The sequence below is a fragment of the Vidua macroura genome, chromosome 2 (assembly GCF_024509145.1).
Source record: "Vidua macroura isolate BioBank_ID:100142 chromosome 2, ASM2450914v1, whole genome shotgun sequence".
Lineage (NCBI taxonomy): Eukaryota > Metazoa > Chordata > Aves > Passeriformes > Viduidae > Vidua > Vidua macroura.
Genome location: NC_071572.1, coordinates 32,992,117 through 33,124,401, shown reverse-complemented (window position 1 = coordinate 33,124,401; position 132,285 = coordinate 32,992,117). Strand labels below are relative to the sequence as shown.

General features: G+C 37.5%; 1 protein-coding gene across 4 annotated transcripts; it reads left to right on the top strand.

Moving 5' to 3' along the window:
• Nucleotides 1-27,866: 27,866 nt before the first annotated feature.
• Nucleotides 27,867-130,079, top strand: HERC2 (HECT and RLD domain containing E3 ubiquitin protein ligase 2). Of its 4 annotated transcripts, none has more exons than XM_053969216.1 (93): nucleotides 27,867-27,936; nucleotides 28,689-28,808; nucleotides 39,140-39,254; nucleotides 46,738-46,875; nucleotides 54,955-55,174; nucleotides 56,891-56,991; nucleotides 57,741-57,897; nucleotides 58,700-58,810; nucleotides 59,176-59,347; nucleotides 59,934-60,107; nucleotides 60,720-60,908; nucleotides 61,534-61,685; nucleotides 62,494-62,651; nucleotides 63,101-63,214; nucleotides 64,547-64,798; nucleotides 65,630-65,823; nucleotides 66,356-66,556; nucleotides 67,204-67,432; nucleotides 67,507-67,631; nucleotides 68,028-68,206; nucleotides 69,142-69,326; nucleotides 69,708-69,863; nucleotides 70,128-70,313; nucleotides 71,149-71,319; nucleotides 71,422-71,525; nucleotides 71,613-71,763; nucleotides 72,369-72,583; nucleotides 73,452-73,584; nucleotides 73,681-73,808; nucleotides 73,932-74,127; nucleotides 74,716-74,852; nucleotides 75,357-75,530; nucleotides 75,621-75,757; nucleotides 75,839-75,990; nucleotides 76,407-76,598; nucleotides 77,432-77,619; nucleotides 79,335-79,527; nucleotides 80,122-80,304; nucleotides 80,867-81,051; nucleotides 82,717-82,864; nucleotides 82,957-83,153; nucleotides 83,388-83,618; nucleotides 84,293-84,428; nucleotides 84,941-85,084; nucleotides 86,471-86,613; nucleotides 86,817-87,084; nucleotides 87,245-87,387; nucleotides 88,765-88,863; nucleotides 88,959-89,127; nucleotides 89,240-89,365; nucleotides 89,960-90,068; nucleotides 90,197-90,336; nucleotides 91,754-91,944; nucleotides 93,052-93,157; nucleotides 93,326-93,417; nucleotides 93,970-94,145; nucleotides 94,596-94,707; nucleotides 95,519-95,600; nucleotides 95,700-95,843; nucleotides 96,425-96,515; nucleotides 97,904-98,081; nucleotides 98,516-98,597; nucleotides 98,680-98,851; nucleotides 100,744-100,888; nucleotides 101,542-101,767; nucleotides 102,498-102,669; nucleotides 103,215-103,401; nucleotides 104,136-104,276; nucleotides 104,432-104,623; nucleotides 105,872-106,025; nucleotides 106,727-106,834; nucleotides 107,924-108,055; nucleotides 108,568-108,726; nucleotides 108,820-108,938; nucleotides 109,332-109,457; nucleotides 110,354-110,509; nucleotides 110,637-110,752; nucleotides 110,870-111,068; nucleotides 112,247-112,461; nucleotides 112,699-112,876; nucleotides 113,706-113,867; nucleotides 114,966-115,057; nucleotides 115,926-116,065; nucleotides 117,110-117,297; nucleotides 117,958-118,155; nucleotides 119,859-119,942; nucleotides 123,421-123,562; nucleotides 124,345-124,539; nucleotides 124,637-124,749; nucleotides 125,655-125,845; nucleotides 127,571-127,676; nucleotides 128,204-128,416; nucleotides 129,077-130,079. In XM_053969216.1, exons 2-93 carry the CDS (start codon nucleotides 28,737-28,739, stop codon nucleotides 129,347-129,349), a joined length of 14,520 nt encoding a protein of 4,839 aa, XP_053825191.1. In that variant the 5' UTR covers nucleotides 27,867-27,936; nucleotides 28,689-28,736; the 3' UTR covers nucleotides 129,350-130,079. The 4 variants fall into 4 exon arrangements, with proteins under 4 accessions (XP_053825191.1, XP_053825198.1, XP_053825185.1 ...); XM_053969223.1 differs by having other exon boundaries at nucleotides 27,880-27,936; nucleotides 28,692-28,808; nucleotides 57,741-57,882; XM_053969210.1 differs by having other exon boundaries at nucleotides 27,880-27,936; nucleotides 28,692-28,808.
• The last annotated feature ends 2,206 nt before the right edge of the window (nucleotides 130,080-132,285 follow it).

Sequence of the window (132,285 nt, the reverse complement as noted above, 5' to 3'; positions counted from 1 at the left end):
ATGCTGAGCACGTTGCCCTGTGCTATGGGATATCCCTTGGGCTAGGTTAGAGCAACTGTCCCAGCTGTATCCCCACACAACTTCTTGTGCACCTCCAGCTTTCTTACTGTCAGTGCATGAGAAGCTGAAAATTCCTTGACTTAGTATAAATACTACTCAGCAAGAGCTAAAAAACTTGTGTGTTATCAACATTATTCTCATACTAAATTCAAAACACAACACTTTACCAGCTAGGTGAAAGATGATTAATTCTATCCCCACAGAAACCAGGACAGTACTTAATATTTAAACTAGAGTTTCATATATGAAACATCTGGTTAAAGAGTTGTAATGAAAGCCAGCTGTTGTAGTTATTGACCTATGCTGGAAGGAAACCATTTGGCATGAGGTTGATCTCACTGTGCTCAGCAGATGTTCAGTGTTACACCACAGTCATTGCATATGCTGATCTGCACCTTTTAATACGACAAGGCTATATTCATTTGTATTAAATGTGGCATTAAGATCTCAGGCAAGGTCAGAACTTTCTAGGGAAATTTATTTATCTTCTCTAAATCCTGTCAATATCCATGCTGAAAAGTCATTTTTCGTAGTAGCTAAAGGACCTCTTATATGAAAGGTCAATATTAATGCCTTGTACATCATGGATCCTAACATAATTGGGGTTTTAATGATGACTAAAATGTTTGGGTTGAGTTTGGTCTGACTTCATGCAAAGCAGCTGACAGGAATGCTGACTACTTAGGTGAAATTGGAAGCCATGTTTCTTGTCCTTAGCAGATGAAGAACAAGGGACATGGGACAACTGAATTACTGAATTTCTTCTTATTTCAGCTGTTTTACTTATGTGTTTGAGGCTCTCTTTGACATACATCTGTCTTAAGGATTCATTTGATAATGTTTTTTCCTCAAATACTTACTCCAAAGGGTTTGGTCCCTCTCACAGTTCTACTGATAATTGTCACAGTGTTATATTTATCCAGGATATATGGAGATTGTGATTACTGGCACCCTGATAGCAACTGACTTTTGCACAAAAGGTATTAGGTGCTAAACTTTCAGAATCAGTTTGGAGAACAGGAATCCCTGTGCTTACCTGTCACTAACTTTGAAATGCCAAGAAATATTTACTGGCTATGCGAGATGTCTAGCAAATATTGCAGGAACCTTCAGGGCAAGTCTTCCTATGTATAAACTGCAGAGAGATAAAGTGGACTTTGATGTACATCATACTGTCTCTAGTTTTACTGATTAAGAGTATTTTAATTATGATTTTAATGATAACCACTGCTGAAATGAGATCTCATGGTAGAGGGTCATGGATGACCATAACAAATAATAGTGTCTCAGGTTTAATGATCTAATCTTAAATTCAATGAAATTATGAGGTTCCTTTGTCAAATAAATGCCACTTAAAAAAGGAAACAGAACAAAACAATAGTTTTTAAAAGGAACCTGTGAACAAAAGAGTATTTTAAAATCTTTTCTTTCAGGACATCTTTCCTTCAAATGAGATTGCCTGCATAAAAGCACTGTGAAAGGGAGATAAGATAATTGCTACTTCAGCAATAGAACAGCAGGAGTGCCTGAAGCTCCCTCCTGTCTGAGATTTAGACAATAGCTGGAACAGAATAATTCTCTACCTTAATGTTTCTTTTGGACTCTGTTTGCCTGACTTCAGTTTTCCAACCCCCAAAATTGATATTTGGGAGACTTCCCTCTTTGGGACCTTAAATAAATAATTGTTTTGTCTGTTTGTTTTGTTTGTTTTTCCCCCCTCCCTCTCCCACCATTCCTTTTAACATCTTCTGTTAAGATCCAGGGACAAGGACAGGTGCTGAAATATCTGCCATGTTAGAGCAGGGAAGGCTTTCAGCCATGGCTGTTAGAATGTCCTCAAAAAGCAAAAAACTAGCAATGGATCTAAGTGGAAAAAACAATAATAGCAGAATCAAAGCCGTAGCTTGCCTTGCTGCTGCAAGGTGGGCTACCACCACACAGGGGCTCGAGGAAATGATCCCCATGCTGAGGTGCTGAGAAAAAGTGGATGGAATTTTTTTTTTTTCTAGCAAGTAAGAAAACAAACAGCCTGCTATTTGCAGTAGTGCTTAAAGCAAATACATGTGAACACTTGCTGATCTGAACTGTGAAATGAATGCATTACAGTTAGGCTCTGAGATTCAGAACTGAGTTTTTCTCAGTATTTAAGTTTGGGCAAGTGGACCTACTGACAGCGGTGTGGTGAGAAGAAAGTGGCACACTAAGTGCCACCTGAGCATCTGGACTGTGAGCCTTCTTTTCCCCTGGTTCACTTATGTTAGGGCATCTTTTTCCATGCACTGAGGATTGCAAGCAGGAGCATACAGGTTTTTGAGTACCCAGCAATTATTCCTTGGTGAATGTGCAAAGAAGGGAGCTAGGTCTAACCCATGGGGATAAATAGGCCTAACACATCTGGCATGCAAGCCTCAACACCCCAGGGCAACATGTTCTTCTTGGTCACACCATTGTCATCATGTGGGAAAACACCAGTCTTTGTCATTCCTTGGAGCGGGATAATCCTCTGTCTTGATGAGCTGTTGTCTTCTACCTGCCTTCTGAGATTTTTTCCTCAGTTTTCTAACTTTCACATCAGCACTGTTCTCTTGAGGCCTTGAGTTAATAACAGATATGAGTCAACACTTTCACTTTTTTTTTTTTTTTTTTTTTTTTTTTTTTTTTTTTTTTGGTGTGTGTTTTGTTTTGTTTTATGTTTGCTTTTCTTATCCTGCCTGGTTTTCTCATTGCCTGACAACAATTTTCTTCAGTAAAATTACACATCTTAATTAATTAATTGGATGCTGGGCTGTGGGCTACTGTTTATGATCTTTGGAGAGGACAAGTCATTTTAGCACAGCTATTCTAAAACTGATAATGGATGCTTCATTAGGGATCTGGGGAATACATCTGGTGAGGGAAGATGGCCTGTCCCTGGGGAGCTTCTGAAAGATGAGCAGGGAGGCAGGAAAGCAAGAAAATTACCTGGGAGCAAAGTGCTTAAAAGACTCCCTTTGGGTGAGAGACTGGCTTCACCAAAAAAGTGTAGCTGAGGCAATCTGTGGATTTTGAGAGCTGCAGGGAGAAGCCTTCTTCTTCTGTTGTCTCTTTGTTCTGCTCAGGAGTGCTGATTTGGCTCTGTGGCTTGCAGCAGTCACAACCTTCTCCTGAGTCCTTTCTCAGCCTGGCTGTCAGGGGCTACTTTGTCCCCTTCTCGCTCTGCCCTCTGCTTGCCATCTTCCCTGCTACACTCCAGCCAGCACTCACCCTGCATCCATTCAAACCAAAAGCAGCTCTTACGTGGGAGGAGCATCCAAAATGCAGAACGCACTTATGGTGAGGGGGATGTAGAAAAGCAATCTGAGGACTGCTGGCTCAGTGTGTCTTCTTCCCCACTGCAGAGGGAAAAGCGGCACTTCTCTGCATTCCAAAATAGCAAGGCAACATTTGAGTGCCCAAATGCCACTGTGTGACGGGGGTTCTCCTTTGTCACAGGAAATACCTCTGTAGGGGCCAAGTTGTGCCAGTACCTGCCTGACTCCCAGGGAAAAAGCTAGGGAATCTGGGAGAACAGATGTCCACTCTGAAGAAATTACAGGTATCATCTCCCCACCTTCTCTGTCCCCTCCTGGCAGTTGTCCAGCCTGTCAGCCTTGCCTAGCAGTAACTTGGGTGTAACTATTGCAGTGCTCTGCTGTTGTTCAGTTCCCGCTGTCCTTTGGGGTGGCGCTCGGCGGTGCTCCCTCCAACAGAGGGAGCCTTAGGTCTATCTCCTGTCACCACATGACAAGAACTACAATCTGCATCATTCATGCAAAACGTAACCGCCAGAGAAACTGTAATTTTGGCTGCTGATCTTTGCTTGTTATTCAAATTTTTAGAGAGTCCCTCTTCTTGTCTGAGGTTTCAGAGCTCCCTCTCTGCTGTTTTTTTTAGTGCATTTTTTTCCTAGGATTTGTTTTCAAACTTCAAACTCTTCTATTCTACTCCTCTAAGTATTTTTGGTTGCTTATCTGTGTTCCAATGACTAATATTTTTGAAAGGGTGTAACCTTGTGTTTTCTATCTCCTTTCTAGTCAGACACTTAAATATTGCTGCAATAGGTTTCCTACTGTGAAATGTAGAGGAAATGGGAGATCAATATAGATTATTGAACTTATATGCAACAGAAATAATTATCTTTGACCCCACACCTGTATGCTAGAATTAAATGAACAATATCCTTGCTGTGAAACTATTTTTCTTCCATTTAAGAAATACTTACAAGTGAATCAGCAACTTAACAGTAGCGTGTGTATTTTTAAAGTTTGTTTGAAAGTCTGGACAGTTTAGATGGTCCATGTGGGTTAAACATAAAGTATCTTTTAAATGGCGTTTCCGACAAGAAATGCCCAAATTTAGCCTTTCCATACAATTTTAATTTGACCCTCTGATGAAAGCGTACGTTGATATAGCAATATTGCATCATAAACCTATGAAGCACTGAACGTGTACAGGAAGGAGTCAAGAAGGAGACTACTGTGAGGCAGAGATCTTCCCTTCTTGGAGAGGTTGAAAGATGTCAGATGGCTTAGGGGTGCAGATGGACAGGACTGTCATTTTCTTCAACACCTGTGGGGTGGCTGGACTGTCCTGTACTGCTGTCAGGGCCTATGAGCTATTTCATAGCAGTGTGTGCTCCCAGCCAGCTCCCTGACATGCCTGAACTGTTTGTATCTCCAAGACTGAGACCTGATTTGTCACCCTGCCTTTGCCAGTCACCACTGTGCCCTGCTTACCCAGCTCAGGGACTGTGCCCTGCTGGAGAAGGCACTGCCTGCCCGGTGGTCACCCTGGCTTGCCTTCCCTGACAGAGTAGCTCTGCTGCTGCTGCTGCTCCCTGGCAGTCAGTGCAGGTCTTCCAGAGCCATGGAGCCTGCTCCCCAGCAAGAAAATGTGTCAGCAATGGTGGTGAAAGGGGGTAATTCTGACATTAAAAACTGTTTGCCACCCAGGGGTCAGAATTTGGCCTCATGAGAAAAAAATGTTACAGCGAATAGGCTGACCACTGTCCCTAACAGGCTGGAAGAATTATTTTTTTAATTGAAGTTTTTGCCAAGTACAAAATTGGCACAACAAAATGTCACCCACTCATGGCATACAAACAAAATTTTATGGTACTGAGCAACTTCATTTTTAAAGGTCATTGCATTCTGATTCTCATATCCCGCCTTTTAGAAAACTAATAGGCAGTACCTCCTTTATTAACTTTTCTTAAAAATAATAGAGGTAAACATGCAGTTTACATTTTAAAGTCTAAAATTCATTGAGAAATTAAACAGGTATGAAATGACAGCATAGAAAATTCTAACACATGCACTTTTTAAGTAAATCATTGCTTCAGCAAGATGAACACATTTATTAGCTTCAGAAACTAGCTATTTCTGGATGCTGATCCTTGCCTGTGGTTCCAAGACATCTAAACTTACCATCAGTTTAGCTGGGTCTGTATTTAAATAGTTGATTGGACTTGGATGGCTCTCTACTTCCCCATTTCTGTGCTGCATCTAACATGCTTGGGAAGACTAGGATAAAACTATGTTGTTATAATAAGTCTACTGTCTGAAAATTGAAAGATTAGAGTTTTTGCCTGACATTATTGCTACAAAAAAAAACTGATTAGTTAAATAGCAGAGTAGATTTTGGATAATACTTTCTCTTCTCAGCATTCCCTGTTTTTGTTGCTCCTGTGCACGTTCCTCCCACAATGTGGAGCTCTGTCACAAGGGAAATAGGTAGATGGGTTGGTAAATCCTAAACTTGCACTGAAGAGCAGCCCTATGCGGAATGCTTGGCCAGTAGGCCAACATTTTGGAGGGAAAGATGGTTCTTAAATAGGAAAGCATCAGTGCTATATTAAAAACCTTGCTGTAATGCCTTAAATAATTTTCTATACACTTAGGGAAGGAAATGTAGTGTTTAAGGTAAGCCATCTGTTGCAAACCATCCGCCAAATACTTTCAGCTCTCAGGGTTGCAGCCCTTGGTTCCCAGGGTCCTCTTCCCTTTCTTGCCCAGCATGAATCTGAATTTTTGTAAGTTGTGGCTCACTCAAAGGCAAGATACTGGAAAGCTCAAATACACAGGCAGCTCTTGTGAAATAGGCAAAAAATAGGTTCTTGAATGCATACATGAAAGGAATACTTTATGTTCCTTTCAGAGAGATAATTCACTTAATCCTTCAGAACAAAGGCAAGAGCTGACCCCAGACCCTGACAAATCTCATTTTAAGCCATTTCAGAATAGCTTCCTTAGGCCAGCAGCTGTACCTGTACTACATGGTTTGCTGTACCTGTATAGATTGATTACACCAGCATGTAGGTTTCCTCCCATCCTTTATGGCAAGGGAGGGCTAAGGTGTCTGAAACCTTTTTGATCATTGTACAGGTCTTTATATATTTTAATCTTCTGCTATGTGACTATGAAAATGGAGAATGCCACTATGAGTATGAAGTAGTATCCCCATAGTGGAATTATTTTTAACTTGCCTGTGTTTCAACATGGGAATACTGCATGTTATATACCTAAGAGAAAGTCATGTCAGTGGGCAGCAGGGAGAAAAGCTGCCTGCTTACCCTCCTCCCCAGCTGCTGAGTTTTGATCATACTGATCCGTGTGGCAGCAAGGCAGAAGGGACTGGCTCCTGTTGTGTACCAGGAGAACAAACTGGCAGGCAAAGTGGGCAGAAAGGGAGTCAAGGCTGAAGGAAGTATGGAGAGGGGCAAGAAACTCTGGTTGAAATGGGGAGTCTGTCTCCACAGAAGGCAGTCCCATAACCATGCTTCAGAGATCATGGGAGTGAGTTCCCATACATTCTTCTCTGGGTGCTCTTGCATTTTCTTAAGAAAAATACTGACTGTGAGGTGCTTTTAGACTTCAGGGATATAGGAGAGACCCCACAGCTCCTAAGACACATTTTCAAGTCTTTTTAATGTGATTCACCTGGCAGATCTGAGGCTGGGCAATCACACAAGATTCACACAGAAGTCATTTGGCATGTTTATTCCAGGAATGCTCAGCCACTGGAATTGTAACTGGTGAAATTATAGTGTTGAAAACATCATTGATGTTCAGATGGGATAAAGCCTTAGATGTACCCGTGAGAAGAGAAATATCTGGAGAAGAACAAAGGATTTACTTGTTCCTCTACTGAGTAGAGCTTCAGGGCTTCACAGTGCTTGATACCTCTGGGGCTTTTGCTCTGTTTCAAAGGATAGGTTGGGTGGCTTGTTGTTCTTAACTGGTAATTGTAAGTGTGTAAGTGCTCACTAATGTGCAAGATGTTTATGGTCTAGTCTGTGCTGAAAAAATAATCAGCTATGCAATCTTTTACACAATTGTTTCACTTTCTTGTAACTGCGTTCTGCTCAAATTTCTCAGTCTCAACCCAAGGGAGACTGAATTAAAATTAGAGGGTCTTATTTTTTGATATAGTTTATTTTCTTGTGCTGAGAATTTAACTGTAAGCAATATTACTGTTATGATATTTCTGCCTTAACAGAAACTTAACAGAAGACCTGTGTGGTTAACAAAGCTAAAGCTTAAAAAAAATGATGCATCAAACACTGAGACAGAATCAAATGTAGATGATTCCTTACAGTATTAACCTATATGCAAATATATGTGTAGCCTGTTACTCCTAAAGACTAAGGAAAAAAGATCTAAAGAAAGGAAGCGTCAACTGGGAATTTCCATTTGTCCAGGTTTCCTTCAGGCCCTTCCCTAAAGCCCAAAGCACAGGCTAACAGAAAGGAGATTGGAGGCTGAAGACAGGCAGGATTAGATGACAGTTAATTATCCCCTTGCTGCTCAAGGACCTTTGCTGTCCATAAATGTTGAAGCTGAATTATCTTCTGGAGTAAATGACTGGATGATGCTGAGGAGAATGGATGTGCCTTTGAGAGGCTGGGTCTATCTATAGCAGAAGCTAAAACCAGCGTAGGCAGGTGAGTCCCTGGTAGCACAATGTGGGAGAACAAGGGTGCCTAGAAGAGCAGCTAGGTACAGCCCTTGCTGCTTCTTACTCATGGGTAAACACATGTCTCTAATAGCCTCTTCCTCCCTTGGAAAAATAAAACTTGAGGATAATTGCTGTTAACACAAGCAAGCATTCTTTCCTGTTCCTCACGAATAGTCTTTCCACCCCAAAATCCAGTTCCTGTAAAATTATTATATGAGTAAATGATATGGAAATGAGACCTATTTGAAGGAAAAATGCTTTTTCCTTTTTCATAATTCCTTTTTTTCCTTTTTCTCCTCAAATTTCAAGTACAGACTGAAGTTGATTTTTTTCCAACTAGATTAATTATCTCCTTTTTGGACTAGAAAAGGACCTGATTATCTCTGAGAGGATGGAGGTAAAAAATTAACTCATGCAACAATTTTAGTAAGACCAATGCTGGCAGAGGCACTGAATCATTTGTTTTCCTGCTCATAGTGCTATCTTACATATAAATCAATAATTACATTTCTTGCCTCAATCCTTACTGTGATGAAGCAGGAGCAATATCTGAGGCTGCTGAAAATGTGCTGCAGTACAACTGTAGAGTGAAGGAGCAGGAACAGTGCACGAGAGGTGCCCAGAGCAGCAGCTGGGCTGGGACTAATGCAGGCCATGTGCTGCTCTCTGCTCTGCCTGTTCATGAAAGGTGAGGATAAAGCACAGTAGCTTCCTCAAGTCAAAGAACAAGGTATCATCCCTCTGAAGCATCTTCTGGGAGAAAAGTTGGCCAGTTGGCTCCACAGTGGTCTTGGTCTTGGGACAAATGTTTGCCACTGTTAGAGCCATCTTACACAGTCAGGCAGCCAGCCAGAGCAACAGCAGCCAAGATCTGGATTTTCTTTGCCTTTCATGCCTGAAGTGGATCCAGCCATTTCCCAATTCAGGGACTCAAGACAATTTTGACAGTAATTAAGAGTACTTCAACAACATACAACATGATTTTAGGCTAAATCTAGCCTAAAATTTTAGGTTGAGGCTCCTAGGATAATGTGAATTTTGCAATTATAAATGGCTGTTCTTTTTCGATTAACTCTTAAAGGCTGTTGCAGGAACAGCTGCAGTTACAAGACTAGTGAAAGATGATGTCCTGGTTTAGGGCAAATTTGGGAGGAATCTCCAAAAGGGGTCCATCTAGAAAGCAGATTCAGGTGGCCCCTTCCCCTACTGGTTCGGGAAAAGATTTCCTTGGAGAAAAGTGGGAAAAAACTGTTTATTTAGAAAGCAAAGTATTTACAAACATAAAAATTAATAATATTAAACAATGGAACCTCTTGCTGTTCTGAAGAGATGGCAAATTCAGAAAGTCCTTTCTGTGGGGTATAGCTTGGCTCGCTTAGTCCCTTATCAGTCCCTTATCAGTCCCTCCTGCGCTGGAAAATGCCATGTCCTGGGCCCTGGCAGGCCACGGACGTGAGTTCCTGGTGTTTTTCTGGGTTTTCAGTCCAGAACAGGTTTGAACAATTCCAAGAAAAAGAAAAACCACAGTCCAGGGAACTTCTCTGCCTCAGCTAGCTAAAAATAAAACTAACTAAAAAGCAAGGGAGAGCTCTCTCCCACATGTCCATGCTGCAGACAACACAGTCTGTGAGAAAGAAATCTCTTATATCTAATGTTCTTGAATACAACTGCCTCAGACATTCCACCACCTCTCCTTCTTCCCCCCTTCACTCTCAGATCTAGTTTTAAAGGTGCAAAATTTATTTCTGGGCTAAACAGACAAATGGGGATACAATTCAGTATCCTAAAGTCACTCCAGGACACATGAATGATAACTACATTTAAATCAGAGAAAACTGAGCTCTCAAAACAGTTACAAACAAATGTATATCTCTGAAAAGCATAATAGAGAGATAAAAGCAGGAGACCAGGATATTATATGACTCAAATTCATTTTCTTAGAAAGACAGCTAGTACTGGCATTGATCCAGAAATGTAGCTTAAAGAGGCTGAAAGAAATATTAAGAAATAAACCAGTCTGAAGCATAATTGTGTGGATGTTTTAATAAAGTAGAAGGGATTGTGGAAAGATGATGGTTGAGGGAAATAGGCTGAGCTTCTTTATTTTAAAGAAAAATTTCAACCTATTTTTCATTATGACTGAAACAAAAAAAACCTAAGTCATATTGGGCAATGGTGTAGATAGCTCTATTAGCCCTGTCTCTATCTAGTAGATAAGGTACTTTCCTGTTGTGCCATGGATGAGGGGCTAGTGCAGCAGCACCATTTCCATCTTCTCTGGCACAAAGACGAACAAACGCTTAAGAGCTCCCTCGCTATACACAAGCCAGTTATCCTTGTGTATAAAGGCCATAATGTGTGTAGGAAAGGGAGGCCATGCTCTGCAAGTCTCCTGCCTATAACTTTTGAAGACTTTGTGCCCAAACCTTGTAGTGTCAGCCTGTTAGTGGTGCAGACCTAGGTGTATAATGGTTAGCTGAATTGTCTTACCCCCTTCATATGGTCAGCCCTTTGGAGCTGCAGACTCAAATTCCAGTCTGTCAATTCCATAGAGCCTATGTGAGCAGCTCCATCCAACAGCTGTGTGTATGCCATTGTGCTGGTTGCCTTCTCCAGTGCTCCTATGACCTCATGGTATCATTAAAATCTCCATTCTTTTCTTCAGGAGTCAAAAGATGTGGAATTAGGATTCCTTCAGAATCACCTTCCCATGGATACTCTGGAATTAGCAGGTCCAAGTTAATTCTCACAAAGTTATTTGAGATGATCTCTGCTTTGGTTATACAAATACATCTGGGGACACTTTGGAAATTATAGGAAGAATGAGATGTTAACATTTGTCTGGCCTTAGGATGTCTTATCTACCATTTTTGGATAACTAGGTGTTGCATTTACATTGATGCTAGGCAAAATAACAGGTAAAAAACTGCTATAGCATTACTGAAGGTCTGATCAATTCAGTAAGGACAACGAACATTCCAGATTCATGAATGTATTGAAGCACCAGGCAAGCAAGTTCAGGATTGTGGGTAGTAAATGCACCAACTACAGAGTGTTCATATGTGTTGCCATAGAAGATTAGTAAGATCTAGTCATGCTATATATTTATAATTTAATATTCCCAGTTGTGTTCCAATGCAGATGGAGGTGCAAAGCTCATGCAAAGGCTTCCCTCTGGGAGAAGAGGAGAGGAGAGACATGGTCTATTGACTGACTTAAGTAGGCAAAGATGCTTTTCCCCTTCAACCCTTTCTGCCTGGAGCCCCCCTTTTATACAATAATTTCTGTCCATCCCAGTAGGATAGAACAATTGTGTTATTTGGTTATACGTGCATTACACGTCCCATGTTTTCTTTCATTTGCATCTCAAGGGGTGAGTAAGTTAATATGTTAATGGAGCTTAATGAGGGTCTCAGTTACTTTTGGTCAAAATTTATATTTGACAAAAGAGGTAGAATAAACACTTTGATCTCTTCCTCCATGTACTGAGGCAACAGTAGGGCTGTCTGACCTTTACCAGTGTCTTTGTGTCCTCAACAAACCAGATTTGTAACAAGGCTTGTTTTCCCAACCAGCCTCATCAATTCTTCACCACCTTAGAGCAACACTGCTGTTCTGACCATTTGCCACACAGAAGGGCAGCACAAGTGCCCTACTCTCATGGGGCAGAGAAACCCACACTGTTGCATAATTGGGGTTTCATCAAATTTGACCCAAGAACAAAAAAGGCTATGAAGGGAGTGGGAGCTGAAAAAGAAGAGGAAGGGTAAGTGTATTGTCAAAAGCAGTTTGCTGTGAGTAGGATGGAGCACCTCAGTGAACAAGCATCTGAATGTGCAATCTTGATATGGCAGAGGACTTCCAGAAACAGGCAATGTGACATAGAACAGGATGTCTGTATGATGTGGTCTGTATAACATAAAGAAATAGGAGATGCTGCTCTGCTCATAATGTTTCATAAGCATGTTGAAAAGCTAATGATGTAGAAAAGGGCTTGTAAATTATTTGAGAGATAAAAGGAAATGTCTGAGAGTGAACATCTTCAAAAACTTCCTTTACATCCCTACAGGAAATCAAACAGCAATTTGATCAAAACATGTAATCCCTGCCTTATGGTGAGGAGGCATTGATGTTCTTCAGTTCTTGCTGGGAAAACCAGCAAGAATAAGTAGTTACTTCTTAACAAAGATGTACTTCTTTGATTTTGTTTTGCAGAGCTAATGACCTTTTGGAGCGAACTCCCAATGGAAGACCTGGTCCAACCATGAGCTGCCCAGCAAAGGAAGGCAGAGAGCTGTGGCAGCAGGGCATGTAGGGGGAGTGACCTCACTGTCAAGGGATGAGGGTGACCAGGCTCATCCAACAGTCCAGATCACTGTACAAGACTGAAATGATGAATCAAGTCTGAGGTCAGGCCTGGAAATCAAGACAGCAAGTCAGGGTCTGGGTCACTGGTAAACACTAGGCATGGTAGAGCTGCCATGTAGCTTAGGCAGAGACCAAGGACAAGAGTCTCACTTTGAAAGAATCTCTAAAGAGAAGAATGGTCCCACCAATGAGACTTCTTACAGTTCTGGTTCAAGGCTGGACAGCTGCACAGCCTGGGGCCCAAGCAGTCAAAGCCCTGGGAAATGGAGGAGGATATACTCAGCCCCTGACACATCTTTGATTCTAGATGGCTTCATATCTAGACTGGGTACATATTTTATGCCAACTGCTTTTGATCCTGAAAGCATAAAATTTTACAGTTCATTCTATATTGAAAAAAATGTACTGGATGATGTAATAAATTCTGAAAAATTTCTGAATTTAAGATTTACAGTTGTATGCATGATACAAGCATAGAAGTTAGGTTAATTTAAGATGTGGAAGGTAATAGTGTAGCACTGGGAATTGATCAGAAAATATTCAGTGAAGAGGAGCCCTCGTATCTCACCAGCTTTTTCTTGTTCACCTCTGCAAATGGGTAGTACAGTAATTACAGTCACAGTCTCCTTTTGATCCTTAGTTGCACTGAAGTGTTTTATTAATGTCATTTTAGAATCTGCAACATTAGGATTTTCTGCTTAGAACCTTTTGGTTCTATGGTCTGTAGTTCATTGCCATTTCTTGGTTCATGTTGTTCCTTCCCACTCCACTGTTTTCAGTAACTTTGCTCTCATGACATGGAGCACCTGAGCCACTTGATCCCAGCTCCCAGTATTCTGGCCTGAAATGCTGGCAAGTGTCTCCCTTCTGCCCCTGCTGCAGAGAAGCACTGCCCGTCCCCCAACCTCTCCCACTGTGAATGAACACTCAGCCCCCCAGAGTGTGTCTTCCAGGCTGCTTTCAGGTGACATTTATTCAGCCTGCTGGCCATACTCTAGGCCATTGGGTCTTTGCTCTGGGCACATTCAGATGCATCATGTGACACAGTCTCTGAGCCAAGGCTTGGGCTAGTCCAGCCTCCCTTAAATTGTATAAACAGGCCTTGGACAGAGAGGCAAAAATGGCCATACTTGAACTCCAGGAAATGTATGCTGTGACCCTTTCTAATAACAAACCACAAGGTGAGCATTTTAGCTGCTCTTTTTTCATGGAGAGGCGTAAAGCCTCTTGTAAAGGCAGATACAGAATTATTAACCACTTACATGGGGTTCTAGTCACCATACCTCTTACTTTCTTGATGTTAAGGAATGTAATTCCTTGGTGATTTTAGAAGGAATTTCCTTGTTTCATTCAAAGTATTCTAGAAATTAACAGGTGTTTTGCAATGTATATTTATTCAGTGCAATTAAAAAAAAAAAAAACTGATGCAGTATAATTCCACATCTAAATATAAGGGTAGAGTACTGGCAGTAAAAATCTGTTTCTCTGTAAGGCATGCAGCCAGTGCTGAGGCTCCTAAAATGTTTCTTCTCTCCAAAAATGGAAGGGTGGGTAAAAACCACCCTCTCCTGTCCTTGATCTCCACAATGTCACCATTGTGAAGTGGATGAGTTCCAAAATACGCAAAACTGTTAAACCTGATTGTTGTACAGTTTCAAATGCAATGGCTGCATAAATGTCTGGCTCTTCTCCCAGACATTGATTCTGAACTCAAATAAACCTGTTCTAGAATCAAAGAGGATGGGATTTTCAAGTTCATTGAGATAATCTGAGATTTTTCTTGCAATGTTTTTACATACTGAGATTATAGGCTTTGCTTAAAATTTTGGCAGTCCAGAGGTGGTCTCAGCATCAGCTATTTGGTTGCTGCCACTCAGAAATTTTTAGTTGTTTTTTTGCAAAGTACTCTGGAGGTCATTCACCTGCTTGTGCAGTATACTGTGAATCCTGGTGAATATTTTTAGCAAACTAAGTAATTTTAAGAATATTTCAATATTTGAGAATATTGAGAATAATCAAAAGATGCAACAATAAAATTTTTCCAGACTTATCCGTGACATAGCAGTACAGTAAGACAGAAAATATTTGCAGAGTTTGAATGATGTGACTTTTGAAGGCAGATACTATAACATCTCATCCAAGAACTTTCTCTTCCATACAATCTCTTCTGTACTTAGCCTTGTTGGTGCTCTCTGGTAATACACTGGCTTTTGAATATATTTCAAAGATATATTTCAAAATTGGAGAACTCTGGGAATAAAATATTAGTTCAAAATTGTGCCAAATAAAAAAAAAATCAAACGTAAATTGGTTGATATATTTTTTTTGAAGTCCGTAACAAATTACTATACATAATAGTAATGAAAACAGAACCTGTGTGGTCTGTATGGCTTTCTAATAGTCTTGTGGAAAATCAGGACTGCTCAAAGGTTGCAATCTTTAGTTAGATGATGAATTTTTTTAAGTACTCAAGATGGCTCTGCAAGATGCCTTCATTACAAAAGGCACTGATCAGTGAACAAATGGATCATTTGTTATTTTAGTTGCCAGTTGGGTTGTTAATGGAGACTAACTGGACACCATTTTTCATTTCTTCTCATGTCCAGGATGGATGTGTCAAGAAAATACATGGGATGCTTCTGAGAGCTTAATTTGAATGTAATATTTGCATAACAGGCAAAAATGTCGTACAGGGCAAAATCATATTTACTCTGTATCACCAGCACAGTATTGAAACAAGACTCTGAAAAGCTGAACAGCAAAGCTGAATTAATACAACCAAAGTAATTTTCATTTGCAGGGTTATTTATTTTGTACTTTCCCCGTTATTATCATTCTTTACTTTGTTGCAGTAATATTTTGGATGTACTAGAATTAGTGACATGTTAATCGCTACTGTCCATTTTGATGGACGTTAATCCTTTAGGGTTCAAACTCTAACTTAATTTAGCCCAGTAGCAGCTCTTTCCAGCTAAACTCAGCTAACAAGACTGCCATGTAGATTTAATAGCAGGTACTATATACCAGTGAAGTAAGGCAAAGCATCACTTAGAGTCAGTCTATCAAAATTGTCTGCCTATGTGGTGTAATCTACAAAACATCCAATGTACCAAGCAGCTGTAAAAGCACTGGGACTGATTTAGGTTTTGAATTAGAGTAGTGAAATATTAAAGCTATATCGGATGTCCTCATTGCTACTGAAATGCCACTTGACCAGAGTCAGCAGCCAGCAAGCCTTTGTTACATGCAGAGGAGTTAGTGCTGTGTTGGCTACTGAAATGAGAGCTGTTGGCATAAATGCAAAACTTCTGTCCTTATGTAGTTTTGACCACTCAACGTATCATCCACAAAGCCACTTATGACAGTTATGTGAAGTAGTTGGAGGTCTGTTTGTTGCTCATCTTATAAAGAACCAAGGTGTTGGCTACTTTTGCCCCCGTTGGACTCCATCAGTGAAGCTAATTTACAGCTAAGACAGTGTGAGACTCTTCCACAGACCAGCAAAAGATGCTACAATCAGATGTAACATGTTTTTCAAAATGTTGAAGTTAATTAAAACTTACACTGATTTCTTAGTATATGAAAAATCTTCTAGAGTACATACAGCCATGTATGTTTCAGCATCTCTTACATTACTATACTTGTTGGCAGGGGATTGACATAGTGGTGAGGATGTTACCTCAGCATTGTCTCTAATACTCAGGACAATTGGTAAAAAGTGAAAAATTAGGGCATGAGTGGGTTATGTGTAGTAATATTTGTATGGGCAGGCCCTTTTAGCTCCTTTCTTTTGTTTCCAGTTCATTTGCCTTCACTCTATGGTAGCAGAATTTTCTCTCATCTACTCTGTGAAGTGCTCTTGTGACATAGCTGCATTAAATGGTGAAGCAACTCCCTGAACTTCTTTTGGGCTATGCTCTGAATAACTCCTGTATTTGGTACCCAAAAGGAAGGATACAAACAAATTACTATTAATTAACTAGTTAGTGAACAATGAAAATAGACAATACAGCCTAAATTACTCTTCTAAAATATTTTTTAAAACAGAAATGTCTGAAGCTCTTCCTCAGGGCTGGAACATTAGAGAAAAATCTCACTGTAGAAGAGTCTTCAATAAAAAACATCTCCTAGTGAAACTCATGTTGGCTTGCAGGTCTCAGAAAAGAGATGACATTGGGGCAGCAGAGGGATGGCTGATGACCCCTCTCTGGTGACCAGTGACAGCACAAAGGAAATGGAATGAAGCGCTGTCAGGGGAGGTTCAGTTTGGACATCAGGAAAATGTTCTTCACTAGAGGTTCCCCACAGGTGGTTGTCCACTGGAATGCCCAGCTCCCCAGGGGAATGGTGATGGCACCAAGCCTGTCAGGGTCCAAGAAGTCATATGGCTAAGTTTTAGGTAATCCTGTGAAAAGCAGGGAGTTGGACTTGATTATCTTTATGCATCCCTTCCAACTTTAGAATAACATAAAATATCTTGATATTCTATGATTCTATAGGCTTAAAGGATATGTTTTTGCCTTACCAGGTTCCTAAATAGATTCAGTAACTGTTTTTTAAAATATATTGTCATGTTATATTTTGGAATTAAATTATTTTCCTGATTATTATGTACACAAGAAGTACATTATCACAGCTTGTTATTTTTCAATTGAACATTGTAAAGTTAATATGACAAGAAGTATTGTGTTTGTAGTGATATTTTTGTTGAGGTGACAAAGGTTAATAAATTTGATTTAAATTTGGGCATCATAATTCTCTGATAAAAAGTATTCTGATAGTGCAGAGAAGCAGCACTGTCATTACAGACAGGCTGTAATAAGAATTTTGAACTACCATTTTCTGAACAGAGAACTTTACAGTCAACACATTAATTGATAACCAAATCTAGTTTGTAATTTCCTGGGAGTAAGCCAGCTGTAATGTAATGTAACAGGACTAACATAACTGGAGTGACTGCATTTAACTTATTATCAGAATTGATTTTAGAAATGAGATGAGAGTCCTGTGACCTCTCTTCTTAATTAAAAAAAAAGAAAAAAGAATAAAAAGAGAAACATGTTGCAAATTTTTCTTAAAGGTCACAGAAAGAACCATGACAAGAGTTTACTCTGAGCACCATCTGTATATGTCCATTCTTTCAGCCTTACAATCTTGCTTTAGATTGCACTTCACTGTCTTTCTTTCTTCTGTAGTGAGCAGAAAGATGCCTGTACTTCTCAGTGCAATTCCTCCATTTCACTTTGGGGTAGAATGAGTTGCATTTGAGGTGTCTATCCCTTGTCACTGACACTAGAAGTAGTCCAAAGGACTATCTCAGAATGGATAATGCTAGCTAGAATCAATCCTACCTGTACTTTACAACAGAGCAAGTGGGAGGAGAATTGATGGTCACTGATTATAATAAAACTATTATAATTTCTGGAGTATCATATCTAATATTTCTGTATTTTTTATGCATAATATTAGTGACATATCTCCAATTATATCTAGTTTATACCCCTGTAAATCAGTTCTAACATTTTACTTTTTACAGTTCTAACTGATTTACTCCTGGTCAAACCTTATGTCTGCAGCTGTATTTCTCAGACAAGAAGTAAATACATCTGCATATTTCAAATGGGATTTCAGCTGTTTGTCCTCAAAACAGGAAGGAAGACAGTCGCAATTTGAGTAACTCATAAAAGTAAAATGATCTTTCTACCTATGACATATTGTACATTAGAAAGATATTAGCAAACATCACTAATATCAGAATCAGAACTACTTCAATATAAATGTGACAGGCTGTAAAACAAGATTTACTTTTTGGCTCTGCTTTCAAATGCAGTATGTTATCTTCAAAGCCAGTTTTGATTTTCTCAGGTTCTCTTGAGGCTATGGTATAATAGTATCAAAAGAGAAGTGAATTATCAAGCAACTGAAAATAATTTAAAATGCCATCAGTAATTGAAAGGGTTGATGGGATGAATGACAAAGGCTAAAAACTAATAATCACTTTTGTCTTTAATGGATTATGGTGAAAGATAGAGTCCTTCTGGAAGGAAATAGGAGCAGGAATCAGACTCTTGAGGTGGTGGAAGATGAGTATTTGGTGTTTTGAAATGCATGTGTATACAGAGCCCGAAGTGCACACAATTACTAGGGATCATTTGTGTGAGTGGCAGGGAAGCTGTAGAGGAAGGGCTCTGAGATTTGTGATAAAGCAGGAGAATTCCCACCACAGCACAGTTATCTCAGCTTTCTATCACAGAGGAGCAGTCAGTCAACCTTACAGCAAAGTTTTCATAAATATTTGTTGAAATCTTCTATATTGTCTGCAAATACAGCAGTAATTTGAAATTGATGCAGATGAGAAGATTCATAATAGCAGTTTCCCAGGCTCTAATTTCTTCAAAGGAATATGTATAAGGTGGAAAAAATATTCAAGGTCTGATTTTTCAAAAATACTGATAACTGGCATGTTGAGTCTGATTTTTCAAAAAACTGGCATGTTGAAATGATGTGTCAGAGACAAATCTGTGATCTGGTTGAAAGGGTGTGCAAAACTATGACTCTGAAGAAAGAATTAAATTATGGGCCCGGGTCCTGTGCAGGGGTCAGTGGTGGTAATACTTCTGTACTGAAAGCAGAAAAGACAACAGGTGCAAATGCTGTTGGTTGCAACAGTTTATTGTGCTTGCAGCCAACATAACACAAATCAACAGAAGACCAAGTGCTGGAACAAGCTGAAGCACACATTGTCCCAGTAGATTGTTTTCCTTCCTGTTTGAGCTCATTTAATTTTAGATCACTAACATTGTTGGCATCCCAACCCCAAACTCTAATGGCGCAATATACATTATTAGCATATCTAAAATATCATACAGTTTTCCCTTGAGGATAAAACAAGTTCCCGAAATTGTAATACATGGGGTTGGCAAAACAGAAGAGCTGCAAAAAACCCTGTATATGAAAGGGCATGCTGGAGAAGCCCAGCACAGATTCTCCACAACAGTTTTTACACCTCTCTGTAAACAGAGCTGTGGACAGTTGCTTGATTAATTAAGACAAGTAGCCTGGTGTTATTTTGGACTTAGCTTTATTTAAAATATTAAAGGATAGACCTAACAATTTGTCTTTATTCCCTTCCCTCCTCCCCCACCCTGGCCATTACATCTGGGATTGTGCTTTGATTCACCTGCCCCTGACATTTCTATTCCACTGCTAATGCCCCTCCCAACATCCTGTAGCCAGGACAATCCATGGCAAAAGATGAACTTGTCCTAACTTTTTCTTGTTTTAAAGTAAATTTCTTCTTTTTTCCTTATAAAGCATTTTGGTATGAAAGGATACCATATGGCTCTAAGTTAACAAATCTTTTATAGAAACACCGCTTCCTTTCCTGCTTAAACGAGTAAAGGCTCCCTATCAACATTCACAAAGGATTTCCCTATATACTGAGCAATGTATAAAAGCTAAAGTAGTTTTGGCCACCTTCCAGGCATTAAGAGAAATACAATACTTGGTAGCTTCTAAATGGAAAGAATTAAAATTAGCATCCCACTTCCTTCTCATATATTGGGAGATTTTTCTTATGCACTGATTATTGGCTAAAGGTTACTGTTCTCATCTCTATCTAGAAAAATTTCCTTCTGCTGCAGCCACCCACCCTAATTAAAGGGCATGAGACTTTTTTATTTTTGAGATCAAATAGATTTAATGCTTTTTCTCATTTTGGCAAATCACTTTCATTTTGGTTCTAATTTTTCTGCAATGACCTAACTTTGCATAATAAATTAGGAACAAGTTGCAACATTTGTATTTAAACTCAAAATTCAAAATGGTCTTGCTGCTGAAAGTACCTACTGAACATTCCTCCATCATTTTAAATTATTGTGAAGCACTTGTATTTAATTGTCCATTGAAGGGTTAATTTGCAAATTTGAATGCTGATTTTTGAATGCTGATAATCTATTTCCATGATATTAGGACAATTCTGCCCTCAATAGATAGGTTAGTATAACAATGATGATACATTTCAATTTCCAGTGTAATACCATGTTGATTTTTACCACCCTTAGCATTTCCTTATGGTTTGAGTAGATTTTAAAATTACATCTTGACCAGTTTGCAAATCTAATATTTGTAGGTGATCAGTTTTATGAATATACTTTAGCACTGTAATAAATCTTTAGATTGTATTATTAGGTAACCTTATACAGAATGTTCCTGTAATTGAAAAGGCCTTTTAAATGCATGCATTTTCTTCTTTTCTTCATCTCAATTGAGAATTGTATTTAATTTGAAAATGATAGACAGCCTATGAAAGTTGCTATTTTCTAGTATATGGAGGAGGCTATTTTTTAATATATGGAATATATATATATATATATATATATATTCCATCTGAATTGCTGACATATCCATTACTGTATGCCAAATGTTTTTAATTTCAACAGGTCGTAATGGATATCTGAATATCTGTGTGATGTATGCTTCCAAAGCCTCATGAAGATCTGTCTAGTGGACATACTCAAGCTGGCATTTCCAAAGCTACTTTGCAAGTCAGAGAACAACATGCATCTCGAATATTCTATGAAGATATTATTTTGAATTGATAATTTAAAGAAATAACACGAAGAGCCACAGAGAATTCATTATTGTTGATGCCTTTAGAGATGCAGGATGAAATCTGATCAGACTGGTTTGGGCTGTAAAGCAAGAGACTCCCTGGATAGAAACACTGGGTCTGGCCTGGGGGAAGCAAAACGACTGTTCTTCTCTAATGGAAGACATAACCTGGAAAGCAAGCTTCTGGGCCTGTGTTTTTCTGGAAGAGTAAAAACTAGCGTGGTTAGCATTGTGTGAATGAGGCTACATGTATGAGTAACGTTATATGAGGCTGAATTTCTGAGCTTAATGAAGCTGATGAAAATGTTACTGCATGCTTTAACAAGGATAGAATTCACGATAATATTAAAAATAATTTACTATGCAAAATGTGATTAACAATGAATTCTAATTAGCTACCTGCGGAAATTATGCCTTTATTGTCACAGTTTTTCTTTTTTTTTTTTCCCATTCCTCTGTACTCTGAATTGCTTTTCCAACACCACCTCTGCAACTGAGCTGTGCCAGCTTTGCAATATACTGTGATTCACACAACAGTGTTTTCACAAAGAAAAATTGTCACAGGAGAAGAACTTGTTAAAATTTTGACTGTAAGCAATATTTCTCATTTTGAACTGGAATAATAAAAGATGGGGAGGAGTTAACCTAATTCTGTTTAATGGAGAAACAACACAGTTTCCACACTAGAACTTACATGACTGCCCAGCAAAGGTAGGAGTGAAATCACCTCAGAAGTGGAGAAGAATGCAAAGGATATAGGTTGGAAGGGAGATCCATTAGAGAAATGGAAGAGACGCTGCAGGGCTGTCACCACTGAAAATGAGAAAGGAACAGAAAGCCATGCACACAGATGGAAGATCTTGTTTCATTGCTCTGAGGAGTGTGAGGAAAGACAGGCTACTGATTGCAAGAGGCTTTGGTTTCTGAACATGGAAGCTGCTTCCTTTGTTTGGTTATTCTTCTCTTTATGTAAATAATATTTATTCCGTAACGAAAATGGTTAGTAAAAAGTGCTATTGTGACTGTTTAGAAATATTGGTGAATATGGGAAAGGAGGAGAATCCTCTTGTGTCCTTACTGCTCTGTTTTCCCCCTGCAGAAAGCACTGGTGTGGCATAATGATACATATTGACCAATTTGAACTGATGGCATTCTTTGCAAATAACACAGTAAAGAAATAATAGGCCTTACCATGAGCTTTTAATTGTATAAAACTGAAATTTAGGCCAACTGCTCAGTTCAGAGAGTATTGCAATAATAAAGGCTAATTGTAGAAATTTCTCACTTTCTTTGGGAAAGCCTCCATCCTTCAGAAGTAAGCCAGGGAATTCTTTGAGACTTGTTTTAAGCCTGAAGTGGACTGGATTTTGTGTTTTGTGTATAATAATACACAAAGGCTTCCAAACTCAGTGGGACTGCTCAACACAAATGGCTCTTGACAAAAAAAAATTGCAAACAAAACAGACATTGTCTTGCAGTGAGCAGCTAGGCACTGCTCTTACAGAGATGGTTTTGTGTCCCATTCACATGCATAACACTTCTTGATATTCACTAATGAGAGACAAAAACGCCCCACATTCCATTGCTGTTATAAATCCAATGGATTCCCTAGAGTGTACACATTTAAAATAATTATTAATTAGAAAAGATTTCATGCTGTCACTGAGAAGATCTGCAGGTAGGACTAGATGCTATTTTTATGTAAACATATACTTGCTTATTTTTGTCCCTTTTTCATTAAAAAAAAAAAAAGTAAAAATTGTTCTCACCATTTGTTCATTGGCTCTTATGGTTCTGCATTTAGTTATTTGAGAATGCAATTGCCTCAATTTTTGAGACTGATCTTATCAATATTTATGAACTCATTTTCACAACTGAAATAGAAAGAAATACGGCACTGCCCAGATTGTCCAAAGATACTTCTCTCTCTTCTGCCTGTTCAGCTTCAGATTCTTATGATAGATTTACTTTACTCAATTAATGTCCCTCCTCACTTCCTTAGGCTGGCCTGACAGTGTTACAAATTGGAGGTGAGTGTACTGACGGCATGGAGGTGAGGGTACCATTCATGCTATCAGCCCTACCTTCTTCAGGTTTTCACAGTTCCCATGTGCACCACCAGCCATTTTTGCTCTACATCCTGCACCTCTACAGCACCTGCCTCTTGTAGAAGGCGCTGTGGTTCCTCTACCAAAAGAGAAGTCTCCTGCCCACAGCCTAACATTTTTAAAGTACTCTGTATTGTTTGTAGATGTTCTAAGAGGTAGACCAGAAAAAGTTGACCCCTTGGTTTTAGTGTGCCTTTCATTTTGATGTCTTTAATTTTTGCTTTAATCTATAATAAGAATGAATTGATCTAGAATATGCCTAGAAGTGGATACAAGTAAATGAGTGACTGTATCTGAGCATGGAAACTAGATTTTTCCATGTCCAACAATTTCTCTGGAGGAAGTAAGAGAGATGGGGACAGATTTTGACAGACTTGTAGTGAATGCAGCGAGCTGCACCTAGCTCACTAGCTCTCTGCCCTGCAGCTCCTGAGGATGGTGTCTCTAAGGCAAGGCTGTCATTGAATCACAGAATGGTTTGGGCTGGAACCGATCTTAAATGTCATCTCATTCTAAACCCCTTGCCATGGGCAGGGACACCATCCACTAGACCAGGTTGCTCAGAGCCCCATCTAACCTGGCCTTGAACACTTCTGGGGATGGGGCATCCACAGCTTCTCTGGGCAACCTGTGCTAGTGCCTCAATACCCTCACAGGGAAGAATTTCTTCCTAATAGCTAACTGGGTGTGCATTTGAAAATCCATCAGATACACTTAATGATTATCTTGGATGGAAAGCAGATTGCCTGAGCAAGCTACAGCACTAAGAATGATGCCTGGAGAACTGATTTGCAGGATCATATAACCCTGCTTTATGATGGAAATATGCATCAGGAGAGTGAAACACAAGGCTTAGAGTAGTAACATTTCAACAGTTTATCTTGAACTTACCTTTTGAAGTCTGTCAGACCTTCATTACTTTGCTCAGTCTAAAGTGATACAGCTCACCATTGTTATGTAAATAACATCAGAATAACAGCTATTGGTGGACTTAATACTGAAAATGCTCTGTATAAAGACAAAGTTCAGGTTCCTGAGACTTCAAATTTTCTGATTATTTGAAAAATAAAATTGTTTTTAATAGTGTTATCAAATAAATTATTCATGTAGTTGTACCAGACATACTTACTCTCTGGAAAATGTGGCGGATGCATATTTTTATAATTGAGAATGCCATTTGATATTGCCCCGTGCTATTATAGTGCATTTCAAATGGAAAAAAAATGTTCATCAGAAGTGAAATCTAAATCTGGATATAAAAAATAACCCATAAATTCTTCATAAGTATCTCTGGCTTTGAATTTCCATGGTTAATGCACTCAAATATGATTTTTGTTGAAGTGAGTGTGTACCTGCTCATTGGACCAGTGATTCAAATCTAATGAGTTGGATCATTGAGCACTTTCCAAATTCTTCACGTTGAGTTCCAGCAAAGGCTATTGCCATTTTTTATTTAATAAAATAAAACTTCTGGACATCAATGTAGACTGTCTAAAGATGATAATCTTGAAAAGCCAAACCAGAACTAGCAGTGAATGCTGCATATACAAATAATGTTATTTAGATATGACTTGCAAACTATTTAAACAAGCAGTAGGCACAACCAGTGGGCACTGTGGTTTCAAGCACATAAATCCTTTTAGACTGGGCTCCATACATAAAATATAGAATCATAAAATATCATGACTTGGAAGGGACCCACATGCATCATTGAGTCCAACTCCCAGTCCTGCACAGGACACTCCCAAGAGTCACACCATGTGCCTGAGAATGTTGTCCAAATACTTCTTGAACTCTGTCAGACTGGTGCTGTGACCACTTTCCCGTGAAGCCTGTTCTGTTGCCCAACCACCCTCTGGGTGAAAATCACTTTCTTAATACCCAATATAAACCTCTCCTGGCAACTTCAGGCCATTTCCTTGGGTCTTGTCACTAGTCAACACAAAGAACTGTGTCTGCCCCTCCTCTTTCCCTCATGAGGAAGTTGTAGACTGCAGTGAGGTCTCCCCTCAGTCTCCTTTTCTGGCTAAAGAGACAAAGTGACCTCAGGGCCTACTCATACAACTTCCCCTCAAGGTCCTTCACCATCGTTGTTTCTCTCCTTTGGACACTCTCTAAGAGCTTGATATATTTTCTATATTGCAGTGCCCAAAACCGCACACAATATTCAAGGTGAGGCTGCCCCAGAGCAGAGCAGAGCAGAACAATCACCCCCCCTTGGCCAGCTGGTGGTGCTGTGCCTGATGCTCCCCAGGACACGTTTGGCCCTCCTGGCTGCCATGGCACTGCTGACTCATGTTCAACTTGCCATCAGCCAGGACCCCCAGATCTCCTGCTGCTCTCCAGCATCTCGTTCCCCAGTTGGGATGCACATCCAGGGATGCCCCATCTCAGGTGTAGAATCTGGCACTTGTCCTTGTTGAAATTCATTTCCCAGCCCTCTGATTTGTCAAGATCTCTCTGCAAAGTCTCTCTGTCTTTGGGGGAGTCCACAACTCCTTCCAATTTAGTGTAACTGGCAAACTTACTTAGTATTCAAAGTCATTTATGAAAATATTGAAGAGCACTGACCCTAAAATGGAGCACTGCCAAACTCCACTAGTGACAGTGAGCCATGAGCCAGTTGCTCACCCATTGCATGTGTTTATCCAGCTGAATGATATACAGGCACAGCAATGAAACTGATGTGCCTGTAGTTACCAGGGCCATCCCTCTTGCGCTGCTTGAAAATCAGGACAACATGGATGGATTCCAGCACCTTCAAAAGGATTTTCACAGGGGACCATGCTAGCTATTTCCCTGAGCAGCTTGAAGTCTGCTCTCCTCATATCCAGAGGTGAAGTTTTGATGGCACTTTTCCTCCTGCCAACTGAGAATTTAAACTGGGTTTCTTTGGGATTACTGCTGCCAAGACAGCTACCAATCACCACCTCACTCATGACACCCTCTCAATTAGCAAACTGAAAAATCAAGGAGGGCACCTTTCCTAGTCAGCTGCCTTAATACTTGCATCAAGAAATTATTGTCTGGGTGTTTTAGGAAACTTCTGGACCTGTTTGTACCAGCTGTGTGGTATTCCCAGTTAACATTGGGCAAGTTGAAGTCTGCTATAAGGACAAGGATGGTTGATTTAGAGGTGTCCCTTAGTTCCTTAAAGAATTATTCAATCAGTGTTGCCATCCTGGCTGGGTGACCTATATTAGACTCCCATGATTACATCTGCTTTATTTGTTTGTCCCTTAATCCTTATGTTTCAAAGCAGTTTTTATCCCTATCTGGATTATATTTTTATATAAAATTTGAGGCATTTCAGAAGTTTTATAGAGTATTTTACTTCAAGTGCCTATTGTATCTTGATTCAAGAGAGGTCTGTCATAAATGACAGACTAACCAGGTTGCTTTTATTACTTTGAACATGAAGCCCGGAGAATCAAATTCCCTGTTTTATTACAATGCTTCTTACATAATAACAGCTAAATGTTGTGTACCTTTGCCTAAATGCCAGCAAATGGTCTCAGTTCTGTTAGCATTTAATTGACATTCAGTCTGTGGCTTCACGTTGGCCAAAGCCAATAATAGTCCCATCTGCCAAGTCTTGCTCTACATTCCTAATTCCTTAGCTGCCAGGGATCAGGAGTCTATGTATTGTGAGAAACTTGACTTTTGATTAATTTGAATTTCAAACTACTACTATACATCCCAACAAACTTATGCCAAAGGATGATTATTTGCCTCAGAGCAGTTTCTTCCTTAAGTGATCAGTCAACATTTGCCTCCAGACTCCTGTCATTGCCTGCCATTAGCAAGTTCACACTTTATTCCCCAGCATCCTTATTCTTTCATGTGTAGCGGCATCACTTTACTGTTCCCAGCCTCTATTCCTTCCCTGGTTACAGAAGATACAGAGGAGGCAGAGTTACTGATGTCTTCCTTGCATTGGTCTTTACTTACAAGACCAGCAATGGGCAGAAATTGATGCACAGGAAGATCCATCTGAATGAGTTTCTTTACTGTGTGGATGACCTTGCACTGGAACAGATTGCGCAGAGGGGTTATGGAGTCCCCTTCATTGCAGATATCCAGGAAGCATCAGGACAAATTAGAGTCACAATATTATTAGGGCTGGCAAAGACTTTGGAGGTCATCCAGTCCAACACCTCTGCCAAAGCAGGGTCACCTAGAGCAGGTTACACAGGAACTCAGCAAGGTGGGTTCTGAATGTGTCCAGAGAGATACACAGTCCTGTGCCGCGTGCTCTAGGAGGACGCTGCTTGAGCAGGGAAGCTGGACCAGACGTCCCAGTGTGGTCCCTTCCAATCTTACCCACTCTGTCATTCTGTTTGCCTCCGAGCTACTCGCTACTAACCTTTCTCGTCTGAAACATTTAAAAGCTACTTTTTTTTAGAAATCAACAGTACAGTTTGCAGATATCCCCTCAATGATTTAAACAACCATTTTATTATTAATTTTTTTAATCTCTGCATCCCGGCTGTAAGGATGCTCTGATCTCCGTTAATACCGGCGCGGCTCCGCCCGCCTGCCCACGGCCCCGCTCCGCTCCCCGCCCCGCTGCGGGACAGGATGTCCCGCCTCCCGCCGCTCTCCCGATTGGTAGAGAGTTCCTCTGGCGTACGGGGGGCCGAGCTTTGCCCGTCTCCAGTAGCGGAGGAGCGAGGGAGGGATCGGCGAGCGGCTCCGCCGGCGGAGGGCTGGGGGGTGGGCGGGCGAGGGAAGGAGGGGCGAGGATTACCCGGGGCCGAGCGGGCGGCGGTGGAGCGAGAGCAGGAGCCGCCGCCGTCGCTGCTGCTGCTCGGTGAGTGTGAGAGCCCCGACAGCCCCGCCGGGCTCGGGGGCAGCGGGGAGGCAGGGGCGGGAGCGCCGTGGAGCGGCGGTGGGAGGGCAGGCGGCGGGGGAAGCGCGGCCTCCGCTCCGCATCCCGGGAGCCCCGCGGGAGGGGCAGGCAGGGCAGGGGCGGCCCCCGCGCCGTGCGCGGCGACCCCTGCCCGGGCGGGGCTCTGCCTCTGCTCCCCGCGCCCCCCGCCCTGTCCCCGGGCTGGCCCGGGCGGGTGGGAGCCGCGGCTGGCGGCCGTCAGGGGCGGTGACAGCGGGACGTGAGCGCGGGGGTGGGATGCTCCCGGGAGAGGGGGAGCCCCCGGCCTCGGCCGCCGCCGGGAGGAGGGGGTGCGTGTGACCCTGATAATCGCTTTATGTTGGCCTGCGGCTTGCGTAATCTGCGATCAATTATTTATTTCATGCACCACTTACGGGGCTGAGGGGCAGCGTTAAGGCCTTTGGTGTGGCTTAGTGCAGCAGAAGGGAGGCTTCCTTTCCACGGGTGTGATAGGGAAGGGATGTGGAGGCTTTTTTCTAGGTTCAGGTAGTATTCCTAATGCGTGTTCCTCTCCCCGTGCAAATTCAGGGGATGTGAGCGAGGGAGGTCCTTCTTCACGATACATTTTAAAGATCAAGTAGAAGCCGTCCTAGTCTGAGCAAAAATAACCTTGTGTGGTTTACTTCATGTGCTAGATTGTCTTTTTTTAATTTTTGTCTTCGCTCATTCTGTAGCAGGTTGGGCTGCTCAGCCAGCCTGGAGAGTAGGCTGAAGAAGGAAACATGTCTTCTGATTCTTTTTGTCTGTCTGCTCAAGCAAGGTTTGACTCCAAATGGTTGAAGACAGACTTGCAGGTAAGGACTTTGATGGTCATATTGCATTGTGACCTTTCAGGTGCTGTTCAAGGATGCTCTTAGGCCAAAAAGCTGACAAGTAGAAGATTGCAGCTCTTGAAGTAGTTTATAGGTTTTCCCAAGTATGCTGATTTATAAGTGGTTTTGAAGAAACACCAAGTTATTTTGATCTGCAAATAGATTTGCATTTTCAATTCAGTCCCTTCTGCTTTGAAACAAGCTGGGCTACATATATGTGTTGTCTTTGCTGAGTGTCAAAGCTCCTAGCAGAGTATGTGGCATTTCTGCTAGAACTATAAATTCTTATTTAGGCTGTTGCTAAATGTCTTGTCTGCATATGAGCTAACAGTTTTAATGCACAAGAGAAGTGAAGCGAAAAAGGCGATGGAAATGTAATTTATATTTTGAAGAATTCAAATTAGATTTTGCTGTAGTTGTTTGCATTTTGAGTAGAGGGTTCCTTTAAATTTTGTCCTTTTTGAATTTTTTGTCAAAGGTATAAGGTTGAAATGGAAGTGGTCTTCATTGCAATATACCAGTATTTGGTGGAAGTTTTCTTTTGTCTTAGAAGATTTCTTCATTTAGCAAAGTTGCGTGATACGAGGAGGCTATTAACATGTTTTCCCTGCTCAGGTTTTACGAATAAGTGGAAAACATAGAGAAATAGAGTAGTTTGGGTCAGTTTTGTTTGTGTTAGATGAAATGAGTAACTAGATTAAGTCCTTGTCTCTTTGCCTTCCTTTACCCAGATGTTGCATATAGATCTCTTACTTTGAATAACCATTACAAGTTTCAACTCAAAACTATGAAATTATTTTTGGGATGGGCCAGCCAGTGTTATTCTTTTGTTAGTGTTAATGATAGTGGTCCTGAAAAACTCTTACAGATTCCATCTTTGTGACTTGATCCCGATTACTTGCTGATAGCCTACATGCTTGAGTTGAGTTGTTCTTATGGTTAGACAAGGATTTTCCTCCATGCAGTTGTGATTCGAAAGCAGCCTTTCTCTAGTATTTTACATCAAACAAGATAAATTGGAATCAGAAGTGACAGATATAGCCTAAGCGGTTCCATTATGTAGTAGGTCTTGAATGTAAATGCTATGAAATGACAGGGCTTGCTCTTGATTTGGCTAGATTAATTCTATTTTCAACTTTTGTTCCTACAAAAGTAAAAGTTTCAGACTAATGTCAGGTTTTTTTCTAATGTAGTAAATAAAGTTGCTATACAACATTTTGGAGATAAGCATATTAAGAAATATTTTTTTGTTTCCAGAAGGGTGGCTTTTAGATTGCAAGTATATTGCTTCAATGATTGTTGAATAGAGGAAAATTTATCTGAAAAAGTGGCAACCTTTGTTTGCAACACCTGCTGACTATGCATTGCCTTTTTTTTTTCTTCTGTATTATATGGGGTGAAAAATGTGACTGTTCATGTGATTTATCAGATTTTTCCTTTTCGTAGTGCCTTTTTTCTACATCCCTTTTTTTTTCCTATTTATTTAAGCTTTTCATAGGAGGGTTTCAGTTGTTATCCAGAGTTTTAAGGGTTATTTTCAGTTGTGTGTATAAATGCAACGAAATATTTGTGATTTGTGAGACTGTAGTTTAGTTGATGTGTTACAAGAATTCCTTTTAATAATGAAAATCTTCATTTGCAGCATATTTCTATGAATGAATGCTCTTACTTATACGAGTTCTTTATGTGTAATAACAAATTAGACTCTAATTGCCAGAGTACTCTTTTTTTTTTTTCCCTTTCAATCAAACTGTAGTCAAAATAATGAGAATAATGAAATAAGAGAACAGTAATGATTTGTCATCTGCTGGATGCAAACATAACTTCTCTGGAATCTGAAGACAAGCCAGGCCTCCTGGGTATAATATAATTTTCTTATTAGGTTACCTGTTTTTTGTATTACACAGGTCCTCATCACAGAACTTGTAATTGGGTGCCTGTGTTCAGTATTTTGAAAAATTGAGCATGTGAATCTTGAGTGGCATCTTTTAATGTATTAAATGGCAGATGCCTTCTGTAAAGGAAAGGAGTTTTGGGTTCTGGAGAATTTATCTACTACGGGAATGATTATTTTAGCTACTGGTTGGCTAATGTGACCTAGCTTTGTGTGGTTTTTTTTTTTAATAGGTATAAATCCTGTGTCTTAATCCTTTAAGTTCTATGTGTACTGAATATGTCGATTTCTTTATGTGCATGTTTTTACTGGCTCAGCTATAGAAAAGTCCTATTGGTGCTCAAGAGACTGTCAGCAGGAATTGAAAAGGTGAACACAGTACTATGAGAGGTTTGAAGAAGACACACTAAATTTATGTGAAAGGATTATGATGACTACAAATTGTTTGGAGTTGGACCCTGGAAGTCTTCATTTTGTAGCTACATTTTTCAATTCTCAGTGGACAGCAGTCCAAGAATGAGTAGGTGACAGTCCTTGTAGAAACAGAATTATTCTGGGGTATTACCTTAGGAGACATACAGAGACTGATTCGTTTTTAAAATAAATTCTGCTGCTACAAAATTTGGGGTGTATAGCTAGGATTGGAAGTAAAATAGTTTCATTTGGTGGTCTTGTGGTCTCCAAAGTACTTTTTTTTTTTTTCACTTGTTTCTGTTGTCACTGTTGCCAGAGAGTTTGTTTTTTAGACTTGATAACTGGCAGTTATTGTAGATTAAGCCAATGAAATCTCTCTGAAAATTATCATATGCTTTTTTATTATAGCTCAAGAAGGTGTTGCATGAATAGTGTAATACACAATATTCTAGTACTATTTGCATTGATAAGTATTATGTTGTGGTATTAATACCATAGGAAAAGAATGACATGTGGATTGTAGCATGGCTTGTGTTTAATCACCTGTGTGTCAATGTTGCAGCTGGTATCCAGGCCAAATTTAAATGTTCTTACTCAGTTTTGGGATGTTGCTGCTGTGAGACAAAGGCAGTGTGATGTAGCATGTTATTACTGCTCTTAAGTGACTATCAAAGGCACAAGTCCTTTTGTAGTAGCAGTGAGCCTCTGGCCTGCACAATTACCTGGTGTGGTGTGAAATGTTAGTGGAACTGTAGCTTCACAATTTTTTTACTTACATTAATTTTTCTGAAACTGAACAATACTATTTTAGGAAGCCAAAGTGCTCTAAAAAGATCCAAATGCAACCTGTAACTGCTCCATGTCTTTTTACAAACTTTGTATTTATTTGTGTGATTTATGGCTACTAGTGTAATTTTGAAGCACTCAGAAACATTTATTTTACTTAAAAAAAATTCTAAATTTCCTGGTGGAGCAAAATAAGATACTCTCTTATCTGAAAAAAACAAACTGTTACAGCAGCTGAAAAATCAGGGTAGTTCAACTGAATATGAGAACATCAGTATTACAATATGTAGTATGTTCTCCTATGACATGGACAGGATGTGCATAATATCACCATTAATAAAATAGTCCTATAAAGATATAAAACAGATGGATTTTAGTGCAGGCCACTTTCTCATGTGTTATTCTTAATACAGCAGCTTGAAAAGTTAGTGTATTATTTAAAATTTTAAGTTATTTATTTAGATTTGAATTAATACATTGAAAACATCTACCTATCTATCTACATAGTAGAAACCATGACATTTATAGCAAACATTGTGTGTAATGGGAGATTGGTATTTTCAATGACTGCTTCTAAGGAAGACATCCTTTATTATAAAAAGGGAAGATTAAAATTGTTTACTTAAACCTAGGTACCCAGTTTGCGGAATCAAACTGTGCTTAAAATAATTCTGATTAAATAGATGTACTGTACAACTAAATTGGAATCTTATGCAGAGACCTTTAATTAGTGATGGATGAATAGCTAAAAACTAGAATTGCTGTGAGCTAATGAGATGCATGTGTGTGTTCAAATGGAGTTTAATTAGGCTGCTTATTCTGGATCCTGTGGAGAACTGTTGTGCTTAATAGCAGGAGTTAGAGAGAAAAACTTTCATTTCCCTGTAGTGTGGAGAAAAACTTCAGGCAACAGTCGAGGTACAAGAGTTGTCTGCAAGAGGAACATGAGGCATTTCCATCACTTTTCATTGAGTTCATGGTTGGCAGACTATTTCTGTCATTATCTTTTGCCATGGAGATGAAAATCAGTTTTTTGAAATTAAATAGCCACCTTTAAGAGTTGCCTTGGTTTGAAACCTTTTTACCCTTCCTTCAAAGTTACATTTGTCATTTTGATTTTCTTGAAAATTCGACCTTCCAACATTCAGATCAGTGTCTTTACTTGTGAGAAGATTATGTAAAGAAATGATGTCTTGGCTATTAAAAGCAAGAAGTTGGTGAAAGTTGTCTTCTCTATTTTGTTGCTTTCCTGTTAATCTTCTTCTTTGTTTTGGTTTTCTGATCAAAAAAATGAAGGGCTTATTTGGAAGTTCTTACAGCAAACTGCAAATGAGGACTCCTTTGTATTTAAAGGAAGTGAACTTCGTGATACCAATTTTTAAAAGTTGCCTTGAAAATGAAGTAATGTTGTCTCTCCTAAATAAGTGATTTCCAGATGGAGGGAAAAACATTTTATGTGGTGTGATAGGTTAGAGAAATTAGGTTTAAAACACAGGTTCAAATATTTGGGCTCAGACAGAGCTGTTCTTCAGATTCTAAGTTTGAGGGAAGTGCATAATTTTTATTTGTATGTGGGTATTAACTGTTAACTTTTCCAGCAAGCGGAAGACCAGCACCCTGCTATTATGGGGATATTTCTAGTTTAACCCCAAATCTGTTGAAGTAATGTGGGGCTGCTGAACTTTTTGGTTTTGCTCTCTGAGTTCTTGAGCACTGTATTGAGGAGTAGTGATGTTGCACTGTGCTCTGCATAGGTGTGATAAGCAGCTGTGGTCTCAGGGCATGCCTCATTCAGCAGGGAAGGAAGGAAGCTAAAACAAAATACTAAGACAACAATGAAAAAGGAAACACAAATTGAATGGATTCAAAAATGCAAAAACAAAAGAGAGACTCAGTAAAGGACTTATTCTTCTCTGATTTTTCTTCACTACTGCTGGGCTGAAAGTGTTTTTCACGTAAGTATTTTTCTAGCGAGAAGAGTTTTTCCATGTAGTCTTTGCATTAGCCACTGGCTGTATTTTAAAAATAAGTGAATAGAAGAACAGATTCTCCACTACCCTTGGCAATTCTGAGGTGAAGATTATTTAAGTAGCTTATATTTTAAATCCATACTGATGTTCTATGGTTATGAAGTCAGTTTCTTAAATTTCCAGTGCAATTATATAACCAGGAATCCTACCTAAGTCAATCCTTGTCCTTTTGTGTCCTTTTATTTTCCTGGCTTTGTTTCTCTTGAGTTCAAGTTAACTTTTATGAAGGCTTCTATGGTTTCTGCAGGGAAGTTTATGAAACAACCTTGAGAACATAATCTAGTGTACTACATAGAGTTTGTCTAATTAAAATAGTTGACTTCAAAACCAAATCAGAGCTGCTGATTATTCTTGAAATAACTTACTGAAAGCAAAATAGTAGCAGTGCTCTGAGAATTCTCAGGAGCTTACCCAATTATGGTTGCAGGATTTAATTTTCTTGAAATGGAAGGAAATGTTAATGCCGGGGTCTTACTGTCTAGAGTTGATGGGGATGGACAGAAATTTCACTGCCAGCCCTGTTGGAGGTTGGCAGCAGCATATGTCAGCAACCAAACTAGATAACCCTTGGACTTAATCAGATGTTGTACCAGACAGAATAAATTACAGTTCTACTGCAGAGATAAGATTAACAAAAGATTAAAGTGGAGGCAGTCCAGTTCACAGTAGAAGTTCACTTTAAAGTCTCCTTTGGCCCTTGTGTTTTTAGTTTGGGATTAAGTGAGCAGGGCTGAGCCTTAGGTCTGCGTGGGAAGTATGGATTTGTTGAGATACATGGCTTTCAAGTGCAGGGATCAAGACATGGTCTGGTGATGAGAAAGTGTGACAAATTGTGGAAGATGCTTGGAGTTTCTGAAGGTGAGATGCGTAGGAGATGGGGATTGAGAAGAGGTCAGTAGATGTCATGGGAAAGGACAAGAGAGATTTTTAGCATGGAGAGTAAGTAGGAACATGGGCCAAAGTTGCAAGGCAGTGGATAGTAGTAATGGAGTATAGAGCTGCTGCTGTCCTGGTCTTTGGAAGGAAGTGTGTATGTGCTGGGGCAAGCAGGGCCTTGGGGGGAGATTTACAGAGGGTACTTCTCTGGAACTGTTGTCAGTTGCAGAAGTTCAGTGAAAACTTCATTATTCTTAATTTGTTAACTTACTGAGTTTAAGTTCATCCCTTTAAACATGTGCAAATGAAGTTACTAAATTATTAGAGGGAAAGATATTCATATGAATCAAGCAATCTAGTGAGAGAGACCTTACAAAACACGAGTAGCTGCTCTGGTGTTTAGAACTCAGTATGTCAGGAACCATGAAGACACCAAGTGTGTTTTTCTTCTCTTGCACTGTACCACCTTGTGAACATCCTTCAAATAATTTAGTGGAGGAAGTACCTTTTTCTCTTTTTTTTTTTATTCTGAACAAAGTTTAATTCTCATTTTGAATGCTGAGATGTGTTCATAGATTCTTTATGAATGACTGAATGTGAGAGGTATTGGTGGGAGCAAAGGAAGAAAGTCATGAAATACTGGAGGAAGAAAAAAATGCAGGATTGGGAAGTTAAAGCAGACACTTTTCTACTACACAGAGGAGTGTTATCTTCAGCTGCAAGTTTCACAGGGTCAAAAATGTTTGAGATTGGAAGGGACCTCTGGAAGTCATCTGGTCTAACTCCCCTGTTCAAGCAGGGCCACCTAGGGTCCAATGCCCAGGTCTGTGTTTGAATGTCTTCTGAATATCTTCAAAAATCAGGCATCCACAACCTCCCTGGGCATCTTGTGCCAGTGCTTGGTCACTGTCTCACAGAGAAAATGTGTTTCCTGATGGTCAGAGGGTGGTCAGAAGCTCCTGTGTTTCAGTTTACACCCTCTGGTCCTGTCACTGGGTACCACTGAGCAAAGCCTGGATCCATCTTTTTTACACCTTCCCTTCAGATTTTATATATATATAAATATATGTATAGAGTATATATATGTATATAGATGAGCTTTCCACCCAATTCCTTTCCTCTCTGCCTTTCCTTATAAAACGGGTGTTCCAGTCCCTTAATAATTTTCAAGGCTCTTTGCTGGGCTCTCTCCTTTTTGTCCATGTCTCTCACACTGAGCCCAGCTCTGGACCTGTACTGATGCCTGAGGCTGTTCCTCCTCAGCTGGAGAACTTTTCACTTCTTCATGAGGTCAGCCCATTTCTCCAGCTTGTCAAGGGCCCTCTGGATGTCAGCATGACCCTTTCTTATATCAACCACTCCTCCTCATTTCTGTTGGCTAAAAGAAATATTTCTCTTAAGGGAGCTGCAAATTTTCTATTATGATTATGTAATTTTGAGATCATGAAAATAAAATTGCTTAAATAATTGATCACTTAGAAACTCAGACTTTTCTTTCACTTTCAGCTAATATATATAACAAATACTAGATATCTGCTGAATGTTGAGTAGATTAATAGTCATTTTGTTACAGCTGAAATTAAGTTGCCCTGTTATGACAGATGAATTGGTTGTAAATACTATTTCTTAATTATCTGTTCAGTTGGTTGCTTTGATTATTGCTGTAAAGTCAGTCCAATGTTTCTTTACTTTCAAACTTGTCTCCTTTTTCCCTTCCCCCAACAGAGATACTGCTGACAAAATGTTAACTACAACCTGAGTAGTAGGCAAAATTGTTTATCTGAAGGCTGCTTATGGGATTTGGAGAGGGAGGTGGAACTCTGTGACCCATAGACTTGGTGGTTCCTCTATCTTTTTACAACATACCAAGAAAAAATTACTTTGATAAGACTTTGAACCAAACCCAAGGGCAAAGAAATTCTGTTTACTTTTTCAGTTTTTAGTTGCATGAAAGAGTTGAGTGAACTTTGTGCCATGTAAAAGGATTAGAGGTTGAAGTGGAGAAAACAGTTCCTGATTCTACTTAATATGAATGCTTTCAAAAGTAATAAGTAAGTTTTCTGAAACAGAACAGTGCTACATTATGAAGAATCTGGCATTTAAAGCCTGGAGACATTTAGATTCTGTGGGCTGTGAGAATAATTTTCCATACCAAGGTGATCTGAGAACGTAAAGTAAAATGTGTGAAAAAGACAGTTTATTAGAGAAAGATCATTAATTTGTGAAAAGCATAATTTATTATGCAACCCATCTGGAGTATTGCCTCACTTGCTATTTTTCAAGCTTCTATTTTACCATAGGTTAGCATTTAACAGGTGAAAGTTAAAAAAAAAAATAATCTATCACCACTATATGAACCAAAATCAGTGAAACAACTGTTTTACTTTTTTTACACAGGAAAAAAAAACTATGAAAAGTAAATTTAGTGTCCTACTAAAGTGTATGACCACATCTAAAGAAGGAAAAAAGTGAATGCCATTTATTGTTGAAATATTCATAGACTAGGAACAATTGAGAAAATCAGTTAATAGTGAATAATTTTTTTCATTGTTGAAATTCAACTTCAAATTATTCCAATTTTTAAAAAAGGAAGCCAAATGTACAGCTTTTAGCAAAACACAAATCTTTGCAAAAGCTCTTTGTGCTGTGTAACCCTGAGGAACAGGGACTGTACCTTTCAGTAAAGCATGGTCAGAGTTTGATTCTGGAGCTATACAATTGATAAATCATGGATAAGATGAAGAACGTCTAGCTCACACTGCATGATTCTGTCCCTGATCAGGCAATAGTAAGTGACAGACAAGTACAATGTGTCAACTCATATTTTATGCTGAAAGAAGAATTATGGAAATCATTGATACGTGTTGGAGTGGATTTCTGAAGTATGCAATATGAAGTCAAGAAATTACTATGGTCATTTAGTGTGTTACAGTCTTGTTTTTTAATTCCTGTTAACTGAGATGAGCTGGATCAGCAAATCTCTGCCCTGCTGGTGGATGTGTCTCTTAAAACCTGTAATCCTTAATCATTACAATGTAATGATTTTATTTTGTGCTATTTTCTCGAGACAAGTGGACTTTTGTGTAGTGGTAAATATTTTATGGCAGTTGTTGTAAGCCACATCTTTGTATTTCCTCTCAGTTAAAAAACTTTGGATTTGAATGCTAGTTCAAAGAGGCTTCACAAAGAGGCTTCTGAATGAGCCTTCAGCAGGTGGTGTATTTTCTTTTTTTCTTTTGTAAAATTTTTTTTTTGTGGTCTTGTTTGTTTTTTCTTTTTTTTTAATGTGGTCCACTGCATCATTGTGGTATGCAGAAAGTATTCTGTTTTTCATTTTTTTGTCCAGCCCTCCTCCCTCATGCTATACAGTTGTGAATTACAGCCTGGTTATTATGGAATTCACTTGGGATGTAGATACCTGTTCTGCAGCATTTTATAAAGCAAAAAGCAACATCCACAGAAGAGAAGTTATCCTGGTCATTAGGATTCTCCAAGGGAGATGCAAATTCCTAAATCATTAGAAGACTTGTGTTACAGCCAGTGCTTTTGTGAGTGGTTCCAGCTAGCAGAGTCTATATTCTGTTGCCAGTATTTGTCTCTTGAACAGAGTGTATTGGGAGCTGAGCTGGGCTGAGGCAGCCCTTTGCTCTTCCTCTGGGTGTAGTTGGTTTTAGGCTTGATCCATTCCATGATCTGGTTCTTCGTGGGAGAGGAGGCATTGTAGCAGTTGGAAAGAACAGGGAGGGTTGTGAGAGATGCTTTGCACAGCAGGACCAGATTGAACTGGCTGAATTCATTTACAAATCTGTGCCTTGATGTCATCATTCTGGTTAAGATGCCCAACTCTTTAGTTGCTGGTTGGCGAGGGGACTGTGAGCTTCTCTGTCTTGGGATTTTATGCAGCTTGACTTTGTTTGAATAGCTTTTCCTGACGAGAAAAAGGACTCCCCACACCCTCTCCCTGCACCCCAGCTGATGTCATCTTGAATGGGTGGTTATTCTGAGGTGACCAAATCCATGCTTTTGATGAGAATTTGTCACCAAAAAAAAGTTTATTTTGCTGGACTTGAACCTATCTAAATTTTACCATTTTGCTCTTTTAAGCTGAAAATAACATAGCTAGACAATCAAGGATTCTGAAGATTTTTTTAAATCTTCGTCATACACACACACAATCTAATTTTCAAGGAGATGGTACATGTGTTTTCTTTCTTCTGGGATGATGTATAAAATCAGGTGTGTTTTAAGTGTTAGCTTGAGTTGCCTTGAGAGAAAAGTGTGTGTAACTCTATTTAATGTATTATTTTTAACAGCTTGCTTTTACACGAGATGGATTGTGTGGCTTGTGGAATGAAATGGTAAAAGATGGAGAGATTGTATATCCTGGAACAGAATTAATACAGAGTGGTGAACTACCTCCAAGAAAAGGTATGAATTTTAAATTTCTTTGAATTTGTTAATTTTTTTCTTTCATTGTGATGTTGAAAATGGACTTCAGTTTTCCTACTGTCACAAAAATTTTGTTTGTCATCACCTATCTATACAATTTGCAGGTGTTAATTCAAGGTTTTGAATTAAATAGAATTGAAAGTGATTTCTAAAAAGTGTATGAAAAGGTAATGTCCAAGCCTCCAAATGAAGTCTTAAATCTGTTCTAGCCTTGTGAAATTTAACTTCATAACTAGGCATGTTACTATGAAAGAGGCTTGGCAGTGTCTTTTTGTTTGGTATGCTTGGTGTGTTTACAGCTGTAGCCTTTGTTTAAAGGAAGTGGACTGAGGAATGGGATAAAGCTGATACTGCTATTTCTAATTTTGTTTACCATCTTCAGAAAGTAACTGAAAGGTCAGCTTAAAAACTGTCCACAATCTGCCTGAGAATGTTGCGCGTGTTTTTTGGGTTTTTTTAAGGTTTTCCAGTGTACTTGAGAGCAGTTCTAACACTGCAAATACTGCAAATGGCAGAGTAATACATCTGCTTAGAGAGATTACTTAAGTGGGGTGGATTTTGTTTTGTGATAGGCAATGCTAGAATGGGATGGTTCTATTCTTGCCTTTTTTTCCATCTTCACCACAAAAGTGGTGCTCTTTTGACTCCATACTGAACAGAAAATTAAACTGGTCAAAAAGAAAAATATTTGTTTCCTGATCTGGCTGAAAGGGACTCACCAAATGGTCAGATAAGTTTTGTCAGTAATTTGTAAGATTCCCAGATAAATGAGGAGATGGGTAGAAATACTGCCTTTGGTAACAGTGAACTATTTTCTGGCATCTATTACTTTCTGAACTGTACTGTGGGATAGACATGATATTTCAAACCAGTAATGCTCAATTACTCACGTAGACAATTTGATCATACCTATAGTATGCCTCCTTTAAAAATAGGAGGAACCATGTGTTTTTGACTAGAGGAGGTAATTCTTACAGGAAGTAAGATACAGTAAATAATTTATGAGAGAAGAATGAATTATACATTTGCTTATCAAGAGTATAAGTTTTGTAGGTTATTGGTGGCTGCATGCTGTAGTAAAAATCAGGTTATGCTCCTAACTATTTCAGAGTTAGAAAACTTTTGTCTTCCCTATGCTGCTAGCCCTTTGGAATATTATTGTTGACAGTGATTGAAAATACATGTGATCTTATCAGGAAGGCTACTACAAAGCTGCTCATGAAATGAGTGGAGGTGGAGTAATAGTTTGTTCTTTGGGTTGGCTGCTTCCATGTGTAGTAATAAAAGGCATTGTAAACTTTTTGCAATAGAGGGAAGTATTACCTCTTAAAGGAATTGTAGGAAAAGCTTTCCCATTCACTGACAGCTTATGATAGAGATGTTGTGGTGGTTGTGGTATAACAATTCAACACACTTTGCTTTCATGTAGAAGAAGGATAACAAACATCTGTAGTACTGAAGGCTATTTTATATATGTATATATATGTGTGTGTGTATATATATATGCTCTTTTTTTTTTTTTTTGCTTTGCAAATGAAATTGATGAATTTATCTTTTCGTGCTGGATACTTACATGTTGCTTTTATAGTTGTACCTGTGCTAGTCTTTGACAGAAAACTGTTCTTCCAATATCTTTATAGCTAAGTAGCTGCAGAGAATAGAGATTTTTAGTTAATTATAATGCTTTAGTGCTTTTAGTAATTCTGAGAAGGCTTATAGAGAGATGCTGTAGTATAATTGTTTTTAATTTTCAGAGTATTCTTTGAAATATCAGCTAGGAAAATGCAATCTCTCACTTCTGATGCAAAATATAGTCAGCAGTATGAAGTAAAAATCCAGAAATGCTAAGTCAATCATCTGTGACTTCATGTTTGTCCACACTTAGCACATTTATTCTGAACAACAATGAGAATTTTTTATTTTAATGCTGGATGTATGTATGTACAAGTTTTAGAAGGTTCAAAAAGGTATAAAGTGTTAAAGACTGTAGAACACTGTTATTTAAAAATAGTTTGACACTTCACTGTATAAATAAGTCTTTTATGTTACTCTAAGATGTCCAAGCTGTGATGAGGCTTTTGAAAGCTTTCTCGTGTACATAGTGTGGTGGTGGTAAAGGCAGACTGCCATTTGTTGTTTCCAGTACTGCATTGTGGTGGGTTGACCTTAGCCAGGTGCCCACCCTTCCAGCTCCTTGTTTACTGCGCCTCCTCGATGGGTCAGAGGGAGAAAATAAAATGTAAAAGCTTGGGAGTTGAGATAAAGCCAGGGAGATCACTTAACAGTTACCATCATGGGCAAAATAGTCTTGGGGAAAATTAGTTTATTTTCGTGCCAATTAAGATAGACTTGTGTGGTGAGTAACAAAGGTAAAATCTATAATGCCACCTTCCACTTGTCTTTGCTTCTGGAGGAGTTAAGGGTAGGTATTGCATAGCACAGATCACACCTGTTCCTTTCCACAGCTGGAGGGTGTATGTTCTTCTACATATTTCTTGAAACACTGCAGTAGTTTAGAAAGTTAAATAACAGCTTTTTCAGGCTTTTAACTCTTAAGATTAATCCATGAACTGTTTCAGTGAAGTTAGTCTTCATAAATGCTATTGTGTTGGCCTACAGGATTCTAAAATACAGCTATCTTGCTTACCAGGCTTGAGTTTTGAAGGAAAAAAAGGCTAATGAAGGCTATTTCTGGTCACTGTCAGTGAGTTTGTGTGTTTAATCACAGAACCAGAAAAACTGATGGGTCAGTTTGCACCTGTGACCTTGTAGCTCAAGTTGAGTTTCATGAAATTAAAATCTAAAGTATTAATGTCTGTTTAGTTAGTACTTACTTTTTTGCGTAAATGATCTGAAAATATAATTCAAGAGGAGAGGGAAGAGTACACACAAGTAATGAGATCTATATAAAACCCAGTGGTTTTATATGAAAAACAATATAGATTAATGTCAATATTCAGAGTTTGCTGCTAAATTGACTGATCTGGAGATGAGCAAGAGAGGTTGCTGTATGTAGCCCCTTTTATTCAGTCTTTTTAAAGAAGATTTTTGATTTAAGCCCATCTACCGTAAGTCTGTTTCTTCACTAGTGCTAATAGCTCTCTGTTGCTGCTGACTGGACTGTTCAGAAGAGGCACTTCATTCTGTCAGTGGATATTAGCAGTAGCAGTAGACTGGAAGATAGCAAAAAACATTCTTTTTCTCTCTAGGAAGAATATAGAAGTAGTGCATTTTTTTTTTTCTCGTGTTAGCAAGAATGTTTGGGTAGGAATAAGGTCTTTGTTTTGAATTCACGGCACTTTAAGAAAAACATGTCTCATAAATGTGTTCAACAGAATGTTTGTATGTTTCCAAGTACCATCTGAGGACACAGCTGTGACAGTAGTGATGTCCAAATACAGGTGCACTTGCAGCATTACATGTATTTCAAAGACAATCAGGCTGCCCTCAGGAAATTTGGATTAGATAAATAACTTGTGTATGGGAATCTATGTTCTGAAAATAATAAAAAGTATTAAATAATATTATTCTTACTGAATTTTCAAGTTAGAGAACTGTTACTTGTAAAATTTTAAGACAATACCAGTTTCTTTAAGACATACAGGTCTCTTTTGTGGGTTGCTATTTATTTATTTTTGATTCTTCAGACTTCATAGGTGGAAAATTCTGTTTCAATTAGTTGTTTTAAGCTCCAGGACAAAAATATAAAATTGTCAGCTTCATACCTCCATCCTGCCTTTGGCAAACACTGTGAGCTTCCTCTTCTTTTCCCCCTTTCCTGAAAGTTGGACCTTTCTCTGCCTGGTGCCTCTAAATACACAAACCTCATGCAGTGTTGCACCTGCAAGCAGGTTAAATGAAGTCCAAATGCCACAAGCAATTCCAGAGAGGCTGGCAGAAACAAAATATTTATGACAAGAATAACAGCATGTGGGAATTGGTTATGGTGGCTGCTGTGCAGACCACGTTATAAATCAAACTGTAGTAGTGAGTAGGGATGTGGGCTGGCTCCTGCTTTGAGCTTCCTGTTTTGTGTAAAGGAGAACTTGTTAGAAATGAGAAGTGGCCCTTTTCTCTTCTGCTTCCCCTGATCCAGCTGTGGGTTGTACACAGTGACTCAAGAATTCAGTGCTCAGCTGTGAATTACCATACTCTCTCTGCAGGATAGGGAAGTCTTTAGTCACTCTGTTGGACAGTTTGACTTTAGAAGAGTAGAATGCTCTGTTGTAAATTAAAAATAATTTAATGCATTTTAAATAATAGTATACCAGGGAAGAAAAGTAACTTTATTTCTGATTAGGGTTAGGAGATCAGAATCTTATCATCTAACCTAGAAGGCTGTATAAATATGGTTTAAATATGGTTTATAAATATGTATAAAAATGGTAAAGCATATCTTTCCCTCACAAATAACTATCAATTTTGTGTATGTAGGTATATGTGTGTGTGTAAAAAATCAAGGATTTTTTGGCAGGAAATATATTGCAGCTGAAATATTTCCTGGATCTGGGACTACCAAATACTGGTTTAGGGAGGTTCTAAGATACAGCCCTTTTCTAAAGCACACCGTGGGACTTTTTGCCCCATCAGCATCTGTAGGGAAACTGTTGAAGGCTTTCTCTTGCAATGGAGGGATTCCCAACTACATGAGTTCATTGGCATTTCAGAGCAGCACAAGACCATACTAGAACAGGTGGTGGAGAACACTATGCAGTGTCAGGTTTTTTCCCTCATTGATTATGAAATGTAAGTTCCATTTTTAGTGCTTCCTTTTTATCCTCTGTTTATACCAGATTAGGCCATGACTGTGCGAGATCGTGCACACATGGTGAGCTGCCATGGTTTCATTTGGGAGCTAATTTCTAGTTGAGAAGGGTTACTTCAGTTGCTCACTTTTGACTGTTGCCTGTGCCTACCTGCCTCAGTGTAGTGGCTGTATACTAAAACTTAATAAAGAGAAAGGTCTTTCAGGGAGTTGTTTCCCCCACCACAATATTCACAAAATTAAGTTAAATCATGTTGACACACTGCACTGTATTTTTGCATGCATTGTTTTGAGAACTATCTTACCGCCTGTTACTTTGGTCTGTTCTGGCTTAAGATCTCTCCTCCCTGCCCTTCTTTCTGAAAAATCTTTGGGTCTTCCTGTTTAAAAATCTCTCATGAAGCATAACAGAACTTCCGTAATTATGATGTCTGTGTTGCTGCTTTCAATCTAGTCTGATATCAGCTTTGTTTATGTGGCAAGTGGTTTTTTTTGCAAGTTTAGTGAACTGTCTTTGTGAAACAATTTGACATGGTCTTTTAATGTGATTTTTAGCTCATTTCCTTCCCACTTTTTCTCTCATTGCTTCTCTTCTTGGTTCATACAGACAATTAAAAAAAAAACCCTCCTGTGTATTTACATGTTTTTATTCCATACAAAACTTGAGTTCCCACCTGGATTGAGATCTTCTCTATTTGCAGTGAGGAGTTTGATAAAGTGACTAGGTTTGTAGCCTTTGGTTGTCATCCTTTGCCAAGGATCTGTTAAAAAGCGTAGCAAGTTCTCCTGCAGCTGCCTGTAAATTGTGTCTTGGCACAGCATCCTTCTACCCACTAACTAAAATTCCAGACCCTGCAAAGTGTGTCTCTAGACGTGTGGGTGACTGGAGAAACAGTGAGATTATGGTGTTACTGTGGAAATACTCTGAGCCACTGGGGCTGAACAGGGTCCTTGGTCTATGAGGGGTTCTGTACTTTTCATGTTATTTGCCTGTGCCTTTGAAAAGAGACAGCTGGATTGAATCAAATTTTGGACATTGTTATCAAACTGGTGACTCACAGGCTGTTCCTTAGTGTTAGAGGGACAAAGTTAGATTCTGTTTGCCACTTACAAGAAGTCTATCCAAATTGCATTTTCCTGTTCTCAAGTGACTTTGCTATCTCTTTCTTGGCCAACAATCTCAGCTCATTGTGGATACTGCAATTATGCCTCCTTTCCTTTTTTTCCTGCCTTTCAGTCTTCATCTTCCACCTCCTGAGCACCTGTCAGTTACAGGTCAGGAAACAGTGCTTTAATTTAAAATTTGTGTAATTAAGGTGCCCCAAAAGAACTTTATTTTGGGAGGTCTTATGATCTCCTGTTAAAAAAAAAAAAAAACAAAAAAAATATAACAAAGAGGCAATCACAGATCCAGTTCCAACCAGATTAAGCATTAATTTTCTGTTAGGCCAGATGGAAAGAATAGCTGAATGTTCTTGTACATTGTGTTAGGTGTGTTTGTGTGTGTTTTGTACATTCTGAGATAGTGAGAGCCTTTGATCTCACTCCATGAGTGTGAGGCAGGCTGCAGTCAGATGTTCTATGTCTGGCTACTGATGTAAACCTCTTGCTTATTATTTTCTTCTGATATATGCTGGTACAAATGCAGTATCTCAGTGGAGTGAGAAAGGAAAAAAGACAAAATACTAGTGCTTACCTGTTGTGTTGTAGCTGGGACATTTAGGGAGGGAGTCTCTGGACTAGACTGGCAGATAGGAATGAAGGATTGATCAGTTCTAGGAGCCAGGTAAAAAAGGTTGGAACTAAACTCTTCATGGGCAAATTTCAAATGCTGGACTTGAGAAATTTTGAGTGGTATGGTTCGAAAAGAAGGTCAGGGTGAGGCAAGTAGCTGCCCATGTGTCCCTCAATTGCAAGGCAATCTTGCGCATTGAACAGACTGGAGGTATGGTTATGGAAATCCATAGTCTCAATATAAATAAAGAGAAACTTTCAGCTGTCTAGTTCTACTCCATTTAGAAAATTGAGACTTTCAGGCAACCTTTGATTACAGAGATAAGTGACTAATGTCTGTGTTCTGACTTTGTGAAAGTAGTCTCAAAAGGATTGCACATGCTGTTTTGTTGCTTGGGCAGAAAATGGTGGGATTATTTTCAGTACTTGCCAGTAATTACTAAGATGCTAGATGTTTTACAGATGTTGACATACTGCTGCATAAAAGTAGTGTAAATCCCAATGTGTAGCTCTCCTTGATTTTGAAATATAGGCTATTGCTGTATTTTTTTATTCTTGGAAATGGAATATAAAACCAAGTTAATGCTACAGCACTACAGATAGTTGGGAGCACAATCTGACTTCAAGTGTCTTCTTCGCAGTACTGTGTATTGCAAATCCTTTGCAATTCTTACATGATGGTATCAATATTAAATGTTCATCATCCTGAGGAGGTTACAGAGGTGATTTCTGGATTGTAAGGTCACTGTCTTACAAAATGTAACATGAGACCCAGCACCTGTGACAGTTAACATGGTAAAATACTACTTTCCCCCACCATGTTCTCTTAATGATAGACAATATTTCTGTAAGCTTGTGGGCTGGGGATTTCACCTTTATATTTCTAATCTAGACCTGTATTCCAACCTGACTTGAAGGTAACTTACCTGGTCTTTTTTTCCCCTTCCCTTTTGTTTTCTTTAGATGATAGCACTGAATGCCAAACTGCATCGAAGAAAGAAGAGCAGAACGACAAAGAAAAGAAAGATGAAGAAGAGACTCCACTGCCCACTTACAGGGCCAAATCGATTGTTGAGAGTTGGGTGTGGGGTAAACAACCAGGTATCACAGCTGTTTTGGTCATTTTCATTGACATTATGTATTCTATATTGATCACTTCTTTTGTAGCATCAGGAAGTATTTGTATCAAATGTACTTGCTGACATATGCATCTGTTAGGTTAGTGAGATAAGTTGGATATGTGGTTTAACTGTGATTGAAATTAGACATTTGCTGTAATTAATTTCAGGTTTAATTAGACTCTTGACTTGAAGAGTCAATTTGCCCCTTTCAGGCTGCTTGAAGGAATGATAGACTGATTTGCAATAAATGAAGTTACCCAGTGAAAAGTTCCAATGTCTTCAGAATATTTCTTTTCAGTTGCACACATTATAAAGAAATTGCTTAGTTTCTGAAGCCTGAATTTTCTGCAGGCAGTAATGGTTTAATGGGTGATTTTTTCTCTTTGGTTTCATGGTCTGGTAGATAGGTTTGCGTGAATTATGGGAGGAAGGTTGAAATGGTTAGTTCAGTTAACTGTTTGTCTTGACCTTTGCTGGCAGTAATTGCACCTGTGGTGGCAGTGGAAAAGCAGTTTGTGTGTTCACATCTTCGTGTAGGGGTTTGTAAAATACTACTTTTGATACTGAAGCCAGTTGAAATTCGTGGCTGCTTGCTACTGTAGAGCAACAGTTCATTGTCTAAAATTGTCCTTGTTTAAAAATAGCAGATCAGAAGAAGCCTCAGTTCAGTAGTTTATTTTACAGTTCCTGGTACATGATATTGCCTGATTCAGATGTTGGCATGTACAAACTTCAGAGACATCTGTTGTGTCACTTGTCCTTTCCCCTCACCCAGAAGCACTTGAAGATCCCTGGGAAAAGTATTATCTCTTCAGTGCCAGAATCTGCATCTGTGTAGCTGTGTTTGCTAGGGGAGATACTTGTTTCTGTTGAACCACAGGTCAGCTGCCAGTCTGCTGTCCTCTGCTCTGTGCCAGCCTGCTTGCTCCCTTTCCTTGAGGACAGGAGGACAGATGGATTTGCTGTCACTCTGGTAGTAGGACAGCATCTTGCAGTATATCAGGAATGACTAGAATTGCCACTACAGTGGAAGAGAGAGTGAGAATTGAATGTGTTGGAGAGATGTGAGCTGAAGGTCACATTATTTATGTCTTATATTCGTATTTAATGTGTGTTGCCGTAAAGTAAAATAAAACTCTTTTACAGAATGGTAATCTAAATGTCAAAGATCTTACCAAATTTCTTCCAGCTGACCCAGGTGTTTGAGACAACACTTGGTCTTTAAGCTCACCCTCCAATTATTTTCTAGAAAATTGAAGAAGCAGTTTTTCAAAATAAAAAGGATGCATGTATGTGGAATTTTCAGAAAGAAATAGCTTTCTGTCTTGTAGTTATTTTAATACTTATATATAGTATGGTTTATTGCCATGTGTATAGATTCTTGTTCTAGAAATAATGTGTGAATAATTTGTCAGAAATAGATTTTTATTCCTTGGTCTCTGTTACTATTTGTGCTTGAAGTTTGTATCACCTAGCTGTGACAAAAATCCTTAAACAGTGCTATGAACACACTTGTTGAACAAACTTGTGGTTTATTTATGCAATAAATGTATTTATTGTATAAATAAACTGCAAGTGTGACTTTTGTTCATGACTGTAGGCTACCTTGTTAATTTTTGTTTTGCATTTGTCCAAAATGTAGCTAACATCTGCCTTTTGAGCCATCCTAGTTTTTGTGGCTTGGTAATTAATTTTGAAGAAAACTACAGCATCAGTTCCATTTTGATACTTTCTGTTAATGTTTCATAAAATGAGAACTGTTTTAAGCATTTCTTCTGTTATCCTTCAAAAAATAAACTTTTAAATATTTCCTTGTCATAACCATGAAGGAACTTTTTAAAAGGAGAGTTGTTTCTTAAATATATAATTGCTGATCAAGTAAGAAATAAAGATTTACCATGTCTTCATTTATGGTTTATATTCCTTTACAAGTAAGGTATAATTCAGATATGGAGATTTGAGGTTATGTTCCAAAAAGAACTGAAGAGGCATTTAAAGTCAGTGTTTCAGGTCAATACACTGAAGTATTTCTACTGAGTTGAATGATTTACAGCCTTACATTATGAAAATAGTAACTAGATATTAGACACTGTATGTTTTAGAAGTGCTGTAATACAATCTTATTTTGCCAAGTGTGGAGGATCTTGGTGTTGAACTTCAGGCTAATCTAGGTCAGTGGGCCTTGTGACACCCCTCCCCCACGAGGGCTAAGAGTTTGTGAGAGCACGGAGAAAAACCTGCTCATTAAATGTGTTGAGGAACAGTACTTCATGTGCCCCTCAACTCCATGCTTGTTTTGTCATCCTGGCACACGTTCAGAGGAGCAAAATGCTTTCTCTAGGTCTCATTTATGCTGAGATCACTGTGCCGTCAGAACAGGGCAAAGATATCATAGTGTTTTTCTTTTTTTCTTATTTTTTTAATGGTCTTACTATTCCAAGTACTGTAAGACTACATAAGATAATAATAGATACATGCGTAAGTCATTATTTGACTTTAAGGTGTTTTTTTAAATTTCTCTTGCATCTTAGTGTTGTTCCATTTCATATTCAGCTCTTTCATGATACCACTGTTAAACTATTCCTTTTTTACATGAATGCTCCCTTAAAATGTCTTCTGCCTGTTGTATTCATACCAGGTTGAGTACATTCATAAAGCAGTTCCTCTGATTCTTCCTAAAAATCCTTGTTTACTATCTTCTTTTATTTCAGTTTTCTTTCCTGAAGATATTTCAGGTTTTAACATCTGACATGATCTGAGGTCCAGGTGTTCAGCCCTAGGTATGGGGAGAAATAAAGAGGAGATTCTTTGAAGTTGTTATTCAAAGCCTACAGAAAATAGAGCAGTATTTAATCTTCTTGGGCTTCTTTTTCTTGAGTGAATATGCTTAAGGTTGAGTATATTGAATCATACTTTTTACAGTGTTGCATCTTATTTTTCTGATGTTGTTAGTACAATATCACCAAGATTGCACCAAGAAATGCCTTATAGGCACTACGGGAGAGGCAAGGTTAACATTAACCATGTAAGTTCAGTGAGCTTGTTGACATACTTGTCATTACCAAATGCACTTTTATTCCTGCATTTGTGTTGTGAGAGGAGGAGATAGGCAGAAATTCCATCCTGTAAGGAGCTTTGATGAAATCTAAATTTACACTGTGTACAGAAATAATTAAAAAGTAGTCATGGCATTGAAAAAAACCTTATTTTAGCCTTCTTTATTGAGATCTTTTTGGCTTTTATGAAATTTCTTGATTCATGCTTTCAAGTTGAGATTTACAAATGGCTGAGTCAAAGGATAAAATTTGACCCCCCCCCCCCATTTTACATTTCTCAGAGCTCCTTCATCCGTGTGTTTTCTTTTACCTTTTTGCCTTTGCATCATCATCCCATCATGTACCCTCTACCCCAGCTTGAAACCACTTATCCTGCTCCAAATATCTGTTTGGTTGCCGTTTACGCCTTTAAGGAATATATGTGTTAGTGTGTATTTTTACACACAGACAGGAATTTAAATTCTTGCTATTTTGTGCTGTGTGTGAGTATTAGAACATCAATTTAAACAAGTTTTGCAGTAAAACTTTGAAAATTATAGAATTGTAGGATATGCTGAGGTGGAAGGGACCCATGAGGATCATCAAGTCCAGTTCTTGGCCCTGCCCAGGACACCCCAATAGTCACACCATGTGCCTGAGAGCATTGTCTAAACACTTGCACTCGAACAGGCTGGTGCTGTGACCACTTCCCTGAGGGACTGCAGTGCCCAACCAGCTTCTGAGTAAAAAAACTTTTTCCTGATATCCAACCTAAACCTCCCCTGACTCAGCTTTATGCCACATCCTCAAGTCCTGTCACTGGTCACAAGAGTGAAGGATGCGTACTTGCCCCTCATCTTCCCCTTAGGAGGATGTTGAAGACCACAGTGAGGTCTCCCCTCAGTCTCCTCCAGGCTGAACAAACCAAGTGTTCTCAGCTGCTTCTCATAAGGCTTTTCCTCCAGACACTTCACTGTCCTGCACCCAGCCACAAAGTGAGATGCATTTGGAATGCACATGCAGCTGATCAATATTTCTTCTGCTGCATATTAATAAGGTGAAGTCTGATGTTGTTCATCTTTTGAACAGGAGAGCAGAAAGCTGAAAGCTAAATGCCCTTTAGGCATTATATTCTTTGTTGGTATAAAATAACATTGAAAGCCTATTTTGGTTTTGCTTCTGAAGGAAATTGGGTGTTATGTGATGGCATTGTTGTCCTTCCCTCTAACTTTGGCATTTGCTCATTCTAGAGGTTTTTTTTTTGAAGGGTCATTGGAAGCCTGTTAAGCCAAGCCAACTGCATCCTTTATCTCCTCTTTGTCCAGTGGAAATAATGTGTAGTGAAAGGGGAAAGAGAAGACAAAATATGAAATTCTCTAGGAAATTAGAGCACATTAGTTCTGCTGGTGACAGGAATGTGTACTCATTATAACAGTAGATTCATGCCAAATTCTGCTTGAAATGTATTTCCAAGTCTGAAATCTCTCCACACTGTAACATCTATATTTGCTGTTACTAAAGTTGGTGAGTCAACCTGGAAACATTTCAGCCTGATACTGGCATTTTTAAGGTGCCTAATTTATCTGTCAGAAACATGTGGTGTTCCTTAAAAGAGCTAATGAAATGAGCATTAAGAAACCACATAGCATGTTAAGTTATTTCTTTGTGCAGTTAAAACAGGAGCAAACTGCCTTTGCCCATGCTACCTATCTTGGGGCTAGAGATGGTTTAAGAAGCTGCTCTCTTCAGCTGTTTGTTTTGTCCTGTGTTGTTCAAATATCTGAATAACACCACTTCTTAACTCTGTTCTGTCAAATAGGCTGGGTTGAATAATTCCAGTGTTTTTCCTTCTAATGCAGGGAGCTTTGGACAGGAGGAATTAGGAAGTGAAGATGTGTAGTTGTGTTGTTTGCTGAGAGGAGGGAGAGATGTCATAAATTTTAACAGAAGAGGGTAAAACCCTTACCTATTTCTACTGCAGCCAGCAACTGTAGCTGCCAGTTAACAAGTATTCTGCTAATGGTGTTTTGAGAAATTAGACTGGTGTGCTATGACTCCAACTCCTACAGTGCAGGTACAGAATAGGTAAATAATGAGTCTCTACCTTTCACAGCATAACTGGCAAAGCATAGCATTGCAAAGGATGGCTAGCATCAAGGGCTGGTGTAGTGACATATGAACAGTTTTGTTTAAAGAGTTCCCTGTAACCTTCTCAGATGAAATTTGAATCGTTACTATTAATAAGCTATTCTCTCATTAGATGTTCAGTTCATCCGTAACAAGTGTTGCTCAGATTTGAAGGTTTATTAAAATGTGTTTCACTGCACTGATTCCCAGATGTGTTTAAATCTTTTGAAAGCTTAACTAAACTTTTTGTTAAGATAAATTTACTTATTGTGGAATAAGAGAAGATATAAAGTGAGGAAGTGTATAGATATGTCTCACTTAAAAATAGTGTTACTTTTAATAAAACAAGACAGTCATGGGTTCAGTTTTTAGATGTCTGAGTTATAAGGATACTATTACCTGTTTCAGCCTTTGTATATTAACTTTGCATATTAACTTTGTTTTGCATTCTTGAAATACTAAAGGAATTTTATATAAAATATTTACAAGCAGAATTTTTCAATTTTGTTAGAAAGCCTTCCTAAAATTGTAGCCACTTTTAACTGTGAAGGCACATCCTTCTCCCCCAGCTTTCTTAACCTCCCTCCTAGGTCTGAGATAATTGAAACATGTCAAACCCTAAACCTTAACAAGGCAGTTCTGCTGGAAAGAAATGTATTTTTCTTAATTTATGTAACACCTGGATGTCATTGTGGCTGATTGAAAGTGGTTGGAAAGGTATGCAGTTGCAGACTTTCAGGGAAAGTTCCTTGTAAAGTAATTGCTGGAGGATTGGCGAGTCTGTGGTTTCTGCTTGTCCTGCTTCTTTCTAGTAGTCCCCAAGATGGATGTTTCATAGGTGTGTTGTTTTGAAACAAAGTTTTCGCCTAAGTCTTCAACTCTCAGAAACAATTTTAGAGAGTTTCCACAATTAGGTTACTTGCTGGGCAGGAATGAAGGATGAATGCTATAGCTCTGTATTACTTGATAGACTCCTGTCTCTATCACCCAGTGCTTATTTTATGTAGCACCAAATAGAGTCTTTTCCCCAAACATAACTGTTAAAGGGCCTTCTTTTTTCTTCATTGACTATTTCTTTACTTTTCCTATAGATACAAGACCATAATTTGGGAATTGAAGATTCAAGATACAATTATTTAACAAAACAAACAGTGTTAAGCAAAGTCTCTTTGTGAACAAGAGAGCATGGTCATTTTGTAGTTTGGTGTTGTAGCCTGGTGGTATTTAGAGGGTGATAGGACTTTAGTGTTCAGCAAGGGAGGAAAAAAGTCCTGACTTTTATGTCTTTGAATGGTTTGTCTAGAGGGATCATGGAACTGGGATGTCAGTATTGACTATGTTCTGTTGTGGTACTCTGCAAGATGGTTGGGGTTTTTTTGTGTTTTTGCTCTGTGCTGCACAGTTTGGAAAAATTTGTAGAGCTAAAATTAAGCATGGTGTGGCTTTTTGTCAAATTTCTTGTTGGTTTTGCCATGTTTCTTGTTGTTTGAGTCAGGATGTGTAATTGCTACTGTCACTTTAATCTGACTGTAAGGAATATTTTTAATCTGTTCTTTCTCGTTGGAGAAATAAGTCCCTCATAGTCAGGTGGAAAGATGTGAATTGCCTAGGGAAAGGAATCTAACACATTATGAAATGGTGAAAGGTGAGTAGCAATGTTGAAAACAGGCTGAGGTGCTGGCTGACAGCAAACCATAAGTGACTGTGCAATGTTATCCAGTGGCAGAGAGGGCTGCTTGAATTCTTTTCTGGGTACAGAAAGGTGGGGGACAGAACTTTACAGCTGCAGTTGCGAAAAAAGTTTTGTACCTCCTTAGATAAAACCTTTAACCATAGAGACTACCATAAATGTGTCTAAATTTCTATAGTTTGGAGGCACTTGTTCCAAAAAATTGTTGATTTTGTATGGTTTTGGGGTTGGTTTTTAATAATTAATTTGAAATGTGTCCTTCTTCTTGCAAGCTGTTGTTACATATATGCAGACATATGGGTTTTTTTTTTTTCATACCCTTAGTCAGGTGTCATTTAAAACAAAGATACTTCTGTGTAGCTGCCAAGCAACAAATGTGGTTGGCTTAGGGACAAGTATAATAATGCAGTGCAAAGCAGAGTAGGGTGGCTCAGTGATCAGACTGTTAATGAAGGGACAGAAAAGAACCCCTTTAGGAATGTACATTGTTGATGTTTGTCTTAGGAATTAAAGCTACAGAGTATATAAAAATACAGTTTCCAAATTTTTATTTTAGATTTTTTTTTCTTGTTGTTTTTGACACTGTACTTGTTATCATCCGTTATTAGATTAATAGGACTTTGGGCTGTTGCATACTTGCTGTGGTGAAGAGAAAGAATAATTAATATTCTAGCATTGGTACATAAGTGAGATCTTTCATTTATTAATAGTACTTGAAAGCATCTTAAATTTATGACATTATTTGTTTCAGAAGCATAGCAGCTCTTAGCAATGGTCCTAGAGCTTCTGGGTGTAGTTTCATAACTTCTGAGAAACTTAAGATAATATGTATCAGTGCAAAATGAAAGCATATTCTTGTGGGGACTTGCCTGCACTTAAAAGAAGTCTGACTCTTGAGGTTGGATGATGATAAGAAGTTATTTAACTTGGTTTTTTTTGAAAAGCATAAATATTTCCTATGATGTTTTTATTTCAGACATGAAATATGAAGGTTTAGATATGTTTAGACAAAACCAGTTTTGATGATAACTTGTTTCTAAGCACCTGTTTGATTTATGTCATACCGTGTGCATTAAATATAGAAATGGGGAGTTCCACTGGGTTCAGACTTGTGGTGAATTTACAGTTTTTAATTTGTCTTTATTTTTCTTGATACTGTATATAACAAAGATGAATGTTCATAAAATGGTATTTCTCTGATTCTCAGATGTGAATGAACTGAAGGAATGCCTCCAGGTACTAGTAAAGGAACAGCAAACTCTGGCCACACAGACTGCAACGACAGCGCTCTCAGCTATGAGGCTAAAGCAGAGGCTGGTTATCCTGGAACGATATTTCATTGCTTTGAACAGAGCAGTTCTTCAGGAGAACGTCAAAGTAAAGTGGAAAAGTAGTAGTGTTCCTCTGCCTGCAGTGGATAAGAAAAGGTAATAACACATGCATGAACAAATTAATCCATTAGAAAAGCCATAGAAAGGTTATCAACCTGTCTGTGAGGGCTTAATGTGATTTATTCCTCCTTGTGAAACATTAATGGTTAAGAAACTTCTTATTTCTTAAGATGGCTTTACCATATTAAGTGGTGTTGCCTGCCATCAGTCCTCCTTCTTGCCTGGTGCTTTCTTACAGTGTCTCTGTTTGTACTAGTAGGTTTTTATTGTAACACATTGCTGTAGATATTAAACTTTGAGCTATAAGTATACATTTGTTGAAGTTTTTCTTTTGTTCTGCTCAGCTAGAAAGTATGGAGAAGCCTGTTTCAGAATTGGTGCTAATGGAAATTACATTGTTTGAATAACAACATATTTTTGTCAATAGTTGCTCAGTTAAATAGTGGCTCAGCTTACATAAATTATAAAATACAAATACATAAAAGCAGAACATAGAGCTTTAGCTTGGATGAGATATGATGTAATTGTGCATTTTATATGCAACTATTTAATACAAATACAAAAAAAAGCTGAACATAGTTTTCCTTAGTTTGAGTAAGAAATGATGTAATTATGCATTTTATATGCAGCTGTTTCAAGGGAAGTAACTGAATAAGGAATCATCTGATTACTTTTCATGTCTGGATAGCTATCTAGACCTAAAAAAAGAAAAATCTATCAGATAAGGCATTAAATAAAGTGTTCAGTAGTTGTCTGACAGAACAAGCAATTTGGCTAGGGAAATTTTTGTTAGATTGTCTCTAGATTCAGATACAACAGGAGAATGTAAGTAGATATCACAACTAGGTATTATGGAATTGGAGTTCTGACAAGGGTATCTTTTTCTAAATAGACTGTTCTCTTGAAATTTTTTTTCATCTCTGATTAAAAAGAGCACTGATATGTATCAGATTGCTGAAAATAGCAAGCATAATTTCTTGAAATTGTCCTAAGCTGTTCACTTTCATTGTAATCTTACAACAAAACAAACTAGACTTGGTGGTTCAGTGTTGCAAGTGGTAGGGAATCTCTTGTTGCTGACTACAAAGGGGAGCTTACTTAAATTAATTTGATTGTCTGTATGAGAAGTTAACAGAAATGAATGTGAGTTCAGTTGATTTTACCAAAGTTGAAGCTATCTCTTTTCCTTATACACACAAGTACAGAAAGTGCAAAGGAAGTTTTTTAGCACTGAGATTTGAATAGAAAGATAAGTAATGACAAAATGGGTGGAACTAATTATCAATAATTAAAGATTAATTTTAAAAAGTCTGCAAGCTTAGTTTATGCAGTCCGAACTAACTAAAAATACAGACTTCCCGAGTAAATCATTAGTACATGAAGTGCCTTATGTTTGTGTATTTTGAGTAAAGCATCATCATTTCACTTTGAGTAACTACGGGCATTTTTTTGTGGCAGTCCATTATGCTGGTCTGGTTTATATTTTTCTCTGTGAAGCTTTTTGATATTGGACATTGAATTGTTTATTTGCAGTGGTTGAAGTTGAATTTTGGTTGCTGACATTTTGATGTTCACCTTGTTTCTCAAGGCACAGCTATGATTCTTTACAAATAAAAATTGTGTAATTGCATATGCATGCATATGGCTAAATTAAAAAATCTTTGAATATATGTTATACAAAATAATCATAAAATAAATATATATTATTGTAATACAAATTTATTGAAACTATTCATACATAATTTTATTTAGCTCAAGGCCTGTAGGCAAAGGTGTGGAAGGTCTTGCACGTGTTGGATCCCGAGCAGCACTTTCATTTGCATTTGCTTTCCTTCGGAGAGCCTGGAGATCAGGTAGGTCTATGCTCTATACTATGAGCATATTGCATATATATTTCATTTGAAGCCATGTGACTCATTAAAGTGTGTGTATCTGTGTTAAATATTGGTATAGAACTATAAATTTATGAGTGATGGATTTGCATAATTGCACTTGTGATTGTATGCTCAACAACGTTGTTGTTGATCAAAGCCACCCAAGCCAGTATCAATGTTGGGTTGTTCTGGGATACTTTATGCTGAGGAAAGTAAGTTGGGATTTCATGAAAAGCATGTATTTTTAATGCTATGTTTCAGAAAAGGTAGATTTAGTCTTCAGACATGGTCAATCTACTATATTATTACATGATAGTAGCAGTTTAGAAAAAGCTTGGTATGTGAAGCTTGTGTTTAGTTGGTGTACTTGTCAGCTATTGTCAAATTGCAGAGGTTGGCAGAATTGTCACCTATGCCACTAAACCTGCCTGTCTCAGTCTGCACCATTTGGTCAGATGGCAGGTGTGGGTTTACTCCAGTCAGCTCTAGTTCTCCTCTTTTCTCAGTGGCTGCATATGATTTGGGTTTTCACCTTTCTGAATTTTATTTTTTTTGGTGAAGATGTCTTCAGAAGCTTGTAGTCAAATATTCATGTGAAAATTGAGAACTTTGTCCATAGGAAGTGACTTGTATCTTGTGCTGAAAAAAAGCTCCACAAAGCATTGTGTACAGCAATTTCTCTGACTTCTGTAAAGGTGGGAATGTAACTGCTCTTGCTTGTTCCTTAGGTGAAGATGCAGACTTGTGCAGTGAATTGTTACAGGAATCACTTGATGCACTGCGAGCTCTACCAGAGGCATCCCTTTTTGATGAAGGGACTGTGTCTTCTGTGTGGCTGGAAGTTGTAGAAAGAGCTACTAAATTCCTAAGGTCTGTTGTGACTGGGTAAGTTTCTTTTTTTGAGCTGTTAAATGGCAAGCTTGCATCTCTCAGAAGCTGGGGGTATAAACATAGTGATTTATAGCAAATTTGAAGGATTTCCTTCCCTTTGTTACGTAGTTATACAAACAAGCAAAAAATTAATGAGCTATTGAAATGATGCTCTTTAAACATGATTTAATGATTTTAGCTGCTTAAGAAAAATCTGAACTGGAATATTCTGAATCACTGCATGAAAACTTAGCAAAACAATTGTTTTTTACTAATGTAAATATATCTGTAGAAGAATGCTTTGGTAATATATGTGCAGTCTTAATTGTGCCCTTCAAGTATAGTAAAATAATACAGATTTTTGTACATGAGAGAAAATACGCTCATGTTGGACTTGGAACAGTCAGTGCCTTTCTTTTCCCTGTTATTTAAGTAGGCTTCAAGTTGTTACCTTTTTGTAGTAGTTACTAGAAGTTGCTAGTAGCTACTAGAAATGTCTCTTCAATACTGGAACTATGTCCTTAAGGGGAATATCATAAAACATACTTGAATTTCACCTGTGAAAAATGTTTTTCATGTTCTTAGTGTGTTTAATAGAATTGTAGATAGGTAGTGAAGCTTGGGGTGTTTTTAATGCCTAGCTGTGCCTCTAAAATTTGATCTAGTTTGGAATGTGTGGGCTTTTCTCAGCTGTTGTCATCACCCCTTTGGTATTTTTCTGTAAGTTTAGTGGTTTGTGGGTTGCTGTAGATGGTTTTGGTAAGCAATTGTGTATTATTTCCGATTAGTTAATGTATATTGTTTGACTTTTAAATAGAGATGTGCATGGAGCTCCCAGTACCAAGGGGCCAGGAAACATTCCTTTGCAAGACCAGCACTTGGCACTTGCCATATTGCTTGAACTGGCAGTGCAGAGGGGTACACTAAGGTGAGAAGCATGAGCACTCTGATTTTTAGCCATCACTGTTGGAAAGGGCTGACAGGCTTCAGCTTTCATGGATTTGGGTTTAATGTAATAATTGTGGTTCAAAACATATGCACCATTTCACTAAGGCAGTGGTGATTGAGACCTAATACTATCTAGACTGCAAAAATCCAGTTTTTATATTTTGATAATCTGTTTAAAATAGAAAGCCCTGGCATCTGATTTTGCTTAACTTCAAAATGTAGAGATTGAATTGTATGGTTAACCTAGCCAAATGGTTTTAGGAATGAATAGAATATGTTAATAGAAAAATGTTAATTGAACTAGAAATAGAAATATTAATAGAAAATGTTGATTGCCTCTTTCAGCCAAATGTTATCTGCAGTTATGTTGCTGCTTCAACTTTGGGATAACGGAACGAGGGAAACAGATAATGAGCGATCTGCACAGGGAACAAGTGCGCCCCTTCTACCTTTGCTGCAAAGATTCCAGAGTATAATATGTAATAAAGACATGCCCAATACTGAGGAAGAGATTCAGGTACTTATTCTTGGATTATTTAAAAGGGGCATTATGTTGGAATGAGATTTAATTTGCCTAGCTAAAATAATCATTAAATTATCCAAACAAAGTTGTTGTTGGTGTTTTCCATGTAGGGTGTATATACACCATGGTTGTTTGGTTTTCATGTGAACATTTGAGTTTCTTGAGTTAGGGGGAAGAATGTCACAGCATGATTAGAGGCAAGCATCATGTTTAATAGTTAAGGCTGATGTGATAATGAACTTAGATGTGGCTAAGTAACTTTTCTGCATATCTGGGTTGTTTTTATTTTGTGTTTAAAATTAATTGAACTATGACTCTTTGTGAATATTATTGAGATTGATAAAACATAATTCATCGATTTTATTATGCTTGTAACTTTCTATTATATACACAGTCTGACTATTTTGTCAACATTCAGGTTTCAAACTTTTCTCTAATGTGAAAAAAGGATGTGCAGAGTTAATTTATTTTCTCTTACACTTGTGCAGATAGTCATCTTGTCTAAACTTCGTGTATCTGTATATGTAGTCGCAGAGATATACCTTGAATGTTTTTCTGAGTGCTCTCTTCTCTTTTCCAGCTGCTGACTTACCCTCTAAGTCCAAATGAAAGTTTTCTGAGGTATCTGACTTTGCCACAGGACAATGAGCTGGCGATTGATCTGAGACAAACAGCTGTGGTGATCATGGCCCATTTAGACCGTCTTGCCACCCCATGTATGCCTCCACAGTGTAGCTCTCCTACATCTCATAAGGTGATTGTTTGCAATATCAAATACAGTAAGATATTTTCCCTGAAAGCATAACTGAATTTCAGAATGCAAGGAAAACAGCTCCTAAGTTTCTTCAAATTCCTTTCTGATTTTCACAACATAACCTTGAGTTCTGAAATTTGTCTTAATTTGGGTAACTTTTATTACATCAGCCCTTTTTGAGTGAGCCTTGGAGTGCAATTTTATGGTTTATGAACCTGTCTTACCACACTATGGCTAATTCTGCCATATTTTGAGCTGTTCCTTGTGTTTCTTAGAGTAAGTTCTCAAGACCAGACTTCATAAATGTTGGGGGTCTGACTTAATAAAAAAATAAAAGAGAGAAAAAAGTAAATGCCAAACTTTCCAACCTGAAAAATCTCTGAATCTCTTACCCTAGACACTTGTTGCTCATGTAATACCAGACTGAACTGAATATGATGCATGCAAGTCTTTATTTTTATTAGGTAGGTTTTATTGATTTTTTTGGAAAGAATGACGGTCTCAGATTTGAGCACATATGGTATATAAAGTTTTAAAAAATAACTTGCTCTGTGGATTTTATTAAGCTGTGTATTTTAAAATTTAGTACTTACAGACTTTCTTATTTCCTAGGGATCACTGCAAGAGGTCATTGCTTGGGGATTAATAGGTTGGAAATACTATGCTAATGTGAGTGGTCCAATTCAGTGTGAAGGACTGGCCAACCTTGGTGTTGTACAGGTTGCTTGCGCAGAGAAACGTTTTCTGATATTATCTAGAAATGGAAGAGTTTATACACAAGCATATAACAGCGATACTCTGGTGAGAGTTTTTTACATGTTTTTAAAAATGTGTTCTGTATTACTTCATAAGTTTCCTCTTCTAAATATTTACAATTTCTTAGGATACTAGATGGAGACATGCTGATTTTTTTTTTTTGTGACCTTCTGTACTGTCATATTTGAACTTTCAGAAATAGTGGGGTTTGTCTCTTAGGTTGATTTGATGAAAAGCATATGGATTCTGTAATTTCTATCAGACTAGAGGTTATGGATACTATAAATGCTTTTATTGGTATGCTGGCCTTGGTAATTTCAGAAATTGGAAGATATGAAAGGGATCTTACTGTAGTGACATAACTGTGTCCAAGTGGTGTAGTTTCTCAAACAAAAATACACTGTAAATAGAAGCCTTTGTCACTAAGCCTGTAATGTTAAGATTACATTACAAACAACATTTTCATATGTACTGAAGACCTATAAAAATGGGAACAAATAACTTCAAAGCATTGCTTTTGTCATATTTGGCCATTTTTTTTCTTCATGCCTTCACCTCATTAATTTGAGAGCAAAGTTTTGATAAAACTGAAATAGGAAAACTGTACCTAGTTATGTGATGGAAAATGTCAGCAGATTTTGTAAGCATATTGCTTTTGCTTGGTTTACAGGGACCACAGCTGGTGCAGAGTCTAGCTTCCAGAAATATTGTGAAGATAGCAGCACATTCAGATGGGCATCACTATTTGGCTTTGTCAGCAAATGGTGAAGTTTTCTCTTGGGGTTGTGGAGATGGTGGAAGACTAGGTCATGGGGATACAGTGTATGTATTAAAAATAATTGTAACATTTATTTGCAAGTGTTCTGAATTGATAGTAAAAATTATTTTGTTGCGTGTATAAGCAATATTCAGCATTTGACATTTGCCTCTGTTACTGAACAAAAGTTGCATTTTCCCTGCATGTTTTCTCTGTCTGGAATATTCCTAGTTCTCTGTTAATGCTACTTTCTGAAGTTCTTGTAGGTGGAAGGTGTAGTAGTGACCACTGTTATCAGACTATTTATTAATGGTTTTATGAATCCAGAGTGCATTTTCTCTGAAATATTGACTCACATGTTGGAGCAGGGTCGTTATGTTTTATGCAGTCATGTTGTACATTATTCCATTCTTTTGGGACATTACTGTCTTGCTTTTGTGTAGAAGCAATCTTCTGCAACATTATTGTGTAGAGGGTGTACATCAATACTTTTTAGAGATTTTATGTGTCTTCCTCCAGTGAGAATTCCCTCTGAGGCAAGAGAGGCTACACAAGGGTTATCAGTGTCATGAAATTAATTGGTCAGATACAGTAATTAAAGAATTTTTTAAACAATAGGCAAACATTTTTTAAAAATATTGCATGAACTAATTGGAATCAAGTTCCAGTTGTTAGACATTCCTTCAGTGGTTTGTATATTGTTGAACAATTTGAACTTAATTTTGGCTTGTCGTTTTATTTGTATTTTGTTACTTCAGACTAATAATAGGGCTTGCAGGTAGAATTGGAGCAATTCTAACAAGTATGTCGCACCTTTTATCACCTACTCATCAAATCACCTTTTGTAAAATATGTCACCTTCTCTTTAAATAGCCCTCTGGAGGAACCTAAGATGATATCTGCTTTATCTGGGAAGCAAGCTGGAAAACATGTTGTTCATATTGCATGTGGAAGCACCTACAGTGCAGCCATTACTGCTGAGGGAGAGCTGTACACATGGGGACGAGGAAACTATGGCAGGCTTGGTCATGGTGAGTTAGTTGATATCTGCAAATAAGTTGTTGAAGAATTTAGTGCCTGTTGCAAATGATCTTTCAGCTAAATCAGCTAAAAGCTGATTTGAGAAGATTGTGACTTTATGTGAATTGAAATAATTATGGGAGGGATTGTCTCAAACCCATTAAATTGCCTGAGTTTTCTGGAAATAAGCAATTGGATAGAGAAAAAAAAAATCTGCAATGTTCTCTGTTTCTTTCCTTGTGAAGCTAAGACTATTTTGTGGGTTAAATCCTTGTTGGATGTCTCTCAGAAACCATACAGAAGCTTAGCCGTGATACTCAAATCTGAAAACAAAATTAAACAATGCCGCCCTACACGCACGCTACAAAACATCCAAAAACAAAGAAGCAGAAGAAAACAAACAAAAGAACCTGTCCGGCCTTCTGGGTTTTGCTTCTCACAGAACCACTTTGTTTTGAAGGTTCCAGTGAAGATCAGACCATCCCAATGCTGGTCACGGGGCTGAAAGGACTCAAAGTTATTGATGTGTCGTGTGGGAGTGGAGATGCTCAGACTCTTGCAGTTACTGAAAATGGTTAGTAGCAAAACAAAACTTAAAAATTTTAAGTAAGGTTACCTGTCCTTCCTTTTACACTGAGGATATTTGTACTGCAGATATGCTTATTCTAACAGCTTGAATTCTGTAAGAATTTGAAGCTGAAATTCCTTCTGGGGAAAAAAATATGTAGATTTATACATTTTGTATATAATTTTGCAGAGGTATTTCCATGCATAGATATGCAGTACATTCCTTATGAATATGTAAATATATTAAGTTTATGGTGTATATATATTTCATGTAAATGTGTAGTACATATATGTGCATGTGTCTTAAATTTTATTGGTTACTATGTAAGTGCAAATATCTCATGTTGTCACAAGAGCCAGAATTCAGAGTAGGAGAGCTGTCTCTCTTAACCCTTTGGAAGTGTCAAAGAGAAGCTGCATGGAAGTTCATCTTTCCAACATCCCTGACCAAGGTGCCTAGGATGAGACCTAAATTCGAAACCTGCATTTCATTGTGAGGTCAAGCCCCAAAATCATCTCTTAGAAAGCAGATAATTCTTGGAGGCTAGTTGTTCCTTTGAAATACAGCTGGTTAATATGATGTGCATTATTTAAAAATTGAAATGTTCGCTCATACAGGAAATGGAAACCCAGATTTTATCAATTTTTTTCCTCTCTCTGGTCTCTGCCTTGCATGCTTCCATTGCTTATCAGAATACCTTGGGGACTCTGCTTATGCAAGCAGAGAGCAGAAATGCATCAGAATGTAAAACAAGACTTTCCATTTGGACATGCATGAGTTTACCATTCTTGAACCGTAATTTTATTTACTGCAGATGCAGAATGACTTGTCTGTTTCTAAGTTCCTACACCAGGACTTAGATTTAGTTTCAAAAAAAACATGATAAACATGATGATTTAATTTCATTTGGTGAAATGCTTGAATGGTATAAACTTGAAAATTAAAGTAGGTTTAACAGAAAATTTGATGTGGAAAAAATTTTGTGAGTTCTTATAAATAATTGAAGAAAGCAGTTTTTAATTTGCTTGATTTACAGTAAATTCTATGCTTCATTTATTTTTAAGAAGGACTTTCCACACCCTCATTGATTGTCAATGAATGTTAGATACTGCACTTTTTATGTTTAGGCTTGTCAGCATGAAAGTTTTTCAAATATTGTTCTTTCTTATTGTCACAAACAATTAGAAATTATTTTTTAACTGCTTTTCATAAAATACAACTTAAAATTTGTGCTTGTTACAGAATCTCTGATTATGAACTTATTTGTTAAAATAGATGACTTAATTACATGAAAAAAGCAGTGCAATTATTTTTTGTTTCCTTTCTCCTGATTTAAAGGCCAGGTGTGGTCTTGGGGTGATGGAGACTATGGAAAACTGGGAAGAGGAGGCAGTGATGGTTGCAAAACTCCCAAGTTGATAGAAAAGCTTCAAGATCTGGACATTGTGAAAGTACGCTGTGGGAGTCAGTTCTCTATTGCTTTAACCAAAGATGGCCAGGTCTACACCTGGGGGAAAGGTGACAATCAGAGACTTGGGCATGGGACGGAAGAGCACGTTCGATATCCCAAACTTCTGGAAGGCTTGAAAGGTAATTATCAGAATTGGAAATATTGCAGAGCTCTATCTGTTGTTGGAGCTTTTTACCTGACACAAATGAACTCTGCTTTGAGTGGTGATACCATGTACTCTTTCATATTTTATGCTGGTAGCATTGAAAAAGGTAATAATGTGCATTTCCCATCACTTCTGCATTTACACCTACAAGATTTTAGTAGACTTAAAGACACTATATTATTACTACTTTAAATGCTGCATGTCTTGTGTTCTCTTAATTCTTACTGCTTTTCTTTTATTAGGTTCACAGAAACACTTATTTAAAGCAAGTATGTTTGCATTGTCATGCAAATAAATGTATATAATATATGCTTAGATTATGGCAGGTGAATAGAATAAATGAAAATAAAAGACAACAAATAATGTCATTAAAGTTATGTTTGACTTTTGACTAGTTTATAATGGAGAGAAAATTACTTCCTTCATTTGGGAGAAGACCTGAGGTTCTGTCTTTCCTTTAAATTGCTATTCATATATGTTGAATGATCTAAATGAGAATAATTTTACAGTCTCTCATCATAGATGGGGAGATCTTTAAATAATTCCCAAAAAATTTCTAAGTAGAAGGGACACAAAGTGGAATTTTTTTTTTTAAACTTGTAAACGTCTGTGCTTATGTCTCTTGGTTTATGCTTTGCTGTACTCTTCCAATCCACTACTGAGGCAGAAATGAGACTCATGAAATCCATAACATGTTCCTAGTTAAGCATGGTTGTAATTAATATAGTTTTCCTTATCTCTGCTATTTTTCTGTCAATAATTGTTGTATCTAAGTTATATTTTCTATATCTAACTTTCTTACCAGGAAAGAAAGTGATAGATGTGGCAGCTGGATCTACCCACTGTTTAGCGCTGACTGAAGACAGTGAAGTGCACAGCTGGGGAAGCAATGATCAGTGTCAGCATTTTGATACCTTGCGTATCACTAAACCAGAGCCCGCAGCTCTCCCAGGATTAGACACAAAGCACATAGTTGGAATTGCTTGTGGACCTGCTCAGGTAGGCTTTAATTTTGAATTCTTTAGTTTTACTTCCCACTGAGGTTAGTGTTCTGTATTATAATCCTGGTCCTTCTTTCTGTGCTTGCATGACTTTTTGTATACCTCCTTATTCTGAGTAAATGAAGGCTTTGGAAAAAACAAATCTTGCACAGTTGTTCTGCCAAAAAGGGGTGATTATTTTCCCTCTGTTGGGTATTCTGAGAAGCAGCTATTTATCTGTTTTGTTTTGTGTGACACAGCAATTTAGGAGTTGTCAGCAAAATGTTTCCTGTGGCAGAAGTAGTGAGATATCTGGACTGGGTATGACAACACATTGGAAAATGTGATAAGAGTGTTCTGGATCTGTCTGGATTTATTATGTATGTTTACAAGGATGCAAGTTGAGCATTCTCTTTGACAGTTGTGCTGGTATTATTTCCATATCATCTATGACTGATTAAAGGCAGATTTAGCTTTACACTCCTATCTGTAGTCAGTGTCATATTTAGAAAATAACTAACTGGAACTTTGTGTGTTGTTTCCATTTATAGAGTTTTGCTTGGTCATCATGTTCAGAATGGTCAATAGGCTTGCGGGTACCTTTTGTGGTGGATGTTTGCCCCATGACATTTGAGCAGCTGGATCTGTTACTGAGACAAGTGACTGAGGGAATGGATGGATCCTCTGACTGGCCCCCTCCTCAGGAAAAGGAGTGTATGGCTGTGGCAACATTAAATCTTCTAAGACTTCAGGTACCTTCAATTTCTTACACTTTCAGCAGTCATTGTGCTGAATGTTTTTACTAAGTTGCTTGGATGGAAGCTATGACCTTTAATGTGCCTTAAAGCACTTCTATTGATTTTTAAAAAGTGAAATAACTACACTGTCATTTTACACTCTTGGAAATTTGGCATCTAGTGGTGTTTTTTTGTTCTTCTTGACAGCTTCTGGGTTTCATTAAGAATGAACTATAAAAACAATATATAAATGGATTAAGCCTTGTATAGTCAGAGATTCTCAGCATATTTATAAATTCTAAATAGCATATTTAAAAGTGAATGACCTATTTAATTGGTGTCTGACAGTCACTGAAAATGTGCTGTTTTTTCTAGCATAATGTAGTGATGCAGAAACAGTTTAGGTTATCCTTTAGGTTTACTTCAAATTTTCGGGGCTTATAGCTACCATTCGTAATCTTTAAGTATTGGTTTAAATTCAGGATGTAGGCAAGCCAGCATTTCCCTGTAATTTTATGGATTTGCAGGTGAAAGTTTGTATCTCAGTCACTGAACTTACTCACTTGCTCCAGGAGTGACTTCCTACCGTCCCCATGAAGTTCATCTCACTTATTAATTAAAATTTGCCCTTTTTTTTCTTCCCCCCACTGCGTTTATTTCAGCTTCATGCTGCCATTAGTCATCAGGTAGATCCAGAATGCCTTGGCTTAGGTTTGGGCAGTATCCTGCTCAACAGCCTGAAGCAGACAGTGGTCACACTGGCCAGCAACGCTGGGGTTCTTAACACGGTGCAGTCGGCGGCCCAAGCGGTGCTGCAGAGCGGCTGGTCCGTGCTGCTGCCCACGGCAGAGGAGCGCGCCAGGGCGCTCTCAGCGCTCCTGCCCAGTGCAGGTCAGTCCTCAAATTGAAGCTTCTTTGTTTGGGCCTTGCATTTTGACTTCATTGATAGCTTCTTCCATTCTTAGTTTCAGGAAATGAAATGAATGTCAGCCCAGGACGTAGATTTATGATTGACCTGTTGGTGGGCAGCTTGATGGCTGATGGAGGTTTAGAGTCTGCACTGAACGCTGCTATTACTGCAGAAATTCAGGTACAGTTCATCAGTTTTGCAGTTCAGGTTCTTCTGCAGGGTACTGGATTTGTTACTTTTCTAAATACAAGAGTAAATGTGCCTTCAGTTGTGAACTGTGCAGCAGCTCCTGGCATGTATCCACCATGGTTTTGTGGAGTTGCCCTACTCTTTTTTACGTTTACCACCTTCATCCCTCACTTTGCCTTTCTTTTTACATTATAATTGTTTTTAAAGAAGTGTGGCCCATATGGTTGTTATGGAATATACAATACTCATTTTGTTTGGTAGGACTTGTTTCATTTTTGCTGTAGGTAAAAGTAACTTGATCTTATTACCATGAATGCTTGTTAGCAAAATGTTTCATAATCATAGTGGAAGTTCATGTGTTTTCTTTAACTTGATTTACTTTTTTAGGATATTGAAGCAAAAAAGGAAGCACAGAAAGAAAAAGAAATTGATGAACAAGAAGCAAATGCATCAACACTTCACAGGAGCAGAACTCCATTGGACAAAGACCTTATTAACACTGGAATCTATGAATCTGCAGGAAAGCAAAGTTTACCATTAGTTCAGTTAATTCAACAGTTACTAAGGTAATTGTTTTGAATTTGTCTTTTACTTTTGTACAGAAGATGTATTTAGACTTCCTATGAACTAGTCAGCTAAACAATGGTTAATTTTGGTTAGTAAATAAAGTAAAAAAAAGCTAGCATTTTTAGCTCCTCAGAATTCAAAATATTGAGCATTCTTGCAGCTTATCTGTAATTCTGCTCTGTTTGCTAAGGAGCAATGTTCTATACTAAATGACCCAATTTTAGGAAGATTGCCTTGGTTTTATGGACTTTGATATTTCTCTGAAAGAAGTATCTGAAAGTTTTTGTAGCCGGTACAGGACAAATGTTTAAAAGACTGTCCTTACAAAGTGTGAGAATCACCACAAATTTGTTTAGAACTGAGTATTTTGTCCTAGTTATTTAGAACTGCCTCAAGGAGACTGTCAGCAGGGAAGAAACCTCCATTATAAATTCTTGACTGAGAGTTGTGAGTGCATGACCAATTAGAGTGCTGAAAACAAAGCTGCTTTATATCAGCCAGAGGAGCTGAAGGAGTACTTAACATAGAGGATGTATAGCAGGAAATAATTATGAGTTTACTAAGAAATTTATTGTACTTTTTCACTTAATTGTGATGGCAACCATGTAATTTAATCAATACTGAGACTCTTTTGAGCTATGTAGTGTCACGGCTTTCACTGCAGCCTCTCAGTGAAGATTGTCAAATTGTGTTTTGTAGTGAGTGATGACAAAAAGCATGAACTTGAGGTATTTTACAAATCCCGTTAACCAAAATGTATGCACAAAACCACTGACTTTTTGAGCACTACAATGCAAAGGAGTGAAAGTTCTGGATAGAAACTTTGCAGAGGTTTCTTACATATTTATGCAAAATTGTAGCAAAAGCTTAACCCATGGACTGTGGACTGTCTTCACTCTGAGCTCCCCTTAAGTGATACTTTTATACCACTTAGGAACATTGCTTCCCAGACGATAGCCAAACTAAAAGATGTTGCTCGTCGCATTTCTTCCTGCATGGACCAAGAACTTTATAGCAAGGAGAGATCTGCTTCTCTGGACCTGTTGCTACGTTTTCAGCGTCTGCTTGTTAGCAAACTTTACCCAGCAGATTGTGTTGGCCAGGTCCCCAATACATACAGTAAGTTGTGGTTTTAAAGGTAAAAGCAAAAGAACCTCTGACCCCTCCCCAAGTATTTCTGTAATAGATTTTATGGGATAGCAGTTTCTTATTTTAGTTTATCATCTGGTCTCATTTATCAGCCTAGTTGCTGTCTGAACAGTGTTTGAAAGTCGTTTATTTACATTGTTTTCTGTAAGTGATTTTTTTTTTTTGTTAGGTAATAGGATAATCAACTTAGGATAGATAATCAACTTTGTATAAATTTTAAAAAATGTCATTTCCTAAATTAGTGCTAATATCCAGTGGCATAATTTCAGAAGAGTGTGTCAGCTTTTGAAGTCTGTTTCTTAAATATGACTATGTGATGGTTTTCTGTGCTCTTCCTTTATTTTTGTACAGGTCCTGACCTTTTAGGTGTTGGTTCTTTACTGAAGAAATACACTGCTCTTCTGTGTACACACATTAGTGATATACTTCCTGTGGCAACCAGCATTGCTTGTACTAGTCATAGGCATTTTGCAGAAGTATCTTGTGTTGTGGATGGAGATTTAACAGGCAAGTTTATACTTCTTGTCCTCTTTTCTTCCCCTTCCATGGAATTTTAAGACTTTCTTGAAAGTTCTAAATGACTAAGAAGGAGTCAGTTTAATTTTTTGGTTAATGGGAGAGAAGGAGGGAAAAGTCAGTGAGGAAGGCAAGAACTTTGTACTCAAAGCTAATCAAAGGCAGAGTATATTAATGGTGATTTACTTCTGCAATGCAATGAATGTAGAACTTGAACTAAATGTAAGTATCCTCTGTGTTTGTTTTTTGTTTTAGGCATTCTTCTTCCAGAACTGGTGGTTTCTATAGTGCTACTTCTCAGTAAAAATGCTGGATTAATGCAGGAAGCTGGTGCTATCCCTCTATTGGCTGGCTTGCTGGAACATCTAGACAGATTTAACCACTTAGCCCCTGGGAAGGAAAGGGATGACAATGAGGATTTAGCATGGCCAGGAATAATGGGTATGAACTTAGCAGCATCTGTACTGCTTTCTTAAAGTAGCTGTATAAAAATGGTGGCTGTTCATGAGCTATTCTCAGGAAGGGAATCCTACTTCGCAGTACAAAGTTTTATTAACCAAATTTTATATTGCAGTCATAAGGCAGTATTTATTTCTGTCAATACATTCTTAAGGAGGTTACATATAGAGGTAGCATTAAGCAGAGTACAGATGCTGCTTTTTCAAGAAGTAGTTCACATCATTTTGCATTTTGAGTATGAAAAGTTGCAGTGAAAACCTGAGTAGTACATCTAGGCATTTTGCTACTAAATTCTGTCTGTAATACAAAGGATGAGTAATGTGAAAGCTTTGAAATAAAGAATTCTTATTTTCTTGGGGCACTTTGTAATATGAGCTGTGTCTGTGGTCAAAAGAGAGGCTTCTTTTATATTAAAAAAAATCTGAATTTAAGCTGAAATGAAATATACAGCAAATTCCTTGCAGGCAAGTGAGTAATAAAACCAAAGTAATTTGGAGGAAGAAGTGATTAGAGCAGTGATTTACCAGCAAACTGATTGTTCTGCTCCACCTCCACACAAAACAGCCATATAGCTGGGCAATGCTAAATGACATTAAAGATTAGTGCATTAGAACACAGTATTCAGACAGTTTAATTGCACAATATGTAGACAGAAACATAGTAATAGCCACTTTTACTTCTGAGCGTATAAAAAAATAAGCAGCTTTTGAACAGATGTGAAGAATTGGATTAGCAACTATTAAAAGAATGTTCAGAAAAATCCCCTTACTTTCTGATTTTCTGTTGAGAAATTCTCTTTTTCCTTTTATATGGGTAGGTTCATTTTTTACTGGCCAGAGTTGCAGAAATAATGAGGAGGTGACACTTATACGTAAGGCTGATCTAGAGAACCACAACAAAGATGGAGGATTTTGGACAGTGATCGATGGGAAGGTGTACGATATAAAGGACTTCCAAACCCAGTCTTTAACTGGCAGTAGCATACTTGGTGAGAATTTTCATTTGACTTAAACAAATCACTTCTGTTTCAAAGCCAGGTGGAAGTAACAAATTCTTAGATACTGTATTGACTACTTCATTTTTTCATTAGCTCAGTTTGCTGGTGAGGACCCAGTTGTTGCTTTGGAAGCTGCATTGCAGTTTGAGGACACACGGGAATCAATGCACGCCTTCTGTGTTGGCCAATATATAGAGGTAAAAATGTTAATAATGGGTAAATGCTTACTAAATTTGCTTGTTGGAGCTCAGTTCTAACTTACAATTGCTATTTCTTTTGTGCAGCCTGACCAGGAAGTGATTACAACGCCAGATCTCAGCACTTTGTCGTCGCCTCTGATAGACACAGAACGGAATTTGGGTCTTCTCCTTGGACTGCATGCTTCCTACCTGGCAATGAGCACACCACTTTCTCCTCTGGAAATTGAATGTGCCAGTAAGCAGGATGTCATTTTGAACTTCATTAATTGATAAATGCTTGTCAAAGCATGCAAGAAAAAGACAAAGGGCAAATAAGTTAACCGAAAATTTATCACTTTTCTAGTCTTGATATCTTCCGTAGAAGTTCTTTATTCTTAGCATTAGCTACCACACTCATCAAGATCCCAATAATTTAACAAGATTTAAATAGAGATTTGATAATTTTGACAGTTGAATTTAGAATTTCATAGTCTGCAACATAAAATAGAAAATGATGCTACACAGTCTCCTATCTCGCCAATATGTTGTCAGTTAAGAGTGGATCATGAGGTATTGGGTGTTTGCTTACTGAGTGTCTTGGTTTGGGGAATAGAAGGTATAATTCAGTATTAATAGCAGAAAATTTGCTAAGGCCCTATATCTCTAAACATATGATGGCTGCCCTGTTAGTTAATTGTTTCTTGGTTACAGAACCCTTTTTTTTCCCCTTTGAAAAAGTTTTAGCAAATGATCAAGTTGCTAAATGTTGTTGAAGCCTGTGAATGCATTTTATTAGAGGAAATTGAGTCTTGATAGCTTGGTCTTTGATCAGAAGATTCACTCATGTTTTCTTTATTTTAGAATGGTTGAAGTCATCAATTTTTTCTGGAGGCTTGCAAACTAGTCAGATTCATTATAGTTACAATGAGGAAAAAGATGAAGACCATTGCAGCTCACCTGGCAACACTACCCCAAATAAATCAAAACTATATACACATCGATTAACTTTGAGTGACCATTCACAACCCTTTCTCCAAGCTATTGCAGATAATAATATTCAGGATCACACTGTGAAGGTAAGCCCTCAGTAGTTCTGTGCACAAATACTGTTTCTAAAGGGTGGTAATGGTGGTGAAAATTCTCCAAAGGTTGTAGCAAAACAACTGAAAAGTTATTTCAGAATTATTTTTTTGTGAAAAGAATGGTTGAGTACTACTAATGGATAAAATGTGTATATTTCATTTAATAGCATAATAGTATGTTATTCCTTCAGAATTTTTGAGTGGGGGAACTGAAAAATTTGAATATTCTTACAAAAAAAATGGTAATGCATTACTTCTCATATCAAGTTTCAGTAGCATTGAGAGATCCTGCTCATCTCCAGTTGAACTAGGATGGAGTTTTTTTGGTCAAGATGCAAATGTATTTTATGTTTCAGGTTCACATATGCCTTTGTCTTAAAATCCCTTTGGGTCTTGAGGTTCAGGTTTCACATGGCTGGAATTGTGGAGATTATGAAAAACCCTGTGATTTACACTGAGCACTGTCTTATGTAATACATTCAGATTTTCTAATCCTCTGAGTTCAGCTCCTTTATGAAAAAACCCTAAATAAGTATTTGGGAATAGTGATAATGATGAATCATGATTTATCAGAAGATAAATTGAAAATTGTGTCAGATGACCTGACTATCTCATGAAGAGATCAAAGCAGTAGTAGCTTTATTCCTTGAGTCATGTTTCTCTTGAGAAAGGATGTAGAGTATTTATAGTACTGGGTTGTAGTTGCTGTGTGCTAAATGGCACATATTGTGTATTATATCTCAGGAATGTTAGTTCAAATTGTGGAGATTATTCTGTGTTCTCAAATGCTGTCTGTAGTATTGAGTCCTTTAATTGTATTTTAAAACTGAAGTTAAACAGAGGCTGTTGTGTGTTTTCTTAGGACTTCTTGTGTCAAATAGAGAGATACTGTAAACAGTGTCACTTAACAACACCTATCACATTCCCTCCTGAGCATCCTGTGGAAGAAGTAGGACGTCTGTTACTGTGTTGTCTACTGAAGCATGAAGATTTGGGTAGGTAGGCTTGTGGTGTGTTTATTTTGACCAGTTTAAACTCTGCTACAGATGGTTTTGGAAATGCATATTCAAACATTGTCTTTTCCCATTAAGGTCATGTAGCACTGTCTCTTGTTCATCCTGGTACCCTTGGAGTTGACCAGGTAAAGCACAAAACCTTACCAAAATCTGTAGTGGATGTGTGTCGTGTTGTCTACCAAGCAAAATGCTCACTGATTAAGGTAAGCCTCTTAGCTGCTGATGTTAAGATGAATTTTCATTTGAAGTGTTTTTAATAAAAAGTTATATATTGTTCATTTTATTGTGTATTATACAGTAATTTAATCTTTCAATGTCTTTTGTAGACACATCAGGAACAAGGGCGTTCTTACAAGGAAGTTTGTGCTCCTGTCATTGAGCGTTTGAGGTTCTTATTCAATGAGCTGCGTCCTGCAGTTTGCAATGATCTCTCTATAATGTCCAAATTTAAACTTCTTAGTTCCTTGCCCCGATGGCGAAGGGTAGCTCAGAAAATCATTAGAGAAAAAAGGAAAAAAAGAGGTAAGGCAGAATTAATGTATTCTCTTTAAAACAATGGAAATCCATCTTATTTCAAGGTTTGCTGCTATATGAGACTCCTTAGATAAAGCATCAAAGCCATTTGCTTTCTGCTGCCTTTTCAGGACGTTTTATAAACCAGTGGTTGCATGTCAGATCCTACAGCAAGAACTGGCAAACAAAAGTGTCAGGTTTAGTTGAGACGTGTTTCTTCATGTTCCAGTGTATTAAAAACGGTCCTTCAATATCAGACCCTCTGAATTGGTTTTAGTAACATTCCACTGGAAGTCACATCTTTTTAGAAATCATGTTTTATTAAAGTGTAGTCAAACAATTATATAACTGGAAATAAATTAATGTGGTGAACAGACACCAAAGGGCTTTTTGAATTTGTCTTTAAAGGTAAAAGAATACTGCAAGTAATACCAGAGTTAACTTGGTAATAGTTGGACAGAGTTTACCAAGAATACATTTCCATTTTATTACAGACACATCTTAAGCATTGTGTGTACTTAGATTATCATGCAAACCTAAAAATGTGATGCTGTAAAACCTAACCAGACTATATGAAAAAATATTTTTTTTTAATAGTGCCAAAAAAATCTGAATCTGCTGATGTAGAAGAATCCAAAATAGGAAATGAAGAGAGTGATTTAGAAGAATCTTGTGTGGTACCTCACAGTCCCGTACCTATAGATAAAAAGCCCATACCAATCAAATCACCCAAGGTAGGATATTAGATTTTGAATCAACCTTGTCAATAAAAATAAGAGAAAAAAGAATGAGCTAAAGCGTGCTTGCTATAACTTGACATTTAATGTTCTGATAATGGTGTTTAGTATGTATAATTAAGTGTGACATGTTGTTTCAGTGAAGCCTGGAATGATTTTTAAAAATAAGGTTGTACTACGTATTTAGCATATGTGAAGATACCTTCTCTAATTTTTAAATTATAGATAATCTTAGAGCTTAATTTCAAATTAAAATGTTGTGACGGGTTACTTCCTCTTTTTTTTGAACATTAAGGTATTTGAAATTTTATGTAGCAATAGTAAAAAAGATAATGAGTTAACTTCTTAAAAGTCATGAAAGAGCTTAGTATTATTTTTTCATTTCCCCCCCGGTCCCCCCAGTATTTTAAATGTGGAAATTGTTTTGCATGAAATAACTTACGTTTTTAGTAATTTAAAGTTGTTTAAAAAGTTTTAACTTACTACCTTCTTGTTTTACAGGATAAGTGGCAGCCAATTCTGAGTACAGTTACAGGTGTCCACAAATACAAATGGCTGAAGCAAAATGTTCAAGGCTTGTATCCACAGTCTGCTCTCCTTAACACCATTGTTGAATTTGCACTTAAAGAAGAGCCGGTGGATGTAGAAAAAATGAGAAAATGTTTATTGAAACAGGTGACATGGATGAAAATATGCCATGTAGATAATTATGACAGTTATTAGCAATTTACACAAGTATGACAATTTGTTTTTTCTGTTTGACAGCTGGAAAGAGCAGAAGTTCGTCTGGAGGGAATAGACACTATTCTGAAATTGTCAGCTAAAAATTTTTTGCTCCCATCTGTGCAGTATGCCATGTTCTGTGGATGGCAGAGGCTTATTCCAGAAGGAGCCAATATAGGGTAAAACTTCTTGTTGCTTTTGCTTTCAGAATTCTTTAATAAGAAAACAATACTTATTTTTGTTGTTGTTTTTCTTTGAAGAGAGCCTCTTACTGACTGCCTGAAGGATGTCGATCTAATCCCGCCGTTTAACAGGATGCTGCTGGAAGTAACTTTTGGAAAGTTGTACGCATGGGCCATTCAGAACGTCCGGAACATCTTGCTAGATGCTAATGCAAAGTTTAAAGAACTAGGTGAATCTTGCTGCTGCTTTCTGTGGAGAAAACTGTTTTACATTAATATTACTGTTTTTTTTTTTTAAGTTCCCAATAATTAGGATGTTGAAATCAGTTCCCTTGATTTGTGTTGAGAATTACTTTGACTTTGTTTCTGTGTGTTGTTCCAACCTTCCCACCTTGACTCCGTGTTAACTCACTTTTCAATGTTTGAGTATATTGCTGATTTCCCAGCAGCAGGTGATTGATTACTCATTAGTAACATTTTAGCATTATAATACAAATTAGTCACTTTCTTGGAACTTCTGCTTTTAAGTTCTCAAAGCCAAGCAGGGAATAAAAAATAATTTAAACCATCAATCAAACAAATCTATAACCTATTCTATTGTAGCTCCCGATGTCAGCTGACTTTATTTATATTATGTTTGAACTAGGTCTGCAGCCTGTTCCTCTTCAAACAATTACAAATGAGAATCCAGCAGGACCAAGTCTTGGAACTATCCCACAAGCACGTTTTCTGCTGGTCATGCTGAACATGTTGACGCTGCAGCATGGTGCAAATACCTTGAGCCTGCTCCTCAATTCTGGCATGCTGGCCTTGACACAAACCACACTGCGGCTGATAGGTACTGTTCTTCTTTCTTACTCAGAAGAAAGCCTTTGCTTTACCAATCTCCTGTATTTTTTACCTGTTGATGTACCCAAATTACAGAATCACTTTGCTGCTTGAAGATAGTGCTTAATGCTATTTACCTTTACCCTGATACAGAAACCACATCTGCAAGCATGATTGAGAAAGAAGTTAATTTAATTGCAGCCTTTATTCAGTCTTTTTTTTATTATTTATTATTGGCCATCTTTTGCTAAAATTTCAGTTAATGTGTAGTTTTGGTGGAACTGTTGCAAATAAATTAAAAATGGGGAATTTAAAATTAAAGTAGTAAAAACTCTTTACTCTCAGTTTCGTTTGTTCTACATATGAAAGATGTTCTCAGTCTGCATATTTAAGTTAGGAGCTTTCTTTGTTCTGTTATAGAAGTTCTCTGGTGTGTTTTGCTATGATTCAAATTGCCATGGTTTTTCTCTCTTTATGTTTTTATATAATAGCAAACATTTGTTCCTGTAAGTTGTGTTTAACTGGAGTGTGCGTCGAAAGTTTTTCAAAAAATTCTGTTTGTAGAACCATTGAGCCAGTTGAGTCATCATTATTAATGTCTCATATTTGTCACTTGTTTTTTCATTCAAAATTAAGTATTTCAATCCCTGTGCATTCAAAACCACTACACCTCAGTTTTCTAAAAGGTCATTTGACTTATCACCTGCAAGTCAGCTTTCCCATTTGTTACTGGTTTTATATGACAAAGTTTACATGCCTGTAAGTTCATATGTGACATGTATATAAAGGTATGTATGTACATGTGTAGCTGGATTTAATCTCTTTTGTGTTTTTCCTTGTTAGGACCCAGTTCTGATAATGTTGAAGAAGATATGATTGCCTCTTCTCATGGGGCTTCTGCCACGGTCCTAGAAGAGTCAAGAAAGGAAACCACACCTGTTCAGCTCCCTGTTTCTGGACCAGAGCTGGCAGCCATGATGAAAATTGGTACCAGAGTGGTCAGAGGGGTAGACTGGAAATGGGGTGATCAGGTACAACTTCTTTCATACAGGTTTTGGGTGTGTTATTATCTAAAGTCTCTCTTCAGTGGACTGTCTGTGAAGTTTCTGGTCCATCAAACTTAAGGGCATTTTACATTCCAAAAATGCTGAATTAAGGATATAGGAATTTAACAGAAAATAAATCTTGCATTCCAGCTGGTCCTCAGAGATCAGAGGGGCTGGTTGCAGCTGGGCTTAAATTCTGCCTGTTTAGCAGTCTGCCCAGTTTAGCATTGTAAGTCTGAGTTTGGAGGAGAACTTGCATGAGTACGGAAGCACAAATAGTGCAGTTTACCACTACAGCTCTGTAGGTCTGATAGATTCAGTAAGGATTTGCACGATCCCAATTCACAAGTATTGTGGTTAATTGAAGCACCAGAAAAGCAGGCTCAGGATTGCTGGTGATGAGTGCTCTAACTATGGAGTGTTAATATGTGTTGTGACACAAAGTATAGCAAGAGATCTAATAGCACACTATATATATATATACACATATATGCACACACACATATATGTATCTGCGTGTATGTAAATCAGTATTCCTGGGTGTGCTCCAATACTGTTGGAGAAGTAAAGCTCACATAAAGGCTTCTCTTTGGGAAAAGAAGAGAGATGTAGCCAGTCAACAGACAGAGTTTTCCCTCTCCAGCCCTTTCTTGCCCCGAAACCACTCTGTATATACTGTAAATAAACAGTATATACTGTAAATAAACAGTATATACCACATGTATATACTGTAAATTTTGGCCTGCCCCAATGGGATGGAACAATCATGCTATAGGTGGGTTTTGGTGACTTTGGCCATGCATGCATTATTACACATCCCATGTTTCCCTTCATCTGCATCCTGAGGGGTGCCTAAGTTTATAATAGGGCTCAATGAAGGTCTCGGTTACCTTCTGCCAGAATTTATAGTTGACAAAAGAGGTAGAATAAACACTTCAGTTCTCCTCCATGTACTGAGGCAGCAGTAGGGGCTCCCTGACCTTCATCAGAGGTCTCTGTGTGCATCCATATCTCCTGAAGGAACTGGATTTATAACCAGGCTTGCTTTTCATGGTGAAGGGAGTAGTGTGGCTGTTGGTTGGGTCCTGGTGCCCTTCTGTGCCTTGCTGAAACAACAAGGGTGCATGAGAGCTCCGTGTCACTCCAGACATCGCTCAGTCGTTAGGCCCTGCTGGAGCCAGGTGCAAGATAAGCCAGAGGCCCAGCTTGTGTTTTTCACAATCAGCTTTATCAATCCTTCACCCTTTTACAGCAATGCTGTGCAATTCTGACCATTTACTACAAAAGCCTTGGAGAATTAACATAAAATATGTCAATTATTTGTTTAGCTTCATTTTTGGAGATGTTTAAAATACTCTTTTAGTAAGACTCTGCTAATTTACTATTTAACAGGAAACTGAATAACTTATTTGCTATAATAGTATCCATTTCCAACTAAGTAGGATAAAACTTCTACGTATGTAAGACATAGTAAAAGAGATCTAATCATGAATGTCCAAATATGCAGCTTACTGGGGTGATTATTTTGAAAGTTGTGAAATGCTTTCTAAATTCATGCATGAGTTTTGAAACCCCATTGAATGTTTGCTGCCTAATCATTGGGTTAGCAGCAAAAAGGAGCAATTGCATTATTATTTTATGAGCTTGGAGTACAGATTAGCTTTGCCGATTGAGTAACTTGAACCTCTCTCTTCTGTCAGGATGGACCCACACCAGGTTTGGGTCGTGTGATTGGAGAATTGGGAGAAGATGGCTGGATTAGAGTGCAGTGGGATACTGGAAGTACAAATTCTTACAGAATGGGAAAGGAGGGAAAATATGATCTCAAACTAGCTGAGCCACCACCTGCAGCGCAGCCCACAACTGAGGATTCAGACACTGAGGATGATTCTGGTAAAAAAAAAAGTTATAAAAGTGGAGGCACAGTTTTAGTTGAATTTTACAACTGGTATTTTGTAATATAAAAGAGTTTGTCACAGGAGCAAGTGCTTCATCAGAGAAGATTCGTTTAAGGGTGCACACTTCTGACCAGAATCTTCCTTAATGTAACTTTACTGTGAGAAAGGAAGATAGACAAGATGGTGTCCCATTGTTGCATATTCATGGCTCAGAGGAAATTATATTATTCAGTTGAAATAGTTACAGATACCTGAAGGTATACATTTTAACATATGTTAATAGCATTCTGAACTGGGTTTTATATATGGTCTAATTATACATTTAGTCAGAGTGTTTCCCTATTCTTGTCAATACTTTGGAATTCCTTTCAGCTGGGTACTGCTAGAAAAAAAACCTTAAATATATGTGCAAAATACCTGGTTTATATTTTGCACTACTTAGGAGCTGGCAATAAGGAATCTCTTTCATGTCCTGTCATCTCAGAGAAAATATTTGATAAATCATTCACAAAATGTTTGTTTGAGAACCTTTGTGAAATAAAATAACTCAGTATTAACGTATTCCTTTGCCTTTTGTGTCTCCCTTCAGAAGGAGAACAAGTTGAAAAGAATCTCCACCCTACTTCCATGATGCTGACAAGTACTGTGAACCTGTTGCAGACACTGTGTCTCTCTGCTGGCGTCCATGCTGAAGTCATGCAAAGTGATGCTACTCGGACTTTGTGTGGGTTACTCCGTATGCTTGTGGAGAGTGGAACAACAGATAAATCAGGTATATTACATAGCAGCACTCTGGCTGAGCTGTGTGCTTGTTTTGTGCTTTGTTGTCTTGTAAGTTTGTAAATCTTCTCTTACTAGTTTTTAATCCTTTTAAGGCCAATGGCTGGAAAAGGCATTTTCAGAGCTTTTAAAATCTTAATTTTTAAAGGTAATGTAAATGATCCTTTGTATTCTTAGAATATAAACAGCAAAAGCAGAAGAAATGCATGAGATGTGAATTGTTGACTTAGACAATTAATTTATTAGCAACCTTGTGTTTGGCAACAGCAGTATGACTGCGTGTGTCATGCTCCTTTTTGTAGCTTACTTGTAATTTCAGAAGTAATGCTGTTAACTACTTTGAAATGAGGATGCAGTGTAATGATGAGAATTTTTATAAAGGCATATTTCATAAAATTAATTACAGGCTCTAAAACTGAACTTAATAGTTCATGTAAAGACAGTGAAATAGCTTGGTGTTCTGATTTGTCCATAAAAGCCCCATGTAGCATATAGAGAACTACATAGCTGGTGAAAAAGTCAACTGTTACATGTATATATCTTTTTGTTTTTAGCTTCCTTGCCAAATAAATTAGTTTATAAAGAACAGCATAGGAGTTGGTGCACGCTGGGATTCATTCGAAGCATAGCACTCATGCCTCAGATGTGCAGCACTCTTAGTACCTCTCAGTGGATAACTTTGCTAATGAAAATTGTTGAGGGGCATGAATCTTTCACTGCTGCTTCACTACAGAGACAGGTAATGTGTGTATTTCCAAATTACTTCAACAGGCAATAAAATTAGTAGACTTTAGTTGTCCTAAAAGTTGTTTAGGACAACTTTTTAGTTGTCCTAAAAAAAAAAAAGGTGTATTTTACAAAAGAGCTGTGAGATGTCCATAAATCAGTTTTTGGTTAGTTGGGACAAAGATAACATTTTATTTATATTTAGGAATTACTGTTTTTAATTTACACCTCTTGAATTTTGAGCCTTCAGGATACTATGGACTCCCTTGTTCTATTGAAAGAAAGGTGAAAATAGTGTTCCAGAATTGTGTTTCAGAAACTCCCATGTAATATTTCCTATAAGTTGAATAAATGAAAGAATAGCAAGTTACATTTCATTTAAAATTACCAAATTATGTATTGTCTACTGTCGCTATTTCCATTGGAAACTGTTAATATTATTTAAATTACAGTCTCTCTTAAGAAGCTACATCTTTGCATCTTATTTTGGTATTGTATTCCCCTTATCATCTTTCCCCTTTTCTCACTTCTTCTTTTAATTTTTTCTCTCTTTTTTTTTTTTTTTTTCCTCTTTTGCTGTTCCTTATCATTTTGTTAGTGCCTTCTACATGAGATTGAAAAGAAAATTTATTATGGAATAACTCTGCCAAATTTTAAGGCTTGGGGATCAAAAGATCATCTTATTCTTTTACTTGCTAAGCCATCAGCATTTGTTAACTAAAGCCTCGTATCATAAAGGCCTGTTCATTTTTGTGTGATCTTCCAGTAAATTCTTGTCAGTATTTTTAGTATGGTGAGACTTCTATTATCCTCCAGGGACTTAGTGCAGTAGAGTCATCTGTGCTGTTCAGGGAATACTCAAGAGAAATGACCATTCCTCATGTACCTCATGTACCAACTTAAGAACAATGAAAAGATGAGACCTTGAAGTTCTATAAAGACATGTTATTGACAGAAGTTTGCAAGAGGAGAATTATCTTTGCGTTAGACACTTGTATTGGTCTTCTGGGTAGAAGATGAGGAAGCTCAAAACCTGAAGTGCTCCTACTCAAAAAATGCAACCCCCTCTGCTCTTTGATACTGCAGTGCTGCACCTTCCCCTGTTCCTTGTCAGTCCTGCACTGAGTGTCTGGGTTCAGAGATGCCAGACTGTTCCTCCTGTACTGTTGGAGGCCCTGGTTTCACAGTGGCTACTCTTGAATGTCACTGTGGCTGCTGTTGCCTGCCTTCCACCATTCAGCTTTATATCTCATGAATTTTAACTATTATAGCTTCTTTGCAGAACACTTGGAAACTTTCATTCTGAAATACATCTTAGTACTAATTTCTGAGTCTGCAGTCTGAACAAACCTTCCCCTTCTGTCTTCCTATTTTTCCTATTTGTTTTTGTTTCTCAGTGTGCCTGTCTCATGTCCTAAGATATTGGTTCAGTAATACAGTGTACCAGTAAAATTGTTACCGACTCTGAACTGTATCCATGTCTTTTAAAATATCCTTTAGCAAACTCAAGATCAGTTACTCTGGAATTTCCACAGCTGGAAAGAAATCAACATTGTAAAAACAACTACAAAGGAAAGCAAACTTTAAAACATCATTCTTCTGTATTTAATATGTTTGAGAGCATCTTTAGTATTTGGTGATGTAGACTAGAATAACAGTAATTTTGTTCTCTTTTTAGATCCTTGCTGTACATTTATTGAAAGCAGTACTTCCATCCTGGGATAAAAATGAAAGATCAAGAGACATGAAATTTCTTGTGGAAAAACTGTTTGGATTTTTAGGGAGCCTGCTTAGTACTTGTTCTTCAGATATCCCACTACTCAGAGGTAGAGGAATTTTCCCTCAATGGCTTGTTTTTCTATATGGGAAATGTGTGTATTAAACTCATAACTGTTCTGCCACTGTTTTATCTTCCCAGAATCTACTCTGAGGAGGAGAAAGGCCAGGCCCCAAGCATCTCTAACTGCCACTCATAGTAGTACTTTAGCAGAAGAGATAGTGGCACTGCTGAGGACGCTGCATTCGCTCAGCCAGTGGAATGGACTCATAAACAAGTACATCAACTCTCAGCTAACCTCCATCACCCACATCTTTGCAGGAAAACAGTCAGAAGGGGTAGTTTCCACGTTTTAAAATAAGCTCATTTTTATAGCAATATTTATTTTGAAATTATAAATACTAAATCTTTGTAAACAATATTAAGCTTAATATTGAAACCATTTTTCTACTTTTATATATATATTTGTGTTGTAATTTTTAAGTTGAAATATATGTGATTAACTTTGTATTTTAAAACAGATAGAAGGGTATGTTTTCTCCCTACAGTTGAATTTTATTGTTCTTTGTTAGGCTGTGTTGGATGACTATTTCCCTGACACTGAGAATCCAGAGGTGGGAGCTCTGATGGCAGTCTTGGCTGTGATTGGTGGCATAGATAGTCGCTTGAGACTGGGTGGACAAGTAGTTCATGATGAATTTGGAGAAGGGACAGTGACACGCATCACCCCGAAAGGGAAAATCACTGTGCAGTTCTACGACATGCGAACGTGCAGAGTGTGCCCTCTGAATCAGCTGAAACCAGTAAGTTTGTTTAATGAAGGTTTTAACACTGGGAAGGTGTAAAACTCCAATATGGACCAAAGAAAACATTAGTTCTTCATTGGCTAAATACACTGACATTCAACACATGTGATGCTCTGAATGCACATCTAAGATGGTCCTGGAGGAGCAACCTCTGCAGGACCTTTAAATCCCATCCTCGTTTGCTAGGAAGGTGAAAGGAAGAGGGGTTTAAGCTGGAGCTGTTTGATTTGAGGTAAAGTCCCAAGTTATTGTAATGTGTTTTATAGCTCTTAGATAAGAGGAGCTTTCTATTTAACTTGATTTCCTAATTAATCTTAGAAAGTCTTGGTTATTTGCAATTGAGTTTTGATTTGGTTGATATGACTTTAGTGAAAGCACAGGCCAAGTGCTTGGTTCGCTTCAGAGTCTGGAGTTCTTTCTTGTTCTGACTCTGTTCTACTTTTTCACCAAGAAGAACTGCAGTTGTGTGGTAGAAATACAGGCTTAGGAGCTGTGTAGGGAATAGAAATCCTCTCTAGTTGTTCCTGGTCAAGAGCAGTAAGACAAAGGCTACTTTTCCTCTTCTGCAGTTAATAACCATTGAAACTTTTTAATGACTCTGAGATTTTAGGAAAATGCTTACCTGTTTTTTTTTGTTAATTTTTTTGTCTGGTTCTTCTCCCACTGTCTAGCTTCCAGTAGTGGCTTTTAATGTGAACAACTTGCCTTTCACTGAACCTATGCTGTCCATTTGGGCTCAACTAGTAAATCTGGCTGGAAGTAAAATAGAAAAACAAAGAATGAAGTCTCCCAATCAAGGTCTTTCAGGTACAGATGGGGGCTTTTTGCTGTTTGTTTTCTTTGGAAGTAGATGAATATGCTATGAGAAAAATACTTGTATTAGCAAACATAGATAAGGAAAAGGGTGTCCTGGAACCATATCTGTTTTCTTATTCAGCAGTGGATAATAGGTACTTAAGAGACAAATATAGCTAGATGGTGAATTGCTCTGCGCTATGTGTGAAATATCTTTAATGGGAAATGTAAATAAAGTTTGGGGCTGATCTTACTCTACTGAGTTGTTTAAAATACTGGATCCAAGTAATATCTCTAGCTGCACTTACTGTGCTCTAAATCAGCTGTATGATTGTCCAGGTTGTGAAAAGTAGGAAGGCAGTATTTTTAATACCGCGAGTCATACAATGTGTGCAGACTTTTGATCCGTGTGCTGTTTAAACTGATTCATGTGAGCAGTTTTGGCTGAGGTTGTATGAATGGCAATCTTTCTTCCCTAATACAAGAGATTTCTAGCACTAATGGCTGCTCAATATTTCTGATAGGTCAAGTTGATCTGGATCTGCTGCGGTGCCAGCAGTTAAAGCTGTACATACTAAAAGCTGGACGAGCTCTGCTTTCTCACCAGGATACACTAAGGCAGATCTTATCCCAGCCAGCTGTTCAGGAGTGTGCATTAAATCCTGCAGGTATTCTGGAATGCTACCTGACTGTGCTGGTCTTTGATTAGATGGTAGATAGAGTATGTGACTATAACCCTTGCTTGTGGCAGTTGGATGGTAGAAATTCGGTTTGCGCTGTAAAGATTAAAAATTAAAACTTTTGCATGTTTTAAGCTTCTATGTCAAAAAGATTTTGACTTCTTAACTCAAGCTTTGAAAACTAAGAACATCAAGTGTTTGAAGCTCGAAATACTGGAGTTAGCGAAATTTGTAGGTCTTCTATAGTTAGTAAGCTTTGTAAGTAATTTTAAAATACTTAATACTTTTTGCAGTGATTTTATTTTTCTGCTTCAAAAGTTAAAATTGGCTATTGATTTTACTTCAAATATCTTGCAGCTTCCAGTGACACAAGTATAGAATGTAATTTCTTAATCCTTGTATTAAAAGAGTTGAAGGAGTTGTGTTCTAATTATTTGAATTATTTCTTCTACCTGCATTCTACATATAAAAATAAATACAATAACTATGTTAGCTTTTGGGATAGCTATCAATGCCTTTGGAGTATGTATTAATTCCTTGGATATTTGTGAAGCATATCTTTAAATATAATATATTTAAATATAATAATATGTTTGTCTTATATGGATATTTTTGTGGGATTTTCTTGTCAGTTGCCAGATTTTAAGTCAATAGAATCTACAGGGTTTTTTAGGAATAGAGCAGGGTTTCACTCTTACCATCATTTTTAAAGGGGAAAAAAGTAACACTTTTATTTTTAATAAGAGCAACATATGTTGAGGACTATTAACTGTTTTATTATTGTTTAATGAAGAGAGAACTTTTTTGTGTGGTAGTCACAGTAAAGATTTTGGAAACATTAATACAAAATTAAATATGAAAGGTGCAGAATTGTGAGCAAATTGGTTCAATAAAAGTATCTTGTTTTGAAGGGACAATGAATACCTAAGGGGAGCTCTTCCCAAGAAGTTCATTATAGGGAAAATAACTCCTATAATTAATGCATTATATTTTGAAGGACATCCAGAAAGCAAGCACCATGGTTTTGGGATCACTAAAATTCTTGGTTATCTATATCAAGTGGTTTATCCTGGATGTACCTCCTACTAATAGTCTTATTGCAAAAAAGGTGGACTCAAAAGACACAAGGTGCAAATTCACTGTCCACTGAGTAGTTTCTGTTAGACATGTCTTAGGTGTATTTTAGTAAATATTTTGTTTATCTACAAATTTATTAATTGCTTTTTTTTGTACAGAGATTGTGGTACATATGGCTTAATCTTAAATGCATTGTATCTCTGGAAGAAATATGTGAGAAATAACAATAAGCTCTAGAATAAGTCTTCTGATTGACCATGCTATATGGTTTTGGTTAAAATAATGTTTTTCTTTAAGAGGATGGAGCAGTTGCCTCTCCTGACATAGGAGATATGTCTCCTGAAGGACCTCAGCCTCCCATGATCCTTTTGCAGCAGCTTTTGTCAGCTGCTACCCAGCCATCACCTGTGAAAGCCATATTTGACAAACAGGAGCTTGAGGTAGAGTCTGTGTTTTCTGCTAACTAACATAAGAAATAACTATACAATCTGCATTCCAGTTGAAGCTTATTAAACTGTAGGTTTAAAAAAGAAGTGACACTGAACCCTTTTGGGCTAATAATGTTTAAGGCATGCATGTTCACACACACAAATGTACTAAATAGTCTTGTTTTGATTGGACTGATTGATTTATTCTCCTCTAGGCTGCTGCTTTGGCAGTGTGCCAGTATCTGGCTGTAGAATCTACACATCCTTCCACTCCACTGTTTGAAGACTGCAGCTCTAGTGAAGCTACAACACCCATTACAGTGCAACATATCCGACCCACAAAAGTGAAGAAGCGCAAGCAGTCTCCAATTCCACCTCTCCCCATTGTAGTTCAACTTATGGAAATGGGATTTCCTAGGAAAAACATAGAATTTGCACTAAAGTCTCTGTCGGGAACCTCTGGAAGTGCTTCTGGACTACCAGGTATTTTGTTTAATAAAACAAGTAATATTAGAAGGAGAAGAAGAGTTGCAAGCTGATTAAAACAGTACTTATGAGGGAGAAATTATCTTCTTTTTGGATACCATCTTAACAATGTCAGGGAATCCCTTGGAGACAAACTTGAGTTTGTGTTCTGTGTTAGGAGTGGAAGCCTTAGTTGGCTGGTTGTTGGATCACCCTGATGTTCAAATCACGGATCTTTCTGATGCTGATACTATCTCCGATGAATATTCAGATGAGGAAATAGCAGAAGAAGTGGAAGAAGCTGAAGCTGCTTGTCCTGTAGTGAGTATTAACTTAGTAAACCTGAGTTATGCTAGCTAGCTGCAAATTTTGTAATTCTTCCATTTTTGGGAAAATGAGGAGAGTACAAGGACAGCCTGCTGTCCCAAGCTTTCAAAACGGTAACAAGGATCATGTTTGCCCTGTGTATCTAAGACATGACATAAAACAACCTAGAATAATCCATAAATACTTTGTGAATTAGGACAGGGGAGGGTAGAACGCAGGTAGATATTTCACTGGTGGTAGTTTCAAGTATCCCTGATAGATGCTCTTAGTTTCTACAAAAATAGTTGATGTTATAGTGTAATATTAGTAAAGGAGTTCTCCCTTCTCCTTTCCCATGGTCTGAAAAACAAACACATTACCTACAAGGAAGGACTTAAGATCTACTGAATAAATGGCAGAAAAGTCTATTAAATAACTTAGCCTTTTCCTTATAAAAAACTTTTTCCACTTACTGATGATAAAATTACTGTTACAGTGCCTATTGAGTGTGATAGCTTTAATATGAATTTGTATTAGTCTTCTGTTGACTTTCAAGAACTGCTTCAAAAAAGGACTTGTCAATAAAATTGGTTTCATATTTCTGTTTATCCTTGAAGCACTTATGTTGAGTTTTCTTGCACATGTGGGATTTCGTAATTTAAATTAATGCATTATATATTGAAGGAAATTAACTTGACAGCTTTTGCTATCTTTATCAGGATTGCAGTGAAAAACTGCTATATATTGCCTTTAATGAAAAAAAAAATTAATACTCAGAACAGAACAAAGTTTTCTGAAAATTCTCCTTACAGCTGAATGCAGTAGTTCTCTTAAAAAATTAAGCTAATCAAATCTTGAAAGGAATAATTTTTAATAAATGGTATTTAATTTTTTAGATTGTATTTCTAAAGGAGTACTTTAAATCTCGTTGTACTATCTAAAGAAAAGATAGTAAGCTTTAGGTTAGAGATCACCATTCACCACTTTTTTTTTTTCCTCTCCCAACAAATGTCCTAAGAAGTGAAATGTGAATCTGTATCTTCAAGGCTAATTAGAGTAGTGACAAATCCTCTTTGTTTTGAGTTTCCTTGGCAATCAGGTTTCATAAAAGCAACTTGCAGCTTCCTTCAAACATTTTGAAAATTTGCATCTATGTTCCCTGAAAAGTAATTTTGGAAAGTAAATTTTAATTTAAAACCAAGTAGATAATAAATGTTATCCTTATAGTGAGTTGAACCTGTTGAAGTTTTTTTTCCCATTTTGGCACAGAGCTGGGATATTCTGTGGGATTATTTTTGTTGAATTATCTTTAGTCTTTGCCAACAGTTTTATTTATCTGAATTGAAAACAAATTGTGTAATTGTTTCATATTTATTTTGGACTTTTTTCCAGTCAAGTGGTGCTGTTGTAACAGAGAGCCAGACCTATAAGAAACGAGCTGATTTCTTAAGCAATGATGACTATGCTGTCTATGTTAGGGAGAATATTCAGGTAAGTATGAGGATCAAAAGCAACATAGAAACTGCTTTCCTGCTGGTACTAAAGCCTTTACAGATCTATATCATTCTATTGTCCTTTTTCCCTAGGTGGGGATGATGGTTAGGTGCTGCAGAACCTATGAGGAGGTTTGTGAAGGAGATGTAGGCAAAGTTATTAAATTGGATCGAGATGGATTGCATGACCTGAATGTGCAGTGTGATTGGCAACAAAAGGGTGGTACTTACTGGGTCAGATATATCCATGTTGAGCTTTTAGGTGAGTTCACTTCTGACTGCTTTTTAACTGAAATGTGAATTGTAGACTAAGGGAGATGTAGTTTTGGAGGGGGAAACTCCACTCACTATCTATTTATTCTTGCATCTGCTAGGATTCCCACCACAGAGTTCTGCCTCCCATATCAAGATAGGTGACAAAGTGCGTGTGAAGAGCTCTGTCACCACACCCAAATACAAATGGGGATCAGTTACTCACCGAAGCGTGGGCATTGTCAAAGGTAATGTGTTATTCACATGGGGCACGGGGAGGTAAGAAACTCAAGACCACACAGACTTTCTTCTAAACATGCTTAAAAATCACACTGTTTTGTGGAGTATTGTGTGATGGTAGAGAATATAGAATGCATTTGAAGTCTGTGGTGAATTCATAGATGTGTACTCTGGGGCAGCCCATTTTGTTAGCCTGTCCATCTGCTTTTGAGCCACCTCATTTGCGCATAGTAAAAGTCCTTAAGCATCTGTGCAGCTTCCGGGTGTAGTTCTCATTTACACTTTGGATGAACCACATATAATTTTCCTTTAAGAAGTAATTGTAGCTTGAAAGCTTCATAAGGAAGCAAGGAGAAAGTGGGATGCACTTGTGTCAGGCTGTAAGGGATGTAATTGAAGTAATCGGTCTTTGAAGAGGCACAGATTTTGATCATACTGTATCTGTGTTTAGAAGTACATGCTTGCTTGGGAACTGCTTCTAAAAAAAAAATTAAGAAGAAATCAGAGTAGAAGAATTGAAATGGAGTACTACTCTAAGGACTTTTGGCTTCATTTTATAGAGGTTTGCCACACCTTGAGTTTTCTCCATGTTTTTGTCACAGCATTTAGTGCCAATGGAAAAGATGTTATTGTAGACTTTCCTCAACAGTCGCATTGGACTGGCTTGTTGTCAGAAATGGAATTGGTCCCCAGCATTCATCCTGGAGTCACGTAAGTCATGATTTACTTTTGGTGTACAGGAGTTATCCTTTATCTTATTATCTTGATTCTGTTGTCTTGTCTCATTAACAAGTAACTTGTACCATATATATAGACTTGTTCTTCTCTTGTCAAATCAGGTGTGATGGCTGTCAGATGTTTCCTATCAATGGGCCTAGATTCAAATGCAGAAACTGTGATGATTTTGACTTTTGTGAAACGTGTTTTAAAACCAGGAAGCATAACACCCGACATACTTTTGGCAGAATAAATGAACCAGGTAAGTTTTGCAGTGTGGCTCTTAGATTAATTTAAAATGCATTTTTATTTTGAAAAAAGCAGTTTTAAATTTCAGCTCCTTAATATGATGAAATTAGTGTTCAGATTGACTGCCTAGACAAAAAAAACATTTATAGTGTTGCTACAATTGCATGTGATGGACTACAACAAAACATTAACCCCTAAACCATTTTTGTAGTGTTAAAAAGTTTAAAAAATGTCTATGTGGCAGTAACTCTACATGTCAGAATGGCATTTTTACTTACACCAATAATAAAACGTGTAATTTTCTAATCTCCTGCCTTTTTCTGTCAGCCTAGATGTAGATGAATAGAATCCTCATAGTGCCAGGGCCAGCTGGAAATACCTAAGATGTTTTCTTATGCTTCAGTTGCTCTTCACCTATTTTGCCTGTCTGTGTGATGGCTGTCACCTCATTTCCTCTGTGATGGGGAGGCTCCAGAGGATGTAGTGGGAAAGGGAAACCTTTTAGAGGACTCATAATCAGACTTTTTTTCTCTAGGGCAAGAACAGATACAGCTATTTTAGCTCCAGAAATTTTGGGCTTTGCATTGTTATGCAAAACTTACCTGATGTTTTGTTTTACTTCTTTTCCATCCACCTGTCTAACAATTAATCTTATCCCTGGTATTTGCAGGATGATGCTGACTTCTGGACTAAATTTCTTTGTATTTACACATTACCAGTGTAATTGTTTTGGAAAATGAACAAACCTGGTTCCCCCTAGAGATTATGAACATGGATTATGTGTACATGATGGTTTGTCTAATGGGCAAAAAAACCCATTCCTTTAATAAGTCAGTTGATATGGCTGTGCAGCTAGAATGGTGTGAATCTGTAATCCATCCCCTTGCCCTGTGTAGGAAAACATTCTTTTCATCAAGATATCTAGATGCTGCAAAATCAGTGAAGTGGAAGTAAGGTTTTTGCAGGGAGGAAATCTACATCTCCCCAAACCACCTTCTTCTGGAACAAGATTTGGATTTTCCAGTCTTCCAACTTTTCTATTTCTATGCTTTGGGAGGGGAATTTTGTTGAGGTTTTGTTGCGTGTTTTTCATATGCTGTAGTGGTGTAAAAAATTGGTGTGCTGTGGACCTGTATTTTGAATTACACATCATCATAAATTTTGATCTGTATTTTAAATGGAAGGACCTTTTAAAGTAGCTGTCTAGTCAAGAACTTGGAAAAGTTGAAATTCCTGTTAAAAAGGGGCTACGCCCTTTAAGCATTACTACATAGCATCACCATACCGATGTGACATGCACCTATGCCCTAAATGTAGCCTACATACCCAAAATATTGGATTTGTTACATTTCCTTTCACCCTGCTTATGGGTTTCAAAGGAGCAATTTTCTTTGAGAGGTGCATGCTAAATGTGTCACTTCACCATGCAGGTCAGTCTCCCGTGTTCAGTGGGCGTTCTGGAAAGCAGCTGAAGAGACGGCACAGTAGCCAGCGGGGAATGTTACTGGATGATTGGTCAAGGATAGTCAAGAATTTGAATGTCTCATCTTCTGTGAATCAGGCTTCCCGTCTTATTGATGGTAGTGAGCAGTGCTGGCAGTCTTCTGGTTCACAAGGAAAGGTAACTTTAAGCCCTAAATTATTTATTCTGGTGTACTTAATGCTTAAAAGGATCTCCCTAGAACCTTGCCTTCTCCAGGCTGAACAACCCCAACTCTTTCAGCCTGTGTAGGAGAGATGATCCATCTCTGTGATTGCTTTTGTGACCCTCTTCTGATCCACTCTACCGGGTCCATGAGGGTTTTTGGTGCTGAGGACCCCAGAGCTGGTTGCATCACTCCAGGTGGGGTCTTACAGGAGCAGAGTAGAGAGGGAGAATCTCCTCCCTTGATGTGCTGGTCACTGTTCTTTTGATGCAGCCCAGGATGCAGTTGGCTTTCTGGACTCTGAGTGCACACTGGTGACCCATGTGCAACTGTTCATCCACTAGAACCCCTATCTCTCATTCTGTGAGGCTGCTCTCCAGCCTCTCATGTCCCAGCTTGTAAGTATAAGCAGGATTACCCCATCCCTAATGGAGAATGCCACAGTTGCCCTGGTTAAATTTCATACAATTGGTGATCACTCAGCCTCTGGTATATAAAGGCCACTCTGCCTTGGAGGGAGGCAACAGCTTCTCTGGTTTGGTGTTATTGGCAAAGTTACTTAATGTACATTTGATTCCTGCAGCCAGATAATTTATAAAAGATGTTGTTCCTTAGTTTATGGTTTACCAGTTTCATTGGCCTGCAGCAGTGCTTTGTGGCCAGCCTAGGCACCAGGATGTAAAGCTGGGCATCTGTTCTCTGCCTGTTGATACTCTGTTGATGGCCATGCTGAGAATATGCCCAAGTACCCTTACCCCAGGTTTCTATAGACTGTAACCTAATACTTACATTATGTCCCATTACTTAACCTCCAGTGGTACTGTGATTTCTGTCTTCTCAGTGGTGTTGGTCTTGGCTGAAATAAATTGTTTGCTACAACTGTTTCTCTTGTAACTGGACATAGGACAAGCAAGAAGTTCACAAGGTCATTTCTCTTTGGCCAGCTGCCATATATTGCAGCTGTTGTGTACCATTCAGAGATGTTTTCCATTCTTTCTTCAAACACATGACACATATATTCTTGTTAATCATATGGTGCTCATAACAATACTACTAAAAATGAAATTCTGTGTTTCCACTAGCACTGGATTCGCTTGGAGATTTTTCCAGATGTTCTTGTTCACAGACTAAAGATGATAGTGGACCCTGCAGACAGCAGCTACATGCCCTCCTTAGTTGTAGTTTCAGGTATGTGTATGTTTTCTAAGAAGTCAAAAATATTTTTTTTTTTGCACCCAACAGCAGGTATTTATCTGTTTTTTGTTAACATAGTAATCTGTTTAACATGCACAGTGCCTGTTTGTGAAACAAACACCATATCCTAAAATGTTTTTCATTCTGTGTTTTGTTTTCTAGGGGGTAATTCCTTAAATAACCTTATAGAGCTAAAGACAATCAATATAAATCCTACAGACACCACAGTGCCTCTACTCAGTGATTGTACTGAAGTAAGTGAAGTTCATGTGAGAATTACTCTTGTGTGCAACAGAAAAAATATTGTGCTGCAAGAGATGAATGAAAAATATTGTTATGATCATTAAAGCCTGCTATTTTATTTTTCCTCTTAACTTAGCAGTATTTCTGGCAAGTTAGTCAAGTTAATTATTCTAAAAAGTTTTACCATAATCACAAAGTAACACTATGATAGACTTAGATATTTTAAGGGGTTTTATGTAAATCAGTATACCTGTGAACCAGTAAGACATTCCAATAAACTTAAATTTTGGGGATAATTTTGGATAGCAGTTCTGATCTTTTCTAGCAGCAGCAAGGAGAAATGCATAATGAATTCTATGAGACTGGGAGTGAAATCTCTTATATGAATGAGGCCATATGCTAATGGTAAAGCATTAATTATTTACAGCTGAAATTACAAGCATTTAAAGTGACAGATTCATTTTCTTAAAGTGACAAAGTCAAGCAAAAGTTGTAATTCTTTCCTATGTTTTATGAAGTTACATAGAACCCAAAAGATGTAAATGGAGTATTTTTCTTCTTAGTACCACAGATATATTGAGATTGCAATCAAGCAGTGCAGAAGCTCTGGCATTGATTGCAAAATACATGGCCTCAGCATACTGGGACGTATACGTGCTGAGGATGAAGATTTGGCTGCAGTCCCTTTCCTGGCTTCTGATAATGAGGAAGAGGATGATGATAAAGCTAACACTGGGAGGTAGGTAACTGCAGTGGTGAAGGCAGGGGGAAATGGCAGAGAACCTTAGTGTCTATAACTCTGGAGATGATTGGAGGAAGAACACATTAATTAGGTTGAATGGTAGTAATGAGAAATCAGTATCTTTATTGGAATTATAAGATAGATCCTTTGTCAATAAATACAATCTTTGAGATGATCACACTGGTGAGGTGTTACATTTTGTATGACTTATCCCCTTTTGCAGTACATATATAGACATGATACATGGCACATGTGTATTTACCACTGCTCAGCAAAATATTCTGGTTTGGTGTTCTTTTTTTTTTTTTTTTTCCCAACTGTGGTAGTGCAGTTTGAGTCCTGAAGCTGCTCCAAACTGTAAAAACCAGTAAATACAGTAAAAAGGTGCCTATGCTACAGCATGCTGTTTGCTAAACTGACCATGTTTTCTTTTCTCAATATGTTCAGTCTTGTTAGAAAGAAGGCAGCTGGGCTTGAATCAGCAGCTACAATAAGAACCAAAGTTTTTGTCTGGGGACTGAATGACAAAGACCAATTGGGAGGGCTAAAAGGTTCCAAGGTAGGTTGTTTTCACACTTAGGTGCAAGAGAGAAACAGTGAAAAATGAAATGGACAAGTTACACAACTTAAAATCAGCTACAAAGATTAGGTTTTGGTGGGTTTTTAGTGTTAAGACATGTAGATGTCTGCTGGATGGAAAATTGGAGAAAAATTGCATTTTGGTCGGTACTCTGAAATCTGGCTTGATTTTTAGCAGCCACTCAATCATTTTAGATGATAATGAACTGTTGTTTAAAAAATATGTAACTCTTGACATATTCTGTTCCTGTTGAGTCTGCACACATAAAATAAAACCTTTGGTGAACTTTCTTATGTATTACTTGTATCTAGGAATAATAGGAATTTCAGCCCAGTGTGCAGTCATTTACATGTAATTTTAATATAATACAAGATGAGATACATCGCAAATGCTTAATCAATTTTAAATATCATTCACTAATCTGAAAATTATGTTCAGAGCATTTCTTCAATTGATATTGTGAAAGTATAATATTGTATCTATGGAGTACCTTGAAGAATCAAAAGGTTAACTTTTCCTGTATTCTACAGTTTTCTCAAGAAAACTTTACTAAAAGAAAGTCCTTGTTTATATGGCCTTTCATTTTTTTCTCAGGTTTTATATTTATCATAGTTTCAGTATTAAATTTTTTAAATTGTTTTTTGTCCTTTGCCTGATGTAATATTAATTGGCATGGGTGAAGCATCTGAAAGTACCTGTTAGATTAACTGGTTTATCACTTAAGAGCTCTTCTCTTTAGAGTAAAACATTGAAGTGAATTGTAATGGTTTCTATTTCCTGCCTGCTCTAGATAAAAGTCCCTTCCTTTTCTGAAACCCTGTCTGCCTTGAATGTTGTGCAAGTAGCTGGAGGATCCAAAAGCCTTTTTGCAGGTAACATAAGTTTAAAATAAATGTAATTATTTAAGGGAAGAAACAGATTCTGAATTGTGAAACACTAATGCTGTTTCAAACTTTTTTTTTTCGTTTTAGTGACTGTAGAGGGTAAAGTGTACGCCTGTGGAGAAGCCACAAATGGGAGGCTGGGTTTAGGAATATCCAGTGGAACTGTGCCTATTCCCCGCCAGATTACAGCTCTCAGCAACTATGTGGTAAAGAAGGTGGCTGTTCACTCAGGTACTGACTACTGCTGTCCTTATATACATAAATGTAACATATTAAGCCTGAAGATAGTTCCTTTGCAGTTTTCTTGGGTGCTGTGATGCCCTAGCATATCAGATTCTTTTTGTTTTTTTAATAAATACAGGTTACTGAATTCTGTCTGTTGTATACAATGTCAGATTAAATCTAAGGGTTCTGTTACTAAAATCTGTGAATTTAGGCCATACAAGTTTTCTTATTTGCTGGAAGATGACTTTGGTGTTTCCATTTGGCTGAAAGAAAGTGTTTTCATTTTTAATATTTCCAAATGGTGGGTTTGTTTTTTTCATAATTTTTTCTTGCAGCTCTGAAAACAGTAAATTGAGTGATTATTGGTTTGGTGGTTTTTCATTTTAAAATGTGCCAGGAGACCTACTGTCACAAAAATTTTTTATTTTAAATTAAATCACATAAAAGCTCCAAAGAAAATAAGTAATGTCTATGGAGCTGAAAGGTTCATACAGTTGTATTGTAGAAGAACAACAATGTTAAATTGTTGCTAAGACCTGCTGCCTGTTTGAAAGCTCAAAAATGTAAATTTATGTTTACAAATTCAGGTGGCCGGCATGCTATGGCATTGACTGTTGATGGAAAGGTGTTTTCATGGGGTGAAGGAGATGATGGAAAACTTGGTCACTTCAGTCGAATGTAAGGATACCAAATTTTTCTGTATTTCAGTAAAAGATTCATGTTGAATGTTACAGCACAGTTGACCACCACCATTGACAACAACAGTATTTTTAATACAGTAGGAATAAAAAAATGTTTTACAAGAAGACTTTTTCCCCACAGTATATTCCAATTTATGGTGCAGCATTTGTAGCAGGCTTCAGCCATTTAGAAAGGAGGCATTCAATAACTAGAAAGATGGATAAAGTCTTGACTAGTATTTTCAAGTTGCACTGATGAAATCCATGCTTTCTGACATACAGTTTTTGTTTACTTTTATAAGATACGGTTTTCAGAAGTGCCTTGAGGAGTAAAACCGTAGCAATTTTATATTCCTGAGCTGTAACAGTTCATAACTTAAGCTGTCATTTTATAGCCCTTACTTTAGACTTCAGTTCACAGACTTGTTAGTCAGAAATAAACTTCTTCCACTTTTTAGTAATACTAGCTAATCTTCCACAGGACAGCTTTAAGAAAAATTTGAATTTTCTAAGATTTTACTTTGTATGTACCCACAGAACAGTATTTTGAAAGGAAAAAAAACCCTGATAAACAAAGCGCATTGGTAAATACTTTTGTCATTCTGATATATTTTGAGGACCTGCCCATAATACCTACAAAATTAAATCAGATGGGTAATATGTTACAGCAAATAAATTTTTATAAGGCTGGGTCAGATTAATGAAAAGGGAAGTCCAGATGAGAGCAGTATTACCGTTTTTTGCTCAACTGACTCATGTTTTATGTAATTTTACTGAAAGTGAGATTTGGAAGAGATTTGCGCATTTCATAATAGCAGTATTTCCAGAGGCCATGCATAATTTTGTAGAATCTTATTAGTGGTTGTGGTGCACCACTATTAGGAAATCTTGAGTTGAATCCTCTTTTGGAATTAAGAGAACACTGTAACCACTTGAAGAATAAATGTTAGCAGTACTCATATAGAAGTCTAACAGTAAATTCTAGTTTTGATTCCTCTGTTGTGAAGAGCAAAGTTGGGATGGGAATGTCATCTCTTAATCTTACTGTGTGTCCACTGCTAATAACTCACTCAAATTTGGGCAGTGACAGGAAATTGGTTTTCACTTTCTATTATGTGCTGTTTAATTGATTGAATTTGAAATTTTTACCTCAGTTTGGCAGCATATACATAAAATATTCTTTAAATCATCTTGGAAGTACATTAAAATAGTGTAAACCTTGGATTTATGGTGCTGCTATAGAGTACATCTTGAAATCAGAGTGTTGCATATTACTTTATCTTGAGATTACTGTTAGTTATTACACAATTTGTATTGCAACAGTTGGAGTATATTGTGTGGCTATTTTATGATTAACACAATGTATTTGTTGTTAATTTTCTTCAGGAACTGTGATAAACCCAGGTTGATAGAAGCATTGAAAACCAAACGCATCCGTGATATTGCCTGTGGCAGTTCCCACAGTGCTGCTATTACCTCTAGTGGGGAGCTGTATACCTGGGGTCTTGGAGAGTATGGAAGACTAGGACATGGAGATAATACCACACAGCTGAAGCCTAAGATGGTAAAATCCATGTTTCTTGTTTTTGATGAAATGCAAACATGTTTAACAAATTACAGCAACATGAAGCTAAAGTAGCGAAAAACATGAAGGCAGTATGAAGACATTGCTTTGGAGTGATCTAAATTAGGTTTTGGTACCCATACCTCTAGTGAAAGTAAAGGTATTTCAGAAAGGCCAAAAAGATCCAGTCTCTTTCTTGGGAAGTGATGTAAAATCAGCAGCAAGTGCTGCTTTCAGCATTCACGTCCTGCATCTACTTTGATGCATAGCTGGAAGCTGCCATGTAGCAATGTTGGATTCTGGACATGGCTGAGTAGTTCTTTGCTCAGGCTGGGCACAATGACTGAGATGAGTCATAAAACCTTGGACATGTTTGTAAGGTTTTAAAACATAATTTCTTCAAAAATTTCTTTCTTACTCCTTCTGTTTTGTAGGTTAAAGTGCTCCTTGGCCACCGAGTCATTCAGGTTGCATGTGGAAGCAGAGATGCTCAGACTCTTGCTTTGACAGATGAAGGTAGGGGTATCTTGTTTCAGAAGCTTTCTAGCATCTGGGAGTACTGCGATCATTGTTTGACCTGCAATTTGATGTTTGTTAGGTTTGGTGTTTTCTTGGGGTGATGGTGATTTTGGAAAACTGGGCCGAGGAGGAAGTGAAGGATGCAACATTCCTCAGAACATTGAAAGACTGAACGGCCAAGGCGTTTGTCAGATTGAGTGTGGTGCACAGTTCTCGTTGGCGCTGACCAAGTCAGGAGTGGTGTGGACATGGTATGTTACATTTGCCATGAAGTATTAACAAAGCAGTTGTTCTGTGCTGTATTTAATTCTTCTTTGACTCCATTTGTTCCTTACCTGTGTGCTTTGTCTCGTAAACTGGCAGCTCTTCCAGGCGAGCTGCATCCATTCAATGACTCTGACACTGTAGCATGCTTTCATGTTTACTGTACTCTTTTAGAATGCCTGGCTCCTATTGAATTAGAGGCAGAAAGGGAAGATCATTCCTTCTCTTGGTCACTGTGAGACATGTAAAGGAATGTTTAAGAGTGGAGAGGAAAAAGAAACCTTGAGAGCCATAGCTTGAACTATGACGCCTACAGCTAAAGCAGAGACTTGAGAGAGTAAGGATACAGGAGAGTAAGGAAGTAAGGTGAAATTCAGGGCAGATGAGAAGAACTTCTTTGAGAGCAGGGGAGCACAACAACAGCTTGTTGCTGCTCAGAAGGCCACTGAGTTGTCAGTAATGACGCCTTGGAGCACGAATTGGTATGAGATAATCACTGAGAGCTACTCAGATATGGTTTTATTTTTCTCCTTTTTGCCTGCTTGCTTCTGCTTTGTTTTGAACACAAATCTTGCTTTTGAATTTTTAAACCTTTTTGTGAAATCTGAAAGCTTACAGCATGGCAGGTCAACTTTAGGGCACTAATCAGAGCAAGGTCTTACCCCATCCTTGTATAATAAGACTGTGACCTATTTGATGTATATCAAAACTAAGTAGACTTAAACTAATAATTTTTGTTGTGCTGTCAGCAGTTGTTGAATAACATAGAGATATCCTCAAAACTTTCATTTTTATGAGTTACTACTGTTGTTACAGGGAAGAGAAGTTTTCAACAGAGATATTGTTTTGCAGAGTGGCCACTGGAAACTGTATTTCTTTCTTGCTCTCTGTCTAATTTTTTTTTGTAGTGACAAAAGGAGCAAGAGGAAAGATAATTTGACAGTCTTTATTTTTAATTAAGAACTCATGTCAAAATTCTTGTTTGTTCCTTTCTTGCCCTAGTTTTTCTCAACACTGCTACATCTAGTCAAAAATCTACAGCTATTTCATGACATTACAGGTCTACAAGGAGATTTTTGGGTCTGTTTCAACTGGGGATGGCTGAATTGCTTTTAAACTTTTATTCTTCTTGAATTTGTAACAGTTTGAAGAAAAAAATCATCACTTCTGGGTTATAACTTTAGGTAGATAACAGTACTCTGTGTCATGCTTCTCTCCAGCATAATATAACCTTTCTTCAGAAAAATTGGTGGTGAGCAAAAGAGCCGAGTGAGTGGTTACTAAAAACATAGTGGAAGAAAAAAACCCTGATATTTCTTTACTGACATTCTTGGTGGAAGCATTTTAAGGTGTTTACTTTTGTGTATGCTATTTTTTTAAGTGCTATTTGTGTATAACAATTTTGGATGAATTTAAATTATGGAGACCTCAGAATCTATATTGAGGCTTCCAACAATGTGAAAAAAAAAAAAAAATTCTGAAAATATTTTAGTTCCCTGTGTATTTTTTCCATGGGAGCAGACTTAGGTTAAAGGTTCTGTTGTTGTTGTTAGGTTTATCCTAACGTGAATTTTGAAAGTGTTTATAATTGCAGTGTTTCTGCAGGAGAAGAAATTAAATGTAATGGCAGTTACTTTGCATACAAAAAATAGTCATAATCGTGTTCTTCTGTATTAGGGTGAGAAGCTACAGTGTAATAAACTGCAGTTGTCCTCATTCTTATGCCTTTGGGATTCAGTTTTGAAGCATTTGCTAGTTGGGGTGTGTGTGTGTGTTTCAGGCAGTGATACATGAAGTATATTCAGTTGGGAACCTGCATTGAAGAGGAGTTTGTAAACAGCCCAGTTGTTCTGAGTGTTACATTTACTGTCTGTTGCAGGGGTAAGGGTGACTACTTCAGGCTAGGCCATGGCACAGACGTGCATGTACGAAAGCCACAGGTTGTGGAAGGACTGAGGGGTAAAAAGATTGTGCACGTGGCTGTGGGAGCACTCCACTGCCTGGCAGTGACTGACAGTGGACAGGTATGTTGTGTGTCACCCTCCTTTCCCCTATGCAGAAATGAATAAACTGTTTAGGAAAGAAAGTATAACAGTATTAGTGCTGATTAAATGAAATAAAAATTACATTTCTTTGCTTTTAACAGTCCGGCATAAATATAAGCATGACTGTAATTTAAGAAGTATAAGCATTTAAAATATTAGTATTGCAGTTGAAACATTTTTGTCATGGTAGCTTTTGTAGTGTTTTCCTTGTATTATCTCATGATTGGTTTTCTGCTTCTTACTCTGGAAATGCAGCAGCAGTCATAGTATTCTGGACAGATTTTTCAGCTTTATCATAATATTGTTTCAGATCTCCAATGTAATTACTAAGCAGTTAATTCTTCTAACTTACTGTGAACATTGAGTGATTTGTGAATCAACTGATCAGTTATAATTTGGTGATAATTTATGAATTATCTGATAAAATGCTGCTTTGACTTTTTTTTTTTTCTTTTAATGTATGATAATGCTGCATTATTTAATGGAGGTGGGGAATGTCATGACAATAGATTGCCTAAAGTGTCCTTGATTACTAGCACAAATCACAAACATTCTCCTTAGTGATTTTTAAGAAAGCGCTTAATTGAGATAAGCAGTGAAGCCAAGTAATACGTGGAAATTTTTCCTGGCAGGTTTATGCTTGGGGTGACAATGACCATGGGCAACAAGGCAATGGAACTACCACAGTCAATAGAAAACCCACTCTTGTCCAGGGCTTGGAAGGCCAGAAAATCACTCGGGTTGCCTGTGGGTCTTCCCACAGTGTAGCATGGACAACGGTGGACGTAGCTACACCATCTGTTCATGAACCAGTCCTTTTCCAGACAGCGAGGGACCCTTTAGGTGCTTCTTATCTTGGTTGGTATTTGTTGCCTTACATTGTTTTTCCTTTACTGCCATTGGTGTGGCATTTGTTTTGTGTGTGGTTTAGTAGGTGATAGAAGAGTGACAAAGAAAATGGTTTAGAAAAAAAATCACAAAACAACAAAATACACCTCTGGTAAAAAAAAAAAAGCCCAACCAAAACTCTTCATTAAAATGAAACTTTTAAATTAAAATGCAGCATGCTTCCTCAAACACCCTAAGGAGTTTCTCTTTATGGAGGTAATGATGAATGCTACACTAGTATTAATCTTATGCATTGCCTCTTGTTTCTAAGGTAAGTGAGTTAAGAATTAGGGAATCAAAACAGCAGTGTTTTGTGTTGAATATGAAAGCATCAAACATCTTGCAAATTAAGCTTTTTCATGATTAAGGCAATTTATACCTAATAAATATTCTTGTTATTTCGGAATGTTTGTGTAAGTAAAACTTGTTTTAGGTGCTGATCACTAAAATATTTGTCTGTTATTGCCTTAGTCCTTATAAGTGAGTAACAAGATCAAATACTATTTTATGAAAGCCCTTGTTGGAAAGCCACAGTATTAACTTTAATATTGTAACTGTAGGCACTGCAGTTTAAGAATCTCCTGTAGAGTTAGTTTCAGTCATCTCTTTTGATTTAACAAGAAATTAGATAAACCATGACCTTTTATGTATTATACCATTAAAAAGTGCTTACCTTCTCTTTCCCCCTGCCTCTTTTTAGGTGTTCCTTCAGATGCAGATTCTTCTGCTGCCAGTAACAAAATCAGTGGGTCAAACAGTTCCAAGCCGAATCGCCCTTCCCTTGCTAAGATTCTCCTGTCACTTGATGGGAACGTTGCCAAACAGCAGGCTTTGTCTCACATACTGATAGCATTACAGATCATGTATGCCAGGTAGGCATGGAAACAGTCTTTCTGCTGCAGAGCAAAAGATGACATCGCTTAACATCTATTAGGGACTCTTGAGTCAGGTATAAATTGTTGTAACAAGTTTTAGCTCTTCAGGATGGGCCTAAGCTTCATCTAAATTTTCTTTTGATGTTGATGTTAGCTTTATGTTATGTTTGAAGTAGTTTCTATTGCCTGGGGGAAAAAAATCATTCATTCAGAAATGCTCAAGTAAATAATGTAGAAGCTGTGTAAGAAAATCATGATGGATGATATGGAGGAAGCAGTAGAGGGCAGAGTGGAAATAACAATAAAACTTTGCAGTGCCATCGTTGTTAGTAGAGAACAGATTATTTGTGCTAAAATTTATAAACAGAAACTCATGTTAAACATTTAAGCATCAGGCCCAAAGGAGAATAATAATGAACTACCCTTTAGATTCTACAGCTTGGAAACCTTACCGTATTTTGTTAAGACAAACTAATAAAATTTTCCAAGTTCAACAAGGGAGTATAATTAGGTTTATATTAATCCATCCTAAATGATTTCAGGGATGCAGTTGTTGGAGCATTGATGCCTGCAAGTATGATTGCACCAGTAGAATGTCCCTCTTCATCACCAGCCCCCCCATCAGATGCCACTTCTGCAGGAAGCCCTGCAAATGGAGATGAATGTGTGCTTGTGGGAGATATCGAGGAGAGGCTGAGCCCAAACCCGTGGCAGGACAGGAGAGGGGAGGTAAAGTGTCACATGTTTTTTTTCATTAGTTTTTAACTGTAAAGCTGACAAATACCTCAATTAGTCTGATAGTAGCAGAGATTAAAATGTTTCAGAACTAGATTGTCTGCACATGTCAGATTTAAAAAAACTAAAATTTTAGTGCAAGATCAGTTTTGAACTTACAGAAAGCCTTGTGTCATTTAAATGCAATTGTGATGATCTCTAGCAATATTTTAGAGATACTGAATTCATTTTACAGGAATGATATTAAAAAGAAGTCAAGAATAGCAGAATATTTGGCCATTATTTAATGAAATCTAGTTGTAAACTTAGATAACTGATGTGGACATGAGGCCCTGAATGAAATTCCACTATGTTGATTCCTAACTGCTAACAAAAGCAGAAAAAAGAAAGGCTTGCTGATGTTGAGGTCTTTTGCATTTATAAACTGTGAATTTGATATGTATTGTCAAGGCTTGCTTTCTGCTTTGTAGACTTCTCTGCAGGCACTGATGTTTTATAGTATGCTTTTGTAGCAGCTGGCATTGAGGGGAGTGTTTGGTGTTGTACATACACTAGGAAAATAAAATAGAAGCTAAAAATAAAGGCAGTGAATATGTTGGTTTTGAACTTACAGCTGTTTTTAAATTGCTGCTGTCTTTGAGCACTAAACCTTCTAATAAATACTTAAACTCTTAAAGGTTTACAGTGTCTTGTTGAAGATTTCATTAGTTATTATTTGTTCTGGCTAGGTTGTTCCTTCAGAAGATGCTGTGACACCGTCTGCTGTAACTCCCTCAGCTGCTGCTGCCTCTTCCCGTCCTTTCATTCCAGTCACAGATGATCCTGGAGCTGCCAGTATTATTGCAGAAACCATGACAAAAACCAAAGAAGTAATGTTTTCAATACTCTTCTCAAAACTTAAGTCCCTACCATGCTTTTATCAAGCGATTTTTTTGGTTTTTGCGCTTTAAAAGTTACTCTGTAAATGACTGCATTTTTAAAAATCTATGCAAAGACAGAAGGATGTTTGTTGTTTGTTTTGTAGGATGTGGAAAGCCAGAGTAAGGTGTCTGGCCCAGAACCACAGTACTTGGATGAGTTTACAAGTCTGCTGGTACCAGATGACACACGAGTCATGGTTGACCTGCTAAAGCTTGCGGTGTCCAACCGAGCCGGTGAAAAGGGAAGAGATGTTCTCTCAGCTGTGCTGTCTGGCATGGGCACAGCTTACCCACAGGTCAGTTTTGTTTCTGTTGCATTTTAACTGTGCCCTTTTTATTACTAGCTTGCTGGAATATTTTCTTGTAATGGAAGTACAGTTCAGCATCCTGAGAAACTTATTACGCATGAAAATTTGAGCTGAAATTAAATGCATGTGAGATTTAACTCTTTTAATGGAACTATTACATAAATATATGCATCTGCTGCCATATGTCAGACTAATTTCTGCGTTTTTCATGCTGCAATTAGACATTAAAATAGAATGTATTTGTGTATTGACCAAGTGTCAGTGGATGTTGGAATGAAGCTGATTTACTCATCTGTAGAATGTTAGTTTAAAAACTTCCATGATGGGAGTTTTTATGCATCTGAGATTATTTTTCAAATTGATGCAGTCATTACTGCTAGCTAAAAATGCTGTTAGTGTATTGTATTGTTAATGGTTCAATAAGTCATCTGAACTGTTAAGATGTACATTTCATGCATTGAAGCTTCTAACTTTGTAAGAAGTATCCATGGGTGTGGGGTTTTTCTTGACATAGCTGGCAGAATGTAACAAATCATAAATTATTTACAGAATATGTGTGTACAGTAATGAACTTAAAGCTGTTTAATATTTCTGCTAGCTTTACCTTTCAACTATAAATAGTTTTCCTAATGAGTAACAATACATTTTTTTTTAAGATTTCTAAAATCACCTGCCCAATTTTTGGTGATTAGCTATGAGTATTTATGTTGGGCTTGCGTTTTCCCAGTCAAATTACGTGCACTCTGTATGTGCACTTATACATTAATTCTGGCTTTCTTTATCATTAATAATGAGTAACTGAACAGCTTTGGGTTTTTGTGGGGTTTTTGTGCTTTGGAGCCAGAATTTTTGTTAGAAACTCTTTTAAGATTAGTGTCTTTGGCATTTCCTCCCTAAACACGGTTCTGCAATATTTCATACTAGTTAAATATTTATACCTTTCCATGCTGGTGTATGCGCTATAGCTTAGATTTAATAGTTTGCTTTTTCTGTAAGGGAAAACAATTACTTGTGTTGTCACTTACTGAAAACTGAAGTTTTTTGGCCTTTAGTTTTAGGAGTTTTTCTAGGTCTAACACTACCAAAAAGAGTATTTTTGAGTTAATATGATGGTTTATGAATCAGATTTCCAAAACTAAGTTATTTATTTTAAATTTGGGAAGAATGCTAATTTGCTTAGTTTTCTTGGGCTAATCAAACATACAGTTTGTAAAATGTGTATTTTTCTTTTCTTAGGTTGCTGATATGTTGTTGGAGCTTTGTGTCACAGAACTAGAAGATGTAGCAACTGATTCACAAAGTGGTCGCCTCTCTTCACAACCAGTTGTGGTAGAGAGCAGCCATCCATATACTGATGATACATCTTCTAGTGGCACAGTTAAAATACCAGGTACCGAATTCTTAGAGTTATATTGCTAAGATTCACTTATTTTTATGTCTGTCTGCATTAAGTTGTTCCTTAGCTTACAAAAATATGTATTGAACTTTTAAAGCCATGTTATGTGTCCTGTTGATATAAAAAAGTATTTCTTGAAGCTGGTTTCTTACATGTTGATGAAAATCTCAGTTCTGTACAATGTGTGTTTCTGGGTTCACTGAGTATGATTACAGTTGCATCATTGCTATTCTCTATTCAGTTATGAAGCTGAGAAGGACTGAGTCTTTTTCAGGTTTAGTAATTGAAAACTCATCTTCTAGTCTTGAGCAAGGGAAATACTTCTTTGTTTTAATTGTCTTTTCATTTAGTGCTTCCATCAGTAATTTACCTAGTACTTAGCTCCCTGTTGTCTGTTATTTTTGTTACCTGCCTTAACTGTAAAAAGGCATTTTTTGTCTTTTGCAACTTCAGTTTTGAATGTTCTGATATGGTCTTCTCTCTGCTAGCCCCATTCACACAAGATTGCTGTGATTTAAGCCTTGCAGGAGAAGAAATTACAGGCAAATAATGTCATTAAATCAAAAGAAGTTATTTTTATTAATGGGCACTATGCTTCCAAACAACTGTTTGATTTCATGTGGATTTCTAAAATGCTGCATTTGTCTGTGATATTGATTGCTCTGTAGAAGTGTGAACTCTGTGTTGCTGTTCAGGTGCTGAGGGGCTGAGGGTGGAGTTTGACCGGCAGTGTTCCACCGAGCGGCGTCACGATCCACTCACCATAATGGATGGCGTCAACAGGATTGTGTCCGTCCGATCAGGTGCGGAGAGTGGGGGCTTTCCAAAAGTGTCCTGTGTGATTCACTCCTAAATGCTGAATGAAATGTGTTCCTGCTTCTGACTGACTTCTTGTTAGGGATAGGCAAGTTAAAGAGAGGAAAACCTGTGTAAATTGATACTCTCTTATAAACTAAAAAATTTAGTTGTGTAGACACAAAGGTTGATTTTGTTTTTGGATATGGAGAATCTCTGTGAAGTGCATGTTAGGTAGTCCAGTTCTTCCAAAGAGTATGGGAGTGTAAAATCCAGTGTTTAGCACCCCTGCCAACATGTGTGAATTTCTGTATAATCAAAGTGTATTTTAACAAATTGGAAAAGGATACTTATTTTGCTAGCTTTTTCCTTTTTCAGGTATACTTAGAGAAATTTCAGCCTTCATACAGTCAAGACAAAGGCTCTTCTGCTGTCAAATGTCCAAAATAATACCTTGGTGCTCTTTCTTTCTGTTTCTTGCTCTGGCCTTTGTATGTGACACTACATTAATTCTTCACCTCTTTACTCTTGATATCTCCGATTTAATTTTTAGGCACTATTAATTTATAGTAAGTTTTGGAAGAATATTTTTAATCTCATCAAATTTTGTTGAACCTACCCATACACTACATTATGTGCAAAGGTCTCAGTAGCCACTGCCTGTGCAGTCATAATGTAGGCTTTTCATGCTTGACCCATTTTTCCTCAAAGGTGTTTCATTACTGAGATATTTCTGGTTGGTTCCTGGTTGGAAGCTGTAAAGCTTAATTTAATTTACAGGTTATTATATATTTTTGTAATGTGAAAGATAATTTCAAAATAGGACAAGGGATTTTAGTAAGCTCTTGTCAAGAGCCTCCTACATGTGGTATTAGGCTATCTTCTAGCAGTGCTAACTGAACTTTTTAAGGCTTGGTTTTGAACTTTTTAAGACTTAATATAACATCTTTGTATTTATGTTCATGTACTTCACATAGGTGTTATTCTTGAATGCCTTTGTGTGATGTTTATAATTTTTAACCCATTGCTATTGATGAGTGGCTCTGTATTGGCTCAGACAGTATAGCTCAGTATGTTTGTCTTGCCTGCTGTACCAGGTCGTGAATGGTCAGATTGGTCGAGTGAACTGAGAATTCCAGGGGATGAGTTGAAGTGGAAGTTCATCAGTGATGGGTCTGTAAATGGATGGGGATGGCGATTCACAGTCTACCCTATCATGCCAGCTGCAGGTAAGGTATCACATGCAACATTTACAGGAGGCTAAGAGTAGATTTTATTGTTTGCTTTTTACACTGCACTTACCACTGCATGGTATTTACATGCCGAAGTTCAATAGTTCATTTACATTTATACTAACAAAACATTTTCATTCATACTTAGGAAGCATTTTCAGTTAAGTCCTGAGAGGTGCACTTGTACATAGAGAGGGGAGAAAAATACTTTGTAGCCACTCTAGTTTGCCTCTTCATCAGTGAAGAGAGGATACTTCTGGGACACAAGTCATCTGAAATGCCCTGATTTTTTAAAAACAATCTGCTTTAAAATTATGTAAATTAAGTCATGAAAGTGCATCTTTCTTCCTGTCTCTTCAAAGGGAAGTAGAATAGATAACTCATGCAGACTAGCCCTCTAGAGTGCTGTGTTTGGTCAACTAAGTCCTGCCTATGTTCTGCTCTCATTTCAGTCCGAGGATAAACCTTCCTCAGCTTTTTTTTCTGTTGTTCCTTTTTGTTTCTTGCAGGCCCTAAAGACCTTCTCTCAGATCGTTGCATTCTTTCATGTCCCTCAATGGATTTGGTTACGTGTTTGTTGGATTTCCGCTTAAATTTTGCTTCCAACAGGAGCATAGTTCCTCGCTTGGCAGCTTCTCTTGCAGCTTGTGCTCAACTGAGTGCCTTAGGTGAGTGTAGTCTTAAAGTTAGGTCTGTTTTTTTTTGAAGTTATGGTGATTGTTTTAAGTAATTATGTTCTTTGTGTGCTTATTTTTCCTCAGCTGCTGGCCACAGAATGTGGGCCTTGCAGCGACTGCGGAAGCTGCTCACCACGGAGTTTGGCCAGTCCATTAACATCAACCGGATCCTAGGGGACAATGAGGGAGAAACGCGAGCTTTGGTGAGAAGGCAGTGGTGCTCTCCTCTTCACATTTTTCACATTAAGATTAAAGTGCTAGCCCTGATGTGCAGTGTTTTTTGTGTTCATGGCAAAATAGGAAATGGGCAAATTAATAGTCTTCTTGCACAGGTCTGTAACTCTGTAAAAAGTATTCCAGTTTAGAAAAGAAAAAATGGCTAATTCCAAGACTTACCAGGTGTGCCTTTTGAATTGCCAAAAAGGGGTAGAAATTTTTTTTTTTTTTTTTTTTTTTTTGTACAAGTGGATGGAAATGGTACAACACAGCTAGTTGTAGGTTGGGAACTTATTTCTGTTTTGTCACAGTCATTTAAATAATGTACTTCCTGTAATGCATGCACTATGACTAACTTTCTAGTTGTGTGGTGTCTCTAGAGTTTCACAGGGAGTGCTTTAGCTGCTTTGGTTAAAGGTCTTCCAGAAGCTTTGCAGCGACAGTTTGACTATGAAGACCCCATTGTGAGAGGTGGCAAACAATTACTCCACAGCCCTTTCTTTAAGGTAATGCAGGACAATCAATAAAGAACACAATAAAGTTGTGGATTTTTTTGAGATGTGCTAAGCTCACTTAGTCCTATATCAGTAACGTTTACTGGACAAAATCAGAATCCTGCTTCTAAAAGGAGAATCAAACACACAAATGAAAACTAAAGAGTACTTAGCTAGGCAGAGAAACTCAGGAAAACATCTTATAAGCACACTTCTTGGTAAGTGATTTGAGTTTTCCCAATGGGAGTGTTGTATATTTGTATTTAGTTAGTTTAGTACTCTGAAGGTTTTGTACATCCAGTTGGAAAAAATGAGAATGTCTTAAATGGACCCTGTACTACAAAGTAAAAATAAACAAGCTGAGGAAGTCTAGAGAACAGCAAGAAGAATAAAAGGTGAAAAAGCCTCCTTTGTAGTATAAAAGTGAAACTAAGAGGGTGTACCTATCTTAAGAGAAAGAAAATCTTGAAAGTTTATAGAAGGAGGAAGTAATATGTTGTTCACAATATTAATCTGAATCATTGATTTGAAGTTGAGTCAAACTGAAAATCAGTTGAAAATTCATTGTATTGTAGAAAGGAGACTTAGTTAAATGGAAGGTAAAATATTAAGCACATGGGATTTGATGTGGAAAAGGTAATTAATCTGGGAATGTTTTTCACAGGAAGGTTATGAAAATTTTTGTATTGAAAGAGGAGATTAGATACCTAACCATGTGAGATCGTGGGGCTACACTTGATGTTGCCCCATCCATGAGGGTAATGAAGATGGCTCTTAGTGACTTAACATGTCTTTGAGACTTTTCATGCCCTACTGACCTATGAGCTGTTCATTTCTGTCGAATGCATATTAATTTTTATTGCTTATTTTTGATACCTCTCTAAAAATGTTTTTTTGATTGTCTGAAGGTGCTTGTGGCTCTTGCTTGTGATCTGGAGTTGGACACTCTCCCTTGCTGTGCAGAGACACACAAATGGGCCTGGTTCAGGAGATACTGCATGGCATCCAGGGTTGCTGTGGCTCTTGATAAAAGGACACCCTTACCCCGCCTTTTCCTTGATGAGGTACTGCAGGAATACTGTGAAAGTGTCTCATGTAAAAAGATAAACTGAGTTTGAATTATTTTATGGCAACTGTGATAGGAGTAATCAATAACATGAATAATGTTGTTTAATGCAAAATATTTCACAGGTGGCAAAGAAAATCCGAGAATTAATGGCAGATAATGAAAATATGGATGCGCTTCATGAGTGCCATGATGTCTTTAAGAGAGAACAGGATGAGCAGCTTGTCCAGTGGATGAATAGGTAATTTCTTTCAACTGTTACTGTTTTGGTATTGTGATACTTCGTTGTACAATGATAAACTGCCTTTTTGTGACTTTTAAAAAGCTCTTTTAAGATTTTGTTTTGCATTTCCTGCAGACGACCTGATGATTGGACACTTTCAGCTGGAGGCAGTGGAACTATTTATGGTTGGGGTCATAATCACAGAGGACAGCTTGGTGGAATTGAAGGAGCAAAGGTTAAAGTCCCAACTCCATGTGAAGCTCTTGCCACTCTTAGACCAGTGCAATTAATTGGTGGTGAACAGACTCTGTTTGCAGTGACTGCTGATGGGAAAGTAAGGATACAACAAATGATTGCTTATCAATGCTCTCTTGAAATATTTCACCCTCAGTCATAATGAGTTTGACTAAATGAAAAATAGTGTGCATAGTGCAGGGTTCATTATTACTGATAGTAGTAACTTTGTTTTACTTTTTTTTTTTAAGAATCGGAACTGTACCAACTCCACCAGTATTTTCTAGGACTGCAGTTACTATTGCATTAAATGGCTGAAACAAGAAATATATTTGAGTTCTCAATTCAAAAATGTGATCAGATTTTGTCAAACAAGGTTGGGTACAAGCAGCATGCTCACAGAATTCCCTAAAACAGGGGTGATTATTTATATCTAACAGGGGAGAGGTGTAATGTGAGATTGTTCACAGTTGGCTAAATGTAAGTTAGGTATTGCAGGATCTAATTTCCCAGTGCTGAAATCCTGAGTGAAAAGGAATCTCGGTGCAGAAGTTTAGTGTAAGGTATAGGGAAAAAAAAATCAGTTCGTTAATTTGAAAAGTTTTTTTTTAATACAGGTGGCAGCTGTTAAGGACATGATAGAGAGTTTTAGCTATAGCTTTGTGTAACAGTTACAGTCATCTAGTCAGGTACTGTAATAATTCTTTGGGGTCAGTATCATCCTTGTTAATAATTCACAGAAGGGTAAAGAGCAGATTAGTGGCATTTCTTGACATCATTCTGTTGAAAGAAATTATTTTCAGAGAGACAAAAAGAGTGAAAAACAGTAATTAAAACTGTATTTATGGGATGGAAGGGAAAGAAGCAGCTGTGTTTAGGTGTTTATGTTCTACAGAAGACAGAAAACTAGAATAGTGCTGCTTGGAGGGAGAGCTACAGGCAATAGATGATTTTGTAATGCTATCATGCAAGGCTGTGGCCTCTTGATAGTTTTACAAAATAAGCTTTAGTATTTCACACTAAATCCATTAAGTCAGTGAGAGTTCTTATTGACTTTAATGTAGCCACATTTTCCCAAAGTTTTTCTGTGAAATATTTCAAAATATTTCCTTATTTTCCAAAAGAGAGAAAATAAGAAGCCTGTAAGAAACTGTTTTTTTAGACTTTCCTTGAACTGCATTCTGACATATATACATTAAGAATTCTTTGCTAGAATTAAGTTCTGGGGAATGTTCTGTGTGAGGCAAACAAAACTAAATTTTATTCTTTACTTCAAAGCTGTATGCCACTGGATATGGAGCAGGTGGTAGGCTTGGAATTGGAGGAACAGAATCAGTTTCTACTCCAACTTTACTGGAATCCATTCAACATGTGTTCATAAAGAAGGTTGCAGTGAACTCAGGAGGAAAGCACTGTTTAGCATTGTCTTTTGAAGGAGAAGTTTATTCTTGGGGTGAAGCAGAAGATGGCAAACTTGGTCATGGAAACCGAAGGCAAGTAACACATGAAAATGTTACTTAAAAAAAGATTAATGGATACTTATCATAGTTGCTGTATATCACTGAATTTTTCTATCAAAAATAAATCCTTAGGATATTAAACTGGAGAAAAGCAAATACTCAGCGATTTTAGGTGTCCTCATTCTTACTTTAAAAGAGGGCTCTCCATGCACTGGTGAATGTGAGTGGTCTATCCCAGAAGTTTTGTCCTGACAGATGTTTTCTTTTCAGCCCTTGTGATCGCCCTCGCGTGATTGAGTCTCTGCGAGGCATAGAAGTGGTTGACATTGCTGCTGGGGGAGCACACAGCGCTTGTATTACAGCTGCAGGAGACCTTTTCACATGGGGAAAGGGACGATATGGACGCCTTGGCCATGGAGATAGTGAGGACCAACTAAAACCTAAACTGGTAGGAAACCTTTGGAGCACTCAACCATCTTAGTCCAGTTAATATCTTCTGATTTATAACTTCCTGCATTTCTGCATATGAAGAATGAAAGGGCAGAACAGTGGCATGTATTTGTAAGAAATTAACAAGTTGCCATGATTGAAAGGTTAAAATGAAAGAGGAGCTACAAAACTTTGCTAGTGGTCACCAAACAGTTTACAAGGAATTTATTTTAGAGATTTAAAGAAAATTTAAAGAAATACATGAAGTTTTGTGCTGCTTTGAATGATAGATTGTGCCACCTGGAATCTATTTCAAGTAGTGGCAAGGACAGGAAGGATGTGATGTATGTGGGTCACAAACCTTTTACTTTGTGATTCCAAATGCCATACTTCATCACTAGGTGGCATAATTTCAAAAGATGTTGACTAAATTCAGATTATGATGCAAGTGCCCAAAAATTGTAAACTAGTAAAAGATTACTTGAAAATAGGATTTTTTTTTCACGTGCTCTATTCAGTACATGCCCAGAGTGTCTGAAATTATTTCAACAGAATATAGTCTTTGATAACCTTAGGTGTTTTGTATTGTTTTCCCTGACATTGAGGTAAAAAAATTCAACTACTTCACCAATTAAAAGACAATAAATCCTGTATTTAAAATACGTGGTTAGTTTTCATTTTGCTGTTTGAAAAGAGCAAAGCTCTTAGAGTTGCCTTTATTTCCTTGCTCCTGTGCTATTTCAGACTTGTAGTTCCAGTCATCACCTCTCTAAGCTGAGTTTGTCATCTTTTGTGACACTAAATAACTGAGTATTTTAAGGTCAACAAAAAGGGTGATTTCATTCCAGGTGGAAGCTCTCCAGGGTTACCGTGTGATTGATATAGCCTGTGGCAGTGGAGATGCACAGACACTGTGCCTCACTGATGATGATACAGTCTGGTCCTGGGGTGATGGAGATTATGGAAAACTTGGGAGAGGAGGCAGTGATGGCTGTAAAGTACCAATGAAGGTATTTCTGTGTAATTTTTTCATCGCTTTAGAAACTATGATGTCGGTGAAGAATGATAAAGGCAGATTTGTCAATATGTGCAAACTTTCATCCATCCTGGAACATCAGGATTATTCTGGTGGTTGTTAAGAGTGGAATTTGTATGCTACGGTAACAGGACTTTAAGCTTTGTGCTAACTGTTAAAGTTGCACTTGAAGGTTTTTCTTTGGAAAACATTTCTGCTGTAAATAATACTGCTAATTTTAATTTTGGTTCCAGTCAAAACATTAGGTTTTGCCAAGAAATCTTCATGTTTCCTTCTGTTAATAAATTTATAACAGTCATAAGGTTAGTGTAGAAAGGGGTATCAATTCATTGAGAAGTAATCTTAATATTAAACCCTTTCTGTGAATGCATAGTTGACTTGGAATTTCTTCACAAGTTATGGATGAAATCCACATAACCATTGAATTTGAGTTCCAGCATTTGTTATGAAGGTGAATGTGGCTTGTGTTTGAGAAATGTGTCTGTCACTGTGTGACAAAATAAAATCCTATGTGCAGTGGATTTTAGATCCGAAATCCAGAATCACACTTACTTGAATACAAGTATCCAAGTATCATTCTGTTTCCAAATGTTTCCAGTGTGGTGTAACAATGTAAAAACAGCTTGTTCACATTTCATCAGTCAGTCCCGTGGGACAGATGGTAAAGCGGTGTAAGGTCCTACACAGAATAAATAGGAAGGGTCTGCTGGAGATAGAAATATTTGTGTTTTGTCAGCAGAATCACATCCATGTCATACAAGCTAAGGATGATTGAGTGTTAGTAGACAAAGCCTTATTGCTTCTACTCTGGGCAATTGCAGAGTAACTATGGGCAAAACATTCTAGAGGTGATCTTCAACAGTTTGGGAAATTTGAGCTCCTTTTTAGTACTTAAGCAGTAAATGGTAGAAAGATGAAAGGAGTGGAATTCTTCTAAATCATCTACATAAACATTTTAATTTGTAAATATGCGTGTAGACATACAGTAACTTGTTATATTTTACTTAAGACTGTTGAATCTATAGTCTCCTTAATTAACTAATTTAATTTTCATTTGATATTATTTTTCTAGATTGATTCCCTTACAGGTCTTGGAGTGGTTAAAGTAGAATGTGGATCACAATTTTCTGTGGCCCTTACCAAATCTGGAGCTGTGTATACATGGTGAGTATTCTGTATTTATTATTTTGACAGTGTTAGATGTCACCTTGTCTGTAACAGATATCAGTATTACGCTTCCTTCACAGTTTTGATCTTCTCTTTCAAAAATTCTTTGACTTCCCGAGTCTTGATTAGTAATAAAATCTCCCACTCAGGGGAACATTTTTTAGTGCCATGAATGAAAAATCCAAGTATTTTGTCTTGGAAACCTAAGCACAGGGTTGTCATTCCAGACACCACTGCAAGATGCATAATTTCCAAGGAGGTCAGTAGGATAAGCATGAAGTGTCATGCAGGGCAGAAAGTGATAACATAAATAACATTCTCATGTATTATCAAAACTGTGTCTAGCTTATGGTGTAGTCTGAGAATTTGATTTTAGGAATCATTGTTTTATTCTTCCTTACACCATTCCAGATTTTTTAGTTTAAACTGCTAGACTGAAATGTTTAAAAAGACTTAGCAAAATACCTTCCCAACTTCCCTCAGCTACCTTGTTTGTATGACATTTAGGTATCCTTGAATTGTATGAAGTTCCAGTCTCTGAGATCAGTAAATACACTGTTTTTGCAGATAAATGCTTCTAATACTTGACTCCTTTAAGAGTTAAAAATAAAGACCACCCTCTGGAAAAGTAATGAAAGGAACTACCCAGATTAAGTAGGAACATTGTATTAGGGCTGTAAGAATCTGTACTGAGTCAGCAGAATCACATCCATACAAAGTAGTGATTATTCATGTTGAATGTTTGGAGAATATTTTGGTATTTGACTTAAAAAGTACATCTAAAGGTCAAATGTCAGATGTAGCCTGTCATTACATTTTTTCCACAGTTAAAACTCAGTTTTTAAATGTTTACTTCTCTGTGCAGGGGCAAGGGAGATTATCATCGCTTAGGCCATGGATCTGATGACCATGTTAGAAGACCACGACAAGTGCAGGGACTGCAAGGAAAGAAAGTTATTGCAATTGCTACGGGGTCTTTGCACTGTGTTTGCTGCACTGAAGATGGTATAAAAATCAAATAATTTACTTAGTTCTTAGCACTGAATTTGAAAAAATTCAGACTTTATCTTTTAGTCAACTGTTGGTAGGTTGTCCTTGCTAAAAATGCTGATTCTCTATGTGCAAGGACATATTTTGTATTTGCAGATGTTGCGTATTTCTTGAGCAGCAAGCATGACAATAAAGTGATCACATAAAACTAAATTAATGAAAATAGAAGAATTCAAGTTGCAGAAACACTGATCAAAGAAAAATATAGAGCTCTAAAGATGATTACAGAATGGTCAAGCAGTAGCATTGAATGGACTTGGCCTTTTTTTTTTTTTTTTTTTTTTTTGCAGGGTCTTGTGAGTTTGCTGAAGTGTTTAACTTACTAAATGAAGCACTGCACAAACAATATTGCTTCTTGCATAGGAGGTTGAGATAGGGAATGTTCTTGGTAGCAGATTCACTCCCACAGTTAACAAGTCTGCACAATAACTGAGTGTTTCATAGGTGCTAGTGAAATATACAAGCTGAAAATGAATGTGAGTAATGAATATAGCTGCAGAAAATAAATGCTTAAGAATGAGGTTGTTACTTTTAAAGTATTTCCCAATTATCTCACAACAGCAAGCACCTATTTTAGTATCTTGTCTAGTAATAGAGTTTATTATAGGATTTTTGTCTTACACAAAATATTAAGCCTTTCAATTTTTTTTCATATTGGCTTTGCTTTTGCTATGAAACTGTCAAATACAGGCTGTTCCTGACGTTCTGTTCCAGAGTATGGTGCTCTACCATCTCCTCCTATTCTGGAGCAGAACCTTTCGGTTATACAAACTATGAGACAAGAAATGCAACTTATGCAGCTGCTCTGTAGAGACTGTGGACCTGACTGTATCAATCAAGATTTATCTGCACTAGATAGTAGATTTCAAGATGGCCATCAGTCACAGAAGTCTTGCTTACAGCCCAAGGCCTTATCTGGTTAAATAATTGATAATTTTATTAAAAGGCAAAAAGGTTATATATTAGCCTCAGGATAATAAATTGTTTTTATTGGTTTAGGGGAAGTGTATACATGGGGAGATAATGATGAAGGGCAGCTTGGAGATGGAACAACTAATGCCATCCAAAGACCACGCCTGGTTGCAGCACTTCAGGGTAAAAAGATCAACAGAGTGGCCTGTGGCTCAGCACATACTTTGGCTTGGTCAACCAGTAAACCTGCTAATGCTGGCAAGCTGCCTACACAGGTAATTTTTTTGGCTTATTGAATTCAGATTTTAAGCATACTTAGTGTACTTATTGCTGACCTTTTAGTAGATGTATTTCCTTTCCAAATCCTTGTATAAGCTCAGTGTGCTTTGGTTTGACTTCAAGTTTGAGCCAGTTACTTTGTTTTACTTCTATATTTCCAAATGATTCAATTTTACTGAGCTGAAAAAGCCTCTTCATTCAGTTTTTAATCCAAATGTGGAACAGTAACTCAGTTTGAAAATTGGCAGGAATTTAATTCTGCCTTGCAGCTATGAAAATGTTATGCCTTTGAAGGGAGTTTTTCATTGCTTGCTTTATATTGAGAAGGCTTGTTTTTTGAATATTTGGTATTTCTGCTATGCCTGGAAGTTGTGATGACAGGATGTAACATGTATTTGTTTATGGATAAATTGTAAGATATGGAACAGCACTTGTATTCTAGCCATCATATAATACTTGGTTCAGTTTAGATGGATACTATTAGTATTTTTTATAAACAACTGAACTCCATGTATGAAGTTTTGACAGCGTGAATTAGCAAATATCAGAATTTCTAATACAAGTTTACCTACAAATCTAAAGCTTGTTGTTCTATTGAATACAATAAAGTGTATGATAATTATAATTTACATTTGGATATCATCGCCTTATCATAGGTTCCCATGGAGTACAATCATCTGCAGGAAATTCCCATCATTTCATTAAGAAACAGGCTTCTGCTCCTGCATCACATTTCAGAACTCTTCTGTCCTTGCATTCCAATGTTTGATCTTGAAGGAAGACTTGATGAAACAGGTCAAGGACCCTCAGTTGGGTTTGACACGTTGCGGGGAATACTGATATCACAGGGAAAGGTATTGTACCAAACTCTTTCTAAGGGAGAGGTTTGTAACCATAACAGAGAAGTGCTGTTCAAGCTGTTTCTGAAGAAAAAAGATCTGTATATCTCAATTTCTTCAGTAAGTTGTGTGTCAGATATTTGCAATCTGATGATGCAAACTTCTTTGTGTTCTTTCTACAGTGTTTTTCTCAGTTCATCATAGTGCTTTTGTGTGTTGATCTTGAAAATAACTTTATACTGTAAATCTTCAGTTTGTAGTACAGCTGAATTCTTCTAGAGTATTAAGTGGGTGATATCCTGGAAAAAATGTAAGATAGCAGACAATGATCAATTCATACCTGTTGTGTTTCCATTTATCAAGTTCAAGTGATCTACTAGTCAATTCAAAGCTCTGTGCAGATACAAACTTCTTTTAGACTGAGCGAAAAGGGAAAACATAATATTGAGGAGTTCAATCTCAAGTGGTAGTGAAAGGGTGTTGTAGTAGTTACATCAAGTCAGTCATGAGAGAATGTAGATAACTGTAATGCTTCAAAGCTGCAACACTTATTCAAAACTTCAGATATGATAAGCCATAACAACATGGTTTGCCTTCAGTATAATCATCAGGTTTGGGTCTGAATTTTCTCACTGTCACAGTAATTTGTCTAACTGAAAAAGAAAACATTATACAGACAGACAGAATCTGCTGGGAGATACCTTTGAAAAGAGAATTGATTAAATTTCCCCTTCAGTGCTGTTCTGTGTCCTTAAATAAGACATGTGGCTTGTAACTAGACAACTTAGCGTCTGTTGTCTCAGAGTCTCTTTCTTCAGACTCCAGTAAAATTGTGTAGTAGAACAACCAAGCTGTGTACATACTTCACAGACCAAGGGAAGTCATCAAAACCTAAACTGGAAAGGAAATCCTTGCTGTTCTGTTCATGAGACTTATAGTTGTTAATGCTGTTAATTCTGAGTCCTTAGATCCATAATGTTACATATAAGAATGTGTGTGCAGGAGGCACATTCAACCTAATTTCCTTGAGTCTGCAGAATAGTTACAGAAAGGCTTCAGACATAAGATAAAATAGGATATCAGGCATAAATACATCAGAAGCACTCACAAGACATCACAGGTTGTGATGCCATATTCATATCTAGGCATTTAAATCAAGCTTATCTTCAGAGATTCTAAAGATTTCAAAATCTTCTTAATCTTGCTTGAAATTGAGTGTAAAATTATATCCAAATATTTAGTGGGGGAACCTTGGATACTTGAAATTACTTTTTAAAAAAATTATTTGTTGTTTATTTATTGCTTTCCCTAGCAAGATGATCTCATCTTTGGCTTTTTCGATTGTCATCTTCTGTTAATTATCCTCTATATACTTACATTTTTCTAGTATAAACTAATTTATACTTGTACTCAGCAATACCTTGATTGCTTAATAATTGTATCTGGGTGCAGTGCAACCTTTCAAGCCATGGTTTTAAGTGATACAGATGGGACTTTCTTCTTTACTTTTTTAGTGCTCTTACTGTTTTAGACATGAAAAAGATTAGCACAAATAATGTGTTCATTGACTTACATCTTGCATCTTCATATTCTGGTGCTTTTTTATTTCCTGGGTTGAACTATGTGTTAGCCTGCAAAATATGTGCAGGGTTCTTACTTGATTTCAGTTTTCCATCATCTGTTTTTTTTTTTTTTTGGTTTTTTGTTTTTTTTTTAAGGAGGCAGCTTTCAGAAAAGTTGTGCAAGCTACTATGGTGAGAGACCGTCAGCATGGGCCAGTCGTGGAGCTCAACAGGATACAGGTATCTTCAGCTGAAGTTCTGATTCACTTTGTATGTTTAGCCCACAGTGCTGTGTTGGTCAAAGCCCTTTCTTTGTTTTAGCTGTTTGGTATCTGAATCCTAAAGAGTTGAATTTTTATCAGAGAATCAAATAATAAAGAAGTGACTGCAGTTTTAGGGCTGCTTATATTCTTTTCAGTACGTTTTTATCCGTACTGCAGTTGTTTGGGGAGAGGGTGACACTTGTTGAAACGTTAAGTGAATGATTTAGACACTTAAGGAGCAAAGTATGTCCTGCTTGAAAAAGGACTGCCTTTTCAGAACTCATTACATTAGATAGTTTAAGAGAGTAATGATTCTGATGTGTTTCTTACCTTTCCAAATGCTCAGCTGATTGAAAGGTAAAAAAAGAGAAAAAAAGTGAAGGGTAAGGAAAAAAAGGCAAGGAAAGGAAGCTCTTGAATATAATTAAAATTAAGGATGACAAACTCTTGTCCTTTGGTGGTCATCACATGTAGTCATATTGATTGCAGAAGACTTTGATACAAAAAGGCTTTTTTCTTTATTATTGATGTTAGAAAATGCAATGTTGTGCCTTAGGCCAGATATGCCTTTTTTCCATAGATACTTCTGTAACACAGAATAGTAAAACACTGTTTTCATTTAAATGGACTACAGCCTGATCTTAGAGTGTGCATGCATTTCTTTCCTGTTGTGATGGGTGCTTTTTTCTTTTTTTTTTTTTCCTTAATATGCAAAGCCATTAGTGAGGTTAGAGTGGAGAAAATGTGAAAATTTAAACTTGTTATTTTCTGTTAGTGAACAGAAATACATCTTGTTTTGGCTGGACTCTGTTTCTACTTTACAATTTTCTGTGGACATACTAAATTTCTTGTGCTAATGTTCTGTGACTGTGTTCTAGTTTATTAGAATCATACAGTCACTAAGTTTTTACTTATTGAGTCCAACTATATTAGATTTTTTTAATTACTTTATAAGTGTGTGAATTCAGAAAGTCCAATAAATATTCCTGGTATTTTAAGCAGAAAACTAGTGATCAATAGGTTTTGGGATAGTTTCCTAGTGTCCTCCTTCATTAATTGAGATAGGCTTTCCCTTGTATTTCAATTTATTATTTAAATCTGTCTTGAACCCTAGAAAAGCACTGGCAGCTTCCCTTCTTCATAGCTTCTAGGGGAAATAAAATATTGCTGTAACTAACTCTGTCAGTTTAGCCAAGTGAAGACTAAAAAAGGTCATGGTCATAATGTGCCCTGATTACACAGTATCAAATATGGCTTACAATTTCTTGAGCTAGCTTTTGCTCAGAATGAAAATGTGGATTCTGAAACTGTTTGATCCTTTAATTGAAGGTTCAAGGCTACTTTATGTAGTCTCAAAAAAGCTAAATGTCAGTGTTAAATCTTACTTGCAGTGGTATTTAAAGTGCAGCTGGGCTTTTAAGACCCCTTGGCTTTCAGAAGACTCTTCTTGCAGTTTATAGATTATATAGTGCAGTCAGTTCACTTCATCTTCCTTGGTGTAAAAAAACAGATGAGTTTTTAATTTAAACTTGTTTTCCAGGTATTGACTTGTCTTGTACAATACTTCCTCAGCATCCCTTGCTGTTTGGTGGTTTCTTTGAAAGCACCAGAACTGAACATAACAGCAGTGTAAACCCAAGCAAAGCAACGTTCTCCTATCTTGGGGTCCAGTGTTACAGGGACTAGATTCCTTTAGGTCACCTTACATACTTCTTGGCCTTGGGTCTTTCTGTTGGGAACCTTGTAATGGTGGGACATGGTGGTTTTCTGTAGTTTTTCTGCTCAGGGTATGTGAGAAACAATGTGATGGCTGTACTGTAACTCAACTGTGTGCCACTCTGGTGTTTCTATAGCATAAAATGGAGTGTAGATATTTTATGCCTTGAGCTGTAGCATGAAGGCAAGCTTGGATGCACAGAAGCAGTATGGGATGCTGTTGGAGGACTGCATAGGGCAGAAGAAACCAAATTTCATGCAGGTTTATCCATACTACTTTTTGGGAATAGTCATTAAGTAAAATATCTCAAAACAGCACCTAGGCCCTGTTCTGGAAAGGTGTAATATAAATGGTCAAAAACTAAGCCAGAAGTGAACTAACAGCTAAATGACTAGACAGGCTTCCAGTGCTCAGTAAGCACTTGCTTACTGACCCTCTTACTTGCAGATCAGATTTTCCTAGTGTAAGTTGTGGTGTAGTTCATGCAGTGTCAAATGGACAGTGTGTTTTGACCTCTAAGCAGATACTTTCATGATGCTGTTAAAACACATCTTTGCACAGCAGTTGAAAGGAATTTCTTCCTTCTCAAAAGAATGCAAATTTCAGTTATTAAGGTGAATGTCTACTTTCATGAATGTAATATGGCAAAGAATCTCCTGGTTTAATGTTCTTTACTCTGAAGGGAGAATGTGATATGTATGGCTATATGAAGTACCACTTTAAGACTAGTTTCTTCCTCCTTACATTATGCAATGTGGGTTAAAGGAATCTCACTAATATGATAAGTAAAAATGGTCTGATCTTAAAGTAGGCACAGCATATGAATGAATTAATGATTTGTTCTTTTTGAGCGTCATTTCAAATTAAATAACATCCCTCCTTCCTGGTTATTGTCTCCTCCCTTATCAAATGTAGTTTTAAATAGCATTCATTAGATGACAGCCTTCAGTTTCCTACACTGATCAGGCTAAGGTTTTTTTGTCTGCTTGTGTAAAATAGTCTTTTCTGTACTCTTCATATTTTTATACTCTTATTTATTCTATAGCATTTCAATTTGAGCATAGAAAAGTGAAACTCAGGGTACAAGTGAGAACTGTGTACTTTGAAAATTATTACAGCAATATTTCTGTACCTCTTCTGATGTTTACTTGAATTTACTTGAATGCCAGTCTTAGGGATCTCCATCAAATATTAAAATACACTTTTTCTGTAGGTGCCTAAGAAAACATTATTTGTGTATCTATATATATATATATGTATTTTGGTAGTATTTACTCTCTTTTAGAGGCTCCTAATAAGTATCATAGATGCATATCTAGTTGTTACTAGTAATGAATATAAGAATAACACATTCAGTTTTCTGGCCAACAACACAGTCTCTAATCTGTGTCATGTGTGAAAAACTTACCCGGATTATTCAATTGAATCTATGAGGAGAGATAGAGTGAATTAAGTGGACTGAAATCAGAAAAACTTAATTAGCCAAGTCATGAGCTGCTTCTTTAGAAACAAGAGAGGTCTTTATCATCAGACTGCATCTTTGCTATCCCTCTGTCTTTCCATTTTCCTTTAAAGCTGAACAGATATAGTGCTGATTAATGACAGATGAACAAGGAACACTTGGAAATTAAAGATAAGGTGTTGGTGGCTGGGGGAACTGAAAATTCCTTATTTATCTGCACAGTGATGCCAGTTGAAATATGTCTTAGAGTGACTTTATAATGTGCTTACTCAATAGGTAAAACGTTCCAGAAGTAAAGGAGGATTGGCTGGACCTGATGGTACAAAGTCAGTGTTTGGACAGATGTGTGCTAAAATGAGCTCCTTTAGCCCTGACAGCCTTCTCCTTCCTCATCGTGTTTGGAAAGTCAAGTTTGTTGGTAAGAAAATTCTCAACACACCACCCCTTCCTATTTTGCACTTTACAGTTTTTTTTTTTTTATTTACTCTCTTGGAGAACCTGAAGGAAGGAAGAAAGGGATCCAGAAAAACAATACATGTGTGTGGGCAGAGGAAGGTGCTTAAAATGTTGGGAAGTAAAAAATCTTTTATGATTTTAAATGAAAAATTATTTCCTAAAACCCCTCACGATTAATGGAAGCATGTCTGTAATTCTCTTCAGGTTCTGGGGCAACTCTTCTGCTTACAATAAACCTAAACCTAAACCTAATTTTTTAGCTGTCTGAATTGGCAAATAATCCTGGCTAGCTAGTTTTACTGGTAGGGTAGTTTTTACAATTCACCTATCACTCTGAGCTTTTTAATAAAAAATATTTTAGATTGAAGAGCCATTCTATCTAATGTGTATGGGCTAAATAAGACATACCTACTTTAAAAAGCCACTCATAAAAAAAAAACCACTATTACATTTATATTTCTGTTGCATTTTACTGTGATTAGCATATGGCACAAAATATTTTTTGCATTCAGTTAAAATAATATTTTTGGCATTGTGATATGTCATATAATCTAAATTATATGTTTTGCAATGAACTGGAAACATCCAAGTACAGAGCCAGACTTCTAGGGTTTTCATATGGAGGGACACAACACTGCAAACCTTTGTTCACTCAATTATCCCCAGAGAGGAAATACAGTTTATTTCTATACTTCAGTTATTTTTGAAAGAATATTTAATTTTGAATCTTTTTTCTTCTCCAAGGTGAATCTGTGGATGATTGTGGTGGAGGCTATAGTGAATCAATAGCAGAAATGTGTGAAGAACTTCAGAATGGGCTGACCCCTCTGTTAATTGTGACACCAAATGGAAGAGATGAATCTGGAGCAAACAGAGATTGTTTCCTATTAAATCCTGCTGCCAAGTCACTCCTGCATATGAACATGTTTCGCTTTCTTGGTAATTTCTTAGCAACTTTGTGACATTCTGTGTGCTTTATGTGTAGTCAGAATATTGGGAATCTAACAAAAGCAATGGACTATATTTAAACTTACAGGTGTACTTCTGGGCATTGCTATCCGGACTGGCAGCCCTCTGAGCCTCAACCTGGCTGAGCCAGTGTGGAAACAGCTTGCAGGAATGAACCTAACAATTGCTGATCTCAGTGAGGTGAGAAGGAAGTTCCTGGGTAGGATATAACTTAGAGAAGACAAACAGACCGTGGCATAAGTTTCTTAAGTGATTAGTTTCCTTGGTTTTTATGTCCTTGTATTTTGATTGACCTTTTATATTTTGAGCCACTATACAAGGATGATTTGTACTGACTGTTAAAACTGTAAATTTAAGTTGTTCAGGAGTAGTTAAATAATCTATTTGAATTCTAGAGCACTCTCAAATTTTCCCATGGGTTTGACTAGACAGTCTTTGCAGTTCAATTCCTACTTCCCAGTAGACCTTTCTGTAGACCTGTTCTGGCTACAACTCTCTGTTGTAGCCAGATGCAATAACTGATTTGAGGGCATGTGCCTGCACTGTTTTGAAGTAAAAGAAAGTGAGTTCAATCTGTTACTAGTTTGTGATCACATACTGAATTTCACAAGCTTTCAATTTCTATTTACTGAGCTCAGTAAATGTGGAATAAGACTTAGATCTTCATTATGAAGAAAAGTTCCTTCTGAAATACTGCCATGTAGAAATGCACTTCCTATAAAAGCATTGAGTAATTTACTTGTCATTGAGGGGATTCCTTTTGTATCAAATCCAGTGCTGGTAGGGATGATTATGCTTTTAAGCTTCAAATCCCTTTTCTTATATGATACAGTTTCTTGGCAAATGCCGTCCAAAAAGATTGACATCTAGAATATGTGCACTCTCCCACATCCAACATAATGAAGCTTTATGCAAAGTACTAAGCTATTTTACAGCTTTGAATTCAAGTTAGATGAATTGTGGTCAGACACAGTTCAGTCAAAGGTTTTGGTAGGTAACACATGATACACTGCTTTTGGTATGCAAGAGATGCTGTTGTATAGTGCTAGTAAACTGGCTTTAACTCAGATTTCTTGCTTTCAAAGGTTGATAAAGATTTTATTCCTGGGCTTATGTACATTCGAGACAATGAAGCTACTTCAGAAGAATTTGAAGCTATGAGCCTCCCATTCACTGTGCCTAATGCAAGCGGTCAAGATATTCAGTTGAGTTCCAAGTACACCCATATTACACTGGATAACAGAGCAGAATATGTGAGGCTGGCAATAAACTACAGGTTTGTTGAATAAACTATTAAAATTACTGATATGAATATGCATTTCATTGTAAAAAATATGTCAGCTTTTAAACAATATGCTACTTTAGCCTGTTATATACAAGTATATTAATATTCTCATGTGATTACAGTGTTGATTTTCTGATTTCATTTATTGTATCCAAGGAAAAAAATCTTAAACTTAATTTTTGGAAGCAAAGTAAATGAGCAGGTGTGCCTCTAGATTTGTCCGGACTAAGCAGTTTTGGCAGCCAGTTTTCATGGTGGAGTAATGTCGTAGGCACCTAATTCTTCCTGTGGGCTAAAGAAATAGGCTTGATCAGTAAGCTCTTTATCAAGAGAGCTTAGATCTAGTACTGCTGCACTCATACCTTTGCATATCATCAGCTGCAGTCAAGGGTAGTATCAGCTGAATTCTTACTTCAAGTTGGAATGTATGAACCAAAATGTTCATTCCTTGGGTAGGACACTGATGCACATCCATGGGTGCTACAAGCTGAGCACCCACAGAAATCAGTGGGAAATAACTGCTTGGTTTTTGAGAATACTGCCCTTTGATTGCTTACGTGGCCAGGTAGCTAATCTAGATGAGTGCATCTCAGAAATAATCATAAACATCTTGTCTCTGAAGCAGTGGGCCTAGTGCCTACAGGAATATGTAAGTTTAGGTAATTTGGATAAGAAACTGGTTCAGGCTTGTTTTATTCAATCCACCATATTCCTCTTCTTTAGAGGGTGCTTGAACAAGACTGTATCATCACAGTCTTATATACTTGCTTATTAGTTTGTAGTTACAGTGTCTGTCAACAATCATGAATTACAGCCTTAGTTTTTCTTTTTTTTTTTTTTTTTCTCCTCTGTAAGTGGTTATGAGCCAATACATAAATCAGTTTCTGACAGTAAAGAGAGAGATTTCATTTGGAGCTGATATTCCTTTGAAGAAATGTCTTTGCTCTCTTGCCAGTTCTGGCTGTCCTCAGAGGACCTGAGCAAGCATTTCTAAAGCATTTTACAGTTAAGAAGCCTTGTGGAGAAACATTTAAAGGTTAAGTACCAAGTTTTTTAATTATATGAAGCCCTTGAGAAGAAAAACTAGCACCTGAATAGACTAGCACCATGTGGAAAAGCGGATGCAAAAGACCAAACTTGTCTCGACATCTTTATTTTGGTGTTGACTGGCCTGAGGACAGTACTTGTAAGAGATGCCTGTGCTTTGGAGGGCTCTGTAAAACATCTCAGAAATTATTTGATAGAAAAAAAATAAGCCAAACACAAATAGTGTGTGGCATCAGAAGTAGCAAAATGTTACTTCTCTGTGCCTGTCTTGAAATGAAAAACCTACTGTCCCCTCAGACATCCTATTTTAGTTCAGATCCTTTTTTTTTTAATACTATAGCTTCTGTCTAGTACTGAGAATGTTTGAAGTTAGAGTTTCAAGATAGAGCTGCTCTTTTTCCAAGAGCATATTGTTTCCAAATGGGATATTGTTTTGTTTTTGCCAAGCATAGCACATGAATAATACTGGAAATAAAATATCTAAAACATTGGGAGATAGCTTCCTTTGCAATAGGAATTGGTGTAGTAAATCAAGTATCTTATAAAAAATGTTTTTAATGTTCTTTGGTACATAGCTGGACATTTGAGGAGAATGGTTTAAGTTGCTTTGATAACACAGTAATTGCTAGAAATTACATTCACAGAAATTCTAAAAATGTTTCTTTACAGGCTTCATGAATTTGATGAGCAAGTTGCAGCAGTTCGTGAGGGGATGGCCCGTGTTGTTCCAGTTCCTCTACTTTCACTCTTTACAGGATATGAACTGGAAACTATGGTATCAATTTCTGCTTTGTTACATCTGTCAGATTAACTTGAAGTGAGATTATTCACTTGCTTTACTAATAAAAAACCCACATTAAATGCTGTTTACAATGATTGCTGTGTGGTTAAAAACATTAGTTCAAGGGAAGACCAGAAAATGGTTAATTGCCCTCTTGGTGCTAGTAAAATTATTTTGACATAGCTGAGCAGTAATAAAATGAATTATTTCAGGAAGAAAAAAACAAGCAAAACCAAAAAAACCCACATGCCACTGGATCTCATTCCAGTGATCTAGAAAGTAAATTGGAGATACTTGTCCTAAATTCAGGAGTATGAAAAAAGTTTGTTACTGTTGCCTGATGGGAAGATGTATATCTAGTATTTTTGTACTAGGAGACTATGCATGGCATTTCAAAGATCTGAATGCTCAGTTTGTCAGGGTAAAAGCTGATTAAATATTTTAAAGGAAGGGAGGGAACAAATCACCTGTAATTGATTTGATCAGACTTGTGTAGCCTATCACTGTATTTTATTTTTCAGGTATGTGGAAGCCCAGATATCCCACTTCATCTCCTGAAATCTGTAGCAACTTACAAAGGCATTGAACCAACTGCTTCCTTGATACAGTGGTTCTGGGAAGTGATGGAGTCCTTCTCCAACACAGAGCGATCTCTCTTCCTGCGTTTTGTGTGGGGCAGAACAAGGCTGCCCAGGACTATTGCAGACTTTAGGGGGAGGGATTTTGTTATTCAGGTAATTCAGGATTATTTTTGTGTGGGATGGGGAAAGTTGGGGGGCATCTTAAAAAGCTGGTAGTGGAGAAGTAGCAGCGTGACATAACAAAGGCCTGATTTCATTAAACTGTTCTGCAGCTTTACACTGTAGATTCAACAGTGCAACAGTTGAATATGTCTGTGACAGTTACATAATGTATAAAACTATTCTTCTGTCTTGACTTGGGCAAGTGGATATTCCTTTAATTTCCCAGCCATTTGTTTCTGTGAATTTTGATAGTTTTCCACTGTCATGCAACTGTTTTTGCTGGTATTTATTTAGCATTTCATTCTCTTCAGTTAATAATTTCAGTTAAATTAAAACCACACAATCTTCAAATCATTTTTTGATACTGTCTGAAGTAATAGCATCTTTTTTAGACTGCTCCCAACCACATATTCATAATCAAAGCAGCTCATAAATGTCTGTTTTTATTTATTGATTTAGGGGAGGGAGAATGGATTTGGCCTCTTCATTGTTCTTTTAAGAAACTTCAGCATCAGAATCAAAAATACAATAAGCTGCTAAAAAAAAAATATCCCAGTTATTATTTCGATACTTATTTGTGTTTTGGACAGCGAACAAAAATCAAAAATATAGTGCTTTTTTTCTTTTTTTTTTTTTTTTTTTTGTTAACAGGTATTGGATAAATACAATCCTCCAGACCACTTCCTTCCTGAGTCATACACGTGCTTCTTTCTCCTGAAGCTGCCCAGGTATTCCTGTAAGCAGGTCCTAGAGGAAAAACTGAAGTATGCCATTCACTTCTGCAAGTCCATAGACACTGATGACTATGCCCGCATAGCGCTGACGGGAGAGCCGGCGGCTGATGACAGCAGTGACGACTCTGATAATGAAGATGCAGATTCTTTTGCTTCAGATTCTACACAGGACTACTTAACAGGCCATTGAAAAGTAATATAAGGAATAGTTGTTAAAAGCACTGAGGCAAAATGCCAAAATGACAATGAAGCCAAGGACAGTTTAGGTTTCAGAATAGAGACTATATAGTCAGAGGGATGGTAATCTTCTGAACATGGGGAGAGTGTGTTTGCTACTCACAGTAGGACTTAAGGATTACAGCTTAATCCATCAGCTTAAAATAAATGGCACAGTACATGGGCATTTAACATTTATTTTAAGAGCTGAAAATGGCCCCCCATAATGCTGCACTACATTTAGAACTTTTGTGTTTACTGAAGTGTTGTAAATGTTTATATAAATATGGTAGTGCAGCATCCAAAAGGCAGTGAAACCTTTAAATTGTGGGTGCAATAGTTTTTTTCATATTAAGTGTTGTGTTCTGTGCATCTTCTTGATTGTATATTGGAAATACTGTGCAACAACGGAATAGTATTATAAATATTTCAATTAACTTTACTAGAAGTTTGTTAAAAGTTTTTGAACACTGAATAAACATTATTCCTTGAAATTCTTCTATAGATAATTAAAAATGGCCAATAGTTTCACCTCCACCCCTGGTTTGTATATTTTAGCTTATGCATTATTTATCTCAAATTTGATACCTTTCTGTGAACAGCATCATAATTCTTATCATGGAAAGTGTACTGTATATAATTGGTGCCATGTAAATGCAAAAATTATAATTTCCCTCTAAATAAAAGTTCTGCCACATTAAGAACCAGGATGTGTTTTTTCATTGTAATGCAGCTTGGATGTGGGATGAACATGGAAACAGCTCTGCTAAGAAATGTTTCTGCAATGTACAGCTTTTGACCAAACTGCTCCACCAGTAATACAGAGATTTTGTGAGCTACAGTAAACTTGAGCAAGTCCAGATAACATGTTAATTGTAGTGATTCTGTAATTATTAGGATAGGTATATGTGAGTATTCAGCATTTTACAGTTTAACATAATTGAGTGGATGAATTCTTTTTTAGTGTGTGCATTTGACTTCTGTTCCAACTAAATTAAATACTAACTGTGATCATGAACTAAGTTTTCATGAGACAAACTTGATATTTCAGTATATTGGTAAAACTACTGGTAGTCAGATGTCAGTGGTTTGAAATACGTTACCTTTAGAGTCCTCTGTTTAGTGCTAAAGATCTCTTGCAATAAATGCGCCTTTCCTGATCTTCTATCTCATCTGAGGTTCCAGAATTCAGGCCTGTGCTTGGTCCTCCAAATTTTCTCTGTCTGCTGGTGAAAAATGCTGTGTCTTTTTGAGTCTTTAAGATGCAAAACTCAAAAACCTTTAAGAAACCTCTTTTATCTTTGTTGCTGAATTGAATTTCTCCTGAGGGTAAGGAGTGAAGAAGTAGTACAGAAGTGCTCATGTGGTTGTCTGCTGCCCTTCAGCATGCTAACACCGGAGCCCTGTAGGCGTCCAACCCAATCAAAGAGATTCTGTAGTCAGCTTTTCAGGAGAGCGGATGAATGAGTCATGCCCAAATCTCAGTACAAGGACTTTGACCAAGTTCAATTGCCATTGTTGAATTTCAAGCCCCATTTCAGAAGCATATGGGCTACTGTAACATGGGAGTTTATGACTTGCTTATAGGAAGGAAAAACAATGTCAGGATTTTCTATCCAAGAAAAGAAAAAAGGAAGTATGCTTAAGGTAAGGAATCTATATGCATTGTTGCACGAAACTTGCATTGTTGCATACAGTTGCATTGAACTGTAAAAGTTTCTTAAGCCTCCTTTGCTTTCCAATCCTAACAGAAGAGTGGCAGGCGACTTACAGTGTGATGCTTGTAACCTGTGGCCTGACTTACAGCGTTTCATAGGTTATCAGGTTGGAAGGGTCCTCAAGAGTGATATGTTCCAAACTTTTTTGGCAAAAGCACAATTTAGACAAGACAGTTCAGCATTCTGTCCAGCTGAATCTTAAAAGTGTCCATGTTGGGGAAATCTGCCACCTCCCTAGTGAGAGTATTCTGTGAAAATTTTTTCTCTTCTGTCTAATAATAATCTCCTCAAGAATAATTTGTACCATTACCCCTTTTCTTTTCCATGGCACACCTTGTAAAAAAGGAGTCTCTATCTTTGTAAGTACCCTTTACATACTGAAATATGTTGATAAGGTCTACCATAAAGCTTCCTTTCTGAAGGCTGAACAAATCCAGTTCTTACAGCCTTTCCTCACATGACAGGCTTTCCAATCCCCTGGTCCTCCTTGTGGTCCTTCTCTGGATCCTCTGCAGCCTGTCCCTGTACTTTTGCGCAGTAGGGACCAAAACAGCACAGTATTTCAGGTGTGGCTTCACAAGTGCCAAGTGGGATAAAGACTACTTTTATCAGTGCTGGTGATTCCATCGTGATGTAACCCAGTATCTTGTTGGGTTTCTTTGCTGCAGCAGCACATTGTTCATTCATATTCAGTAGACATTGTCCACACATCAACCAAGCCAGTGAACGTGTCGCAAAAGGTGAGCAGGTTTGTTAAGTGTGATTTGCCCTTCATGAATCCCTGCTTTCTTTTCCCAGTCATGGGCTTCATCTGACTTGTGATAGCCCTCCAGGAGGATTTGTTCCATAATTTTCCTAGGGACTTAAGTAAGACTGATGAGCCTGTAACTTCCTGGATCATCCTTTAAGACCTACTTCTAGATGGGGGTCACATGCCTTCTTGCTGCCTTCTGGGATATCCTCTGCTCTCCACAGGGTTGTGGAAAGTGCACCCAAAATTATGTCAGCCAGCTCTCTTAAACACATTCAGGTGGATAATGTCAGGGCCCATCAATTTGTAGGGATTGAGTTCTTGCAACAGTTCACACACCAACTCCTTCTTCACTGATGGTCAGTCTAGGTTTGCATCAACCTGGATTTTTGTTCCAAAGGCCAGAGGCCCAACAGTGCTGGTAAAGACCAAGGTGAAGAA

What these genes read in the sequence shown, in the direction of transcription:
- HERC2 (XM_053969216.1), top strand. Translation starts at nt 28,737, where the DNA reads ATGTCTTCTGATTCTTTTTGTCTGTCTGCTCAAGCAAGGTTTGACTCC. An exon ending in ACTGAAGCATGAAGATTTGG is followed by an intron (nt 73,585 to 73,680) that starts GTAGGTAGGCTT and finishes TTTCCCATTAAG; the next exon opens with GTCATGTAGCACTGTCTCTT. An exon ending in CAGGAAAACAGTCAGAAGGG is followed by an intron (nt 83,154 to 83,387) that starts GTAGTTTCCACG and finishes GTTCTTTGTTAG; the next exon opens with GCTGTGTTGGATGACTATTT.